Source organism: Thamnophis sirtalis, unplaced genomic scaffold, assembly GCF_051295495.1.
Source record: "Thamnophis sirtalis isolate CommonGarterSnake01/CBP01778 unplaced genomic scaffold, rThaSir2_p1.2 scaffold_5, whole genome shotgun sequence".
In the NCBI taxonomy this organism is placed as follows: domain Eukaryota; kingdom Metazoa; phylum Chordata; class Lepidosauria; order Squamata; family Natricidae; genus Thamnophis; species Thamnophis sirtalis.
Window position 1 is genome coordinate 49,420,819 of NW_028261385.1, and position 144,179 is coordinate 49,564,997.

General features: G+C 37.5%; 1 protein-coding gene across 9 annotated transcripts; it reads right to left on the reverse strand.

The window, feature by feature from the left end:
• Positions 1-36,244: 36,244 nt before the first annotated feature.
• Positions 36,245-88,547, reverse strand: PJA2 (praja ring finger ubiquitin ligase 2). 9 transcript variants are annotated; one of them, XM_014067573.2, is made up of 11 exons: positions 88,247-88,329; positions 81,966-82,078; positions 78,325-78,525; positions 75,479-76,523; positions 72,155-72,340; positions 62,064-62,249; positions 60,982-61,093; positions 50,181-50,222; positions 43,452-43,566; positions 43,127-43,248; positions 36,245-40,141 (listed from the first exon to the last, which is right to left on the reverse strand). In XM_014067573.2, the coding sequence occupies exons 2-11, from the start codon at positions 82,006-82,008 to the stop codon at positions 40,013-40,015; spliced, it is 2,181 nt and encodes a 726-aa protein (XP_013923048.1). In that variant the 5' UTR covers positions 82,009-82,078; positions 88,247-88,329; the 3' UTR covers positions 36,245-40,012. The 9 variants fall into 9 exon arrangements, with proteins under 9 accessions (XP_013923048.1, XP_087571918.1, XP_087571917.1 ...); XM_087715792.1 differs by lacking the exons at positions 81,966-82,078; positions 88,247-88,329 and adding an exon at positions 88,397-88,547 and having other exon boundaries at positions 78,431-78,525; XM_087715791.1 differs by lacking the exons at positions 81,966-82,078; positions 88,247-88,329 and adding an exon at positions 88,397-88,527.
• Between the last annotated feature and the right edge of the window lie 55,632 nt (positions 88,548-144,179).

Consider the following 144,179-nt stretch of genomic DNA (forward strand, 5'->3'; position numbering starts at 1 on the left):
AATAGAAATGTTTGAGACAGAAAGGAAAATTAAGAAACTTTCTATTACAATATTTAAGACTGTTTGAATATATTTTCTTGTACATTATAAACGTTTTCTTTATGCCATCTACTACAGTGAGTTTCTTTTCCCAAGTACAGTAATATTAGGCAAATCATTTGCCATTTCATTTTCTTCGTGCCCAATTTCACAAACTTCTTTCATGGCCTAAGATCAGGCACATTGAGATGGATCCGAGGAGACTCTCTTGAGTTTAACGCAACCAGATTCAATACATATTTAGTCAGAAGTAGACCTGGCTAAACTGAATGTGCACCGAATTGTAGCATTGGACATTGCCTTAAGAAATTTGGGGGAGAGAAGTTTAAATAAGAATGAAAGTCCAGTGAACTACGTATGATTTAACTTCATATACTTGTGCTGAAGGAAATGTCAAAGCCTGGTCTGTTATATCCCCTCAAAAATAAGTCTCCAAGTGTTCAAGATGGCGTACTTGCAGATTCTGAAGGATTCTGAAGGGTTAAGGAAAACAGCCAAACACAGAGATGGTTTGAAAATGCAGTTTATCTTCCTCCGGCACCAACTGACCAACAAAGCACTAAGGCAATGAATAAATTGTCAGAGCTGACATCCGGTACTCCCCACCACTTTTTATACTTAATTGGTATTTATTTATTATTTATTTATTAATTAGACTTATATACCGCTTCATAGGGCTTTCAGCCCTCTCTAAGCGGTTTACAATTTTTTTTAGCAAATTGAGTCAGCAACTTGCCCCCACAGTCCGGCTCCTCATTTCACCCACCTCGGAAGGATGGAAGGCTGAGTCAACCTTGAGCCGGTGAGATTTGAACCACTGAACTGCAGATCGAGTCAGCTAAAGTGGCCTGCAGTACTGCACCCTAATCACTGCGTCACCTCGGCTCTTCTAGGCTAAACCCCACCCCTGCACTCACGCACACCCATCACCTCGTGACCCAGAGTGAAAATCACCTGGCAATCAGTCATGGCTTGTTCTCAGGCAGTTATCAGTTATGGATAGTTCTCAGCTGGATCGCCGCTGGTAAACACGATTCCTGGCAGCTCCCACAGCTTTCCCACCCGAATGGCAGCTCCGGGCCTGAAACCTAATTGTATGCAGTGAGGAGAGTGTATTGTGGTTATGTTTGGAAACAAATATACAAAAGATAGAGCTGCATGTTTGCAATTTATGATATGTTTTCGGGAGTAGGTTTTTTAAACTACTGAATTGCAGCAATTATTTCTGAGTAAAAATCAGGGTCCTGTGTAACTATTTACCTAGCAATCTTTCACAGTTTAATGTAATTCTCTTTTATTATCTATTGTTTATTGTCTGAATATTTTAATGCTATATTAGGGCTATTTTAAGTCAGTAGCCTTTGGGTGTATTAAATAATTGATTCGCCTTTGAAAAGCTGAAAGATTGTTGGAAATAAAATAAACAACTCAGAGTTGTTTCGGTTTCTAACTTTATGTTGCTCTTCCTGTTAGGATACAAATCCAGTGGCATAGAGCTGAGGTGGCACAGTGGTTAAATGCAGCACTGCAGGCTACTTCAGCTGACTGCAGTTCTGCAGTTCGGCTGTTCAAATCTCACCGGCTCAGGGTTGACTCAGCCTTCCATCCTTCCGAGGTGGGTAAAATGAGGACCCGGATTGTTGTTGGGGGCAATATGCTGACTCTGTAAACCGCTTAGAGAGGGCTGAAAGCCCTATGAAGCGGTATATGTCTAACTGCTATTGCTATTGCTATGGTCTTCAGCACTTTCTAACCACAAGGGAGTGATCGGGTGTCAATAGAGAAGGGTTTTTTTTTGCTGTTTAATCATGTCTGATATTCAGAGACTGCCTGGACAAGTCCCTGCAATTTTTGACAAGGTTTTCATTGCCTCCATCCAAGGGCTGAGAGAACGTGACTGGCCCAAAGTCACCCAGCTGGCTCTGTGCCCAAGATGAGACTAGAATTCACAGTCTCCTGGTTCCTAATTTGATGCCTTAACCACAACACCAAATTAGCTCTCATATAAAGAGTTAATGCAAATCAAGAAAATTAATTTGTGTCCTCTCTTTATCCATCTTTCTGCCTGCTCTTTATCTAAGGCCGTGGTGGCAAACCATGGGATGCAGGGCCTCACTGGCTCCTCTTCCACATTCCTGTGCATACATGCGCACTGGTCAGCTAGCCTTCGTGCGCAGAAGAACAGCATTCCAGCCTTTATGCATGTGCTGGCACCCAAACTTTTGGGTTTCTGTTGCACTCAAGCAAGACAGCCAGCTGTTCGTCAGGCATGTGCCCACGCCAGAAACCAGAAGTTCATATGCGGGCTGGAATACTGGCACTCCAGCACGCAAAGGCCAGCAAGCCTGTGTGGTCCAGATGGGACTGTTTTGTGTGCCATTTCCGGCCTGCAGGTTGGCACACGGTGATGTAAAAGGTTAGCAATCACTGATCTAAGGGGTTGTGAATATGAGGTCACTTCCTTTTGCCTTTTCCCCCAAGAATGTAGTTATCTGAGTGCTACATTTAGCTTACAGTATCCCTATAATTTACTAACTTTGAAAGTTGTATCCATTTTGTACTAAGAACAAGCCCTGCTTCAGTAATTCTTACTAAAGTTGGATTCTACTCCCAAGAACAATCATGGGCCCACACAAAAAGTTCCACCTCCAATCCCTTCTATCGCTTTTGTTATGATCCTGCAAAGCAAAGTGGAATTGAGGTAAGCAGACAAAACTGTCATTACCCGTAGTTCTCAACCAGAATTTCCATTGCCAGTAATGCAGTTTCGAGTGAATCATACTCAACTTTACAAGCTTTTTTTGCTGTGGTTGTTAAGTGAATCAATATGATGGAGGCAAGGTGGCAAAGTGGTTAGAGCACGGAGGGGGTGCTGTGGGTTCACCTGGGTTCAGGAGAGCCCACATCTAACGTTATGGCCAGTTTTGAGAACAACCAAATCCAACCCCTGGCTGACCCTGTCCAGCCCAGCCCCTCCCTCTCACCCCACCCCTCCCAGAAGTCTCTACATGGCCAGTTTTAGATGTAAGGTAAGTGCAGGGCCTGCATGGAGGCTCGGGGAGGAGGAAAAACAGGCCTCCCAAAAGTTCCAGAAGTCTGGAAATGGGCCCATTTCTGGCCTCTGGAGGGTTTCCAAAGCCCAGGGGAGACAGTTTTTGCCCTCCCAAAGGCTTGAGGAACCTGAGGAGGGCGAAAACACCCCCCTTCCTGCTGTGGTGCAGGAGACTGACTAAGCCACCCCAGCCATGGCCACGCCCACCTAGCAACTGCACAGAGAAACCGTTGCTGAAATTTTTGAAGCCCACCCCTGGATTAGAGTGCAGTACTGCAGGCTACTTTAGCTGACTGCTAGCTCCCATTCGTCAGTTCAAATGTCACCGATTCAAGGTTGACTCAGCCTTCCATCCTTCCGAGGTGGGTAAAATGAGGACCCAGATTGTTGGGGGCAATATGCTGACTCTGTAAAACCGCTTAGGGAGGGCTGTAAAAGCACTGTGAAGCACTACATAAGTCTAAGTGCTATTGCTATAGCTACTAAGGGAATCATACAGTTGTTAAGGAAATCTGGCTTCCTCCATTGACTTTGCTTATCAGAAGTTGAGAAAAATCATAAACGGTGACCACATCACTATGGAATGCTATAACTGTTACAAATAAATGCCACTTGCCAAGTTTTGGGGACATGACCATGGGGATGTTTTGAGGATCATATGGTCAAGGACTGATTGTCAGTCCCTTATTTCAGTACCATTGTAACTTCAAACAATCCCTAAATCAGTGTTTCTCAACCTTGGTCACTTGAAGATGTCTGGACTTCAACTCCCAGAATTCCCCTATATTTTTGGTATAGAGAAGTAAAAAACAAGCTTTACTTTACCCAGAGCTGGGAATAGAGCAAAGATTCAATTCCATAGTATTTTACTTGTCTACATTTGAATGCAAATTCTTATTAGAAGGAGATTAACTGTAACTATGGAAGCTCTATGTAACAGAATAACAGAATTGGAAGAGACCTTCTAATCCCACTCTCTGCTCAAGCAGGAGACCCTATATCATTCCAGACAAGTGGTTGTCCAGTCTCTTCTTAAAAGCTTTCAGTGATGGAGCATCCACAACTTCTGAAGCAAGTTATTTCACTGGTTAATTGTTCTCACTGTTAGGAAATTTCTCCTTAATTTTAGGTGGCTTCTCTTCTTGATTAATTTCCATCCATTGTTTTTTTTGTCTTGCCTTCTTATGCTTTGGAAAATAAGTTGAGCCCTTTTTCTTTGTGGAAGTTCCTCAAATATTGGAACACCCCTATCATATTACCTCTAGTTCTTCTATTCACTAGATTAGACACACCAAATTTTTGCAACCATTCTGCATATGTTTAAAACCCCTAATTATCTTTGTTGCTCTTTTCTGCACTCTTTCCTGTCTCTCCACATCTTTTTTATATATGGTGACCAAAAAAGTTATAAAGTGATATTAATATTTCACCTGATCTTGAAGTATTAGCACCACTTTATAAAGCCTTGGTAAGACCACACTTAGAATACTCCATGTGTGGCAATGTAGCAATGGCCATTAAACAACATGAGGTGGGCAGCCTAGGGCAGCCACTAGAATGCATGTATTAAATGTGTGTGATCCGAGATTCAATCTCCAAGTAGACAAGATTTCAGCTGAGCTGAAAAGTTGAGTGTCTCAGGTCTTGGATAGTTCGCTATGAATTTCATAGATTTACTAAGCCTTGGATGTTTAAGTTTGTTTTCTGAGGGAAAAATGCCTCAGTTTGCACAATATGCTGAACCGTGAACAGTACATTAAAACGTAAACTAAATGCTATATTCATGAATCATTTATGCATTTATTTATTTATATCCTGCCTTTATTATTTTTACAAATAACTTAAGGTGGCAAACATGCCTTATATCTTCTTCCTCTTACTTTCTCCACAACAACAATTCTTTGAGATGAGGTGAGCTGACTGCCCCAAGGTCACTCAGCTGGCTTTCATGGATAAGGTGGGATTCAAACTTAAGTTCTCCTGATTTCCAGTCTGGTGCCTTAACCACTAGACCAAGCAAGCTCAAAATAATGGTCAGGTTAACCCAACAGGTTAAGAAAGGAAATGGTTTGGTTGCCTCCTTTTTAACAGTAATTTTATTAAACGTTACTGTTACAACAATAAAACTAATACAAACTACAAGCACATATAAAAAAATAAAAGGTGCACAAAAGAAAAAAGAAAGTAAAAACAGAAAAATAATAAAGAAAAATAAGAATATAGTATAAGAAAAGAAATATGCAAAGAAATGATTTTCCTCTTTATCACAAGGTTAATCAATTTTAGTTACTTATCACCTTTTCTTGTTGTTGTTATTGTTGTTAGTTGTGAAGATGTGTCTGACCCATTGTGGCCCCATGTACAATGTTCCTCCAGGCCTTCCTGTCCTCTACCATCTCCCTGAGTTCATTTAAGCTCACGTTGACTACTTCGGTGACTCCATCCAGCCACCTCATTTTCTGTCGTCCCATTCTTCTTTTGCCCTCAATCTTTCCCAGGATTAGGCTCTTCTCTAGTGAGTCCTTCCTTCTTATTAGGTAGCCAAAGTATTTAAATTTTATAATCAGGATCTGGCCTTCTAAAAAGCAATCAGGGTTGATCTCCTCTAGGACTGACAGGTTTGATTGCCTTGCAATCCAAGGAACTACAGGAGTCTTCTCCAGCACCATAGTTCAAAGGCCTCAATTCTTTGGTACTCAGCCTTTCTTATTGTCCAATTTTCACATCCATACATTGTAAGTGGGAAAACCATAGCCTTGACTATATATCACCTTCTCTTAAAATACATCAAATACATTTTCTTCCCATATCCTATTTGATATCAACAAGCAAATCCTAAAGCCTTATTATGTTGGTCCTGATATCAACAAAATTCCACTCTTACCAGAAATAACAACATATCTATTTTAGGCTTGGTCAAATCAGCCAACTTTATATTTCTTCCTTTTACTTCTAACAATTGCATATTTAATCAGTCAAATAATGTCATAGAACTTGATTTCTTTTTCTTTTTTCTTTGTCTCTTCTCACAAAATTCTTCAAAGGTTTAACAAAAGTGGATTTCATAATGGATTTCTTTTTTTTTATTTTTAGTGCCTTCAAGTCAGCACTGACTCTTGGTAACTGCCTGGATTAATCTCTGTAGTATCCTTGGCAACATTTCAGAAGTGGGTTGCCATTGCATGCTTTCTACAGCTGAAAGAGACTGGCCCAAGATCACACAGGTGGCTTCATGCCTAGGGTAAGATTAAAACTCACTGTCTCTGGATTTTAACTTGGTGTCAACCATTATATCACTAATATCTAAAACATGATTCCAGTTTGAGAGAGCAAAACTTCCAGAAATAGAGAAAATATTCTACATGATAGGCTCCTACTTGTGACTCAAAATAATATAAATATATTGCTTTCCCCATTGCCAGACACTTTATGTATTCTGTTCCAATAGTGGCTACAACCTTTATAATTATTATAATTGAATTGGATTTGTATGTAATTACTTGAATTACATTGAATTAAATTACATTCAAATGTAATTGAAATTGAAGTGAGAAGTTGCCTACAATGAGCCAATGTCTTAATAGCAAAACTGAGATCTGAATGTCCTGTAATTTCTATCAGACTCTGATCCCCTGTGCTACATCTGCTCATTAGTCCTCCTCTCCAACATATTGCTCAACAGGCTCCAGGGCTTCTTCCCAAGAGGATACCCAGGCATAGTGCAAGTATTTAAAGGAATGCAATTCTTTGCTGAATTACAGGGTAAGTGACTTTGTGATGAAGGGGGAAAAGAGAGGAAGAAAACGATATGGGGGGGGGGTGTCATTGTGTCATTGTCCATTTCAGTTGATCAGTTAATGTCCCCAAAAACTGAATTGGAAGATTAGGAACTTTCTGAAACTGAGTTGAAAATAATATCAGGATCTATAAAGGAAATTAAAAAGAAAAGATTTGCTTTGCATTGAGAATTCTGCACATATATGATGGGATTTCAGTCTTTGGGGGATGTGTGAGTGAATACGTGTACGTGCCATTTTTGTGAATTATCTACATGGCCAAAGGAAGAAAAATTTAAATCCTGAAGTGGCAATTTCCTTCCATCTTTTTAAGCTTTCTTAAATAAAAACATAGGTTTATCTGCATTGCCAAGCTATTTCATCATATAATAGCCACTAATCATTCCTGGAAAGCAGGAATGGAGACAGTCATCCTCTGTTTGTCTTAACATAACATGAAATTCCCCTCTGCCTGTGTGCTTCTGCTTATTCCAGCTTGAAAATAATATTTTCCAGAATGTGCCAGCCCAGTTTATCTGCTCTGCTTATTAATTCTATTTAATATATATGCATCTTGATTGGCTACAGCAGAGGTGTCAAACTCGCATGGTCATGGCGGCATCGCATGACATAACGCGACTTTCTCCCCCTTCACTAAACTGGGTGTTAGCATGCCAGCGCATGACACATCCAGCCCGTGGGCCACAGGTTTGACAACCCTGGGCTACAGCATGCAGGGATAGGAAACTTCCATTCCCCAACTTAAAGTGCCTTGTTGGGTGCTTCCGACAAGAACATAGTACCAATTGTCACAACTCTCTAAGGCAGTTTTCTCAACCTTGGCAATATTACGACATGTGGATTTCATCTCCCAGAATTTCCTAAACAGCCTTGCTGATTGGAAATTTCTGGGAGTTGAAATCCACATATCTTAAATTCATACAGATTGATAAACAGTACTCTGAGGTCTCTGTGCAGCTAATGTTACCAATAGTATTACAGCAGCATCATGCTTACATGTGCTTGACAAATAGAAGAGTTACTGGTTCTAAATCCAACAACATAACATTTTTAAAAATATTGTTTTTCTTTCACTAGGCTTTTTAAATCACTTTTGTGATATATTTATAAAGATATATGTTAGAGTTATTGAAGGTATACATGCAAATAATTACATTTAGGATTTCTGCCTTCGGTTCCTTTGCAGCTTTGGTGACTCAGATGTAGATTCTCCTGTTTAATGAGACCTGTTCTTACTAACACTTCCTGGCAATGCTTAAGTAAGATCTCCAGAACCTTTGATGAAGGTGTAATGTTTGCATCTCCTACTATTTTTTGTGTTCACAGTCAGTGATGGGTTTCACATTTTGTTACCACTGGTTTGCTGCACACATGCCCCTTCTGCACATGCACCCAGTCTTCCACGCATGCACTTTGCTTGCAAACACACCTTCTACATATGTGCCCGGCCTAAAAAATGTGCCTAAATAGGAGAGCATAGAGCCAGGGTGGGTGGGCAGGCCCACCCACGCTTTCCTCTACTGGTTCAGATGAACTGGTCTGAATACCACCTCTGTTCACAGTGCAACTTTTGAAGCCTAACCATAGCAGTCATTGCTTGATTATACCTGCATCCTACAAAAATTCAAAGACCTTATAAAAATTAAATTATCAAGTTATTTACTAGAATGGAAGCAGACCACTGGCAGTCCACTTTCTGTTCCTTGTTTATCCACTTATACCACAATAATTCATGGATGAAATACTTGCTTAATAGATTCAAGTTGCAAAATGTTTTAACTTTACTTCAGAATAAATTATAAAACCATTACAAGTAAAGTTAGAGAAGTTGAACACAGAAATACAAGACCCTTTTCAATGTTATTTGGTATAGATTTCTTGAAAGATTCACTGGAAGCTGCCCAAAAGAGAAAGAAGAATGCTTTTCTGCTTGTAGCAGGCAGAAAAAGTGCTCAAGTAGTTCTGAGCAAAATGTTTCTTATGGACTGAGCACAAATCAGTTGTGGGACACCCCCAAAAAAGTAATGGACACCAATGCAATTTAGATCAAGTTCAGAACAGGAAACCAATTAGTGTAGAAATTATCACTGTTATTTCATGCAACCTTTGCTGTTCACCTTGATTTGTTGATAGTGACCTCACTTTGAGGGGATTGGAATTGGCAATGATTGTCCTACAAAGTAATTCACATTTTTTTGTTCTCCACTAAACAGTATTCAAAGATGTGCCTTAGAGGTGGTATTCAGCCAGTTCTGACAGGTACTGGAGAACTGGTAGTGGAAATTTTGATTAGTTTGGAGAACCGGCAAATAGGCTGGCCCTGCCCCCACTGCTTCCCAGCCTCCCAGCTAATCTTCTTTTGTTGACCTGAACAGGAGAACGGAGCTGGAAAGCAGGTTAGTGGGGTGGGAGGGAATTCGGATTTTGCAGTAACCCCCCCAGGAATGGGGAGGGAATGGGGATTTTGCAGTATTCTTCCTCTGCCATGCCCACAAAGCCACGACATGCCAACAAAGCCACACCCACAGAACTGGTAGTAAAACATTTTGAATCCCACCACTGATCTGCCTGCTTCAAAATTAAATTTTCTACCAGTGATTGGTAAATTTTAAGTTAGAACTGGTAGACTCAATTCAGCAAATGATCAAAGCCAATCAGATACTTTTAGTGAAATGTGCTTCCTGTTTATATCCTTTCTACATAGCAGTTTGTTTCTGGAATAATATTTGTTGAGCAGGCAAGATTTTTGAATTTTTAATGTGTATGCATTATTAGCCTATATTACTATTTTATATGGCCAATATTATTGCTGTGTCTGTATTAAATATATTTCTTTTTTTTAAAAAAAACAATAAGTTTTCAAATTAAAGTGGCACTGCCAAAGTTACTGACATAAGCCCCATGTCCTACTTTTGAATTCATGGAAATGTCCCATCTGTATTTTAATTATATGTAATTAACAATATTTATGACTTAAGCAAATGCCAGACCATAAACAGATGTATTCCCTCCATTCATTTACCACACATCACTGATGTATTAAGTATGGAATTGTTAAATGTAAAGCAAACCTCTGGCTATATCCTAATTATTATTGGTAATGACTTACAAATTCTAAACTAGGATGATAAATTTTGCAAGACCTGCTTTTCAAGAGATGAAACTTATTGCTAAAAGGAAATTCCTGGATTTATTTTCTAACCATGTCCCAGTATGGCTTTCAGATTCCCCTTTTAAACTTTTGAATGGTTTGTGTACACCAGTGTTTCTCAACCTTGTCAACTTGAAGATGTCTGGACTTCAACTCTCAGAATTCCCCAGCCAGCATTCGCTGGCTGGGGAATTCTGGGAGTTGAAGTCCGGACATCTTCAAGTTGACAAGGTTGAGAAACACTGATGTACACAATTCAACTAGTTTAACTAATTACAACATTTCAACAGCATTTGTTCCACCAAGCTTGAGAAAAGAACATATTTAAGTGAACACACCATCTGTTTGTACTGCTTCCCCATCTTAATGTTGTCATTTCACACTTCTTTGATGTACTATCTAAAATTCTAAATGCATGGATGCACAATAACAGGCAGCCATGCAAACAGATGCTAAGATTTCAACTACACATACCCAAATGCAACAAATTAGCATTTATTCTCTCTCTCTCTCTCTCTCTCTCTCTCTCTCTCTCTCTCTCTCTCTCTCTCTGTGTGTGTGTGTGTGTGTGTGTGTGTGTGTGTTTGTGTGTGTGTGTGTGTGTCCCTCCCTCCCTTTTGTTTCTGAGATTTTAAAAGTACTCTGATAAATTTAATCATGCTTTAATTTTAAAACTTGGCACCTGGTGTGAAGTTATTAAATTTTGAGCTTTTAAAAATCACAATGGAGAGAGATAACTCTGCCACCTATTAACAGTAGCTGATCCAGCATTAATTGCAATATTGAATGCTTTCAATGGTTCAATAGTCAGGAACCTTCTAAGTTGTAGAACATGAGCAAATATAAATAAAAGGGAATTCGGGGAAGAAGATAAGAGAATGTTTGTATCAACCAACATACACTCTTGTATTTGACAGCCTTTCCCAGCCTGGCATCTTCCAGATTCCCATAATTCTCAGCTATCAGACTCAAATGGAATAGGAATTCTGTAAGCGATATCACACTGCATCTAGAGTGCACTTGACTGGGAAAGCTTTCATGTGGTTAGAATAACAGCACAATTTCTATCCTTATCAAAACATTAAAGATTGGATAGTTTGGAAATTATCTTAAATGGACAATTGTAGTATATTCATAGGTACTACTAACTATTATTAGTAATAGAAAATGAGATAATTCAAGAAAAAGGATCAGTGATAACTATAGAGAAATACTTTAGTCACCCTTTTGATAACTTCAAGGTTTGGAGTAGTACTTCAAAGTGAATTGGGACTGAAGTCCAAAAAAACAAAAAATGATGGACCAAACAATTTAATTTCAATCAACTGAATGTAAATTAAATAATTTGCAGTTAATGTAATTGTTCACTATGTATTTTATAATTTTATCCTTCTGTAAAATTGCATTTTTTTAAAGAACTATGACTATCCTTTGGAGAGGTATGCATGAAATCCTAGACTTTCAAATTATGCTCCTAAGAGGAAATCTTTAGGGACCATGAATAAAAAGTTGGAAGATTTCATGGATAATTAATTGTCCTCCCACCACTATCTACTGGTTTGATACAACTCACACTACCTAAGAAGACTTCTGGACACTAAACAAAGTTTGTAGGTGGCAATTCCAAAGCACTGAACTTTAAGTTCCAATAAAATCTGCTCCAATTTTGCCATTGATCTTCTGATCAGCAAGATCTCCAACACGTGTGTCAGAAGCCAAGAAATTCCTAACAGTATTAAATAAGGAATTATTGTGAATACAATTAGAAACAATGATGAAAAAACATGAAGGCTGAATTTATTGAAGAAAGGCTTGTGAAGGGTCTTTAAAAAAAAAAGTAGAATTGCTCCTTGAAAGGATGTAGAAAATTGGGTAATTCCAAATGCCATTATACAATACTTATTAAATGCCTGAGTTTTAAAAATTAAATTATGCTAATGTGACGAACACCGTAGATTACTATTCGGGGGTAGGGGGGAGGATCTTATAATCTTCATACCATTCAACAGATGTCTTGCTTGAATGAACACTAATTCATCTTATTTTGTTTTTCAGAGCTTTGCTGCAACATTTTTAGTGGCTTGTCCATGTTTTCTAGTATATATAATTTTCTGTGATGGTAGCATTTGGAGATTAATATGCTTAAAACAATGTGTTAGTGTGTGAGAGATTCTGTAAAAGGAAAAAAAATAAGTATATGGTTTATGAAATCCAATCTTCACATGCTTTCAAATCCATTAGATTAGAAGGCAATTGTTGAAAGAGCCAGATTTATGAGTTAGATAATGCCACCAGATGATTATCTGTGATTATAGCAGAGCTGGTAATATCTCTATCCCAACTCGTGGTGGGGAGGGGCAGAAGGGTTCTGCTGTCATCATTCCAACTTGACTGATATCCAAGTCACAGGTCATTTAAATTGCCTTAAATTCCTTTCTTTGTCAGCTGTTTTGAATTATACTGCCATCTTTTTGTGTGTTTTCCTGTGTTAAAAAAATGATTTTCCCATAGAAGAAGCCCAAATATATGCAGATCTATAGTAAATTTTTTCTCTTGTTTAACCCTCTCTTGTCTAGGAATGAAAAGACACCAATGATTGTGTTCCATTTATCTGACCCCTTTCCATAGCAGTTTTCTAATATGTCTTCTTTACTATAACTGACTCTCATATGCACAGCAGAGCAAGTCTTTTCTACTAAAGGCCTTCTTAGACGATCATGTAATTATACATGGTCACATAATCTGCTATAACCCCCCCCCCCACACACATACTCTCTCTCTTTCTCCCTCCCCCCTCTCTCTTTCTCTTTCTCTCAATGTGTGTGTGGGGGGAAAGGTACAAGGATTTGAATTTTAATTGTTCTATCTATAGAACTTGCATTTGATTCATAATTGGAATTCTTTCGTAACAGCTAATTGATCTTCATCTCTGTTAATTTTCCTCCTAGCAGGAATAAATTCATGATGAAATTCATTATTATTCCTGTACATGTCCAAGCTTCAATCTCTTCAAGAAATGAAATTTAGGGTTTGAGCTTTTGAGCTGGATGTCTTCAGAAATATGTCCAACAATATCCAACAACGAATATATAACAATAAGCAAAATAAATGGGATATTATCTAATTCTGCCATGAAACAGAAGTCAGAAAAGGAATATTACAAAATTATGGTTGTTAATTGAGTTTTCTAATAATGAATTTTTGTTAACTATAAAGTCAGAAAAATCTGTCAGCTATTTTTCCTAATTAAGGTCATGAGATATATCTCTTTAATGAGAACTGTCCCCACCAAATATAGATGACAAAAGTGAAATAATTGACTTTAGGCAAAAATAATAGTTTGAAAGAGATGTAAAGTTTCTAGAAATAAAATATACTACTTTGCTGGTACTTTTCTATCATATTTTAAACTGTGCGTGTAGTTTCTTCTAAATATTTTAACTTGATGTGAAACTGGAAATACTGTCAGTATCAAAAGTAACAGCTTATTCTGTGTTCATCTATAGACAACATTTCTTTTAAACCCAGAAGATCTGAACCTGTATCTTCCTGTCTTTTAAGTATAATACAAGTTGGAGACATCTGAATCAGGGGTGAAATGCTACCGGTTCGTGCCGGTTCATCTGAATTGGTAGTAAAAAAATGCTACCAGTTCATCCGAACCAGTAGTAAAAAAATGCTACAGGTTCTGATGATCAGCTGTGCGACAATCATCTGTACCGCACGATTTATATTTGCTAGGAAGCAGGGAATCCTGCTTTCTAACGAATCTAAATTGTGCAGCACAGCTGTCCCCCCCCCACTGTTCTACTTACCTTTGCAGATTCAGAAAAGGCTTATTAATTCTCCTTTTTCAGCACTGTGCAGTAGCGCTGCTGTGCACATGCAGGTGAAGTGCACATTTAGCACGCATGCACACGAAGCAAACCTGTAGCAGACTTCAGAACATTTCACCCCTAATCTGAATGTTACCAGAACAATAATGCACAGGGAGAAGTGACAATCCCATCTTAAGAGATCCGATCACTGATCTCTCATATTCTACAAGTGATGTAATTGAAACACCTAAGGAGAATTGTCCAGAAGGCCTCTGGACAATTGCCTCATTCAACCTATTGATAGGAAAAACATAGGTGTAAGTAGAGCTGGCCCTCTCATTAGGTTCAGTGAAGTGGCTGTCACAATCAACTGTTTTCTAAGTGATATGAGTGGGGAAATGGGTTGCCATTACTATATTTGTCTCGTTATTGTCAGAGATGAAGAAATGTACCTGTCAGATTCTCTGGAACAAGTTTCTAAATCATTTAACTCCTATTGGCTACTTTACATCTTGGCTGAGAAGAAGTATGAAGTAGGAAAAAAGATATGGAGGGTGCTCCAAACAAGGTCTTTGGAATATGATCTTTTAGTCTATCAGCTTTACACCAGAATAAGTAAAGCCTTCAATCCTAAGAACTTCTTGGTTGCTTGCATGATTTAATTACTTATAGTTGCCCACCTCACATTTATGACTTGCTTACAATTAGCTTATAGTAGTTTACAATTAAAGTATAAAAGGTAAAGGTAAAGACTCCCCTGCACATGCATGCTAGTTGTTTCCAGCTCTAGGGGCAGTGCTTATCTCCGTTTCTAAGCCAAAGATCTAGCACTGTCCAAAGACTTCTCCATGGTCAAGTGGCCAGCATAACTAAACACCGAGGGCACACAGAGCACTGTTACCTTCCCACCAAAGGGGTCCCTATTTTTCTACTTGCATTTTTATGTGCTTTCAAACTACTAGGTTGGCAGAAGCTGGGACAAGTAAGCGGTGCTAGGGATTCGAACTGTTGACCTTTCTGATCAACAACCTCAGTAGCCACTGAGCCACTGCACCCCTTGAATTAAAGTATAAAGAATATCAAACAATTAAAAAACCAACCATGCAAGTAATACAAAATGCTAAAACATTGAAAAAACATACAATGCAATCACTGGGAGAACCCAATATTTCACAATGCAGTCATTTTATAGGCTTCACAACACTGTGGTCTGCAGGCCAGATGACAAAGCCAGGTCTTCAGGCCTTTACAGAAGGCCACCAAGATCAGGGTCAACCTGATCTCTAAAGGAAATGATCTTCCATAGGGCAGGAGCAGCAACACCAAGTCATGGACTGCAACCCATGGAAGTATTCATATGCCAATAAACACATGCCAATTCACATTAGCAGCTTCATGGTAGTCTCTGAGGGGAAACAGTATAGCATCCCTTTCTTTCTGCTGCTGCAATGTATTGTTTGGGGAGGATTGCTAAATCCTTTTATCCTGTCTGGTGCCTGATGCCCTGTCTCCCCAGGATACTCCAGAATAGCTTGAGAAATGATATGGAGACCATTTCATTTGGAGATTATATCAGGAGAATGAAAGGAATGAAACATTTGGGAATATTGACTTATTAACACAGTTTGTCTGATGCCAAAGAAATTTCTATGATGAGAAATAAGATAGGCACAACTATGGGTGGGCTTCAAAAATTTTAGCCATGGATTCTCTGCCCAGTTTCTGGGTGAGCATGATCATGGTGGGGGTGGCCTAGTTAGCCTCCTGCACCATGGCGGTGAGGGGGGGCATTTTCACCTTCCCCGGGCTCCGGAGACTTTCCTTGAGCCTCCAGGAAGGCAAAAATGGCCTCCCCAGGGCTCAAGAGGCCTTCCAGAGGCCTTCCGGAGGCCAGGATTGGGCCTGTTTCCAGCCTTATGAAATTTCCAGGAGGTCCGGTTTTTGCCCTCCCCGAGGTTCTAAACAATTTCTAAACATTTTAATTTAATTTGGGAGACTTAAACACATTTCCTTTTTTAATTGGTTTTAGGTTTACGTTTAAGTTTATTGGATTTATATGCCATCCTTCTCCCAAGGACTCAGGGCGGCATACAACATAAAAGAAAAGACATATTACAAAAATTAAAAGGGACCCTCATGGCTTCTACGTTAATAATTCTTGTTCTTCTCCAATCAAATTTGCCAATATTGTGATCAAGAGGCAATTCAAAATGTATGCCAGCCTATCACAGTTAATAGATAAACATATCAGATTTTGACAGGATTATTTATTTTCTGGAAAAAATATTTTAATAACGTTCATGGGCTATCGTCTTTATTTAGAATATTGTACCTGGTTTGTGAGTAAGTTATGGCAGATTGTTTAAGTTCAGTTCTCCTTCATTCTTGTTTGACTTGATTTTTTACCACATCAAATACTAAGAAAAAAGCCTTTCAGATTTAAAAAAAACATATCCCTTTGAGACAACCTCTCTCTCAATTTCTGCCATATCCACAGTCTTGAGAACCTTTTGGAAGATGAGTGGAGCCATGAAGTTTCTAAGCATCTTATAAACAATCTAGATTTGGTTAGCATTATTGCCTGAATTGCAGAGGGAGGCTCAAAGGACCAAACTCTTACTCTGTTTACTTGGCAGCTCTCTTAAGAAGGGTATTTTGAAGGGCATGGTCTAGCTGAGCCAGGAGAAATCAGGTTGGGCTCAAAGTTCTCATGAAGGCAACTCTGCCTTCTCTCCAAAATGAGAACCCAAAAGGAATGCTAGCAACTAGAGGTGAGACATCAGCAGGTTGGCATTTTACTGATTACTACAATGTTTAAGTATTGTCTTACTTATAATAGAGCTTTTGCCTGAAACACAGCTTCAGTAACACTGTCTTTTGGTCTGCCCTACCGTATCACAGTGCTGACTGGTCTTCAGTTTGTTATCAGTAAAACGAATCAATTACTTCCCTCCTCAAGAACATCTAGCTTGATTTGCTGTGCCCATGGAACAATAAATTACATCTAACTAGTGCTGAATAGTCTCGGCTACACTAGCTATTTAATTCCAGCTATTGAAACCACCAGGGCTATTTTTTTTAAAATCCTGATGTTTTCAATAAGAATGTGAATCAATTAAAGTTCCTCAGTTAATTAACTGTCTTGTTCCTAACTCATTAACAGACACACAGCACAAGGGCAAAGAAAACTGGAAGGCAAAGTCATTCTGGTTTTTGAAATTCTACAGGTACACTTCTGACACCATGTTCATTTTCATAAATGGACAAAGCTTTATTTAAGTACTTCTCCAGGAGTTCACTGAAGTACATATGTCAAGGGAAAAATGCAGCAGCATAAGAGCAGATCTGCCAGTGAATAAACAATAAAACATATCCAATTTTATTAGAAGCCTATGAATTATGAGATACCTTGGCACTCAAAGGACTTTCTTCAGCAGGCAATAAAGCAAACCAGGGCTTGCCTGGGCCCTTTCTTCATAGCTGGCATTCCATGACCAACCAATTATAGATTGTGGTCAGATTAGCTGTTAGTCAGAGTAAGGTAGCTACGAATTGAAATATATACAGAATGAATTACATTTTCCCCAATATGCTCTATTGAGTAATGATGGAAATGATTTAACAAGGCAAACTTAGCCATTTCCTTTTATTAGACTCTTTACTGCATTTGTCTTCCCTGACTGTGACCTTTCCCAGCCACCTGTTGGCAACATGAGTGCTGAACGAGATGGCCACTTAATCTTGTGCCACCAGATAAGCAATTCTCATACACACGCTTCACAACTGCCAATATTTTTTTTAATTGTGCACTGCACAGAATTGCTCTAGGTGAGACTCAGTCTCTAAATTTAATAAATAAAATAAAAAATGAAGATGAAACTGTGTGGCACTTTTCATTTTTCCAGTTTTGTTCCTCCAGCCATCTATGCAATTCTAACGTAGCATAATGAATCCAGAAAAGAGTTGACAGAGAGGATGAGATGCTTGGAGGCTAAATTCTAGGGAAAGAGATTAAAGGAACATGGTATGATTTGCTTAGAGAAAAGACAGTTAAAGGAAAACATGATAGCAGTCTTCCAATACTTAAGAAGTCTCAGGGCAAAGGACATGGATTTATTCCTCTGAACATGCAAAAGTAAGACAAAAAGCAATGAGTGGGAGATTCAAACCTTCCTTTTTTAATACAAAGTTTTTTATTTTTATTTTCATATAAATATCCACAAGTATACCATTAAATCTTGACAAACACTGTTATATATTATCCAATATTATATCAATTCTTCTCACCCATCTAGCCACAATACCTCTCATTTGCTCTTCTGCTTTCCATACACCATATTATACCCTATTCCACCATGACACTACCTCCTTTCCCTCTCTCCTCCTCCCTACCTCCTTTTCTTCCCTCCGCCATCACTTTCTTCTCTATTTCCCCTTCCTCTCTCCTTCTCCTCTCTCCTCTTTCCACTCCTTTTATCTCTCACCTACTCTTTTCCTCACCTCTATCTCCCTCTCTCCTATCCCTTCTCTTCTCCCCCCTATCCTATCCTGTCCTCTACACCCTTTCACTCTCTCTGCTTAGCTTACATGGTGTATTTCAGCATCTCAGAATACTCAGTTTAATATTGATGGTGTTAATCGTTACATTCATAATAGTCATCTTTCATATTAATAATTTTACATACAGCCTCCTTTTAAGTGTATACATGCATAACAGTTCCATTATTATCCCCACCCCCACCCCATGCATCTTTTTTGGACAAAGTGTGAGCTTGTTTCCAACATCACTTCACATAATTTACAATCATATCTACATTTCATACTAACATCATAGTACTATTACGTAGCTAAACATCATTAAACGCCCATAAATTTTTAGTCTCTTATTTCAGCATCAATTGTTAATCTTCATTAGGAGTATTTTCAATTCCCCATCCATTTCTTATACTTTTTCCAATACATTTTCTCATTTTCCAAACTTTCCTAAGAAGGGATTTCAATAAGCAATAAAATAGCCTGCTTGTTGAAGCCATAGATGCCCCGTCAATGAACGTTGGACAGTTATTTGCCCAGTAACTATGATTAATTGTGCTGACCATCAAGATCTCTTCCAATCTTATGATTCTACATTGCTGTTTTGTCTTGGTTTTTTTTTTTTTAAGATGATAGAAAGCATCTTAATATCAGCTGAACTTGAATAATGATGCTTATCTTCACTTTTATAGAGATTATTTCTACATTGTCATAGCCTAGCTGATTACTATTCTATCATTTAGGAGATAAAGTACTCATGAGCTGGAATTCTTTTTAACTCAGCAGGTTTTTCAGTTTCCGAACCATCAAAGTGGCTGCCTAGGGATTATGGATCAGTTTTGTCATTGTAAGATTGCATCAACATCATTCGATTTCTTTTAATGCAATAACTGATGCTCAACAATGTATTCTTAAGCAAATGAAAGGAACAAAACGGTATTTGGCATAACTTTCAGCAATGGACAAATAATATTTCAGAGATCCCAAGAGCTCTGTCTTATCAGACATCTCAGAATAGGTGAAAGCTATTGAGGTTGCCATAGATTTATGTCAGAAAGAAAGAAAATTCCTTTCACATTACCAAAGACATATTTCCTTCATATTCACCCTTTTGTATTTGTTTACTTACATTGCATGTAATGCTGCACTCAGTTCTATTACATGTAACCAAATTGAAATTAAAGAAGCAGCTGCTGCAAAAAGACAGAATGGCCTAAATTATGTAGCTGCTAAATTTGCACACAACAGGTACACTGCGTATCCACCTGCCCATGGTTTAAGCTAAACATGCATTCACATCCATTAAACGTTAAGCAGAAAGTAAAGGTAACCAGGGTTTTCCTGAGTCCTTCCTCCATAGCTAGTAGCCCAGCAATCTTTTCCCTCTTTTATACTAGTCGCCCAACCCATATCCCAAACTAGAATAACTGTCTAGATAGGATTTATATGTTTATTTATTTAATTTATATAGCTGCCCATGTCACATTTATAAATCTGGGTGATTTACAATTAAAACATAAACAGTATCAAAGAAAATAAACATAAAACCCTACTTCTTAAAAAAGCTTTCCACTGCTATTGCTGAAACCCTAAGCACAATCTATGTGATATCTTTCAGATCCAGCTCCTTGCCCTGACCAAGTGACGTGCGGTGAGGTTTATGGCTGGTGAGGCACTGACATCATCACAATCTTTTTATTACAATGCCTTTGTAATACAGGGCATTTAATAAAAGGATCCGTGCCGTTTCACCCCGTCCTTGCATGTTTCGAAGGGGTGGCAGGCAAGAGCGTATCACCGAGGACCATATGTGGCAGGAATGTGCAGGCAGGGGAGGCAGGGGAGGCAGTGCCTCACCACTGTCATCATGAAAAAGAAAAACAAATTTTAAAGGAAAAAGGCCGAGGTAGTTGCTGCCAGAGTCACAGTGGATGACTCTGCTTAGTGCTTAACTGCAGGAGGAGGAGAGAGAACCACGTGCCTCCTTTATCTTTATGATCACTTGAGCAGAGTTAAGCAAGGGTTAAAAGGTGAAAAATTCCTTATGCAAAGGAGGCACGTGGTTCTCTTGCCTCCTGTAGAGGGCATTTTTAGAGGCTTTTTAGAGTTCTCTGGGAGCAACTAGCTCAGTCTGACCTCAGAGCTCTTACCTTTCTCCTTTTACATTTTTTTCTTTTCATGATGGCAGGCAAGAGCAGAGTTGAAATCCTCTCTGAAACAGCTGGAAAAGGTGCATGTGTGGGGAGGAGGGAGGAATTCAAAAAGTTTGATTGCATGCAGAGCCACATTGCCTTTTCAAACACACACACACACACACACACACACGGATAAAAGTATATAAGCTCAGCTTCACTGATTACAAGTTTGAAAAGACAACGTGGCTCCACCTGCAATCAAAGGCTCGGATCGGAAGGCAGCAGGGGAAGAGGAGGCATGGCAGAGGAGCTGCTTTCAAGCCATTGGAAAATATATCCAATCCAACTTCTGTGGTTGTGTTTGTTTGAGAGTGAGTGAGTGAGAGAGAGAGGGATCCAACTTCTCTGTGTGCGTGTGTCTGTTTGAGAAAGGGGGGAGGGAGGGAGAGAGGGAGGAGGAGGGGGATGGAGAAGAAAAAGAATGAAGGAAAACTTATTTCGCAAGGGGGAAAAATGCTGTCATTTTAAATTGGAACTGTGCATGCCTGGCTGTGGAATTCTGGGAGCTGAAGTCCACAAGTCTAAAAAAATTTGAAACCCCAGTGTCAGTGCCTCACCAGCTATAAATCTCACCGCACGTCACTGATATGCGGTGACCACCAGTGGCCAACAACAACAAAAAAAGAGATTTGGGGGGGAGCAAGGAACCGAGGAGTTCCTTGTTGTGTTTTCCACAAGGGACGACAGTCCCTCCAAGGGGGGGAGGGGGAGGAGAGAGAGAGAGAAAGAGAGAGATGATGATGATGATGATGATGATGATGATGATGATAACAATTAAGTATCAAAAGCCTTTTCAGTTTGACAATATAATACGTTATCCAAAATTATAAATAATCTTATTTTCAGATGCATTTTTTTACCATCTGTTATTTTCTTTTTAAAAAATCAGACTTGCTCCCAATTTGTGCCTTTTGGCAAACTGCAGTTTTCTTGGCAAGAGATCTAGCTTGCCATTGCTTTCATCATAAGTCTGAGAAAGTTTCTTTCTTTCTTTCTTTCTTTCTTTCTTTCTTTCTTTCTTTCTTTCTTTCTTTCTTTCTTTCTTTCTTTCTGACTGCCCTGACCTATGGTCATTATCCTCGGTCATACCTGTCTTCAAAAATGGTGACCCCAGCCTAGTAGAAAATTACAGACCAATCTCACTGTGTTGCATCACCTGTAAAGTCATGGAATCAATTATAAACCAATCCATCACCCTCTATTTAGAGACAAACAGCCTGCTTTCTAACAAGCAGTTCGATTTCAGGAAAAAATTGCCTGTAATTTACAACTCCTATACTGTAGAAACATTTGAACCACACAAGTTGACCAGGATAAAGCAATAGACGCAATTTACATAGACTTCTGCAAAGCCGTTGATTCAGTGGTACATGACAAACTACTGTTAAAGCTAAGCTCCTATGGCATTTCTGAATCCTTGCACAAGTGGATAGCCACGTTCCTGTCAGACAGGCAACAAATAGTTAAAATAGGGAGCATTCTATCAAATCCGGCACCAGTTAACAGCGGTGTCCCCAAGGCAGCATTTTACCCATACTCTTTCTATTTTACATAAATGACTTTTGTGATCATATTATAAGCAGCTGCATCCTCTTCGCAGATGACTTAAAACTATTTAACACCACCAACAATGCTGCTGCCCTATAAAATGACCTTGATGATGTGTCAGAATAGTCGTGCAATTGACAACTCCAAATCTCAACTAACAAATGCTCTGTCTTACACATTGGCAACAAAAATCTGAACACCAAATGCAAACTGGGTGGATACGACCTTGTAAACGATCCTCACTCTGTCAAAGACCTAGGAATACTTATCTCAAACAGTCTAAGCTGCAGAGCTCACTGTAACAGCATTGCCAAAAAGGCATTAAGAGTTGTTAACCTAATTTTGCAAAGCTTCTTCTCCAGTAACATTGTACCGCAAACTAGAGCATACAAAACCTTTGCCAAACCAATTCTCGAATACAGCAGGTCTATCTGCAATCCATGCTGTATATCGGACATTGATACAATTAAATGAGTCCAGAGGTATTTCACAAGAAGAGTACTCCACTCCTCTGCTCATAACAGAATCGCTTATGCCACTAGGCTCGAAATCTTGGGCTTGGAAAACCTGGAACTATGCTGCCTATGGTGTGACTTAAGCATAGTACACAAAATTGTCTGCTACCATGTCCTACCTGTCAATGACTACTTCAGCTTCAACCTCAATAATATGCAAGCAAACAATAGATACAAACTCAAGGTAAATCACTCCAAACTTGATTGCAAAAATACGACTTCAGCAACAGAGTGGTAAATGCCTGGAATGCTCTACCTGACTCCGTTGTTACATCTTCAAACCCTCACAGCTTCAACCTCAAACTGTCTACCATGGACCTCACCCCATTCCTAAGAGGTCAGTAAGGAGACATGCATAAGCGTCTGACATCTGTCATTGCCTAGGATTGAACTCTTAACCTTCCAAGTGGTAGGTGAACATCGTCACTTCTAAGCCACTTTGCCAGTCATAAACAGCTATACAAACAATACCAACATCAACAACTATTGAACAATTAAAAACAATGCAATACAATCACCAGGAGAGCACACTCATTGAAGAACATTATAGTCATTTTATAGGCTCCACACCACTCTCTGAATACCAGGCCAGATGGCAAAGCTAAGTCTTCAGCCCCTCCCAGAAGGCTATCAAGGTTGGGAAGCTTGACCTTGGGTGGAATGATCTTCTATAGGAAGGTTGCAGCAGCAGTTCTTCCTGGATCACACCAGATGACATTAACCAGTGGATGGAATCTATATCAAGTGAGGGAGATGGTCCCTCAAATTACCTGACGTTTTGCCATATAGGACTTTATAGGTTATCACCAACATCTTAATTTGGTTGGTAATGATCTTTATTTTTCCCATGTATAATTCAATAGATTCAGATGACATAAAAGCATCTAAAACATTATGATGGGAATGATCCTTGAATTTTTTTGCCATTTTGCCAGCAATCTATAGACTGGAGAGAACATTTACCATGCAATGCTAATTGGATAGATTTGAATGTCATCTTATTATGAACCACGATTTTAGAGAGTGTTCAGCTTTTTTACTATAACTAGAGTTTTAACTTTTTATCTGCAACATGTTAAAGTTAACTCTACTATAGCTTAGTAGATGTCTTCACTTCTAAAGTCCCCGAGAATGACAGGAGAATGAGAGGTAATATAGCCTGTGTTATGGATCCCTTTTCAATGAGATTCTTTAGTCGACCTCAGTGGATGGAGGTCTGAATAAATTTACATTTATCTATTCATTTTTATTGCAGCAAATCAATTTATTTTTTGAATGTTTTGCTCTTAGAGGCCATCTGAAATGTAATAGGAAATAAAACACATTTCTTTTTTTAAAGAAAGATTTCAAATAAACATTTTGATCTCTTTCAATCAGTAACCTATGCTTTAAAATGTCTGTCTCTGGCTAGTGAGCTGTAATGGAAAATAAATTGCCATTAAAAGAAACAGCAAAGATAAATGTTTTAGATAAATGGAACTTGTGGAGGATAAATGGTGATCATTTAGTTATAAACCTGCCTTCTCATAGCGGACAACACCCCCGCATTTAGTCTACAAATCCCCATCATGCACAGCTAGTATGGTCTGAAGAAAGCCTCCAAAGCCCATTAGTTTTTTTGAAAATTTATGACATGTGTGTGTGTGTGTGTGTGTATGTGTATGTATGTATGTATGTATGTATGTATGTATGTATGTATGTATGTATGTATGTATAAAAACAAGATTTCAAATATTGCCTTTAATCTTACCTAGCCTTCCTCCCTTCCTCTAGTGTAATGTCTCTAATGGCAAAAAGAATTAGAGTTGGGATGGAGGACACAGCTTTGTCTATTGCAACCCTTCCTCAATTTAATAATAATAATAATAATAATAATAATAATAATAATAATAATAATAATAACAACAACAACAACTCCGCCATTGCCGGTCCCAAGCCCGGATGAGAAAGGAGGAAGGTTGGGATCAGGTTGGCATCTGGTCCCGTAAAAAAAACCCCGCCAACCCATACAATATGGTGAAAAAAACAAATAAGAATTCCATACCGCATCGGTCGTCGCGCGGGTTAACAAGGGCCGCGGCGGATGTTGGGGCCCCTGGACACCCGTCGACAAGTGGGCTACAAGTGGACCAGCCAACAAAACGACAAAAATATAGTGCAGATGAAAACCGTGCCATAATGGCCTGTTACTACAACTCAGAGCCAGAAAAAAGAGGCTATTTAAAGCGAATGTATGAATTATGGAAACAACAATATCCAGATTCAAATGTTAGTGAACAACGACTAGCAGATCAAAGGCGATTTATTATACGGAATAAAGTGTTTAGTGAAGTTGAACATGAGGAAATTCAGGCAAATTGCAAAACCCAAAAAACAATATCACAAGCGGAAATAACTGATATTCAAGACACAACTAAAGACATTATAGTAGAACTCCCAGAAGAAGCTCTTGGGGAGGAAATAACATCACCACCACTAGAACCAGTTATCACTGAACCAACTGATGAACTAACTCAAAAACAAAAAGAATTGAAGGATAAGATCATGGAGCATTTTCTGCTTAATGAGGAAAGGCAACGGTTACCATCACTAAAAACTGTGCCGAAGAAAATTTTGGCCCCTATCATGAAAATGGTTAATGCAGTGTTTTTAACAATTGAACCAGGATCCATCTTGGAAACAAACCAGTTAATGTACAGCGCAGCTGTAATAGTCACTAATGAACTAGGCATTAAAATTAAAGTACCTAGTCATACAACAGAAAAAGCATCAAAGCCAAAGTGGAAAATCCGTTTAGAACAAAAAATAAAAAAATTAAGGGCAGATGCTAGTAACTTAAAGAACATGCATGAGCAACGGCTTAAAAACAACCAAATCATAGATCGGCTAATCAGGAGATATAGATTGGATACAAGAAACATCAATGAAGCTGTAGAGATTGTAAAACAGCAGATAACAGCAACAGCTAGAAAAATTGAAAGATATGAGGCACGAATCATCCAATATAAACAAAATCAGCAATTTCGATCAGACCAACGGCGTTTTTATCAAAGCCTTAATGTAAATGGTGACACCAAAAGTGAAAAACCAGAAAAACAGGCCACAGTTGAATTCTGGAAAGAATTGTGGGAAAATGCAAAGGACTACAACAAGGAAGCAAAGTGGATACATGACTTTGAGAAAAGCATTGGCAACAAACAAATGCAAGTATTAGAAATAACAACTGAGATGGTCAAAAATCGAGTTAAAAAGGTAAAGAATTGGACATCACCTGGAAAGGACCAATTACATGGTTTCTGGCTCAAATATCTGACCAGTTTACATGCAATATTGGCCAGGCAACTGAATGAAATTTTACAAAAGGGCCAAATTGATGAATGGTTGACAACTGGAAAAACATACTTGATTCAGAAAGATCCAACTAAAGGAACAACACCTGAAAACTACAGACCAATAACATGCTTGCCAACAACCTTCAAATTACTCACAGGCATTATTGCAGATAACATGATGGATTATTTGGAAACAAACAACATCTTGCCAGTAGAGCAAAAAGGCAACAAAAGAAGGAGCAGGGGCACAAAAGATCAGCTTCTAATTGATAAAATGATATTAGAAAATTGTAAGAACAGAAAAACGAACTTGAATATGGTCTGGATTGATTACAAAAAGGCATTTGACTCACTGCCACATAGTTGGATCATAAAATGCTTAGAAACAACTGGCATTAGCAAAAATATTACATCCTTTACTGAAAAGGCAATGAAACAATGGAGAACTGAGTTGACAGTAGGGAATGAGAGCTACGGAATGGTTAATATCAAGCGAGGAATTTTCCAGGGTGATTCACTTTCACCTCTTCTCTTCATCATCGCAATGATCCCACTATCAGTAATCTTAAAAAAAATGAAATTAGGCTACCAAACAGCCAAAAAAGCTGAAAAAATTTCGCATTTACTATATATGGATGATTTGAAACTCTACGGAAAGTCAGAAATAGAAATTCAATCATTGACAAATACAGTCCGAGTATTCAGCACCGATATTTCAATGCAGTTTGGCATGGAAAAATGCGCCACTGTATCCATAAAAAGAGGCAAAATCACTGCATCTGAGGGAATTGAAATGCCCAATGGCCAACTAATTAAATGCAAAGAAAATGAAGCCTACAAATACTTAGGCATTCTGCAGTTGGATAACATCAAGCATGGAGAAGTAAAAACTATTGTCAGACGAGAGTACACCAACAGAGTTAGGAAAATTTTGAAATCTAAATTGAATGGTGGAAATACAATCAAAGCCATAAATACCTGGGCAATACCAGTTATAAGATACACAGCTGGCATAGTTAACTGGACACAAGCTGATTTGGACCTTTTGGACCGAAAAACCAGGAAACTAATGACAATGCACTACAGTTTACATCCACGTGGTGATACTGATAGACTGTACCTGCCCCGAAAATCAGGTGGCAGAGGATTATTACAAGTGAAGCAAACAGTTGAAGAAGAAAAACATGCACTGGCTGATTATTTAAAAGAAAGTCAAGAACATCTATTAATCGAAGTAAAGAACAAAAATCTACTGAAGGCCCAACAGACAAAACAAGAATACAGAAAAGATGTGATAAAATCAAGAATGGAGAGTTGGCAGAACAAAGCACTGCATGGTCAATTTCTGGAAAAAATAAAAGATAAAGTGGACAGGGAACAAACTTGGTTATGGTTAAAAACAGGTACATTAAAGAAAGAAACAGAGTCACTAATCCTGGCTGCGCAAGAACAAGCTATCCGCACAAATGCCATTAAGGCCAAAATCGAAAAATCCTCTGATGATTCCAAATGCAGACTTTGCAAAGAAGCTGACGAAACTGTTGATCACATACTCAGCTGCTGTAAAAAAATCGCGCAGACTGATTATAAATTGTGGCACAATTCAGTAGCACAAATGATCCATTGGAATTTGTGCAAAAATTATAATATTAAAACAGCAACAAACTGGTGGGAACATCAGCCTGAAAAAGTCACCGAAAATCAGATGGTCAAGATCTTGTGGGATTTCCGTATACAAACCGACAAAATACTGGCACATAATACACCAGACATCACACTGGTTGAGAAAAATAAGGTCACAATCATAGACATCGCAATACCAGGTGATAGCAGGGTCGCCGAGAAGGAACATGAAAAAATCGCAAGATACCAGGACTTAAAAATCGAAATTCAACGACTATGGCACAAACCAGCAGTGGTAATTCCAGTGGTAATTGGCACACTGGGTGCTATTCCAAAAGCACTGGAATTACATTTAAAACAGTTAAAAATTGACAAAATCACCATCAGTCAAATGCAAAAAGCCGCACTGCTTGGATCTGCACGTATATTACGAAAATACGTTACGACGTCCTAGGCCCCTGGGTGGGGCCCGACTAGTAACCAATGCCAAATCCGGCGAAACAACTGGCCGCTGTGATACAATTGTATAATAATAATAATAATAATAATAATAATAATATAGTAGTAGCCAAAGTCAGAGGCTACTGATAAAATACATAAATTGGGAACAGTAAAAAAAAAAAAAAAAAAGCCAAGATGGTGGTTGCAATCCATGACTAAAGCACACTGTTCTATATATGTGTGTCGACATCAATTCATCTACCAAAGTGTAGGGGTACAAGTTGCACAGTTGCAACCTCCCACTTGATTTAGGTGGGTTTTTTTTACAACATGAACCAGGATGCACCTGGATAACAGAATCTGGCTATTTTTATCAGAATGATGAAAACAGTGTTGTAGTTTCACACCACAACCTCTAGATTCCTTGTGATGTGGCATGCAACATTACACTCCACGTGGAAAAGGAGGGGCTTGCTTCACAATGGGAGAATGCTGCTTTTGTCAGTGTATTTGTCCTTGTATTCCCTGGCAGATCCTGTTGCTTTGTAGAAAATTGACCAAGCGTTCAGTTGCTTGAAGGTGGAAACTTGACATTCCCCCAGGCTCATGTAAGAAAGAAGATCTACAGCAAAATACATTTTTATTTTTTTTTGAAAAACTTATTCTATTTACGTAGATGCCTATCTTATTTTTTTTCACATGATTGGTTCATGTTTGTTCCTTTTTTCTTTAGTCAATTTGTGAACAGAGCTGTAGAGCACAGGTTGAAGTGCAGAAAATTAGAGAGAGCACTGTGACGCTTGAGAGACAAAATTAAAGCTGGAAGAGGAACAGATGGCACTTGGGGCAGAGATGGGACAGTTAGAAAAGGCCAGGGTCTCCCTAGTGAAATGTGAAATCGGCATGCACAAAGCGGGGAAGTGGTATCATGGTAGGGGTGGGAGGAGTACCATTGAGGGTCAGGTTGGTATCAGCAATGTTGCGGTTTTGAAACTCAATCTTCACCCGTGCATTCCAATATCACACACATATCCAACAGGAGCATATGTACAATGCTACTTTCATCATTTTCAGAAAAGTAGTGTGTTCTTATGGCTACCACTTGGCCAATTTTGCTCAGAAGTACAGGATGTGAAATTCTCTAAAATCAATGCATGGGTTGCTTGTAGTGGCTTCTACTCCTATCAGTAACCCCAGAAATTGAGGCAGACAATATGGATTACTGGCCACATAGATGTACTTTAAAATAACATCTTGTGCAATGAAATATCATAATATACATATAAGCCTTTCAACGCCACAAGACTCTAAAGTATTTTTGCAGCAAAAGACTAACATGGCTGCCCGTTTAGAAATAGCATGAAAAGTGAACATGTATTCTGATAAATGTATATATAATTTGGAAATGTGTCAACCAGAATTACAAATTCAGATGGGGAAATCATGGTCTTTTGATAAGTTTTCTTTTAGCCAACAGCTAAAGGATAGTGAAAATCAGGAAACCTGAAGAGGCCATTGGCTATACTTGTGTTATTGACTCTTTAACTCTTTAACTTTCTCTTTAACTGAATTTTTTAAAATGAAACCCATTGAAAGTTTATAACTCTGGACATTTGCAACTCATTATTTGAAAAATGTGGGGCTCAGTGACTAAGATGCTGAGCTTGTCAATGAGAAAGGTCGGCAGTTTGGTGGTTCAAATTCCTAGCGCCACATAACAGAGTGAGCCTCCGTTACTTGTCCCGGCTTCTGCCAACCTAGCAGTTCGAAAGCATGTAAAAATGCAAGTAGAAAAATAGGGCCCACCTTTGGTAGGAAGGTAACAGGGTTCTGTGCGCCTTTGGCGTTTAGTCATGCAGGCCACATGACAATGGAGATGTCTTCGGACAGCGCTGACTCTTTGGCTTTGAAATGGAGATCAGCACTGCCCCCTAGAGTCGGGGATGACTAGCACATATGTTTGAGGGGAACCTTTACCTATTTGAAAAACAAAGTCTGCAATTTTTCCTTCATTTACATGGGAGTAAATCTCCACTGAATGCCTGATATATACATATCAGATTGCACTGTATGGTCATCTTAAAATGAATTTTGTTTGAAGTAGAATGGAGCAAGATTAGTGGCAGCCACCTTGAGGCGTTAAAGAAAAAACTCTTAGATTCTTTAAATTTGAGAAGATCAAACATTTGGATGGATATGAAAGAGAGTGAGAGACAGAGAGAGATTGCACTAGAGTCTTTCTGGAATCTTTGCAATAAAATGAGTAGATTGTTTAAAATATGTAAACTCAAGTTTTGTGACACTACACTTATGGAGGTGTGAGGGATAAGACAGGAGGAGGGGAGGGGAGAGGAGGAGAGAGAAGGCTAGTACACACCTGTCAGTCCCACTAGGTGGACCAGGCTAAGAAATCAATTCCAAAGGAAGGATAAAACTATCTTTATTGAGATTGGCTATAAAAATAGAATCTTGCAAGTCTGATTGCTGGACTTCCTCCTCTTACTTACATACCTGTGAATAAGGGGCTTGGCTGTCTGAGCCTCTTCTGAATATTATCTGCCTGTTGTAGATTTAAGATATGCTTCATCCCTTATTGCTAATAGAGCTTGCATATCTCCATCAAAGTCTTCTTCCTCTCTGCACTTGATGAAGAAGGTCAAAGGGCTGAACTGAGACCAGCCAAGAGGGCAACAGATTGATAGATTAGGGTACTTGAAGTGCTGTTTGTTATGAGCAAGGGAGGGGTGTATACCCCTGTTAATTTAGGATAGGAGGGTATTGTTTCTGCTGCTGCTGCTGAAGGCCAAGGAGAGACATGGAAATGTGGAAGAAGCAAAACTTGTGTCACTGGATGGAAATAATCCCAGCAATAAACCTGTTGACTCTTGTTACAATCATGCTGTTGTTGAAACTGCTATAACTGTGGCTGTAGGAAGAAACTATCCATGTAGAGTTAAAAGAAAAACAAAGCTACTGTGTGTTGTTGCTGTCCACTATTCATAAAGGTCAGTGGAAAGTATGTTGTAATTAGACAGAGAGTATTATTTTTGGTCATGGCAGAGTGATTGGCTTCCCTGGAGTGAAAAGGGAAGGGAGTCATCCTTAATGTGATACCTTTATGGGAGTAGGATGTGGTGGTTAAAGCAAATATAATATAATATAATAAATATAATATAATAAATATAATATAATGTAATGTAATGTAATGTAATAATATAATATAATATAATATAATATAATATAATATAATATAATATAATATAATATAATATAATATAATATAATATAATATAATATAATATAATATAATATAATATAATATAATATAATATAATATAATATAATATAATATAATATAATATAATATAATATAATATAATATAATATAATATAATATAATATAATATAATATAATATAATATAATATAATATAATATAATATAATATAATATAATAAATATAATAATATAATATAATATAATAAATATAATGTAATGTAATGTAATGTAATGTAATGTAATGTAATAATATAATATAATATAATATAATATAATATAATATAATATAATATAATATAATATAATATAATATAATATAATATAATATAATATAATATAATATAATATAATATAATATAATATAATATAATAATATAATAATATATAATATAATATAATATAATATAATATAATATAATATAATATAATATAATATAATATAATAATATAATATAATATAATATAATATAATATAATATAATATAATATAATATAATATAATATAATATAATATAATATAATATAATATAATATAATATAATATAATATAATATAATTAATATAATATAATAATATAATATAATATAATATAATATAATATAATATAATATAATATAATATAATATAATATAATATAATATAATATAATATAATATAATATAATATAATATAATATAATATAATATAATATAATATAATATAATATAATATAATATAATATAATATAATATAATATAATATAATATAATATAATATAATATAATATAATTAATATAATATAATATAATATAATATAATATAATATAATATAATATAATATAATATAATATAATATAATATAATATAATATAATATAATATAATATAATATAATATAATATAATATAATATAATATAATATAATATAATATAATATAATATAATATAATATAATATAATATAATATAATATAATATAATATAAATATGAGCTGTGGTGATGCAGTGGTTAGAGTTCAATACTGCAGACTACTTCTACCGATCATCAGCTGCCAGCAGTTGGGCAGTTCAAGTCTCACAGGCTCAGGGTTGACTCAGTCCTCCATCCCTCCACCCTCCAAGGTTGGTAAATTGAGGACCCAGATTATTGGGGGGCAATATGATGACTCTGTAAACCACTTAGAGAGGGCTGTAAAGCACCGTGAAGTGATATACAAGTCTAAGTGCTATTGCTATATAATGACTCAGGAGGTTGGGAACTTCTTGCTGTAGCCTGGGCTGCAGTCATTCCAAGTGGCTTTATTTATTTGCAGAAAACCCACAGCTATTAGAATTAGATGTCAGTGCTATTTTCCAATAAATCAAATGAGCCACACAGCAAAAAAGCGTTATAGAGGAAAATTAAACAAGACTGCTAATTAGAAGACTATAAAAAGAGTTACAGAACAGAATATAATAAAGCCAGATTATCCTGGTGAAAAAGACAAGATCTGGATTCCATGAAGTCTTCCTGGATACACAAACAAACAAACAAACAAACACACAGTTATTTTTGAGGAAACTCTGATGATCCTAATTTATCATTCTTGGAATGAGGGTCTATAGGTCAAAGTATCATGTCATTTTTTATTTTTCAAAATTCTACAGATGTATTATCCATACTTGGCATCTAACATTCTATTAGAAGTTCTTTTTCTTGTGGCTTAAATCTTCATTCTGGAATGAGAGAGAACTGGCCTTGATCAAGTTTTAATATAATTCTATTTCAGAACAAGTATATCCCCAACAAAAGAATAACATCAACTCGGTAAATTTTTCTCTGATCATTTTAATTGTCCTTCCCTTAACCCTTACCTTAAACCTTTTCCAATTTGCCTAAAGTAGGATGTAGGCCAGCCAAGGAAACAAAATACAGTGTGATCTGACAAATACAAAATAAAATTGAATTATTCTTTCCAAAACGTTGAAATCTATGCTTGTTGATTCAGCCTAGCAATGCATTTACCTTTTTTTTGTTAGCCAGGCCACCCTGCTCTTATATGCAATCGGCAATCAGTTATTACTCCACAATTTTCTCCACAAATACTGTAACCAAACCAGGAATATTACACCCTACACAGTACTGTGCAAAGGTGTTAGGCAGTTGTGTAAAAATGCTGTAAATTAAGAATGCTTTCAGAAATAGAAGTGTTAATAGTTTATTTTTTATCAGTTTACAAAATGAAATGAACAGAAGAGAAATCCAAATCAAGTCCATATATGATGTAACCATCCTTTGCCTTCAAAATAGCATCAATTCTTACACTTGCAGAAAGTCAGGTTTTGTAGGGTCACATGTACAATTAACCAATTATCCTAATAATCATCAATTTCATATGAGGGTTGAAACACAATCATTAACGGAAACAGAATCTGCTGTGTAAGAGGCTTAAAACTGGGTACGGAGTGGCCAAACACTGCTACTAAGGTGAAACACAGGTCATACATCATAGCAAAATTGAGCACAGGAACAAGACAAAAGTAGTTTTGGTCTCTCCCAGGCAAAGATTTCAAAGCAGACAGGTTTCAAGATGTGCTATTCAAGCTCATTTGAAGAAGCACAAAATAACAGGCAATGTTGAGGACCATAGACCAGGGCTGTCAAACTCATGGTCCATGGGCCGAATGCATCACGCACTGGCCATTCCCATGCCCAGTTTAACGAAGGGGAACAAAGTCGTGATACGTCACTTGATGACACAAGTTTGACACCCCTGCCATAGATACAATCGTTGGCCAAAGAAATGTAATGCAGCAGATGAAAGATACCTCATGCTTACTTCCCTTTGATATCAGAAGATGTCCAGTAGTGCTATCAGCACAAAACTGGTGGAAATCAGAGGGACCCAGGTACACCCATCTACTGTCTGGAGATGTAGTGACCAGAAGTAGACTTTATGGAAAAAGCCACACCTCCAATGTGGAAACAAGGCTAAGTGACTCAACTATGCATGAAAACATGGTGCAGAAAAATGGCAGGTGCTCTGGATCGATGAGTCAAAATTTGAAATATTTGGCTGTTAACAGGAGGCAGTTTGTTTGCTGAAGGGCTGGACAGCAATAGAATAATAAGGCAATGGCGAAGCATGGTGGAGGTACCTTGCAAGTTGGGGGCAGCATTTCTGCAAATGGAGTTGGATATTTGGTCAGGATTAATGGTGTCTTCAATGCTGAGAAATAGAGGCAAATAGTTATCATTGTGCCATGCCACCGGAGAGGTGTGTGATTGCCCCCAAACATACAGTCAATGTCATTAAGAGCTATCTTCAGTGTAAAGAAGGACAAGAAGTCCTGGAAGTGATGGTTTGGTCCTCACAGATCCCTGATCTCAATATCATCAAGTCTGTTTGGAATTACATGAAGAGACAGAAGGATTTGAATAAGCCTACATCCACAGAAGATCTGTGGTTATTCTCCAAGATGTTTGCCAAGTTCCTTCAAAAATAGTGTACAAGTATACTTAGAAGAATTGACAGTTTGGAATGCACAGGGTGGTCACACTAAATATTGATTTGATTTGGATTTCTCTTCTGTTCATTTATTTTCCATTTTGTTAACCAATAAAAAATAAACTGTTAACACTTCTATTTCTGAAAGCATTCTTAATTTACAGCATTTTTGCAGTATTTGTATGTAGCATTTTTTATTTCTCAAGTGAGAGAGTCTGCACTTACCTCTGCTAAATTTCATTCTGCTACTTCCAGCCTATTTTATATGTCAATATCATTTTGAATTTTATGCGTATCATTTTAAATTTTGTAGCTATCTTGCAAAGTTATTACAAAGTTATTACCATGGTGATCCTAGCTAATGTTGTAATGGGACCTGTCATTCATGTAGATGCTTAACTAGAAGCCTTCAAGCTGGAGCTTAGATGTGTTCACAGATCTTGAATTAAGGACTGACAGGATGCAGTGAAATTATCTTGGAACAGGATTGAAGTCTTCCTATTTTTTTTCTTATTGACCCAGTTTCTGCAGCATCAGAGTTATAATAAGAATGAATCTACTTTCAACAGAGATTGTAAATGCGTATTTTATAGGATCTAATGGAACCTGTAGCCAGGAATTCTACCTGTATAGTTTAATTAACTACATTCTGGGATACTTTTAAAGGGCTAGAATGGACCTGAGGAAGCTACACTGGTGGAGGGCTTGTTACCTCCCTCCCCCTCCCTTTGGGAGGAAATTATACTGAAGTAATAGACATTTTCTTGTAGAGCTAATGGCTTGGATCCTAATATGTAGTGAAAAGGACGTTCATCTCCTTTTTTAGCTGTTCCCATGCAATAGTCTGCTGCTATTGCTATCCTGTGCACATGGGTTCCACCACAAAAGCGCGTAGGACAAAATCGCGCTCGACAAAAGCGCGCTGTGACGTCATCACAGCGCGACGAAAAAGTTCGAAAAATGTAAAAATAAAGTGAAAACCTTACCCTAAGCCCCCCAAACCTAACCCTAAACCTAACTCTTAACCTAACCCTAAACCTAACCGTTAAAGTAACAAAAAACCTAACGCTAACCCTTAACCTAACCCTAACGCTAACGCTCTAAAGCTAACCCTAACCCTTACCTTTATGTGAATCGGCTTGCTTTAATTTAATTTTTATTAATTTTTATTTGAATTTTTCGATCTTTTTCGTCGCGCTGTGATGACGTCAAAGGCGCGATTTTGTCGATCGCGCTTTTGCCGTCCCCGCTTTTGACGGGTCATGGTGCACATGGAGGTGTATATTTATATATTCATAAACCAAAGAGATGGATCTTTGAAATGCAGTGCAGTGCAAACCATAGCTAATTTGTACTCTGCTAATTTTGCACTTTGGGAAATAGAAATATTAAAGGAAACTAATTCAGCTTCACTTTCTACATTAACAAGCAATAGGAAGAATTTACTCAGACAAATATTAATATTCAAACAGAGAAACAATTTATTTTATTTTTTACACACAACCAGAAAGCATGGAGAAAGTAGTTCAATTTTACAGAGAGAAAATTAGTTTAGTTTACATGCTCACATCATAGCACAAGGTTGTGCATTTTTTTTAAAGCTAGGGAAGCAATTCCAAGAGGCTTATATCCTTCTAAGAGCTTAAAGGGGTTGTAGCTAATGATTGATGTAACTAGAATGGAGGTGTGTACTAAGATTTAAAGAGTGAAACTGGTAGCATCTTGCGCTCAGTTGTTCTTTATCTTAATTTGAGGAAAGCTATCATTTAAAAGGTCTCTATTGGGTCTTTAGCCTACACAAAATCTGAGGCACCTGGTCAAACAATGAAACCCATGTGGCATCCTGGTTAAGTTGGTCTAATCAAGTCCAATCTTAGCTATGAAGGACCAATAGGTGACCTTGGGCCCACCATTCTTCCTTAGCCTAAGGTTGCATAGTGCTTTTACATGTCATTTTTAGCTTAACGGAAAGGTGGGCTATACCTCTGGTTAACAATAGAAATACATCCAAAATATAATCATTGTGGGTATCCTCCTTAACATTTCTAATCCTAAGTAGAGAAAAGGCTAAAAGAAAACTATCACGTTCAAATGTGGATGAAATGACACTCTAGTGAAATATTAAAGCTGTTTTACAGGCCAAGAGAAAATTGATTTCTAATGAAAGGGGAGCCAATGTGGTCAAAGTTTTGGAGACAACAGAGGAAAGGCAGTTTATCTGCTGCCAAATCAGCATGTCAAAGGATTTTGGTACAGAAAAATGCTGCTTGCAGTATTTGGGACAATGTTTATGAAAGGCAACATGTTATAGACATCATCCAAAAGACTATTATCCAGAAATAAAGTTTTCTAGGAAATAAAACTGATTGTGGCATAGGGCAATAGAAGAAAAGGCTAATCTAATACTAGAGGCAAACAAGCCCAAATAATTTAGATTTAGAAATAGTGAATAGTTCCCATTGGTCTGAATCAGCTCTTGGATTGGTAGACTCATTATTTGACTGCTAAAAGCTATTTCCCTGAGCATTCAACATCTAGTAGATGCATTACTTTCCCAACAGAGCCTTCAGCACCCCAATTCAAATTGCCAAAGTCTTGATTGTAAAGAACCTTTCTTCTATCAATGGAGAGAATTACAAACTTTTCTTCTCTATGTAGCTTCTGATTATATATGGTTAGGATTGGCTGACAGTTGCAGACATTTGTTGAGATGAAATCTCCAGATAGACAAGAGGAAACCAAAATTTATGGCTACTAACCCTGTTTTTTTGCTTTCTAATACTATTGACTTTATTTACTTCACTTACATTGCATATATACATTTTCTCTCTCTGTTTGCATGGCCAGACAGGAATATAAAATTTGTTCCAGTATGTTCATGGCAGTCATTATCTTAGATTCTGTTTCTATAGATACAGTACTGGGTGAATGACTGTTCATTTGCAAAAATGCAGGGTGGAAAATTAACATAAATGACATAGTAACTAGTGTGTTTACTGAATTTTCCATGAGATTTATGGACTAATAGCTCATCACAAGGATCTGCTAGGTTCAAGCTTTGTATTTATCTCCTATGAAGTTTAAAGAAAAGCTGTTTTTTGCTGCTCTTTCGAGTTCAACTTACAGACTTTACATCCTCAAATTGAAAGAAACATTACAACATGGAATCTGCTGTATACTTGCTCCTCAGGTTATAAAGTTACGACTTAATTAACCATTGCCATAATACTGTTTAAAGGTACTTCTTTCAACAATGGAATTTATAAGATGTTAAAGCAATAAAGCAGGTAAGCCTGCTTAGTAATAGCAATAGCACTTAAGACTTATGTGGGGTAGACAGAACAAAATGTAGTTCTGTCAGCTTTATTTCTGCAATACAGAAGATATGTGAGCTGGATCATCATGTATTTTGATCATGTCCCTAGATTTTATACTTGTACAAAAAAATCACACAGCTGCAATACAGTTTAATTGCAGAATGCCTGTGTATTTGGGAAGTTTATGAACTTTAGTTTTCAAGAAGCATCTTTAATATTGCTGAGAATAGAAAATGCCCAATTTTTTCATCGTATATTTATATCACCAGGAAGCCAAGGGAACCTAGTCTTAATGTCTTAATTCATCTTAATGTCCACATTTGCTTTTCCGCACCAAATAGTCTATGAGTGTTTACCTGGTCTTTTTAGAAAAGATGAAAGAAAACATCTATCTTGTAACTAGGCAACTGAGAACATAATTTCCTTTTTGTTTAGTCCTGAAAAAATGGGTAAGGTTGTGTCTTCAGCAATGCAAGAGTTTGCAGGAGTGGGAGTGCAATAATGCTCTGGAAGTCTTAATAATAATTAGCCTATTCCATTTTGAAACAAGAGCCCAACTGTTTTTCTCTTCTACCCTAGAAATTGTTAGCTGATGGCCTTGTGGTTAAAACATTGGATTACTCCTTTACTGATTCCCACCCCCACAATCCTTCACTGTTCTTGTTTTATTGCAAAAGTATTTTTCCTGGAAAAAATAAAGCAAAATAGATTCTAACTACAGTTAAGAAGAAAAAAAATGTAATCATTAAATAGATTCTTTTTCAATAAAGACTCAATCCAGCTAGTATTAAATTATTTGAAAAAGACCTGGATATGACCTCTGAAAGCATATCTTATGGCACTGTACAATAAAATAACCTATGCTATATGTCTAATTATAAGAAACTAATTGCTAACACTTAAAAACTTTGATTTATCTCTTTGTAATATATAGTAGTGAATACAGTTAATAAGTTAATTCAGTATTTTACTGAAATGTACTGCAGTTTCACTCAAAACAATACTATAAGGAGGCAGAAACTAAATACATTAAGAAAATGCATTGCGAGGCTATTTTGGTGTTCTAATAACGGGTCATCTGATTTCCATTGTATATCCGTATTATATGAATATTACAGCTTTGTACTTATGAAAATGTGCCTATCCCAATTTCAATTCCTGTCGCTCCAGTGGAAGGCTGTTGCTGGTTCTTCTAATATCAAGTAATTTAGCTCTATAAGCCTTCTATAATTCCATTGCTTTTTCCTCAATTCTTATAATGGGAATGTGAAAGTGCAGATTTTGAACTGTGTAAAATAATCCAAATTGAACCTATTTTGTACTAGTCACAGAACACAGAGGTCATGATGAAATCACAGGCTAATTCTTTGATTATATGCTGTTTATTTTCAGTGAAACCAAAGTATGTTACTGATGTTATCACAGAACATCTTCACATTTGATGCAAATATGAAAGAGTTATATACAAAGTAATTAAGTGGCACTATTTTAAAAGAAAAAACCCAGCCTCCAAAATTATATTATGTAAAACATATCATATGCATAACGTGTGTAAGCTCCAACTGCACTGCAGCTGCATTACTTTGAATATAAGTGCCACATTAATGATCATTTTTCAAGACAAACTGAATAATTACCATTAGACTTTAGTAAAGAGCAATGTTTATCGCAGAAAACTAGTGCAACCTTTTTGTTTTTCAGTCTGTTATTCTTTTTATAATTCTAAACCATTTTGTAAGCTCGCATATTCTTGCAAAATGTGTGTGTTGGAATTTCTACATGTTTTTGTGTATGCGTGTACAGTATGCCACATACACAGGCGCACATACAGAACCAATTTCATGTTATCATTAAATAAAAGAACTTTACAGTACAATGTGATGGGCTAATTCTTGTTCAGGTATTCCTTTATTGTGTTCCCGAGGCACTCTGCACTGAAGGAGTAGAATCCTGCTCGGGCAAGAAGGTGAATATGGGAGCGGCTGACTCTGAGAGCCCAGGAGGAAGCACATGGCGGCACACAGGACATGTTCCAGACTAGGTAAGAGAAAACACCACCGTTTAGTACAATTCAGATCAAGAATTCAAGAGTAGCCAAATGTAGTCTCAAATACCGTGTTTCCTCGAAAATAAGACAAGGGTTTTATTTTCTTTTGACCCCTGAAATAACGACTTGGCCTTATTTTGGGGGAGGTCTTGTTATTTCTGAGGTGCAGGAGGCGGTGACCATGGTCACCTAATGGCTGCTGCTGTGCTGCGATATTTTCAGGGAGGGCTTATTTTCAGGGAAGGACTTATTTTAGTGTGTGCGCTCAAAAGTCCAATTGGGCTTATTATTCGGGAAGGTGTTATTTTCGGGGAAACGGTATATTTAGGGAAGTACTGCAAATTAAAGAAAGCAAAAAAGCTAAAAAGATCTAGATTCACATATTCATGTTGCCTTCTTTAAAAGGCTCATATCGGCTTTATAGTGGTTTCTATAGTATAAATCAGTATTATTTTTGATAAAGGTATGAATTTTAATTACACACAAGAGGATATGTTCACGTGGGACTGTTGTTCAATAACAAAGCCATGATTGACTCTTCGCAACCCCATGGACAAGGGAGCATTCATGTCTTCTGGAGTTTGCACAAATTCATGTTCATTGCATCAGTGACACTAACCATCTCATCTTCTGCCATTCCATTCTCCTTTTGCTTTCAATATTACAAGATATTGTTAGGTATTTTGATAAGGTGCTTAGTATTAGATACTACATAAGATTTGTGTGTTTAAAACACACCATATATTATCCTAGGAAGTAGGCAAATACATTTCAATTAAATTGAGATATTGTCTGATCAAATGGCAATCTCTATGTGACACCTAATCATTCCCCCAAGCTCTTTACACACACATATACACATCAAAAGTGCTGAGATCTGGAAGGGACTGTAAATTCTCTACATTGGGTAACTATCAATTTGAAACTGTTTACTAGGTAGCCTGAGTGTACTTAACAGTATTCACCTCACGTATTAGGGCATATGAAGATGTATTGAATTGCCTGGTACTTAGTGGAAATTATATTTTCAGTCTCTTTCATAGTGATCCATAGTATAGAATCTTAAACCTTTGAGAAATAATTTAACTCTTCAAGGATAGTGCATAGATCATATAAATCATTTTTGCAAAGCACCTTTTCAAATGCTTTACCCAAGCCTAGAAAACATTAAATTTATTTTTATTTTCTTTAAATTTTATTTATTTGTATCTTGCGTTATTACTTTTACAAATAACTCTTGGCAACAAACATTTCTAACACACCTTTCTGCTTCTTTTTTACCCTCAACAGCAACCTTGTGAGGTACCATACCAATATAGCCAATCACCGTTATGCACATCAATATACAGCGCTACTATTGATGTGTTTCCAACCAAGACTGAACTAAACTAAGTCACTGATCTTAAACAGCAAAATCAATGGGCATTTTTAGTGCCTTGTATACAAATCTAAGAGAGATAATCTGGGTTCAGCTCAACCCTGACAAGACTCAATGGCTGTGGGTTTTGTCCCCTCTCCCCTCATCTAGTGATTTGCCATCTTTAACTATGCCTGGGATTACAATTACATTCCACAAGCAGTCAGAGATGGCACACAATCTGAAGATTCTTCTAGACTTAATTGTGGCTAGGACAGCCTTTGCTCAAATACATCTCATGTACCAGTTATGCCCTTTTGTAGATCAGGAGACATTGCTCAAGGTCACTCATACCGTAACCAACTGTAGTACTGCAAATGCTGCATGTGGGGATGTCCTTGAAAGCATTTAGAAGATACAGATGCTCCAAAATACATGAGCAATAGTAATCATATTGCAGTACGCCAAGGTAACATCATCCCTTGATGAACTGCACTGGCTTCCAGTAAGCTTCTGAATGTAATTCGAAGTGCTGGTTATCATCTTTAAAGTGCTACATGGCTCAGGGTCAGGTTACTTATGCAATTGCCTACCCCTAATAGATGTGGTAAGCATGCAAAAAATTCCCTTATGAAACTGTCAATTGTGGAACCTTGGAAGCATGTCTTGTCTGTCACAGTGCCTATCTTATGGAGCAGCCTGCCTTAGAGATATGGATGGCTCAAACCCTGTTGGCCTTCCAGAAAACAGTGAAGATCTGGCTTTTGTCAAGGTACTGGGACCAGGATACAGATGGGATCAGGTTACTATATTTGATTGATGAATGCAAGTTTTATCAGAGTCTCAATATTGCACTTTTTTGTTGTTTGTCTAAAATACTTTTGTTCTACATTGTTGTTATTATTATTATTATTACTATTATTATTATTATACAATTGTATCACAGCGGCCAGTTGTTTCGCCGGATTTGGCATTGGTTACTAGTCGGGCCCCATCCAGGGGCCTAGGACGTCGTAACGTATTTTCATAATATGTGTGCGGATCCAAGCAGTGCGGCTTTTTGCATTTGACTGATGGTGATTTTGTCAATTTTTAACTGTTTTAAATGTAATTCCAGTGCTTTTGGAATAGCACCCAGTGTGCCAATTACCACTGGAATTATCACTGCTGGTTTGTGCTATTTTTTCATGTTCCTTCTCGGCAACCCTGCTATCACCTGGTATTGCGATGTCTATGATTGTGACCTTATTTTTCTCAACCAGTGTGATGTCTGGTGTATTATGCGCCAGTATTTTGTCCGTTTGTATACAGAAATCCCACAAGATCTTGACCATCTGATTTTCGGTGACTTTTTCATGCTGATATTCCCACCAGTTTGTTGCTGTTTTAATATTATAATTTTTGCACAAATTCCAATGGATCATTATTATTATTATTCTTATTATTCTTATATTTTTATTATTGTTGGCAGCCAAGAGTTGTGATACGTGGGTGGCCACAGAAGATAGATAAAGACAGACACACAGAGAGAAGATAGACAGATGATAGAGATAGACAATTTTTTTTATAAAAATCTCCTAGTTTAAAAGCAGCATTAAAGTATAACATAATTACACACCTTTTGTAACCAAAGTGTTATGCATGTCACGTGAAAGAAGTGGCGACATGGAAGCTCTGTTACAATTTCTTCTTTGATGTACTCACTACAGCAAATAGCACAACACTGCTCTTGCCCTACAGCTTAGGAAAACAATGTGCATATTAGTATACAAATGTAAAAGTAGGTTATTAAAATTATGGTGAAATAGTTATTAATAAATTAAAATAGTTTTGAAAATATTCACATTCAACCAAATTAAATTACAAAAGATAATAACATATCATACTACTAGATCATATAAAGTTACTTGACCAAAACAATGAGTATGTAATTTATATCTTACCGTTGTGATCTTCTGTAATAATAATTTGTGGCAGACAATCTATGCTCTCTTTACTAGCTGGTGGATGAGCCTGCTCAACATCAATTGCAAGAGACTCTAGATGTGCCAGCGCAGTCTAGAAAAATACATGAAAAAAAACAAGCACATAATATATATACATGTAAGTATGTGTCTGTGCAATCACTGTGTAGGATCCCATAACTATAAACTAGATATAAATTAATTGCTTCTATTTTGCAGAAATGAAGGCCATATTAATATACATGACATTAACAAAGTTCTATAGTAAAATTAATTAAATTATGAGAAATTATAATATAAACTTTGTTAATTAACTCAAGTGTATTTTATTAAGGTATGTAACTGTCTATTCCAATTTCAATTGCTTTAATAACTGTGACATTGTCATGAATTATGACATTTTTTTTCAACTACTTGTAGTTATAACTTGAAATTGGACCATAAAAATAGTGGCTTCAATAATCTAAGACTAAGGAGGTATATATAAATAATGTCATCTTTTTAAATGCCACACACAGAGACGTTTCTCTTTCAGTTTTCCACATTTTTAAGCAACAACCATCTCTCCTAATGCATGCTTTATTGCTCATTAAGTCAAATCTTTATTTCAGTCATTGTTCAATGTAAGTTTTGTCAGGACAAAAGCACAGTCCACCATGCATGCTTGTATGAAGTAGTTAAGCAGCCATTACTATCCAGTTCATAACTTTCCAAAAAAATCTTTATTAGAATGTTTATGGAGAGACTCGTCACCACCAAGCTGATAGCCAAGACAAATCTATGTAGAATAATTGCCTATGAGATAAAGAACAGTTTCATATATTTGGGATAGAAAACACCCCTTTTCTCAGATTGCAAACATAATTTCCATACTAGTTAGGACTGTAGAATTCCAGTCCAAAATATTTGGAAGACAGCAAGTTGGACAAGGCTTGTTTTTCCTCTTGTTTCCACTTGTTATAATTTCAATCAAATTTTCATTTATCATGCCACAAGTTTATACAGTATGAAAATATTGCCAAGCTTGGTGACCAAATGTCGAATTTCATATTCAGTAATGGATCAGAGAGTACTAGGGAATGGCTAATACAGTTAGTGTATGTCTCTGAGAAGATACTGGGAAGATATTCTATCCATTAATTACAAAGCACTTTGCAGTTCTTAAGAATATACATCAGGGCTCTCCAAACTTGGCAAGTTTAAGACTTGTGGACTTCAACTCCCAGAGTTCCTCCAGTCACTATATCAAGCCTAATGCAAAGGTTTTTGCTCTTAGAAGGATTGTAACTAATTCTGGCAATGTAATTAATTATCTGTACTTCCATAAGTTCCATTTAGTCATTTATGTCCTTTCACAAAATTGACATTTTTACATCACTTGTGGCAATGGCATAAATATGTCCCTTACATAATAGTCTTCATAATGTCATTGACATAAATTTGAATTTAATGGACTTTTGGATTTAACAGATATCCTTTCCCCCAGTCTGTTAATTCAAGATTTTACTGTATTTCATACAAGTTGTTCATACATCTGGCAGAATCTCACTTTGCTGGGTCAACAACAATAAAATACATAATTATTGTAATTATCTATGCATTTAATGAAACATTTTGCCTATCTAATGAAAGTCCATTCATAGGGACATATTCAAAGTTCAGATAACTATTAATCAAGTAAGAAAGTTACTAGTTGAATTCATTTAGCTTAAGGGAATACATAATGAAATACTTTATGCTCTTCAATTCATATTAGTTGGTTAACATTACACAGAAAAATCTCAACTCATAACCTCCACTATTGGCAGCTTATAAACATGATTGTTTACAATGAAAGCAACACATTCAAAACTATCATAGCATAGTACATAAGGTGGCTAGGATAACAGCTTTTGTTTAAAAAAGCAAGGAAATAAAAATAACATTTACCATGATGTCTTAATACGCATATATAATTTGCCTCTTGGCCCATGCACACAACAAATGAACAAATAATTAAATAAAGAGCAAGAACTAGTATTCCCAAAGGTCTGACTATGCATTGCAAAACTAGGAAACCGTCATACAACTAATCTAATAAAGTAAGTTTGAATATTGTTCAGAGTGACAAAGTATATACTTTGAAAATGTAATCTTCTAATCACTTTTGAATTACATTTTCTTCAACTTTATGACAAGTATAGTAAATTAAAACCAAGTTATACTGTAACATTTATATTCAATTGTAATTAGCATATGGCAAACTGTATGATAAAAAAACTACAACTCAATCCAAAAGTGTTAGATGGTAACACTGTTACTTCATTGCTAAGATTATTAATTAAACAAATCTTTGATGTTATGCTTTCATACGTTGCACAGTAAGAATTTAAACAGTGCCATATACCACTTTTATATAGTTGGGCCAATGTTTCTGTTTCCAATTAGACATGCCTTGTTTTCATTTGCCTGATTCTTCTGCCTTCTGTACAAAATGAAAAGAAACTGATGAATATTTAAATGCCCTTGTGTATGTAACATTGATGTAAACACAATCATGGGAAAGTGAATACATGAAAATAATTGAGAAATTATAGGAAATATACAGATTTTCTTTCTCCTCTGAAAGACTTGGAAACTTGCCAATATTCTGTTCAGAAGGGAATAAAGTAACCATTTCCTTGACATTTCAAACTACATTATTGGTAATCAGGCCACTTAAGCCTTAAAAGAATTAACTTTATGGATACACAAACACCTGACTGTCAATTTGTACATGAACTAACAAACCCTCTGAAAGAACAGATAAAAGAAACTATGGATAATGAGAACTACCTGTGCAATTTTTGAAGTGAACTCATTAGGATGCTTCTCTTAAAAAAAAAAAGTAGCATATTTTTTTGAGTATAAGATGCACCTTTTTCCCCCCAAAAAGAGGGTGAAAATTTGGGTGTGTCTTATACACCGAATGTAGCCTCACCCACCCCTTACCAGGCAAAAAACGCTAGGCATGGAGGCAATGATGGTCTGTGACAATCCCTGCAGCCTGGAACAGCTGATTGGGAGTATTCCAGCAGTCAGATCCACCCGGCAATCAGCTGTGCTAAATCAGGCTGCAATAAGTGCTGAAGCTGATCTAGTTGGTCAGTTTACGGCAGCAATTACATTCAGAAATCACACACTAGTAATTTATTCAGCAGGATTCAAAATAAAATAATATAGGTTTTCCAAGGTAGCAGTAAATACAAGCAAAACACAAGCAGTTTCACTTTCAGTTCTCAACTAAGCCAGGCTCCTTTGGGTCTCCTTGTTGCTCACACAGCAAATACTGTTTCAGAGTCCAAATAGACCTCATTGGCTGACCTTGTTACCATGTGGTCCAAGTCAGGAAGCTAGCCAGCTGAATACCATGGAGGCTGGTAGGCAGAGGCAGAATTTTTTTCTTCTTCTTATTTTCCTCCCCCAAAACTAAGGTGCGTCTTATACTCCGGAGCGTCTTATACTCTGAAAAATACAGTACCTTTAAGTATGATTCACTAAGAGCTATCTAATAATTATTTTCTACTTTTAAAAAATTACACTTACTAATGTATTCTTCTAATAAAAAATGTTTTGGTTACATATGAACTTTCCAACCAATAGTCAAGACAAGCTATCTATTTCCTACTGGCAAAAAGTTAATTTACTAGATGTGGTTTCAAAGGCTTTATTCAAAAAATATCTGAGGACACTTTGGGAGATCAGTGATTTTATTATTGAAAGCAATATTGACTGGAAAGATGTATTGGAGCAAGCAGTAGTGAGACGCGAGCAATGGCAGAGTTCTATACTGGGCTTACTTTGTAGAATGTTGTATGCAGTAATGCTAGACTGTTCAAGATTGTATTGAAATGTATACATACTATAATTTATACTTCAAATTATATTATTATTGTTATCATTATCATCATAATCTCAGGCAAAAAAGAGAAATGAATATGAGTATCTCTTTTTATGCTTCATGGCTTGATGGCTATCAAAAGAAAGACATGTTTTTGAAATTCAAGATGAATTTTTGTTCTTCCTTGAGTGACATCTTCTATCAACAATGCTAATTTAAACTTAGAGATAGGTTGCATGAAATGGATTGGCTAACAATAGTGATTTATTTGTTGACATATTTTGACATCTAAGTAAGTTAAATTTCAATTTACAAGGTCTAATGTTTAAAAAAGCAGAAGCAATAATTAATAACTCTTATGGACACAGCAAGTTACCTACAGAAATGTTTTAAAAGCTTTTTGTTCTTTAATCATATGGTGAAAATAATGTTATCTCTGGTATGTTTTATGCAGATCTTTTTTGGCTAAAAATGAGTATTTTCCTCCAAGACAAAAATATTAAGAACTAATTTATACTCAGTAAACATAAAACAAAAAAAGATTTTGTTGAGTTTCATCCTATTCATTAAGAAATTTTTTAAAAGATATTTGTAGTCCTTGATAAATGATCATTTGTTCAGTGACTGTTCAGCAGTACAAGAGCCTGAACAAAGGTGACTTAGGGTGGCTATAGTTGGGTGATCACAGCATTCTCGTCAAGTGATCACATGCTGGGTAATTAGCAACAGGCTCACAATTATGACACTGCAGTGTCCTGCAGTCATTGGATCCCGCTTTTTGCAATCTTCACTGTTTGTATCTGACAAGCAAAGCCTATGGGGAAGGAGGCAGGACATTGCAAATGCCAATGGTCCTGAAATGCTGGGCTAATGCAGGATTCATAGTCCTGCATAGTCACAGCAGCAACTGCAACTGCCATAACTGCTGTTGTAAAGTGCCATGGTCATGTGATGTGCTTTATGCATCACTTAGCAACAGAGTTGCCAGTTCCCATTACCATTGCTAAGTGAGGAGTTTGACTTAATATGTTGATACCTGCAGCCTTTAAATAAGAAATATAGTAGTGTTACTGCTGAAAGTGAAGACATCCCCCTGCTGTGATGTCAAGGAGGTCAGATAACTTTCTAATTGTGCTCAAAGTGAGGAGCGTTTTTTTATCATTTGTATACCACTGAAAAAACAAGCTAAAATATATGCATAATGGGAAAATTAAAAATCAGCTGTTAAAGTTCTCATCCAAATATGATAGATAGAGCCCTAGTAGCTCAGTGGTTAAACTGCAATATTGCAGGCAAACTCTGCCCACAGTCTGGAGTTGAGTCCTGACAGGGTTCAAGATTGACTCAGCCTTCCGCTTGGTTAGTAAAATGAGGACCTGGATTATTTGGGGCAATATGCAAATAATGCTTACATTATAAACTGTCCACAGAGTGCTATATTGGGGCAGTATATAAACCTAAATGCTATTGTTAGTCATAATTCAGATAAAGAAAATGTTTCCATTAAAAACACACCTTGGTATCTTAACATTCTACTTAAAAGTACCTTAAGAGTTATCATCATAGCATTATAACGTAAGGCTAAAAATTTACTTAATGTCATTTTTATGCTAATCACCTCTCTTAAATAATATAGATCTATGTAGCAGTAATACAGAAAGTAGTAAAGCATACAAAAATCCAATTTGTGAAATGATATGAAATAATCTCTCTAAATTTTCTTCTTGTTCCGTGGCCTTAAAATGCACAGCAATTTCATATTTTAGTGATAAATTGGATTAAAATAAAATAAGTGGAAAATCATTGTGGGTAACAGTTATTATGGGCGGAAGGCAAAGCACCAGGACTTCACTCCTAATGCATCGATATTGATGTAGCTAACTTATCATTAACGGCAGAAGCCAAAATGATGTAGTTGTTGGGTAGTTGTTGTTTTGGCTAATTTCTATATTAATTCTACATTAATGAAATCAAGCTGTCAAAATCACTCTAGTCAGTCCTCCTTCTCTGTTTGTAAAATTCAGGTATACTTATCCTAGATGCTATTATCATTACAATGTGCAGAATTTTAAAGCCTTCAGTATGAATACACAGTTACTGTTTCTAAAGCAATTTTATTAAATATAGTTCTTATGGAAAGGATGTATTTTCAGTTGAGGTTCTAAACCTTTCCTTAAACATATAGAAATCAGTTGCTTCTGTTCAGTGGTGGGATTCAATTTTTTTTACTATCGTTTCTGTAGCTTGGGTGAGTGTGGCATGGCTTGGTGGGCATGGCAGGGGAAGGATACTGTAAAATCTCCATTCCCTCTCAACTCCAGGGGAAGATTAGTACAAAATCCCCATTTCCTCCTGATCAGCTGGGACTCGGGAGGCGGATAATAGATGGGAGCAGGGCCAGTCAGAGGTAGTATTTACCGGTTCTACTCAAAATTTCTGCTACCAGTTCTCCAGAACTGGTTAGAACCTGCTGAATATCACCTCTGCTTCTGGTGGATAGTCTGAAGTAAAATCAAAACAATATCTCTATGGACTTTTGTTGAAGGTACATCTAATATAATTTCCAACATATATATGAGCAAGAATCAATATCAATAACATGTACTAATTACTTCATGCTATTAACATTTCAAACTATGTCATTTTAAAGAAATCAGAATGTTTGGAATTCCAAAACCTCCATGCAAAAATTTCCTGCAGTGCAATGCATTTTAAGAGATCACTGCTACACACTCACACATAAGTGACTTACTCAACCACAAAAATAAATACAAATAAAATGCTGCCTACCTCTCAATTTAAGTATATTATCTACATTTGGAATGTAGGCAATCAGAAATTGCAAGTACCTGTAGACGCTGATAAGTCATTTCCATGAACATGCTTGTTACCTGAATTTGAAAAGATTCAGGTTAGTGAAGGGAGGAGCACAACTTTCTTAAAAATTGTACCCCACACCTAACTATAGAATTTTACTTATGAAAATTAGAAAATACTTTTTCTTTGGGATTATCACAACTGAAGGGACCTACCCCCCGCCCCCAACTAAATGAAAACTTACAGATAAATGAACAATGGTTTTGTTTCTGCTGGTAAACTATTTTAGGTTGTTTGCTTCAAATTAGGTTTAGCCTAAAGTGTTTTTATTGTTACTACCAGAGTACAGATATATTAAAACTATCAAAGCTAATAATGTTCATATACAAGATTCTTCCAACATTTTCCAATCAATGAAACCTGGAGAGATTATTCAAAGCAAGTCTAATATGACTTAATACAGAGAAAATCTCAAATTACAGAAGATGTAGTTGAGTCTTTTTTTCATCTACCCTTCTATTCTGTTTTCCTAAGATTTCCCACCATTTGTCAAAATGTACATAATTATTTGAAACTTCAAAAATCCATCCAACTCAAGATGTCAAGTACACTTTACTAAACTGGACATGATGCCAAGACAGTTATTTAAATTTACAAGGGCAGTATAAAAGACAAAATGCATTAGCTATGGGAATTTTCCTCATCATGAATTGCTGCCTTGGCTTCTTGGTGTTTTTTCTCAACAAACAACAATTTCTATGTATTTCAATTAGTGTTTATGATATACAACAGGGTGTCATATGATGTATTGCAATGTTTTATGCCTTTATCGAGCCAGGTTAGATGTGGCCTACACATGACTCATCCGGCCCGCGGGTCAACAGGTTGACATCCCTGATATCCACATCTTATACCTTACTCTCACTCAGCCACAAGAAAAGAAGAACAATCTTATTGTAAAGTCAACTGATTCACTTAACATATCACAAGCAACTAATGAAATATTGAAAGTTAGTTATGAAAGATTATGTTATTTCATAATTTTACTGCATAGCAAACAAGCATAATTATTTTATCTATTTTTCATAGATTTATAGCAGCATAACATTTTATAATGGTGTATAACAGTTTATTTGGCTATAATTTATTTTTATTTTTAAGCTATAATTATAAATACTTTATTGAAAATCTCTTAATACGGATTAATGCTGCTTAAAGCAGTATCTTGAGAAATAATTATAATATGCTTTAAATGAGAAAATATTTCATTAGCAGTTTTACATTACACTGATGTTTGGAAATATGTATTCGCAGTAGTTGTCTGGAAGTTGAGTCATGGCAACTAAAAAGCTACTCAAATAAGCAGTGAAAAATGTTTCAAACCACCAAAAAAAAAGTTCAGTTGCCATGACTTCCAGGTTACACTAGTGTTGTCTTTTGCTACTGAAATTAAGCCACATCTCAAGCATACACAGTATTTTCAAAGAATGCACACTTTTTAAATGTACAGACTCCTGCATTGCTTGGTTCAAAAGTTGTACAGTATTGCTTTTCACAAAGCTCAGGAAACTCAAAATCTCCTAAAAGGAATTATTACTGTTAGCAATTAACAATGGTTTCTCTATATAAAAGATCTGTAGTGTGGTAAGGAATAGGAATCCATTTTAATGTAAGAAATAGAAGGAATTTTTGGCAACAGATTAAAGAGAATGGCTTGTTTTAAATTCAACTGAAATAGATAATCCATTTACTAACAAAATGACCTACTTTAAAACAACTGAAGTCCTATACTGGGATAATGCTAAGATCGTTTTAAAATGTTTTTATTGCCTAGCTGAAAATATTAAGTATTATACTCTGGAATACAGTATTTAATTTTATTTAACTGTACTTGGAAAAAAGGGATTGCAATTATTAAACTGTAAAATCTATTAAAATAGCAAAAGTATGTATCTGTATTTACTTATGGATTTAAAATATTGTGTTTCCTATATATTTCAAGTTAAGTTTTTACTTTGGAGAGAAAAAGATGCCCATTTTTAAATCACTGTATTTTTAAAAGCCAAGAGGCAAATTAGCAGGATTCACTGACCTAGGAGTATTGCTAAGCCGCGTAAGCGCCTGTTCTCCACTGCACGGTTCCCACGGCTTGGCACTTTCAAAATGCGAGTGTATGGTACTCAGCATGGCTGGAGACTGGGGGGTTGTGCGAGTGGCTGTTCCGCTCTCAGTCACGTGCCTCCCAGCTCTCCCTGCAGAGCCAGGGCACTTCTGCTGCTGCCGCCGCCACAATCCCAGCATGATTTGATTTGATTTGATTTGTTTATTTATAGGCCGCCCTTTTCCCTGAGGGGACTCAGGGCGGCTTACAATCAAAAAAAGGAAGGGGAGTGTGGGACAATACGAAAAAAAGAAATGTGCACAAAATAAATTAGACAATAAAACTCAACATTCACTCAGCATTCGGGAGGGGCGAAATAAAATTATCCCCAGGCCTGACGGGTTAGCCAGTTCTTGAGGGCTGTGCGGAAGGCCTGGACGGTGGTGAGGGTACGAATCTCCACGGGGAGATTGTTCCATAGTGTCGGAGCCGCAACAGAGAAGGCTCTCCTCCGAGTAGTCGCCAGTCGGCACTGACTGGCGGATGGAATACGGAGGAGGCCAACTCTATGCGATCTGATGGGACGCAGGGAGGTAATTGGCAGAAGGCGGTCTCTCAAATAGCCAGATCCACTACCATGGAGCGCTTTATAGGTGGTGAGTAGGACCTTGAAGTGCACCCGGAGACCAACAGGTAGCCAGTGCAGCTCACGGAGGATCGGTGTTATGTGGGCGAACCGTGGTGCGCCCACGATCACTCGCGCGGCCGCATTCTGGACTAGCTGTAGTCTTCGGATGCTCTTCAAGGGCAGCCCCATGTAGAGCACATTACAGTATTCCAGCCTAGAGATCACAAGGGCTCGAGTGACTGTTGTGAGGGCCTCCCGATTCAGGTAGGGCCGCAACTGGCGCACCAGGCGAACCTGGGCAAATGCCCCCCTGGTCACAGCTGAGATATGGTGGTCAAAAGTTAGCTGTGAATCCAGGAGGACTCCCAAGTTGCGGGCCCTTTCTGAGGGGTTTAAATTTTGTCCCCCCAGCCTGAGTGATGGTATGGTGGTCAAATTTTTGGGAGGGAAACACAACAGCCACTCGGTCTTGTCTGGGTTGAGTATCAGCTTGTTTGCTCTCATCCAGTCTTTAACGGCTTCCAGTCCCCGGCTCATCACGTCCACCGCTTCATTGAGTTGGCACGGGGCGGACAGATACAACTGTGTATCGTCCGCATATTGGTGATATTTTATCCCGTGCCTTCGGATGATCTCGCCCAGCGGTTTCATGTAAATGTTAAATAGTAGGGGGGATAGGACCGACCCCTGCGGCACCCCATAAGTTAGGGGCCTCAGGGACGATCTCTGCCCCCCCACTAACACCGACTGCGACCTGTCCGAGAGATAGGAGGAGAACCACTGCAAGACAGTGCCGCCCACCCCTATCTCCCACAGTCGTCGCAGAAGGATACCATGGTCGATGGTATCGAAAGCCGCTGAGAGGTCCAGGAGAACTAGGATGGAAGCATGGCCTCCATCCCTAGCTCTCCAGAGATCATCAGTCAATGCGACCAAAGCGGTTTCTGTGCTGTAACCGGGTCTGAAGCCAGACTGGAAGGGGTCAAGATAGTTAGCTTCCTCCAAGGTACGCTGAAGCTGGAGAGCCACCACCTTCTCAACAACCTTCCCTACAAAGGGGAGGTTGGAGACTGGACGATAGTTATTAAGAACAGCTGGATCCAGAGACGGCTTCTTCAGGAGGGGTCTTACCACCGCTGTCTTAAGCGCGGTGGGAAAGTACCCCTCCCGAAGAGATGCGGTAACAACCGCCTGGATCCAGCCTCGTGTCACCTCACTGCTGTTGGCAACCAGCCAGGAGGGACACGGGTCCAGTATGCAGGTGGAGGCACTCACAGCTCGCATAGCCTTGTCCACATCCCCAGAGGCAACTTCCTGAAACTCAACCCAGAGATGGTTTGCCAAGTTTTCTCCTTGTGTCTCGGCTGGATCTACTGGGGTGGAGTCTAGGTCCGCTCGAAACCGGGCAACTTTGTCCGCCAAGAACTGGACATACTCCTCAGCCTTACCCTGTAAGGAGTCCCCCGTCTCCCTCCTATTTAGGAGGGAGCGGGTTATCCTAAACAGGGCGGCTGGGCGGGACTCGGCGGACGCTACCAAGGAGGCAATGTATGTTCTTTTTGTTGTTCTTAAGGTCCGAATATACTCCTTGGTGCATGCTGTCAAAAGTGCCCGTTTCGACTCGGACCTATCGGACCTCCACGAGTGCTCTAGGCTTTTTCGGAGGCTTCCAAACCGAGTCTTCTGATAGTGGCCGCTCTTGGTGTACGCTCTATGGTTGTACGCCCTGCCGACAGCCAGCCCACAGCCAAAGAGCATACACCCAGAGCGGCCACTGCTGGAAGACTCAGTTTGGAAGCTGCCGAAAAAGCCATGCTGGGATGGTGGCAGCGGCAGCGGAGGTGCCCTGGCTCTGCAGAGAGCTGGGCCAGGGCATTGTGAGGCTGGGAGGCGTGGGAGCGGAACAGCTGCTCGTGCAACCCCCTTCTCCAGGTGTGCAGAGCACCATTCACTGGCATTTCAAAAGCACCAAGCCGCAGGAGCCGGGCGGCAGCGAACAGACACTCGCGCGGCTTGGCACTACCCCTAGGTCAGTGAATGGCATTCTGCATGGCTGGAAAGGGGTTTGCTGGGTGGCTGCTGTGCCCAGCTCTTTGGGAGCCCGCTCGCAAGAGAGCAGCCACTCGGCAACCCCCCTCTTCAGCTGGGCACAGCACCGCTCACCAACCTAGCGGTATCCTGAAGGCACCAAGCAACATGATCATCTTTGCCCTCCCCCCCCCCAGTTTCTGCAGCTTGGCACCTTTAGGATACCACTAGGTTGGTGAGCGGTGCTCTGCCTGGTCAGAGGTGGGGGGTTGTCCAGGGGGCTTATTTGTGGGGGAGGGCTTATATTTTTGCCCACCAGAAAAATGTGGCATGGCCTTATTATCAGGACATGTCGTATTTTCAGGGAAACACGGTATCAACATGATTGCAAAGGTAATGAAGAAGCATCTTGATAATAAAATGGCATCTGCTTCTTTGACATTTTAAATACTTTGGAAGCTCTTAATATGAACACTGGAGGCATGCGTGATAGAGTTTTAAGGACATTTAAACTGTCATTAATTAATAGAAAGCAAATATGATGCCAATGCTCTCAATAACTGATGCTTTTATTTATATTCTAATAATTTTTCTGATGATTGATGAATGGATATTTAGATTTTATATATTTAAGCACACATACAATCATTTTCAGAAGATCCAGATGTGACACCTTTCTATTTATATGTATATGCAGATTCTAAAACTGCAGTTGGGAAAGCATTCAAACATCAACATAAATTGACTTAAAATAAAAATATTTATTGTGAAAAATACAAGCAGCATGGGCAAAAGCTAGCAGTTAAATATTCCCATGCCATTCAATACTTGCTGATAGAATACTAGATGCAATTTTGTATTTTACAATGGAAAAAGTGTTTGCATTTGTTAAAATCAGTGAAGCTATTTTTTTAGCCTAAATATATGGGCATTGAAAGTTTTCAGAGTTGCTCACTTCTATTTGTCCACTAAAACTAAACAAAAACTTATGGGAAAAATAACTTTTTATTTGCTAAGTATTCAGTGACAAACTTTGATCTATAATTTAAATTATTTATGATCAATGTTATTTTAAAAATAATATTCAGAAACCATATTATCTATATGCTACTAGAACTCTTATGTCTAATACATTGCAATCTTCAACTGAACAAAATGCTGCATCATAAGGCAAAAACTTTACTAACAAAATTATTTCAAATGGACTAATTTGCAGAATGCTGGGAATTAATACTCCCAAAGGAATTAAATTTGGGAAACTGTTTTGCTGCTATTTAGATGGCCTTCATACTGTCATAATCAGCATTAAGCTCATTGTCAATGTTTCCTGACACCTTTTCACAAGTCAGTGGGGAGCCCACAAGGAGCTGCTATGATTGCCAATGCTCCTTGCCACCTTCCCACTATGAAAGTCTTTACTTGTGGGAAACTTGCAGAGAGAAACTCAGTGGAGAAATGGTGCACTCTCCACCAGTCCCTCTGCACTTGCACTACACTGGCTAGTTGCACACTTCCTTACTCCCTCCCATACTTGTCAGCAGCCACATTTCTGCCTGAAAGGAAGGGAAGAATAGGGAAGGAGGAAGGGCGGGAAGGAAGGAAGGGATGGGAAGAAGGGGAGAGAAGGAGTGAAGAAAAAAGGGAGGAAAGGAGGGATGAAGGAAAAATGAAGAAAAGAGGAAGAGGGGGGCAGGGAGGGAGGAAAATTTCTGATGTTCATTATCAGCTTCCCACAAGGAAACTCAATGGGAAAACAGGAAGTTGGAAGTCACTCATATTCCTTTGAACCTTTGCCTTTTTTCTATTTACGTAAGGAAATATCTCTGAAACAGGTCATGGTTGTCTAGTATTTCAATAATATTTATTAACTTTATTGCCTTTTAGTTAATCTCCCTAAATAATATTGAAATATAAAACAAATAAGAAATGGTTGAATTGTTATGAAAATAACAAGTGACAAACACTGATGCTAAGGACAGTATTCAAACTTTACACAGACAAAGACAAAGAATTACTGGAAGACAAAGAAACCAATCAGTAAATGCAAACCAATGAAGAAACCAGACAACAGATCAAAATCTCACTCCACAACTTAGCAAAGAAAGATTAAATCACGAAAGAAAAACAGTGGTGAATAAAAAGCTGTGTATCCTTCTTCCCATGCTACTATGGACTTCTCAAAATATAAAAGTCCCACATACCTCTTTAACCAATTTTATCATTAACAGGGACCCCAACATAAAACATACGAAATAATCTCCCTAAATTTTCTTTAGGGGGAAAGAAACATAGCCATACAGGAAAGAAACATAAGATAAAAGATAGCCAAAGAACTTACAAAAAAGTTTGGACATCTCACAGAGGGAAGTCAATATTCTATTAAATCCCCATTACAATGCTTCCACAAAAACCAAATACTTAAGAAAAATATGAAATATGCTTTCATTTGATGTTACAGTATTTTTACATCCATAGATCCAGAACTAGCAAAAGAATCCATGGCATTGGTACTATACACAATGTAGTCGACCTAACCAAATTCACTAAGATGAAAATGCCTGTTTCACTACCTACTTTCTGTTTGAAAACTAATGCATTGCAACAATCCAGAACACCAGGAAAAGGAAACAGACTACTTACAGAATGTTTTCCAACAAAACAGATCCATGCAACTTTATCAGAAAGTGTGTTACCACTCAACCCAACCAATACAAGTTATGAAAAACCTAACACTGCAATACATCACAAATATCTCAAAAATAATCAAGAGTATTACAACCACATAGTATCACCATAGTATACAAACTAAGTGAAGTCCTTCAATGCATCTTAACCATAAAATCTAATAGCCCAGAAGAAAAACATAAGTCACCTACAACGTATAGTGTAAGGTCTATAACAGCTACTATGTAGAACAGATAGTTAGAAGACTAGCAGAGTGCATCCATGAACACCAACTAGCAGTCAGAAGATACAATTAAAAACTCCTTAATCCTACAACATATATATATACACTCAGTCACAGTTTCAACTGAAAAACTGAGCATCCTAGACCAAACTAAATCCAAAAATGTTAGGAAATTCCTGGAAGCTTGGCATTCAGACAAATCAGCCATCAGTAAATACATAGAGATAAGCCACATTCAAGAGACTATTAAAAAAAAGGAAACAAAAGGACCAGAACACATCCTCTCCAGCAACCTATACTCAGATAAGCAGGGATTAACACCAGACCACAAATCAAGCAGAAAACAATAACCTAATCAAAGAACTATCAAAGAGAAAACCATACACCCACAACACTGGCAGGACAAGCTGCTATATATAAACAAGGAGCAAACCCAGTATTCATTAGTGCAGATGATATTACCTAGTCGGGTAATGAAATGTTGCCAGCAAGCAACCAAACTATAGATCTTAAATCTCAATCCTAAATATATATATAATTACTAATAATATATATAAAATTAATAATTATATTATTAAAAATTACTCACAAGTAAATGGCAAAATTACTCCAGTACCTTGTCTTTGAAGCATTTGTAGATTCCCCTCCTGAGTTCTGCAGGAGGATTCTTGGTCAATTAAGATGAGCTCAAATAGCTTATAAGAGGCTAGTGAATTTTAATATCCTTCTAACTTTTTACTCCCCCTTAGGCAGAGTAATATAGCCTCCTTTTAGATTGGGACAATTGCTAATTTCATAGATAAAACTATAGTGCACCATATTAAATTATCTACCCAGTTATTAGAAAACCTCATGATAATTGAAATGATTGATAGGCTATCACTTGGAGTTGGTCCTATGTTGTAAAGTACAACTCCTCTGCAACTAAAAATAAATTATTATACAACATTCTTGTCACTATATTCGTATCTTTCTTAAATTACACAATCCAATAATTCTGAACACATAATTCCTAATTCATAGGTCCACTTGAAGCAAGGGAAGAAAGATCTACTTTCCATGTCAAAAATATCAGTCCTACTATTTGTAAGCATCCCACTCTTCTCTTCTCCCTCCTGCACTGCTACCTGCATCTCGTTCCCTGCACAAAAAGTACAATGATTTTGCTGATGCTCTGAGGAAAGAGGAAGCAGTTCATTTGCCTCTTCATTTAACTTGTACCATCAACTTGAAGCTCCCAGTCCAGCTCACAGGCAAAAGGCAACATTCCATATATATTCAAAAGTTTGCTATTTTAAATGAGTTTCCAGACTACAATTTGAAGGAAGTTTTCATTTATCCTCCTTTCTATATCTCCAGCCTCTTCAACCCATTTTTTGCACCAAAGAAAAATAACTCCTGACAGCAGTACACAATTGTTTCTGATGTTTTATTTTTTTGATATGTTGTCTGGAGTGCTGTTTTGTAAGAATTCTGCAATTTGTTCGTGGCTATTTTGTTGTATTTTGTTTTTTATATTTTTCATTATTTTGTCAGATGCCAACAGTCAATGGGAGTTGGGCAGCTTTAAAATCAAATTAACAAACAAGTAAATAACATGACACACTTCCTACTTCTGTAACCATTATAAAACAAAACCTACTGCCTCTTATTTCAGATCTGCTGGGACTGATGCACTTACAATTAGATCAAAATGAATGTGCATTCTGAATATAATAGTGTCTGATACTAAGCCCAGCACATTTGAATGCATAATATGAATTGGTTCATTGTCTGGCTGTCTTCTTCAGGTTCATGAAGAACACATTTTTCAATATTTTGCATAAATAAGTGGTAGTGAATCTGAATAACATCCTGATTCCTTTTCAGAAGATCATCCTTGCATGAGACTCAAATTAGAACTGGCTTTGAGCAAATATATGAACACAATTTTTTGGCTGAGTTGGAAAAATATGTATTTAATTTTCCCTAACTGGAGTATTTGGATTACTTGCCTTGTTCATTTTATTCTTTTTCCAACTGAATGAAATTTTTTTTTTTAATAAAAAGCTTCTGGCTGCAAAAGTAGCTTTTAGCAGTTGCAAAAGTAGCTTTTAGCACAGGACACATTTTTTAGAGGATGCAAACCATCCAGTACTGATACGTGCATATTGCAAAAATGTGGAGCATGTTTACAAATTCACAAAGTTAAGACCTTCAGTCCACATCAGGTGACACAGGCATAATTTTTCTTCAATTTTTAGAACACTTGTACACTTGACTCATAGAACAACCAGGTGCATCATTATCATTATATTTTTATATATGCCTCCTATTTCTCTACAACAACAATCCTATGTGGTAGGTTGGAATGAGAGAGAGTGACAGGTACAAAGTCACCCAGCCAGGTTTCATGCCTAAGGGGCACCTAGGCTATTAGATTGTAGGCCAGCACCTTCACTACTATACCAAACTGACATTTTATGTAAGCCCAAATATCTCTGCCCACCACTCCTTACCATAATTTTGAAGTTGTGCTCCCCTTTCCCCCTTTCCAGCCAGAAAGTTAGAGATTGCAATCTTTCTGAATGGTACAAAAACCTTTCCAGCCTTCAAGGATGGTTCATGACTAAGTTTTCCTAAGTTTCTCGTAACTTCAAATGGCTGTTAAGTGACTGGATGTAAGTCAAACACTATCTATAGCATTCACATACTGCAAGTAGAATGACTTGTCTTGCCAATTGGCCATTGAGTATTCTCTTAGTTATATCTGATCCATTTCATAAATTCCTGGAGCCTGTAGCTACATGTGTCAATAGTGGTCTTCCTAAATTGATTATTTATCAACACAGGAACTTCTATATTTGTCATCTATGCATAAAGGCTAAAAAGATATGGAAACTTTATCACAACACTGAATGGTACTCTTTGTACAGATATTATCAGTATGCCGCATTGAGACTGGTAAATAGTAACTGAATTTTAATGATGAAATGTAAATACCATCAATATTGCAGTTACTTTTACTGTGGTAATTGTGATACAATGATTAGATAAAAAGATATATTGCATTATTATTAGATATATTACATTACATACATTTAAAAAAATCTAAATCCACAGTGGAAGTTAATGATAAACAGACTTAACCCACATTCTTTTCTCACCTTATCTAATCTTAAAACTTACCTCCATAGCCTGTGCCAATCGTTCTTCCAAGGCCATATAAGTAAGGAACTGGGGATCCACATACGAAATTGCTTGAGCAACCCCAAGACCATCCCCAAATTCATCAAGTAGCCTATAGGAAAAGATAGTGTTATTTCTTAATCTCTAAGTAGGGATGAAAACATGTGCAATGATGCTTAAAAGTTTGTTTCTGAATAAATATGACCTTACATGATTAATTTATACATGGTAAAAAAATAAAATTTCTGCTATTTCCTAATCAGGAATGAAAATAAATAGAATGTAAACAGTAAGAGATTAGTTGTTTAATGAGGCTACTTCTAGAATTTCAGGACATTAGTGAACTAAATGACAAACTGAACACAGCCTTGCCAGGAAAACCCATTTATCAACATGAGTTCAGTTCTTGAGACTGAAATGACAGAGACATAGCAAACTATTTTCTTATTTTGCCTCTCCCATCTCTTTCAGCGTTCTAATTTTCTAACTCTTTCAACTTACTCAGATCTCTCTCAAACAATTAAGCATTTGATCTATGTAAAGCAGGGGTGTCAAACTCGATTTCATTGATTCGCATCAGGGTTGTATTTGACTTCGTTGGGCCAGGGTTGAGGGGCCAGGGTGGGAATGGTCAGCTCGACGTCACTCCTGATAGGGGTGCCTGTGGTGGCCTCAGCAATCTGCCAGCAAAAACGGTCTCCCAAGCTCTGTTTCGGCTGCACGGCCTCCTGCAACCCTCCTGAGCTCCGTTTTCACTGGCAAAGGGTTGCAGGAGGCTGTGGCAGCTAAAAACGGAGCTTGTGAGCCCATTTTCATTGACAGAAGCACTGCGGGCCAGTCCTGTGCTGTTTCCAGGGCGGCCCCGTTGGCCAGATCTAAGTACTCTATGACAATCAGAAGCAAGTGACAACTACTATTAAGCTGAGTTTGGTTCTGATGCCCACCCTTGTCATATATTTCTGATACAACATTAACAAGAAGCTCTTACACCTATCATGGACCAAGGGTTTCATTCTGCAATTCTATTTCAAATAAAATATAAGACAGATTATGTACCGAAGATAGCAGAAGAATCTACCAACCTCCATTCAACATCTAGGTCTTCACTCATACTGGAATCATCTTCTAGATTGTTGTTCCCATCTAACATAAAAAAGCCAGGATGTACAAAATGGCTAGCTTGATCATTTTCTTCATCACTGCTACTTTCGATTTCTTCATGGTATTGCAACCAAGGAATCTCTCCATCCTCTAGAGAAGTCTGTTCCCTTTATATAAAAATGAGAAAAGCTATATAAAATATAGCAAATACAAAATTTAAATTACATGTAAGCAAATAGCATAGAAAGTACAGAATCCTTTATTTATGCTGAGTGCTAAGAGTCAAATGCCTGCAATCTATTTTCAACAGACATCACTTTAAAAATAATAGCACAGTTCAACAGCATAGCTAAAATGCGATACTTTATGAATGATATTTATATGTGATATGTATATTATTTTTTATCTTAAGATACATAACAGCATACAGCACAGCAATAACCTAAAATGTTTATTATGTTTTTTTTTAAATAAATAAATAAATATACAGATATCATTTTTGCTGTGATATAAAGAGAATGCAAGACAGTAATTTTATTCTGGTGGGGACTGAAGAAAGAAATACATTTTACTTCTATGGCTGTCCATCTTAGATGCATAACTCTGGACAACTAACAGTTTACAACAACAACAACAACAACCAATAAATTCCTGTAATAAAACAATGATATAGTTAAAAACCACCAAAATATTTATATGATCTGAAAAGAGACCAGTGTAAACAAAGACTCTGCACCTGTGGAGAAAGAGTTCCTGAAACCCTAACCCATATACTTTTATACTGCGGTCATCACAAAGATTTGCAGTGGCAGCTAATACTGCCCTGTCTAGATTTCCAAGCTGCCTAGATCCTATTTATTTGTAGTTGCTATTATCAAATCAACATTATTTAATTTACTTTTCTTAACATGGTTAAGCTTTGTGTATTAAATAAATATCATGCCAATATTATAATTATTGGGTACTTTTGTGATTATTTCTTGCTGCCTTACACTTAGTGTTTTCATTTTGTTTCTAAGCTGATATATTATTGTAATGGGAGCCAGTTTGGTATAATAGTTAAGGCATAAGGCTAAAAACCAGGACACCATGAGTTTTAGTCCTGACTTAGGCACAAAGCCAGATCAGTGTCCTTCGACCAATCAGTTTCTCTTAGCCAGAAGGATAAGGAATGGTAAATTCTTCTGAAAAACCTTGACAACAAAACTGTAGGTACTTGATCAGTCTCAGAGAATCAGACACAACTGAACAGAGGAAAATGAATGTAATAAATAAATAAAAAGTAAGGTTCTACATTTAGGTAAGAAAAATACACAGGTACAATAATAACTGTGAGAGGGATCTTGGCGTCCTAGTGGACAATAATTTAAATATGAGCCAGCAGTGTGCAGCAGCTGCCAAAAAAGCCAACACAGTTCTAGGCTGCATTCACAGAGGGATAGAATCAAGATGACGTGAAGTGTTAATACCACTTTATATTGCTTGCTAAGGCCACACTCGGAATACTCCATCCAGTTTTGGTCACCACGATGTAAAAAAGATGTTGAGACTCTAGAAAGAGTGCAGAGAAAAGCAACAAAAATGATTAGGGGACTGGAAGCTAAAACATATAAAGAATGGTTGCTGGAATTTGGTATGTCTAGTTTGATGAAAAGAAGGACCAGGGGAGACATGATAGTAGTGTTCCGAAATGTCAGGGGTTGCCACAAAGAACAGGGAGGCAAGTTATTCTCCAAAGCACCTGAGGGCAGGACAAAAAGCAATGGATGGAAACTAATCAAGGAGAGAACCAACCTAGAACTAAAAAGAAATTTCCTGACAGTTAGAACTATTAATCAGTGGAAGAACTTGCCTCTAGAAGTTGTCAATGCTCCAACATTGGAAGTTTTTAAGATGTTGGATAGGCATTTGTCTGAAATGGTATAGGGTTTCCTGCTTAAACAGAGGGTTGGACTAGAAGACCTCCAGGGTCCCTTCCAACTCTGTTATTCTAGTCTAAAACATCTATCTTTTTATGTAGTTAAATTAGTCCAATACAAAAAGAAACCAAACTATGTTAGAAAAAATAAACAGTGGTGCATTAGATTTTACGTTGGAGATATATCCGTTAGGATTACCTGGATAGAATTTCAAAAGAAAAGAATTCAATACATGTGGAAGATTTTGAAAATTAGTATTGGATAATACATCCATTTAAATCTGAAAAAAAATGGAAACTACTATGGATGCATAATGAGCTGAAATTTTAAAATAATATATAGGAGAAAGAAGCATGCACATAAATCCAAGTCTTGAGTGTGACACAACAACCTGAATATACAGTACCAAAAGCTCAAAATCAGCTGAAGCTGCAAAAAATATATATTAAAAATGGACCAAACAAAAGAAAACAAGGATTAAGTAGATTTGCTGCTTGAGAAAGCGAAACATCAATTTGTAAGCAAAAGGCTGAAATTATCATATTCTATTTTGCAAGATGAAACTTTTACTAGCTACTGTAGTACTCACACATTTCTGAATCCTTTTGAATAATATTTGTGTAAATATGATCTAAAAATCTGTTTTCCACAGAAGTCCTAAAACTAGATAAAGAGAATCTATTTATACAAATGAATGAAAAAGTATACATGTTCATTCATTTCTTGAGAAAATGATCCAAAAGACTAAAAGTCTAAAAAGGTTTAATCAATTTGAGATTTTGTTTTGATAAATCTGCAGATTTTCCCTATTTTTGTATCTGAATGTAATATAACATTTGATAAAATTAAATAATCTGTATTATTATTCTAAATATGACTTTGCACTAAGGCCAAAATATTGTAAGCAAGATAGTAACATTAAAAATAAGATCAGTATTTTTAACTATTTTTAGACTAGCATTTTGGACTAAGCGTCTTTACTTCTCGAGTGGGAAGTATGCATTCCAATCTAGATAGACAAAGATCAACTGATTCTAATGTACTTTCCCCTAAAAATGTTGATATCATATACAGGGTGGGGCATAACCTTTTCCTAGGGGGTCACAGCAACACTTGTAATAACAACACAAATAATTCATACACCATTCGAAAGCCCATCAAAAACTGAGTTTATTGACACGATTTAATAGTCAGTATGACCACCATTAGCCCTTCGAACAGCATTCAAACGAGGTGGATAAGAACACAACAAATCTTCAAACAGTTCCGTTCGATTTTCCAGATTTTTCAACACAGTTTCCAAATTCATTCTCAAAGTTTCAACCGAATATCGATTTTGACCTTGCTCCTGAATCATCAGAGCTTCCACTTCATCCTTAATTATGGCCCCAATGTTCTCTGCCGGATTGAGATCTGGCGAATTTCCCGGCCAGACGTCATTGCCCCAAAATTCGACATTGTTTTCCTTTAACAATTGCTGAGTCGCATTTGCACGCATGCAAGGAGCTTTGTCATGAAGAAAGACAGCCTCACCAACCACCAAGACATTGTCTGGATCACTGAGAAATGGAATGACATTCTCCAATAAAATTTTCTCACGGAAATAACTGCCATCCCAGGATTCCCCTTTATCCTTCAAAACCCAATGCAGTTTCTTGGCTGTGAAAATGACGAAAATCCCGATGCAAGTCGGATTGCGAACGATTTGTCGATATCGTTCATGTTTGGCGATGTCGTCGACGTCTTTAGCCCAAATTCGATCGTTCTGGAAATTCGGTTTTCGAATGGCATAAACGAAGAATTCGTCAGATGGCGCCAAATGAAGAAAATCTTCCTCGGTCCATTCAACCAATCGCACAACCAAAGCCGATCTTGAACGTGTGTTTGAGTTTTCAATGGTTTGCAAATGACGTGGAATGGCTTCAAACCTTCTCGTTCTCGATATCGGCCGATTGTCCTTTGATCAACTCATTTTCCACGAATTTGAAGGATTTCTTGGGCCACTTTTCGGTTTCCTTTTCGTTGTTTGCGACTGCCAGTTGCAATGATGGCTTTGCTTTCTTGGGACAGTTGCAGAGGACGCCCTTCTCCAAATTTTGTGAAACATTCTTGGGCTGTTTTGTTCCAATTATCAGTAACCCAATCCGGATGACGTTTCAATTTGTTTGCAATCCATTTTTGATTGATAAACGTCGCTCCAGCATCGCGAGCCTCTCGAAAGGCAATGCATTTTATTCTGTCAATGATCCTTTGTTCTTCCGAATCGAATTTTCCAGCCATTCTTAAAGCAAATTTAACATTTAATAGCTCATTCAATTCAGTTTTTTATGGGCTTTAAAATGAGGTGTCGCGGAAGTTGTAAACTGCTGTCGATCTTGCTGTGACCCCCTAGGAAAAGGTTATGCCCCGCCCTGTACATGCTTACTATCTGTGTTCCCATAAATGAATCTTCATATTTTCACTATTCATTAAGATTTATATTCTTTAACAGCAACAAAAATTAAATCATTAAGGGAAATCATTGACTTTAGGGACACCATGTTACTATATGATTAAAGTCTTGTCACAAAAATGACTTGTTAACTTGCAGTTAGCACTTTTTAAGGAAGTGCTGCACTTCAGAGAAAAGCAGCTCAGAAAGAGATTGTTTGTTTAGGCAATCTCTTCACTCTGTGAGGGGAAGATTTAAAAAATGGGTCAGGCACAAAAGAACAATGCCAAATTGATTCTAATGGCAAATATGTGATGGAAAGAGAGAGATGTTGCAAAGGTAATAAATGTGGACATTGAAAGCAAAGTTACATTTTCATCTTTAAAACTCCAAATATTTGCTGACTGAGGAAGTTGCTAAACGAGGTCTGCCTGAAGTATTGTGATATTTCAGAATGCATGTGAAGCAATTCCCTTTGTTTTACCCAAAACAAGAATGCAAGTTTCTCCTTTTTAGTTTATTTTCTAAAGTGTTTAAATGCTTTAAAATACTGCGCTGGTTGCTATTTTGGCATTTATGACAATTAAATAAATGGCCAAAAAGAGTAATAGTATACACCAGAGAGAAAAAGCAAGACAGTAGTATATATATATTACATAATTCCTTGTTAATTACTGAGGAATATAACAAGAGTATAATATATTGTACAAATATATTTTATGGAAGCCTAAATCTTTGTGTGATGGTAATTCTCTTATGAATTATTCCTTCAGTTACATTTGCCATTTTGTAAACCAGTCTCATTTCATGTAGTGATGGGCCTAGTGAAAAGTTAAAGATACAACCCTATACCATAAACCAGTTTTAATGAGCACCCAGCTGGTTATTCTAGAGTCAGTTGTAGTGAAATAGATTTAGTTTGCTGTGCTTTCTTATGCTTGTGCACAGCTCCTTCGTTTAGTGTTTTTTTAGAATCCTTTTAGATTTTTGTTTTAGATTTTTAGCTTTTCATATGTAATAACTTATTCTGATATATTTTTATGCTTTTTAACTCTATCCCACCCTCTTATGCTGGTCTTTGCCTATAATAAAAAGATTTGATTTGATTAGTGCATAAAAGGATTTAGCCTTTTATTCCACAGCTGTTAAGCTTAATGAAAAGTCTTTAAAAGGGGACATTATCTAAGGCTTTTTGAAAAATCTAAGCAGACAGTTCCTATTGGTTCATCCTTCCACATGCTTAACAACACCCTCAAAAACCTCTGTTCAATTAATTAGATAAGACTTTCCCCTAGAAAACCCATGTTGGGTATTCTTCAACAAGGCCCGTCTCTCCAAAAGTTTGGTAATTTTATCCTTAATAGCGGTTTTCATTAACTTCCTTAGAACAGATGTTAAACTGACAGACCTATAATCTCATTCATCTCCCTGTGAGGCATTCTTAAAAATAAAGAGTTACATTAGCTAACTTTCCAGTCCTTCACCTCAGAGCCCAAGTATAAAGACAAGTTACATATTTTAGTTAGTAGGTCTACAATTTCAATTTTAAACTCCTTAATAATCCTTGGGTGGGTGCCATTCAGGCCTGGTCCTTTTTGAAATGTTCAATTTGTCAATAAGATCTAGCACGTCTGTTATCACCAATATATATCTGATTCTTTCCCTGAAAACAGAAACACGGGTTTAGGAAAGAGATTGGGCAAAAAGCACCCTTTCTGAAGCTGTCATAACTTGAATAGTGGTAATTGTTTGTAAGTTGAGGACTACCTATGCAAGTTATATATTTATTTAAATTTAATATATGTTTAGCCTGTTTAAATATATTTTGAAAATTCTATTTTAAGTTTTTGTTATGTTAGAGTTTTTAAGAAAGAATATTTTAAATTTGATTTTTAGTCCTCCTTCTCACTCAAGGGTGTTCTGATTCTATCGCTGTTGCTAAGGTTAGAAAGATCAGCAGCTAGCTCAAGTCAGGAAAGCATTCCAAAATTGTATTAAACACATCTTCTCCTTCAAAATCTCATACATAATTCCTTAATCCATACACCTCCCTTTATGATCAATTTCCACTCAATTTCTGTGTTTCTCCTTTGCTCTCAGTAACACTGTATATATACAGTATAATATAATGTAGTAGTACACAATATAAACATTTGTGTATGTACATTTTCTACATTGTGTGTAGATTATATAGTGCATAGTTTTTTGTTTATAAAATAGCAGTTTTGGACTTCCGGGGCGGGATTGCTGATGGCGGCAGCTTAACGAGCTGCCCCCGGGTTCCTGGCCGCGTTATCTGCCTAAATACCTGGTAGATACCTCATTCTTCAGGCAAAGAAGAATGAGAGAGAGATCCAGCTGGTAAGAGCTTTTCTTTGAAGTTTGCAGCTTTTTTTTTTTTGCTGCGAATGGAAGGGGGGCCGACCGAAGGCTGAATCACATCTCCGTGCCAGAAACTTCTGCTGTAATCATTACGGCGCAAAGTAAGGAACCCCCGCTTAGGACAATTTTTGATATATTTATTTGAGATTAATACAAGCAGAGTCCGTACCTGAGAACCTTATCTGCCTTTTTTTTTTTAAAGAAAGAGCTTTCTTTGTGCACTTGGTTTCTAAAAAAAATAAGCTCCTAAAATGGCGGGTGCCACATTCCTAACTGTCCGGCAGAAAAAGATCAAAGGAACAGCCAGATAGCATTCTCTTACTAATTAGTTTCGTTTCTCTGAAGAGCTTACAAGACTTTTTTCTTATCAACTTTTAAAAGCTTCAAAAGACTCCTTGTTAATATAGAGACATTCCAAACAGAGATGAATATGAACTGTTTCGTTACAATGCTAATCTTTTGAAACCTGCTTTGTTACAATGCTCTTTTCTGAAACCTTTTGAAAAACCTCTAAGAACAAAGAAAGAGGGAACTTAATACTTTCTTCCCTCGTAAGCTACACAACGGGCCAGCAGAGTTTGAATAATTGTTGAATAATTGTTTGAAGAAAAGATATAATGGCATCAAAATTAAATTCGGGGAGACCTCTTTTTAGGAGTACATCTCACGCACTTGGCACAAAGTTGCAGCTCCCACCCTCTACGCCCCCTACTGGAGATTTGCTAACGAAAGAACTTTTTTTTGAGACTCTTAGAGAATTTAGAGAGCAGAATTTAGAAACTCTCAGAGAATTCAGAGAGGAGATAAAGAAATTTAATGCAGACTTATATGATAAGCTTGATACTAGGATTGCCAAAACAAAGGACGATATGGTGGGACTTGTAACTGTATTGACAGAATATGTTTCTGGAATGGAAGATAAGCTAGAGGTTCTTGATGAAGCCAACACTAACTTGACATCCAAAATTGAAGTGGTGCAACAAAAAGTTGAAAACGCTGAAAAACAAATTGTTATGATACACTACAGATGGAGCTTGCATTAAGAGTCAGGGGGCTGCGTGAAAACGAACAGGAGAACTTGAAGCAGATTTTCTCAGAGGCTTTTAACTGTCTGGTGGAAAGACCGGGGTCCAACTTTGACTGGCAGATCGAAAAAATTTATAACGCTAACTCTTGGGTGGCAAAACAGAGGCAACTCCCCCGAGATGTAATTATATACTTTACTACAAGAGAGTTTAGAAACATGATACTACAAGAGTCTTATAATACCAGGCTTCAAATTGGCGGACAGGACTTGATTGTCTTGAAAGAAATACCACCCCAAATGCTAAATGCCAGGAGAGATTATGCTTTTCTAGTGGAAGAACTCAGAAACCGTCAGATACAGTATAGATGGGATGTACCATTTGGTATCATAATTACATTTGATAAGCAAAAATATTGTCTCAACTCTGTATGGGAAGCCCGAGATTTTTATCACAAGACCCTGAAGGTGGGACACCCTGAATTATCTGGATCTGGAGAAAGACTACGAGAAGGACAAGATAAACAGCAAACCACACAACTACCAGACAAAAAGCACCATTTCCTCCTTCCGGAAGGGCAAGGGACCAGAGAACAAAGATCTAGCCGTATGACTACCAGACGAATGGGAAAACAAGGCATATTGCAACAATCTCAATAATCATCGGCCATTGATCAAGGAGTTATGGTCTGAACTCTTTACAGAAGAGAAAGAAAATATTTCACTATCTCAAACAGTTCAAGAACGATATAATTTGTCTGCAAGAAATTCATATCAAATCAACTGATCAAAAATATCTGCTCAACCCCGAACTTGGTCAATATTTTGTGACCTCTGCTACGGAAAAGAAAAATGGTATAGTTGTATACTTAAGAAAAGACATTAAGGCTGAGTTAATTGAAGCAGATCCCTTTGGAAGATATATCGTATTAGACCTAATTCTAGAAGGGAAAAAGACTTGATGGACAACTTCGAATTGAGAAATGTTTGGCGAGAAAGAAATGCAGAGGCATATGACTTCACCCCTTTTTCTGATGGACATCAATCCCTTTCAAGGATTGATTTTATACAAATCACTAATGATTTATTTTCTAGGGTGAAGAAGACAAAGATTGCGGCGTGGGTCCTCTTGGATCATAACCCAGTCTGGACGGAATTGGGAAGGGTAGTGCAGGCAAGAAGGTCTTGGAGGTCGAATGAGAGTTTATTTAGATATGAAAAGTATATTAATGATTGTAAAAAATTGCCATCTGAATACTTTGTTCTGAATATGAATAAGGGTATATTCATGGAATTTGTAGGGGATGTAAGTAAAGCATATATGAGAGGAGTACTGATGAATATAAACAAAATACATAGACATAAACAAGGGTAAAAATGAAAAGAATTGGAAGAGGAAATCAAAAGAAAATTTGAAATGTATCCAAATTGTGTTATAGAGGGAAGGAGGCACAAAGGGGACAAAATTAAGGGTTTAGATAGAGACAGATACTTAGATAAAGAGATAATACCCCTAGTTAGAGAAGAGTACAGGCAAAAGTTGAACCAACAAATAACTTCTGGGGAAATCCTGCAGGTAATCAAACAACTAAGATTAGGAACAATGTAAACTGCTTAAAGTTTGTGTAATGGCAAGAAGCTGAGTTCAACGCAGAGATTTTACTGACTTTTTTCTCTCTTTTTTTTTTCCTTTTTAAAAAAAATTTCCTTGGTTTTAATATATCTTAGACTGTGTTTGATAAAAAGCTATACCGTGTACGGGCTCTGGGAAGTCGGGGGGGGGGAGGGAGGTGGGGTCATAGGGGGGAAATATAGTATGTGCCAGATTTTAAAGTAACATGATTGCACTTGTATACTGTTGCCTTTTTAATTCTAGTGTAAAAATAAGAAGCTGAATATATTGATAGATAGTAGAAATACACCGAAGGGAGGAGCAGAGGGAAAGAAGAAAGAGGGGTAGAGAAGGTGGGAGAGAGGATCGGAAGGAGTGTGAGATGGAAGGGAGGGAGTGTATTGGGAGAAAGGAGTGATAGAGGGGGAGGGGAAGTAGGAGAGGGGAATGTTGGAGGGGAGAAAGGAAAGTTGGAGGGGGGTGAAAGAAAGGGTGTATGGAGGATTGAAGTGGTATATTGGGTTTGTATTTTGGGGAGTATTTTTGACAAGGATGGCTGTGTTTATTGCTCAATGTTATATGGCCCCGGTCATGCACAGTATATATGTGACTGTATGAAATGAAAATGAAAATAAAACATATTTGAAACGAAAATAGCAGTTTTTTTGTTTATAAAAAAGCAATTCATGATTAGAATGACATACCGTGATTGGAAACCAAAATCATTATGTTCCTCTTCCACACCACTGCTATCACTCTGCTCTTCAGGTTCCTGTTCCTCTTTGCCTGGAAGTGTCTCCCAGCTTTCATCACTGGAGGACTGATCTTTCACAGTCACAGAAAAGTAAGAAGGCAGGGATGCAGACCATTCACCATCACTGCATTCTGAGCTGCAATTTGAGAGAGTCCAGTTGCACTTAAAGTTTGATAGTTAATATTTGCCATGATTCAATCAAGCTGAGCATAAAATGGAAAAGATCTAAAAGCATCTCTAGTTTCCCCTTTAGATATGAACATGCTCAGGTTTGGATGATTCTGTCCCGTAAGAGTAGGAGATAATTTCCTACTAAAATCATATTATAAAAAAAAAAATCCCTTACGAATTCTCCCAGGTGAGACCAAAAAAACCAAAACCCTACTGCTTCTTTCATTCTGAAATCCTAATCTTACCTCCTATCAAAGATATAAAATACAATATTTGTAATCTGAAGGAGCACCAAGAAAATTAGGATCTATTTTATTAAAATCCTCTCTTGGATAATAGACTTTAGAATCCTCAACATTAGACTACAACTGGCCTGATGCAAAGAAAAATAAAACTTTCTTTAAATTCATTTCTGATATGAAAATGTGTATTTAATAATACAAGACTGGCAATAAACTTCTAAAAAACATGCTGAGAACATGATGAAACAAACAATTTTATGGACAATCATATATTACTCTCTTTTTCTTCTTATACATACCTAACTGTTAAACAGAAATTGTAAATAAATAATGAATGAATAAGCAGTTGGTAACTTGGTGGAATCAAATTTGCTAAAGGTAATTTGCTCCTATAAACATCAAGATTATCAACCAAATCACTAGATACAGAACAGAAATTCCTGAATATTTTAAAGCTTTTATTTTTATATATAAATTATGGTCTTTGTACTATTTTTCATTTATCCCTTATCTTCAACATTACATAATCCCAGTTCTGAACTATTTACTAACAGGACACCCCTGGAAAATTTCAGTACTTTCTAATTACATTTAAAGTCCAAAGCCTTTTTCTAATGATATTGGACAGCAATGCCTGTAAGCAGTAAGGGAATGATTAACAGCAAACTTGGAATGCTGCCAGTTTTAAGACGTATTATGAATACTTCCATTATTTTCTATTTTTCTTATTAAATAACGTATATCACAAAGTAGATTCAATATGCAAAATAAAAGAGAGATAAATCTAATGCAATAATAATAAGAATAGAAAAATAGCATTGGTCTTTGTGATGGGTTTTTGTTTTAAAAAATCTTGAAAATTTTATTTTCATTCAAATCTAGGTAATATTTTTACTATAAAATACTTTTACCATCCTAAAATTATGAAACTAAAGCCTTCCCATTTAAATACTAAAATGGTAGACATAATTTCAGAATATTTTGCTTGTGTTCCAAATCTACTAAACCCTTCCTTTAGGCATATACTGTACAAACAAATCTAAATCAGTTTCAGACTTCTAAAAATCCTCAGCCTCCATTTTAGGCTTCCAAAAATTGTATTCTTTATTTGAAGGTATGTTTCATCTTCAAGAGACCCCAACTGTACACAATGGGATATTCCTCACCCCTAAGGAAAGCAAGGTAATCACCTGGGAGAAAAGTTGGAGTAATGTATTAATCTTAGGTTAATGTTTCTTCCTTTGGAAGCCAGGTTCAAGGTACAAAGCAAACTGAGCATTTCTCAATTCTTCAACACAGATTTAAAGGGGGAACATTTCTGGCAGATTCATAATATTTGACAGAGATATAGTGAAAAGAAAATGCATTCAAATATTCAGAAAAAACATTGTAAGCTGTGATAAATTCCTTTCACACACACCCCAAATCTTATTTATTAGGAAGTATCATAATCCTTTAATAGTGATTATGTATGATGAACCTTCCCTGCAACTTAAGTTTCAGTAGTAGTTTTGGCAGATGGAACATTTCAGTTTGAACATATTTGTACTATCTTAACCATACGTCTACAGGTTGTATAATTTTGTATAATTTCCAGCTTAATCAAACCTAAGAAGTGCATTAACACTGCATTTGTGCAGTTCAAAACAAATAGAACACAATGGAAAGTCTTGAAGCATAAAACTAATTGAAGGGGTGGTAATTGTTTACCTTGTACTTGCTCTGGAGGGTTTCCCAACCCTTTGGACCAACTTTTGAATTAAGAAGAAAACTCTCTTTGATCGTATGAAACGGGATATTACCTATGCATTTAATCATGTCTTACACTTTTCAGTTCATTGCCCTTTTTTTTTTTTTACTAACTACAGACACAGTACTGAACATAGGCAACTTTCTATGATATGCCAATAATTGTTAAATGCTCTTAGGATGTTTAGACAATACCACTGAAGAAAAAATTAAGTACATTTATGCTATTTCGTTGTTAATGTTCATTGAGAGATCATTCAGCGGAATTCTTATGTAACAGTCGTCTTCTTACTTTTTCCCTCAAAAATCATTACAAAAGACTAATGGATTGGTTATAATCTTAAAAACTAGCCACACTAGCTTGTACAGGAACATAGGATTGTAAGGATTTTGATGGCATTCCTCTGAACACATTTGAGTATTTTTCTATTCCAGTAAGATGATTTGGGATCCAAGCCATGTTGCTGTAGAAGTCACTAAAGTATTCTTCTTGGTAAAATAAATTTATTTCCAATAACAAAAGTACTGCAAATCACATTTTTGTAGAATTTCTCAAAACATTTATTTGCTTATTGATAGAAAAAAGTACATGAATATATTTAGCTGAAACTAAAATTTATAACGTGCTTCTAGGAGTTAAGGAGAAGGAGCAAGTAGACCAGAGTGTGTGGCGCTTCAGGGGCTTTAAATGGGCTTTCGGAGCCTCATTACCACGAAAAAGAAGAAAAATCATACTTATCTGAGCTTGGAGCTCATAAAAAACAGTCCTGCGAGCTGAGACTGAATTGAAAAACTGAGGACCATTACCAAGGAGGCGTCTTTCAATTCAGTCAACGAGCTAGCAGACTAGAATAACCCATCCTGGACTGTCCTGTTGAAACCGTGGAGAATATGGCATTTAAAGGTACAATGCCTGATCCAGCAAGTTGTAAGTACATCACATAGTTGGAAGAAATACTTTGTTCAGATATCACTATGATATCTGAAAAGGAATTATAACACTGCAACATTGAGGATTCAGGAATTTTTGGTCAATTTTAAATGTACACATATTAACCAAAAATGATCAAATATTTGGAAAATGTAAAATTAAACTTCTTTTTAAAACTTACCTGTCATCTTCATCTTTGTTGGAATTAGATAGATTTATACCACAATCTTCAAATTCATCCCAAAAAGCACTATCATCTATTTTACTTTTTTCTTGAAGACTTGTATTGTGTTTCCTTGGTTCATTTTTTACTTTCTTTTCAGCCAATTCATACTCTTTGGGGTCAAAAATGATATTAGATTTTTTTTCTTTACTATGCTTTGAGATAATTTCAGCATTGCATGGCTGATCATCCACATTATCAGTCCACATTTTACTACTTCTTTTTTCTTCCTCTTCATTCATTACAGACTGTTTTTTATCAATCTCACTAACAGGATTCTGTTTTCTAACTTTGGGTCTTACTACCAATTCAGCTGAATTCTCTTGGTCCACTTTCATGCTTGTAGTACTCAGTGCATTACAAATTCCAACATGTGTCCTAATTGTAGGCTCAACTGTACTGTTTTTCTGTTCTAAATCATAAGAAATAAGGTTACTTTTTGCTAAAGTTTCATCATTAGATATTTTCGAAAGTGACTTGTTTTGATAAACAGTATCTGATTCTATGCTAGAAAGTCTTCTAAAAGGCACTAGTCTAAGATCTTCAAAACTTTTACTTATGGTATTATGACTGAAACTAGGCAGATGTGACTGCAGATCACTGAAGGAGTCCATATCTTTTTCTAACCTAGAAAGCATATTGTCCAGTTTTTCTTGAAACAGTCCTGTTTCTTCTTTAGCTAATGTGATAGCATTTTGGAAACTATCTTCCTCTCCATCACTGCTGTCTGGTTCATAAGAGTCAATGTTTACAAAGGCTATTCCATTCTGGCCATGAAGATTATTGCACTCTTCAGAAGTAGACTCCACATTGTCATTAGAATTCTCATTGTTGGCAACATTTTGGTGATCACACAAATTGTAGCACGTTGGAGAAAACATGGAAGTATCTATGGTGATAGCGTGGTTAGAATCAGCTTCACAAGCAGGTTCTTCTGATCCAATATTTGGTAATAATGGCGCATCTACCAATGGAGAACATACGGGAACATGTGGACTGGAACCTTTATATAGAATTATAAAGAAAGATACATTGAAAGGATAAGACCAGTTATTGGATTATAAAATAAAACAGACATGATAAAAATCAGTAATTAAAGATACTGTATCAATCTACAGCTGTTTTCTAAACAAACTAGCAAAGTGGTATAGGCTCAAGTATAAATTATCAGAACATAATGAATATATACAGTACGTCATTTAAAAAAAGTGGCTAGATATCAAAATCTAAGATATTTCTCATTTTTGGAAGAAAATATATTTGCAACAATTTGCAATTCTACCTCATCTTTCAGTACTACATCAATAAAGTTATTAATATGCCATTTATTGGCATTATTCCAATGGAAAAATAATTTGAAAAAACTCTTGGTTTGTTGTGAATAATCAAGCACACAAATCAGGGATCTTCCCTCCATTTTCTTCAGGGATACATAAAAACAAGAATGTTCAGCTTGTTAACTTGCTCAACAAACTATATTAGAATTGTAGAACAAATAATGACTTTGTAGATGTAGCACTAAAGAAATTAAAGAATCACCTCAAGATGAGATGGATAGCAAACAAATCAATCAATAAATAAATAAGGATAAAGATTTAAAAAATAAGAGGCATAAAGAGCAGATGCTAGCAATAAACCCACATTCATTACCATGCTTAACTGTTCACAATAAACCAGCATTTTGAGTTCTCTCTATGGCTGAATCAGACTATGTATTTAAACAATGAAATTATATAATTAGCTGTAGCATGCTATATACTACTTCCAAATCATTATACAGTATTAATTTGCTGCCTCCATTATGAACAATCTTGTTCTGAAAATCTTATGCAATTGCCTACTAGAAAAAATAGTTTTCTTATAGATTAGGAATAGGGTATTTTATCATTAATAAACAGAATTACCCCAAATATATAGTATTTCATTTAACATGGTACAAGAAGTGTCATTACTTTGTGAACAGATGTTTCATTGACTGATTTTAATGGATTCTAGATTTGCTTCCACGTTCCCTTTATCAAATTTCCTCTTTAATGTTTCTCATTTAGAAATAAATGATGAAATTTGAGATATTTAATTACTGATGTTCACTTCTGATTACTATTCTAATGGTACACATAATATCCTTTATAGAATAAAATATTCACATTCTATGTGTTGTGAATCAGCTTTGGTAAAATAATATGTAAATGTGTGAAATAAATAGAAGGACATCCTACGTAATATTGCCTCTATGACTGCAGTAAAACAATTGAGGGATATTATTTTGTACAACTTAATTGAAGAAAACTTCTAATAGTTCTTAGAAATTTAAAATGCAAGCAGATTTAGCAAAAACAATCACAGAAATTTGATAGTATTCAAAATAGAAAGAAGCAATCATATGTTAATAATTTTGAAAGGCAAACTATACCAATTAAAGCAACCTGAAAAATAATAATGAATTAGAAATTATAAGTGTGGTAGATAATAGCATAACTATGAATATCCCAAAATATTAATATTCAAAGATATGATATTTGAATGTATAACTAAAGAAATTGAGCACTAATAACCTACTTTTATCATCTATTTTATATAAGCCAGGCTGACTTAAAAATAAATAATGCAAACTTGGGAGCAGACTTGGATTACACATAATAACTACATATTATTCAGATATATGTTATAGATAAAAAAGATCAATACGATATATCCAAATTATGTTTAATTCACAACATCCTAGCTTCTTGTACAATGTTTGTCCTAAGTAGAAAGTTTTCTCTGAATCAAATAATAATAATTTGTAATTATGTGACACACACACAATAAATTTTCTTTTAGAACACTGTCTAGTTCTAATCCTTCACATTCTTCTGTCTGTTGGTTTGAATATCTTTCTTGATTCATCAGAGATGGTCTAAAACTGACATAGGCATGTCTTCTTCCATATCTTCTCCCTGTAATAGTTTGATAGCCTCCTGTTGGTTTTGGCCATGTGGGTTTTCCAGCTTCCTGACCCATCACTGCAAGAGAGGGGGAGAGGGGAAAGGAGGAAAATGTAATTCTAAATATAACATAGTTTTAATTAATTTAATTTTAATTTTAATACTAAACATATTTGTGGTATAAATATAAATGCTAACAAAAGAATATCAATTAGTATGAAAGCAAAGAATCAATCAATACAATTATTCTAGTGACAGTAATACAGGACTCATGTATATCAGGGGTGTCAAACTCTATTTCATTGAGGGCCACAGCAGGGTTGTGTTTGACCTCGGGAGACAGGATGGGCGTCGCCAGGCTGGGCATGGCCAGCTCAAAATCACTCGAGGTGGCCTGAGCACTCTGCCAACAAAAACGGGTCCCGAGCTCCATTTTTGCCTATGACTGCTTCCTGCAACCCTCTTCCAGCAAAAACAGAGCTCGTGAGCTCCATTTTCACTGGCAGAGACACTATCAGCCAGACCTTTGCTGTTTCCAGGGCAGCCCCCCGGGCCTGATCTAAGCACCCCCGTTGGCCGGATCTGAGCCCCGGGCCTTGAGTTTGACACCCATTATGTGTATCATATTTGTGAACGTCCTTGGCACAATGTAAAGGATTTATAATTTTTAATATTCTAATGTATACTATAAAGTATGTTTTTTTTTAATTTAGTGGAGCAGAAAGCAGAGTAAGAACTGTCAAACAAATCACTTTTCACCTTTCAAATTCTAATTAGTTCTCTTAATACTAAGCAATCTTCCATTAGAAAAATAATGACTCAGCTAGAGGCTATTGCAATGTCTTCTAGCCTTAACCATATTAGATTTTATAAAAGAAAAGGGAGAAATGGAGAAGTAAAGAAAGCGTGTGTGTGTATGTGTCTCTTTATAAATCTGGGGGCTATGGGAAATAAAATGAAGAGACCTGAAAGTTGGGGACATAGCAAGTGAGCAGATATACAAGCGTTCTAAACTGAACTAGATAAGTGAATTATTTTATATAAGCAAAATTGGAAACAAATCCATACCAGGCAGATACTAAGCATAAATTTAGTTTATTTCTGTAGTTTATATCTGTCTCAATTAGCGAATGGCTTAGAATTGGTTTGTAATATCATAGAAAATTTTCAATATTGTTATAAAACTGAATTTGGGTAATGCCCATTTTGTTGACGACTTACCATTTTGTGATACTATATAGTGACTTATACATTTTCATAGTGTATATTAAATAAAATTTAATATACAAATCATCTTAGACAAAATATTTAATGAAAAATTTTGCTCATGTTCCTCAAAATGTTCAGCTATCTTTTGGCAGGAAAAATCCCTTAATTTCTCAAAATATTCCATAACTATATTTGGAATGGAAAAGAACCTGACTAAATAAATAAAGTTTAAAACTGTTTTGTATTCTGAAAGTCAGCAACTGTCTTTCTTTATATTTAGAACCTTATTTGTAGATTTATAGACCATTTTTCCTTCAGGAGCCCAAGTGTAACCTCTATAGTATTTCCATTTTTTTTAATAGAAATAATCTTGTAAAATATGTTGGGTTGGGAAATAATATTTCTCAAGACATCATTTAAACTCTATAACTAGGTATGAATGTGATCTTCTCTAGTCATAATTTATTACTATAATCACCATGCCAGTTACTTATCTTTTAGCTTCATTATAATGTCTTCTTAAAACTGGTATTTTACCAGTTTTCACCATTTCCCACCATAAAAATATTTTTGCATACTATAGGCATTCTAATGGTAAACATTTCTAATAGCTTCTATAAAACATCCACAAAATCCAGCAACTCCACTAAAAAATTAGGGTTCAAAAGATGGAATATGAGTATATTTACCTTGAAAAATTAAATTTATAGGTTGATTTCACTTAAAATATTTGAATAGCATCATATACATTATAATTTAAAACCCAAATTGTATTCCAATCTTTAGCAGGTGCATCAAAACTCTGAGATACAGAGGATGAGCTAGTTGGTTTATAAAGCTTCAGAATTTCTTAACTGATATCTGACATCAAGACTGGAAGAAGTTAACTGTTCTTCAACATTTCAATAATAATTCTAAAATTAAGAATTGGGAGGGACTGTATGTAATGAAACACACGTAGAACACAGGAAGATCACTACAAATAAATATTTTTTTTTATTTCAGTATTTAGTTCCTTCTGCAAGTTATTGTTCTTTCAAATTCACATTGTTTTTATGAAGTTATACCTACTCCAAATTGTATTGGATGGTCTCTCACAGGGGTGTCAAACTCGTGTCATGGCGATGTCACATGACATAACAGGACTTCTCCTTCACCAAGTCAGGTGGGGGCGGGACCAGCACATGACACATCCGGCCCATGGGCCATGAGTTTAACACCCCTGGTCTATCACTTCTGAATGAAAATTTAATTCATAATTTTTCTAATTCTTTCACCTTTTATCGTTGAAATGAGAATGAACTCTGTGATATGAAACTTTGGGCAGGACATTGAAATTTTCTATAGGAATATGTGTATCTTCTCTGTTGGAATAAAAACTACATTCGTTTCAAAGGAAAATAACAGAGTCGCAACTAGCAAACATATCCGGCTACATATTAAGATGAAGTCTAAGTATAATCTTGCTAGTTAATGAAAAAATGTAATAAGCATATTCTCTTTGACTATACAATTTTAATCTATTATATTTAATCTGCATCATGTTAATGCTAGTAATATGATTTCTTCATCTATAATTCAATATACTATATATTGGATTTATATTCAACCAAATAAAAATTTGTATACATGTCTGTTTACTTACTATAGACCTATAATGCCATTATATATTTTTCTATCAAAAGTAAACCTTATTGATTTCAACTAAAGTACTACAAAACATTACCAACAAAACATAAATGTAACATAAAACCTTGCCAACATTTGCTTAATATACTTTGATTTCTATCCACACAATCCATTTTACATTACAATTAGAGTAGTGGAATATGGAAAAATATACTTTGAGTAACATTTAGATGCCACCTGTCCAATAAGTTAATAATTTATGATGTATAAACTGATTTTATAGGTTTAGTTAAATTGAACTATTGGTTCAAATGCCCAATGCTTATCAAGGCACATGTTTCATGCTCATACTTAATTTGCAATCATTATCTTTTCTACAACTTGATTCACATTACAATGCCAAATCTGGGTTCTAGGATTACTTCCAATCCATTGCATCTCTGAATAAGATTGTCCATAGACTGCCGCTAAAGAGGTTTTCTGAACTTTGATTTAACATTAACCAAAGATAGCCAAAGAATAGAGGAAGAAAGATTCCTCTCAAGACAAAATCTATGTAAACTCATGATGTGTTTTCAATAATTTTCTCTGCAACATCTGAACTGTCCCTTATATGTAGAAAGTTGTTCCTGAGTTCCATGTATATTTTCATCAAAGTCTGATTATTTCAGAATACCTACAATTCAGCAGGGTCCTGTAAGAAAGTACTTCAGTCTGAGCCATATTTTCCCAGTATGTCTCTTTCTGCCATCTGTCTGTCCATTTGATCTATCATTTTATTTGTCCATGAAACCTGTATGATGCCAATCACATGATTTTAATTAGCACCTTTTAAACCAAGTTTAAAAGTACCTCTTATTTTAAAAAAGTGCCTAAAAGAAATGGTACATTGCAATTAAGTTTTCCATTGCTTTTAATAAGGTTATTGTCTCCTACAGAAATTGAAAAAAATACTGACCATATAGGGAGCCAGAATGGTAAGTATTTCATCAGAATATTTCCAACGATGATAGAACCATCCATATGAAATTCAATTTATTTGGTTCTAAAAATGTATGGACTTATTACCCATAGTTTAATAACATCCATTCCTAAAGAACGCAATGACTTGGGTTGTAAACTGAATATTTAACAAATTAGGCTGTTCTACAAGGTAAATGATAAATTAAATTATATTATTTATATGCGCAATCATTTTTATTTATTTAATTTATATTGCCACCTCTTCACTCATGGCGACTCAAGGCAGTTTACAGAATATAAAACCACATTTAAAACAATAAAACTAATAAAAAGAATCAAATACATTAGTATAATACAATCACCTCCCGCCCTGGCAACAGCAGAACGCATGAGCCATTTAATGGGTTACATCCCACTCTGGGTTGCTCGGGCCCGCTGTCAGAACCAAGTCTTCAGCACTTTCCAGAAGAGTATTAGAATGGGGGCCCTTCTAATCTCTGGTGGAATGATGTTCCAGAGAGAGGGAGCCATGGAGGAGGCCCTTTTTCTGGGTCCCATCAGGTTTATCTCCCTTGGGGATGGGGCCCGCAACATTTGCTGTCTCCCCGCTCCAATGGGTCGGGTAGATGTGACCAGCAAGAGAGGGTCTCTCAGATAGCCTTGTCCCAAGCCATGAAAGGCTTTAAGAGTGACAAGCCGCACCTTGAATTGACCTGGAAGCAAATCGGCAGCTCCTGCAGTAGAGGTGATACTTGTGCACACCAGGGTCTGCACTATAAAATTACTTAATAAATAGTAAATCAACTTTATTGTGATTTACAGATATACTGTGATTATAACCATAGAATTCCCAGCATATCAATTGTCTGATAACTCAAGTTACAATATACCTACAGGGTATTTCAAGATTACTGTCTAATCTAATCAATACATCCTAGAAATCTTGTATCTGCATAGACTCTTCACCTTAATAGGCCATTGATCAATAGTATAGCATACTAATAATTTTGACATCCTATCTTAATAGCAATAGCAATAGCAGTTAGACTTATATACCGCTTCATAGGCCTTTCAGGCCTCTCTAAGCGGTTTACAGAGTCAGCATATTGCCCCCAACAACAATCTGGGTCCTCATTTTACCCACCTCGGAAGGATGGAAGGCTGAGTCAACCCTGAGCCGGTGAGATTTGAACCACTGAACTGCTGAACTAGCAGTCAGCTGAAGTGGCCTGCAGTACTGCACTCTACCCACTGCGCCACCTCGGCTCTAATAATATCCAGTACTTACATTCTTAGTACTTACACGCTTTTCTAATCTTCAGGACCTTAAATACTGACCTAATCACACTGAAAGCCTGGAAGTAATGGACTGTTTTTGTTTGCCTTATCTGGGAATTAATAGGAATCTAGCTGACCCAAGTGATAAGATTTGGAATACATAGTTTCTTTTATAGACAATATGCATTAGAATCATCATTTGCAAATGTTCCTATATTCATTACTTGAGACACTTTCTTGTAGCAATATATCTATACTATATTGATGTAGTTACCTTTGATAGTAGAATCTGTCAGTCTTAAAAGAGAAAAATGATCCTAGCCTAACATCTAAGAAACTATTCTTCCCACTACAACTAAAAAAAGAGTTAAAGAACAACTCTTGTGGCTATAAAGTTCTAAGATCTGTTTCCTGTGAGTTTTTTTATTTTAATGAAGACAAAAGGACATGTTTTAATACCTTGCAACAAGTATGTTTTGCCTCTATTGTTTCTCCTAGGAAATTTAATTGTATCTTGTAACTCTTACTGAGGAAATAACCCACCGGACCATTCCCTTTCAGGATAAACAATATTATGCAAAGCACAGAAAAGTGGTGAAATGTAATGGACAAAGAAAATTAAAGGCAGAAAACAATTTAAAAAGTAATACAGATTTATTATTTTATGCCAACACTTTTCAATATATCTCTCCATGCTTATCTAACCTTGCAAAGCTTTCTAGTTTCCATTCATGTACTATTTTATACATTGTCTTTTGCTCTTCAAATTTCTAATTCTTCATATTTCTAATTCTCTCTTTCTGAGGAACCAACTCCATTCAACCAAGGTTCCATGTCTTTCTGGTCTTAATGGAAGTTCTCCTGCTAAGTCAGTGATGGCTAACATTTTCCGGAGTGAGTGCCCAAAGCACATAAGTGTATGCGTGAATGCGTGTGCACATGCCCGAACCCCCAAAATGCAAAGTGCACGTGATCCCCATGCATGTGCCCCACCCTGTGCATGTGTGTGCGCCCATCACATGCCCCTCTGCATGCGCCCCCCACAGTCTTTCACTATATTCTCACTGTACTGATAGGACTATTCTACTTTTAAAAAAAATAAAAAACCTCAAACCTTGGAACATTAGACCAACCCATTCTCATATTTATATCATCTTAAAAGTATTGTGAATTACCTCCACTGATCAGAATATGCAGTTTTTGAGGGAAGATCCTTCCTTGCCCATTCTATGAGAGATAAGCTACTTCAACTCTATCTTACCAGATCTAAAGGCAGTCTTTCACCCTGCTTTATTGTCACAGTATTGAAGGAGTGGTATTTATGTCTGCTCCTCAAAAGTTCTGGCTGGTGCAACATCCCTGCAATTACATAGCTGCAACCTTTACTAGTTTCCTACAATCAACGTCAATTGTGAAGGCAGGAAATTGCAAATGGTGACTTTATGACATCCTCGCTAAACGACAACATGGGATTCGCTTAAAAAGATACTTTTTAAATAAATCCTTTCAATAAACAAAATTTATAATTACCATTTATTTTTCATTGTATAGCCAATTTTATGTCATTAACACTTTGCCTTTGAATCAGGGGTTCCAAAAATGTAATTAACAGATTCTGCAGCCTGAAAGAGTTGGAAAACTTGGAAAATCATACTTTCAAGCACATATGAATGACTAACTCTTTTTTTCTACATTTTTCTCTGTAAATCTTTTAGAACTTTACTTTAGAAGTAAGTTCTTTCTGAGGCATTTCTGTAAAGAAAATCTCTTAACAATTTTGTGAATCTGTTCATATTCTGTTAAAAGATAATATTTCCTTATTATTTAATAATTTATAAATATAAAATATAAAAAATGTAATAATTTATAAATATTTATTAATATTAAAATAATTTAATAATTATTTTCCTTATTATTTATTATTTAAATAACCAATTGTAAGACACTCTTACACCTTATTTATATAGCTTAAAACTATTGGAACATTGATACTGATACCGTGTACAATATATTTCACTGTTGCCAGCTGAAAAGTTAAATACTCTTATAATTACAGCATCGGCCATTTTGAGATAACTATTTCTATTACATTGCTCTGCCTCCAGGCAATTACATTTTTATTTTGGTAAAAAATATTGCACACAACACACACACATACATCTTAACTTTAAATTATGACAAAAAGTACATAAGAAGTACATAACATCTTATCCTGATATTTTCATTGATTCATGTTACATGCTATTTTGTCCAATACAGACCTATTGCCTCCCTCCACCCTCTCACATTAAAATTTCTCATGAATTCTTCCTTCTCTAACCACTCAGTTTTAGAATTGGGAGGACATTACCTTCATTTAACTGTGGGAAAAGAATAGGTTTAACACTCTTAAGCATAGATCTTAGAATGTAACAATATTTGATCTCCTAAAACCCACTCCATATCAACTGGAATCATATAGCACTTTTTACTATTAAAACATTTAATGTAAGTTCACTAAAAAGGTAAATGTAAAGATTTCTCTATCCAGTCATGTCCAACTCTAGGGGGAAGTGCTCACTATAACGAGTAGTGCTCATCTCCATTTTTTAGCTGAGGGACCCAGCATTGTCCTAAGACATTTCTGTGATCATGTATCCAGCATGACTACGCACAGAGGCACACTGAATGCTGTTACCTTCCCACCCAAGTGGTGGTACTTATTTATCTATTTGCATTTGCATGCTTTCAAAATGCTAGATGAGCAGGAGGTGGGATAAGGATGGGAGCTCACCCCATCATGCACTGCTCAGGTCTCAAACCTGGACTGTCAGCTTTCCAGGTGACAAGCTCAGTGTCTATAACTGTTGAGCCCTCACTTCCTCTGAGTGTATTAAATGCAGAAATAAACTCTGCCACATTATAAATGAACATTTGAAAATGCATCTTCAATTTAGACATTTTAAAAATTAAGAACAGTACCTGATTTAGCATGGCACTCACTTTCCATTTAATTTATTAAGTGTACAACTTTTAGAAGGTATTGCACTTAATTAAAATCAAATGAATGTATAAATACAATCAATCTTTCTCATTTTTATTTTAACCAATGCACTAAACCTTTACCCATATATTTAAGTTCAGTAGTTTTTTCTTATTTTCAGCTAAGGAAATAAAAAAAGAATGTCACTTGCTAAGATAGTGCCTTGCTTTAAATATCCTCAATTCTGATATGTGGATAACATTAAGTCATCAGTTGCTTGTCACCTAGAAGCATTTTTTTTAATAAAAGAACATAACCTTTTCTGACCATATATTGGATCACACCGTTTGATGGTAGAGTGAAAATGAAAATGTTTAGCCAGACTTAGAATAAATGTTCTGATATTCTATGAAATGCTAGTTAATGACTAGTTTTGATTGGTCAAGAGTTAAAATGATATTCAGGGAAGAAATATGGACTAGGAAAATAGAATCATTCCAAGTACATTTTGCTCAAATGTGTAAAGCTTTAGTTTAGCTTACTTTGTTATCATTGCACATTGCAAATTAAATGCCTTCTTCAGTGTACATTATAACTATAAAAATAAAAACACAAACATTCATCCTTTACTTTCTATATAATTGATACTGCACTATACTATAAAATTCAATATGGTTACTGCCCTAGGATAGAAGCTGTTTTTCCGTCTATTTGTTTTTTTTTAAATTAACCTGTACAATCTGCCAGTTGGTAATAGTTCAAGAAAAGGGTGCCCAGGATGAATTATACATGCATACATGATGTAAGCCAAAGTGGATAAGAAATATCTATCCTATATACAGGCACAAGATGTGTGTGTGAGGGGGAGGGGGATGATTCAGAACTGTTTGATGTGATGGAGCCAGTCTTTTTTCTATTTACCCAAAAGTTTTAGCTACCTCTTGATAAGACTGATTTGGTATCAAATTAGAGAAAACATTCTGATGGGGAAAAAAACCCCAGTAAAGATACTGTATACGTGTCTGTCCCAATTTAAGAGTCGCATAAAAGAGAAAAACTTATTTAGGCCCCTCCAGGCTGCTTAAAACAATTCCCCACTGCCTACCTAGTTTCTGGTGTACAGAAAGCAAACACTTCAATGCGGAAGAGAGCCATTCGGTTGGTTCCGGCCTAAACGGACCAATTGAGAACACGTCCCCAATCTTCCCCAACCCAGCAGCCTGGAAACAGTCCAAGCCTGGCAAAGCTGTCAAGTGAACCTCACCCCACCGCATTCTCCCCGTCTTCCCATTGACCCGAATAAAGCCTTTTTTTCCAGAAGCGAGTTCAAGATTCAGCTCTTCACGTCCGCAAGCCCTCCTCCCCCCTCCCCAAACCCCGACCCTCCATCTCTCCTTCCTGCCATAATAGGATGCCGTATCGCGCAACCCTGTCACCGCGCCCTCGGCCGCTTCCTCCCCTCAGCTCAAGCAACCCTTGGGATCAGCCTCAGAATAACCCAGGGCATCAGCCCAACCCGGACCTTTCCTCGGACTGCCACAACCAAGATCAGGCGGAGGGGGGGGGGGGGACCGGCCTGGAAGGCGCGGCCTGCTTTCCCTCCTCCAACACAGGCCGCAACGCCGAGACAGGTAGGAGGCGGAGGGCCAACCAGCGCCACCGCCTTCTTCTTCCCACTCCCCACATGGACACAAGCATCTCCGGCCCGTCTCTCGCCCAGCCTTCGGCGGCCTCCAAACTCCGGACGCCGCCACTTACCCGCTTCCCAAGCCAAAGGCCGAGAGGGCACCACCAGCGGCAGTCGCAACACACACACGCACATACACACAGAGACGTTCTCCGGACTGAAAGCTACCCGAGCCAATCCAGCCCGCGGCCTGGGCAACGCCGACCAATCCCGGCTCTCACCTAGCCGACAGGGTCCAATCGAGGAGGAACATAAGACAGAGATTGGATGGAACAGCCCGGCTCTCTGTGGGCTGGGCCTGGGGGGGTTGGAGGTTGCGGATGTCTATCCCCACCGCCTTTCCCGGGCCGTCGCCGCATCTGCGACTCCACCTATTCGGAGTGATGCACAGCGCCGTTGTGTGCTCTCCTCTCGGCAGAGCGCGCAATTCTCTTTTCGCCTCCCCCTCCCGGTCTCCGGGACGTCTAGAGAGAATGGGCTGCTTTTGCTGTCATCTCAGCCAGAATCGCAGAACCGAAAGGGGCCATTTTGCCCAGTCCCTGCGAAATGCAAAATACAGCTTAAAAGAGAGCCCGCTGTCCTGCATTGGAAAACCCTCCATCTGCCTAAGGCTCCACTGTCAAGTTCCTCATTAGGAAGTTTGCCTTGGTATCTAATCTGAGTCCGCCTTTTTATAAATATTAATAATAATTTTAAAAAAAAACCACTATTCCGTGGCCAGCTCTCTGGGAAATAAAGAACATGTTGTATTCTATCTGTGTGATTCTTTTTCAGGTATTTGGGGAGCGCTGCCTTCTTTCCCCTCCGTGTTCTCAATCAGGCCATCTTGACCAATAGAGTTTTTTTCATTTTCCAGCAGCAAATTTTCCGGGGACTTAGGCAGAGGTTTTTCCGATGCCCTCGCCTCAAATCAGCAGAAACTAATCTTTATACAAAAAGCAATAACATATCACCGGAATCCACTGCTACAACTCAGGCGTAGATTATTTTTGAATATTTTGGCTAGCTTCCACCCCTCATGCCTCAAATGTTTAACGTCTTGATAATTTTTACATCCTGGTGTATAATGAGAAATACATAGAATGTTATGCAACTATCAGCCTAAACAGTCCTCTAGATTTAAGTCCCAAATAATGATAAAAATAGAAGCCGCATAACTTAAAAGTTCTAACCAAGTTTTTAAAGTGTCCAGTACACATGAATATGTTTTCATATAGATAGTTTGTGCATGGTGATTTTTATTTAAATATGTCAGTGACCAAATAAGTCTTTAATTTTAAAATCAGGCAGCTTTACATGTCAGTAGGGAAGAGACTTAAAAGAAAATTTCCTTCCCTTAACACCTAATTTAGCTTATAGTAAGAATGCATAGTCAGGAAGAATCACTTTATATAGATTAATTTTCTGCCTGTAACTAGGACATCTGAAATAGACACTGTGGCTTTGAAAGTATAAAATACATAGAAGGTTGAAAGGCATTTTTCTTCTAGTATAAAATAATGGCAATGAGAAAACCGATCAATTCACCACATCATGGAAAAACAAGTATCACCCTGATGTTTCTAAGGGATATATAAATTGCCTTGTAGTAGGTCAAATTATTTAACCATGGAGGAAGCTCTCTGGTCAATATTGTTTAACATTAGTGTTGCAATCTGATGTTTGTTTTATTAGAGATCCAAAGATTACACTGCAGACCTACATGCAAAACAATTTTAGTCTATAACTAAGGTATCAAAATAGCTATAAAACATGATGGTATTGCAACAATACCATAATATTTCCTTGCTACTGCACTTACTTTGTTTACATAACATCTACATAAGTAAGGGAATAGCAAATATAGTTTTTGTTTAGTTCAGATACAGTATGTAGAATTAGAAGAAGGCATAAAAAGAAGATAAGAAACATTTTGCTCTGGGCTTCGGGGGGAGGAGCCTGCCGCCGTCGGGAGCTCAACGAAGCTCCTGTCAGGACTCTGGTTCGTATATCTTATAAGATCTATAGATATCTCCCCTTTCTGGCAGAAAGGGGCAGGGAGAAGGTCAGTCGTTAGGATCTCTTTGTAATTCATAGCTTTTTTTTTGCTGTGAATGGAGAAGAGGTTCAACATTAGCTGAGCCTTTACTCCGGCCAGTTTTCCGCGCTGCCTTTTTTGCAGCCCTAGGCAGATTGCCCCCCCCCCCCCCCCAGGACAAAGCTAAGCTATTTAAATGTCAATCCGGGCGGGGACCATTCCTGAGGAATTTCTTCCATTACTATTTAAAATACCAGCTTCAACTTCGCAAAAGGCTCCCTTTCTTTTTTAGCTGCGTCACAAGATGGCGATCTCGTAGCTTTTGTGTTTGATGTGACGTACTTAGTCAGCCCTACCCTCCTGAAGGCTTCTCCGTACTAATTGCTAAAAGATTAACTGAGGGGAGCAGAGACTTTGATTTTTGGCTCGCTTGATTGCTTGTCTTTTATTTTTACTCTGGAATGGCTCCCAAATCTAAACAGAAGCGCTTCCTTAATAACATATCTTCAAAAACTGCTATGAAGCCGCTACCCTTGTCTCCTACACCCTCCACGGGAGATTTGCTAACACAAGAATTTCTTCTCAAAACGCTTAATGATTTCAGACAGGAAATTAATCAACTGATATCGGATTTATATGATCAATTTGATGCTAAAATTGCTCAGGCAAAGGAGGATATGATCGGAGTAATGACAGTCATGACAGATTATATTGCTGAAACGGAGGACAAATTGGAACTTTTGGAAGAAACTAACCTTAATTTGATATCCAAAATTCAAACGTTACAACAGGAAATTGAAACTGCTCAAAGACAACTTGTCATGATAAATTATAATAAGACTGCCTTTGCAATAAGAGTTAGAGGACTGCGTGAAAACCAACAGGAGAATTTGAAACAGATCTTCTTTGAGGCTTTCAGCCGCTTGGTGGAAAGTCCGGGATTTAACTTTGATTGGCAGATTCAAAGAATTTACCGCCAGAATTCGTGGGTAGCAAAACAGCGACAGCTTCCGAGGGACATAATTATATACTTTACCACAAGGGAATCCAGAAATGAGATAATACAGAGGCTTTACGGAAAGAGGTTGAGAATTGATGGACAGGACTTGATTGTTTTCAAAGAGATACCATCTCAAATATTAAGAACAAGGAGAGAGTACGCTTTCTTAACCGAAGAACTCAGAAATTCTCAGATTCCATACAAATGGGAAGTCCCAGCTGGTATTACAGTTACATTTGGCAACCAAAAACACCGCATTAATTCTGTCTGTGAAGCCCGAGAATTTTACTACGAGACCCTGAAGGCGGGACTTCCTGATTCATCCGGACCTGGAGAGAGACAAGGAGAAGGAGAAGACAAACAGCGAGACACGTGGCTACAAGGCGGAGGGTGTTGCTTTCCTCTTCCGGAAGGGCAGAAGACTAAAGAATAAAGACTAAGCGATGTTCTTAAAGCTTTATGATTTCCGTCTGGGATAAAATGGAAAAGTGGTATATTGATGATGAGACATGGATACTGAAAGAAGCGTTGCTGATTGTGGACACATATTGTATATAAGATTTGTCTGAACTCTAACTCAAATTGCGCATGAATTATTTTCCTAGGCGAGGAGAGCGGAGATTGCGATCTTTTTGAGTTGTGGTCTGGGACGAACGGAGTTGGGAGGCGCGTGGGAGAGGGAAGGGTAGCGAAAGCTTAATTAGACTACTTGGGGCTAGAATGCAAGCTGATGTTTGTTTGAGTTGCTATTTCAATATAAGGTCAAGAAAGATTGGTCGGAGAGTCTTCAGGAAAGTGGAGTAAATATGGGAGGAGCAATGGACGCGGATAAAATATATATATGGACATGGATAAAGGCAGGGTGGAAGGTAAAAAATTTACATGTGGAGGTGGGTAAGGATAGAAAGGGAGGTGTTGGAAATGAAAAATGAAAGAAGTACTTGAGTTTAATGGTTTTATAGAAAGGTTTGGATATTCGGATAAAAAAGAGATAAATTAAAGGTTTGAATAGATAGACAAGGCAATGAGACTTTTAGTTGGGGAATCCTAATTGACCAACTTACCTGGCTCTAATACAGTTTGAAACCCTGCAAGTAGTAAAATAATCGAAATTTGGAATGAGCTACATTGTTTAAGATTTACAGATAATGGGAAGCTGTGTTAACGTAGTGGGTTTATTGACCCTTCTCTGTTTCTCCTTTCTTTTTGGGTGTGTGTGTGTTTTTTTTTTTCTTCTTTATTTTTTATTATTCTCTTTTTTTTTTGGCTTTTCTTTTCTTTTCTTTTTTTAATTTTAAAGTTAGCTGGCCTTATTATACTCAAATGCTTGTTAAAGAATTATGCCGGGTATGGGACCTGCGAAGCCGTAAGGGGGTTAGGGAGGGGGGATTATAGGGGGGAGGGGGGAGGGTGGAATTACAGTTTCAATTCTTAGAACAATAAGAATTCACTTGTATACTGCGGCTCGTTTTCCTTTTTTTTTTCTTTTTCTCTTTTATTTTTAAAAAAAAAAAAACAAACTGATGGATACACCAAAGTGAGGAGAAGAGGGAAAGAGGAGGGAGAAGTAAAGAGGGAGTGAGAGGGAATGTAAGGAGGGTGAGATGGAGGGAGGGGGAGATGTCTGAGGGGGAAGGGAAGTAGAAGAGGGGAATGCTGGAGGGGTGAAATGAAAGTTGGAGGGGGAGAAGAGAGGGTGTATGGGGGATTGAAGTGTTATGTTGGGGTTTTTTTTTTCTTTTTTTTTCTCTTTGTTTTTTTTTTACGTACAGTATATAAGTGATTGTATAAAATGAAAATGAAAATGAAATAAATAAAATGTATTTAGAATCTAAGAAACATTTTGCTCTCATTTCTCTGCAGCTGAATGCTATTTATCAAATTTATAATAAATTTGATGCCTTCGTTGATTCAGGTTCACTTCTGGTAATTCGTGTATACAATCATAAGAGTTTTCTTGGCAATAAAGTAGAAATGGTTTGCCAGTCAACCTTATAGTCCTGGTACTCCCAAGAGTTGTTTAATTCCAGCTATTAATATGATCTGATCTCATTTCAGACATTTGTACATGACCATCTAATTGGCAGAGAAATAGCTTGTGTTTCAGGAAGAGATAAATGGATGAATTTGTTAAACCTAACCCACCATGAAAGCAACTTCATATTTTCCTATTCCAGTTTTAAGGTGATGTTTCCTGCCTTTAGCCAATAGAAACCTAGCTATTTGGATAATTTGTATGTATTGCCTTGGGTAAAGTTAGGAATGAGAACCTGCCCTGCTTTTATTGGCTTCCTAAGGCTGCTGCAGGCATGTATATACCCCTCAATCTCTGGTTAGTGTTTCCCAGATCCATATGCCCTTGGGCAGATGTGAGGGGAAAGGAAGTAGGGTTTTTTACTTCTTTACTCACCAACATCCCTAATAAAGCTGTCCCATCCACTATTAGCACTGCTAGATACATCAAAAACATGCAACACCAAGTCTTATACGGTCAGTTCTCTGATCCCAGTCAACTGGGAAGAAGTTAATGTTGCTGGATTGTGCAAATAGAACAGTTGGTAGATCAGTGGGTAGAAAATGCATTTGGAGTGTACAGCTGATTACATAAACATCAACATGAATGTTAGCATTAAGCTTTCCCCCATACATTATATGGAGAAAGATGCATAGAATAAATCTAATGGCAAAGAAAAACATTTGGATTAAATTTTAAAATACACATTTTAATTTTAAGAGGTCTTTAAAAATGAAGGCAAAGGAAAGGCATACATGAATACATTTATAATCACTTTATTTATCAAAAAAGTGAATTTTCACATATTTAAACACAAGAGCATAGAAAGAAGTGGTTAGTTAATTAGGGCATCCCTGCATTTTCTGACAATTTAATTAGTAGTCGCTGATTGTAGAAAATTTGACAAATGCTGGGCTAAGGCAAAACACATATTATTTACCCTTGGGAATATATAACTTGATGCCCAAGGCCACTCGTGCTCCTAAAAACTGTGGTGCAGCCTCTAAAAGTTGACACCAATTTAAATACATGGGGTATAACATTTTAATGATATTTGATTGAATTATTATTTTGGACTATTTGTATTTGGTGTGGGACATTCACCTCATAATCAAGTATTTCAAGAAGAATCTTCCTCAAGCAGATATTTTACATTTCAGTTACAAAAATATGCAGCCACATAAGAAAAAGATTTGAAAGCTGTAAATGAGTAGCTTCATCCTGACCGTAGCAACTCTTGAATTGTAATTAACTTGCAGAGAAAACAAAGAGAGAGGGAGAGGGAGGGGGAGAGAGACAAAGGGAGAAAGAGGTGAGTTGGTGAAAGGTAAAACTGATAAGACAAAATAGTCTGAAAACAGCAAATATGTGAATATAATTTTAATCATTACACTATGAGATCATATCAGTTCTAATTCTGTTTGTGGGATGAACAAATACATTATTGAGAGACCGCCTGCTGCCAATTACCTCCAATAGACCAATTAGATCCCACAGATTAGGCCTCCTCCGAATTCCATCCATTGGCCAATGCCGACTGGCGACCACCCGGAGGAGGGCCTTCTCTGTGGCTGCTCCGGCCCTCTGGAACGAGCTCCCTGTGGAGATTCCAGGCCTTCCGCAAAGCCCTTAAAACCTGGCTGTTCCGACAGGCCTGGGGCTAATGAGCTTTTGTCCCCTCTCGAATGGTATGGTTGTTGTGTGCTTTTAAATTGTGGTATTGTTTTGTTCGTGTTTTTTTCTTTTCCTTATTTGTACCCCCCCCCCCCCCTGACTTGGGTTGTGAGCTGCCCTGAGTCCCCTTCGGGGAAAAGGGCAGCATAGAAATATAATAAATTCAATTCAATTCAATTATTCAAAAATTGACCAAATAAAACAAAAGGTAATACTAATATGTCAAAACAGAAAAAAAATGGATGGTGGTTATAGAAAAATTGAATTGTAGGCTTTTGGGGGGGGGGGGGGCTTGGAGTTCAATATAAAAAAACTGAAAAGTATTTGTTAATATCTCTGGTTTATAAATATAGCCAAATAGCCAAAGTCTTAGAAACCCAAATCATGTCTATTCTTCAAAAATATCTGTTTTTCAGAAAAATAAGTATATTCTTTTGAATCACTCCTTTTATATCTCCATGCATCAACAAGCTGCAAATAATCAATTAAATTAAAGTCTTTTGTATTTTTCCTTCTTTTCTATCTTCAATTTTTCCTTCTCTTGTACCGTTTGCTTTTTTGTTTCTTTTTTCTTTACTTTTTATTAGTCTGTGTTAGTTTTAATATCCTTGTGTAAGTTTTAATAAAATTATGCATATAAAGAGGCACAAAAATATGCATGAATTGGATATATGTTAAAACAAAAATAATTACCTCTGGTCAGAAATGTTTTATTTAAAAGAACTCCAAAACACATGAAAATTACCTATGTGAAGTCATTTCTAAAATACTAGGTAAATGGATATCCTACTAATTAAAGCTACCCTCAAAATTATAATAGCTTTAATAACTGAGAAAAGTTTAAAAATAAAATACAGGAATTAACAAAATGTGTAGGGAACTGTGAGGTAATTTATGTATAGAAAAGCTAACTAAGTGTATAAATGAAATGTGTATAGAAGATAATGTAAAACATCAGACAAACTTAACTGGGGAAGTTTTATTGTTGGTGCTCCATATGTTTTGTATTATCCATGTCATAGCAACCAAACCAGTGGTAAAATGCAAAAATGTTCCCTACTGGTTCTGTGGGTGTGGCTTGGTTGGCGTGGCTTGGTGGCCATGTGACTCAGCGGGCCACAAGCAGGAACCTCAGAGTCACAGAGAGTTCAAAAAACCAACTATCACACTTTACACAAAAATAACACAAAAGCTACACAACTGACACACACACAATGCAAAAGCAGTTGGACTTCACACACACAAAAAGTTTCCCACAATCGCACAGCACAGCTGATTGTCACAGCTCATCGTTGCAACCTTTTAAAAACTTCTTTAAAGCATTTTTTTACTACGTAGTAAAAAACTGATTAAAAAAGTAAAAACAAATCTGACAATCAACTGTGTGACAATCAGCTGTGCCGCGCAATAATTGGAACCTTTTTTTTTTTACTTTTTAAAGCATTTTTACTACTGGTTCAGGCGAACCAGTAGCATTTTTACTACCAGTTTGGGTGAATTGGCTCAAACCGGTAGCATTTCACCCATGAGCTCTGATAGGCCTTCAGCTTTTTCTCAATATTGTTTTTGGAATTAAATAAGGTTGGAAAGTATTCAAAGTAACAAATAATGGTACTTTTATATGTGAAAATTATGGGACTACAATTTTGACAGCGCCACACTGCTCTTCCACAATCCTTGTATTCTTCTGAAAACCATGTTATATTACTCTGGAAACCATATTGTATTACTCTGGAAACTGTTTGTATTTGGAAAAACCTTCCAAATGCCTTGGCCTACAGTTAAAACTCAAGCCAAGGTTGCAATTATAATGTTAATATTTTACAAAGAAGAATTGAGCAATGAATACAAAGAAAAACGTCAAATGGCCCAGAAAGTTTGAAGAAGAAGAGGAACACATGATCAGATAGCAAAAGTAAAATGGATAATGGCTAATAAGTTATTAACTACAGCAAGGCCTTTGAATATGTCAATCACGTTAGCATGTGGAGTATATTAAAGTTAATGGGTGTGCTACAATACCTGATTATTCCTCTGAGGGGCCTTTATAATGGGCAAGGAGCTACTATAAGAACTGAAAGGGAGAAAAAGAGCGCTTCAGAATAAAAAAGAAAGAGACAAGAATGTATATTGTTCCGATATCTTTTTAATTTAAATAGAGAATATATAAGAATGGCAGGATTTGAAACGATGATAGCTGGAAACAAAATTGGAGGTTGAAATGCTAACAGTTTGAGATAAGATATCACTTTTTTGTTGAAAATAAAAGATTTAGGAGAGCTCATTATGAAAAAAAATTCTGGGTCACTGTTAAATGGTAAAAATATCAACTAGCATGCTTAGAGATTTACAGTTGCTAATTGAAAAGTATAAGGTAAAGGTTTCCATTGCACATATGTGCTAGCCATTCCTGACTCTAGGAGGCGGTGCTCATCGTTTTTTCGAAGCCGAAGAGCCAGCGCTGTCTGAAGACATCTCCATGGTCATTTGGCTGGCATGACTGCTGAACGTGCACGGAAAGCTGTTACCTTCCCACCAAAGATGGTTCTTATTTTTATACTTGCATTTTTACATGCTTTCGAACTGCCATGTAGACAAAAGCTGGGACAAGTAAGGGGGAGCTCACTCTGTTACAAGGCCCTAAACCAAACCACCGAACTGCTGACCTTTCTGATCGACAAACTCAGCATCTTAGCCACTGAGTCACCGCTTCCCTTTGAAAAGTATAAGCTATATATAATTTTGTTTTCTTGAATTCAGCAAACATGAATATGAACAGCATGCTGGAGAAATAAAAGGAAATTAATTTTAGGGAGAAAGGTTCTTGATAAACAGACAAAATATTGAAAAGAAAGGAATATTTAAAATTTCAAACATTTATTTAATTCAACAAACCTTGTTGGAACTGATGTCTAGCAAAATAAAAAATAATTCATAATAATTGTGTTTTTAAATTAATCAATGTTACAAATACTGTAATATCAGGCAGAAAATGCAAATTAACCTTTGCTAATTATAGTATTTTAAACCTTCCTATTTAATCTAAAATATAATCAGAAATATTTTGTTATAGGATAACCTACAAATTATGAAATAAGACAATAATTATAGAAAATCCCTGGATTAGTTATGCCCCCCTTATTCAGATGATAACATTACGAAAAGACTTTGGGCTTTACTGTTTCAACCCAGGCAAAACTATCATTACACAGGAGTAAAAAGAACAAATCTATAGATTGAAATGCAACATCTGTTCATCTCATATTTTAAAATGTATCCTGGCTAAAACATATTAATAAAACTTTTTCTTCTTCTTTTTATTATATGACCCTCAAGAGAGATGACTGTGGCCCTCACAAACAATAATAAAATGCTGTTGGTACATGCCAGGTGCTACCGTCCAATCAATTATTATTACTTTAACTGACATATATTTGAGTAGGAATAGACAACATATGCCTAAGTCACTGCTTATCACTTGTTAACCCCATTTTTTTTCTTCCTACTGGAACTACTTAGTGGGATTTTCTTGTGAGTTGGGTAGGAAACATATTTAGTCTACGGCATAAACTCTAACATAGATTTCGCATGTAAACTCATGGGCCACCCATGAAGCTGTTTGCTTTTTCAAAGTTAAATATTGGATGACACCTGGCCACCAAAACTTGTCTACCCTGTTTTTGAAGTGCACAGCCAATGCATAAGAAAAAAAAATACTCATTGATTTCTAATGAAACTTTGGAAGTTAAAACAAAAGTATTATTACAATGTCTGAAACAGACACTATAACAATACTTTTCCCCAACAGCAGAAGGAATGCTTGAAATATATATTCCACATATTCCCTACTGCAACTGCTAAAAATTAAGTCTTATTTTTGGTTCCTTCTTAGATTCCCATAGGCAGAGGCGATTTCCGGCTCACAGTGCTTTGCAGACCAAATTCAAAGCCTATGCTATTTATCCATATCACTGTAATTCTAGCCATTTTCCTATCTTGGAATATTTCCTGTTGGAAACAGCTTGATAGGCAACCAGCGGGTTAAGTTATCTTCTGAAGGGGAATGAAAAGCCTTAACTGGGAAAGTTTTCTTACTTTTAATAAATGCTACTAAACTGATCCAGGGCTGTTGTACAATAACTTACACCAGTGATTTGCACACCTCAGTAACTATGAAAAGAACAGGAAGCATATTTCCTTTCACAATTGGTTGCCTTAGAGCAACATCTTGCTGTGCAACTTTCCCAAGGAACAGAAGCTATACTTGGGCAAAATAATTGGCAGTTTGATCCTTGTCATTTTCAGAAATCTGCTCAGTACTGTTTAATAAGGACTTTGTAAGTTGGAATATCAAATAGGAATATTATGCCAGTTTGATAATGTGATCCAACTAAGATTTCCCCCTCGGCTGCTTTCAGGGTTTTTTGTTTTCTCTCTTGAAATACCCTTTACTGAAAATGATATGGGGGAGTCTATGTTAAAAAGAACAATGGATTAATGTAGTCCAGTAAAATGGTACTCTTCTACCACCACACTGGTGGTTATTGTTATTATTTACATAAAAATAATTTGTGTACATGCAGCTTCCAAGCACATGCCACCTTATTGAATGGTATTGACTTGTCTAATCACTAAATAGAATTACTTCTCCTGATGCTTCAAGTAAAAAAAAATATTTGTAATATTGTAATTATAGAGGCAAATGAGGAAAATGTAATAGATTTCATTTTCAAATAAGTAGCTTATATTGATTTCCCTCAAAAAACATTTCTAGACTGATGCTGCCAAATGAAAATATGCAATAAACATTAGAGCTAGACGGCCCCAGAAGGAAAGCAGATTTACATCCTTTTGAGAAATGTTTTTTGTTAAGTGTGTAAACCTCATGATGTACTGCTAAAAGGGCTTGGCCAAATATATGTCCATTGCTGGAGAAAAGTGCTTTAAAGAGTCATTTATTTTCATTTTCACTATCAAATGTTTCTCCTTTATTTTCAGATTAGTTCCTGTTCCTACATATGTATTTGTTTACTAAAACTGTAAGATATAATTGACTCGATCTGCATATTGAGCTAAAGAAAGAATGTGCAAATCCCAGCAGCTTGTAGGTCACAACAGACTTAGCATGATATGTAAAGAATACATTCAGAAAATAGGTGGAGCCAAGTCTCATTCTGAAGGAGACCTTCAATTATAAAGGTTTAAAGTACCCATTTCCCTTTTTCACTTAGGCAAAGAATGACTGACCTTTCCCTTCCCCACATTCACCACCGCTTCAAGTTTGATATATGAAGCCCGAGCATGGAACAACAGCTTCATCTAAGCAAACTTATAGTGCTTGAGATAGACGGTGAGCCAGGGATTCCTGATTAGCTTAAAATCTAACCCTCTTAAGAGAAGGGGGAGAAAGATATTTGCCTGGACTTGCTGAGCTGGTTCTCCTTGCTGTGGGTGAGAATTCTTTGCCTTGGGAAAAAGCAGAAAGCAGAAAGAGCCCTGGCTGGTAGAGGTGAGAGCAGAAAAAAGGAAGAAAGGGACTTTATGGATTGAGGTAGGCAAGATGTAAGCTGAAAACAGTCACATGGTCTTCAGGAGAAGTAGAGAACAAAGTAAAGTTCAACTGGCTAGAAAAGCAAGCTAGGGAGGAAATTTTTCATCTTGATATTAAAGTGAAAGTTCTAGGTCAGGATTTGTACTCTTTGTTTTCAGGTTTGCTAGTCTACTTCATAAGTTCTGATGTTTGGAAAGTGTTAATCAGGCACTTGCCTTTAGAATCAGAAGTTAGTGGTCTGTTGTAAATCCCATGCTTACAGATTCCATCAAACTATTTGAGCTGCAGCTTCCACTCATCTTTTCTGATGTTTGAGATGACATTTGTATTTTATCAGTGCTAAATACCTTATTCTGTCCAATTTGAAATTGGGCATTTGACTACACAATCTAAAAACTTTTTTTTAGCATTTTAAAAATTATATTGTTGTAAATCTCAATACATTGATTCAATACAACAATATTTGTAAAGTATTGACTGAAGATTAATACTTTAGTATTGAGATAGCTTAGATTGTTGAGAATAAAAAGAAGAAAGAAATATTCAAGCTATGTTAATTACAAATTAGGCTGTCAGTGTTAATGAGTGTAAGCTTATTTGGCATTTTCATCCAAAATTGAATGTAACATTTAAAAATATTGGTGCAACTGATATTGCATCAAAATATTTGTGGTGCAATAAAGGTTTCAGTCTTAAGCTACGGTAATTACTTAGTATTAAAGTTCCCATTACTTTGTGTATCGTTTTTATACATGTTAATAAGAAAAAGCAGATATGCTATGCAAATTTCACAATAAATATTTTTTTAAAAAGAAAAATATAACTTCTTTCTAATAAATTTTGCTTATTTCTAATAAATCATAAGAGTGCTTTTGTTCTAATCTCTTCAATAGGAGACAGAACTGCTGTTCTCTAGCCACCAGTGACATGCGGTGAGGTTTATGGCTGGTGAGGCAACAATTTTTTTAGACTTGTGGACTTCAACTCCCAGAATTCCACAACCAGGCATGCTCAGTTCTGATTTAAAGCAACAGCATTTGTTTTTCTCCTTTGCTAAATAAGTTTCCTTCTTTCTTTTTCTTTTTCTTCTCCCTTCCCCTCCTTCCTCCCTCTCTCCCTCCCTCCCCCCTCTCTCAAACACACACACACAAAGTTGTACCAGGAGGATGAAGTTTGAATTCCTCCCCCTCCCTCCGACCCACACATACCTTTTCCAGTTGTTTCAGAGAGGATTTCAACTCTGCTCTTGCCTGCCATCATAAAAAGAAAAAAAATGTAAAAGGAAAAAGGCAAGAGCTGAGGTCAGGCTGGGCTAGTTGCCAGAGTCACCGTGGATAACTCTGCTTAACTGTTTAAAAAAGCCTCTAAAAGCGCACTCTACAGGAGGAGGCAGGAGAATGACGTGCCTCATCTACATCAGGAATTTTTCAGCTTTTAACCCTTGCTTAACTCTGCTCGAGTGATCATAAAAAGTCAGACTAGATGAGGCACGTCGTTCTCCTGCCACCTCCTGTAGAGGGTGCTTTTTTAGAGGCTTTTTAAAACAGTTAAGCACTAAGCAGAGTCATCCATGGTGACTCTGGTAGCAACTAGCTCAGCCTGACCTCAGCTCTTGCCTTTTTCCTTTTATATTTTTTTTCTTTTCATGATGACAGTGGTGAGGCTCTGCCTCCCTTGACTGCACGTCCCTGCTAGCCACATGCTCAAAACTATTAAGTGCCAAGAGGTTATGCTAGAGTGGGTTGTTACTATGCTATTTTCATTCCATGCTTATGGGTGAATAAGCCTTATCTCTTTTACAAGCTTGAAGGATGAGGAAAAACCTAGTCTTTCCTCCAAGAAGATGGTGGTGACAAGTGGGAAATTTCTATATGACTCCTAACCCAAAGCTGGGCCATATACCTAAAACAGGAAGAAGTTGAGGTCAAAGACCATGTCCAAAAGGATTAGGACTTGCCAGTTGCAATAACCTCATTCCTTATACTTCCTTAATTCTTCTTTTTTTTAAAAAGCACAACAGAAATAAAATAGTTTCTCTCTGTTATTTGAATACTCTGAATCTGCAGGAGAAGATGTAGCATATTTTTCGGAGTATAAGACGCACCAGACTATAAGACACATCAAGATTTTGAAGAGGCAAATTTTAAAAAAAGTTTTTGTACTCTGCAGACCTCCAGAAATGGCCCATTTTTTTGTGAAAATGGACCCATTTTTTTTTCAAAAAAGGGCATGAATAGTTATAAAATACTCTTATGAAGGAAGAATGAGCAGGCTGGATACAAGGGGAAGAATGAAAACAAATGAGTTGGCTTGGATGATGAACATTTTCAACTCTTTCTGAAGATTCTAGTACAAAAGACAATATTTTGAAGGGCATAAGGAGGTGATAAGAGTCAAGAGTTGAGAGACCGCCTTCTGCCAATTACCTCCCTCCGTCCCATCAGATCGCATAGAGTAGGCCTCCTCCGAATTCCATCCGCCAGTCAGTGCCGACTGGCGACTACGCGGAGGAGAGCCTTCTCAGTTGCAGCTCCGACACTATGGAACAATCTCCCCGTGGAGATCCGCACCCTCACCACCGTCCAGGCCTTCCACACAGCCCTCAAGATCTGGCTATCCCGTCAGGCCTGGGGATAAGACTTTACGCTCGCCCCTCCCGAATGTTGAATGAATGTTGTGTTTTTATCGCTAATTATTTTTACTCACATTTTCTTTTTGTGTTTTGTCCTGCACTCCCCTCCCCTATTATTGTAAGCCGCCCTGAGTCCCCTCAGGGAAAAGGGCGGCCTATAAATGTTTAATAAAACAAAAACAAACAAATAAAGATATTTGCAAGAAGAAAAGTTTAGAGAGCTGTAATCAATGGTGTTGCTGTACACTCGATAACACCATACATTTAATACTTTGCTTACTATTTCTTGCTTCTTTTTGTGCTTTGCATAATACCATTTACTGCAAAAGGGAACATTATCTTATTTCTTTTTAATAATTGGACACAAAAGCATTTTCCCATGGGAAGGATTCTTTGTAATTAATTCCTTATTTCAAATTAATTTGGACCCAGTCTATTTGTAACTTTCTAAAATCAAGTTTTAATCACCTTTTGCTGTTTATTCCAGAAAAAAAAACTTAATTTCTTAAACTTGTATTGAAAACTCCTTTTGCTAAGGATTGAAGGAAGCTTACCTGATGCTGTAAAAGTTGCTGATTCCAAAGTTCCTAACAGCTAAAAATAAGTTAACAAGCAATTTCTGAAAGTGATTAGAAATGGAAATACTGTATGTGCCTCCAGTGTCCCTTTAAAGGCACCAACCCCGTTTGGCAGAAGTGCTATGCCTTCCTCTCTCTGAACTCTAAAACCACCGGAGATCATTGCCTCGCAGACTCCTCAGAAGAACAATTGCTCGGAGCACTTGTGGCCAGTCTCACTTTATCCAGAGAGGAATTACAAAGAGCTGATATACTTGCTGATGCGCCACAGTGATGTGGTCTGCTTTTTGTGGAGCTATCTTCAGTTCACCATTTCTTCCCTGGAAGTAGCTGCAAAAGAGAACACAAATATATGCTTGTATGTATAAACCCACATACTGAATACCAGACATTATTAACCTGTATTCTAACTTTTTCTGAGGACTAGTATAAACAAGTATAGTAAAGGTCCTACAAATATTTCTATGGCATGGAGGATTTAGAAATGAGCAACTTTCTGCAACAGAAGCTTTAATAATTTATATATTTAACAGTACTGTGGTGTTTCCATAGCAGCAACATTTTCATTAATACTAGATGTGAGAATAATGTGCCATACAAATTGCCTACTGATAGCCTAATATGAATATTTATGCTATCTTTTTAAATGTATAAGCAATGGGAAGCTTGAACACATGGAAAAAATAATCACCATTTTAGATTGGTGTTCTATTAAGACAGGCAAGCCAATATGCTAATCGATTTAAGTTAACCGCAAGCTCAATTATATACCAACGTTATTATTGCCAAAATTTGTAATATATCTTAGAACTATATATGTTTGAATAACCATACTACAGAGAGGGACAATGATGTCAATTTTTTATAAAGCTAAGATGAATGTATCATTTAAAAACTCAATTTTACACTTCAGGATTTTAAGCATGTGAGAAAATCTTTGGTTATTGACTCTGCTCATTCCAAAATCCATATTAGGATTTTTTTTTCCAGGTCAATCTGTGATCATAAAATAGTATACAATCTTACAGATGCTCTGGAAGTTTACATTAAGCATACTGGCAACAAAGAAAAAAGAGAGCAAGGAGGATAAAGTTGAAACTGATAGCCAAACCATAGGGTTATAATTAGACGGTGGAGGAGGTTGCAGATACATGAATTAGAGTTTTTAGTTGCTATGCTAGAGAAACAAATAGACTTGTAATTTTTTTTTAAAAAATGATACTTTATTCAGAATTGAACTATTTCCTTTTTAAAGTTAAATATAGAGTTGGTTTCTTTGAATTGAAACTATACTGCTTTTATTTATAGCTGAAATTACTTTGAATACTGATTTAACACAGTGGTTCTCAACCTTTTCTTCACCAAGGACTGCCTTTAAATACCTTTTGTCACCATGGACCCTGGCTATGGACCCCCCCCAAGACTTAATTCTAGATTTAAATCATAATATTTCCTCAAGCCTTCACAGACACACACACCCCATGATGACATTGCACACACACACCCAGGGGTCTGCAGACCACAGGTTGAGAACCACTGCTTTACTACGTTAAAAAAAGATAAAACAGAACAAGGTAAAATAGTTTTATGTAGGACCTGGAAGAAATGTCATCATCATCATCATCCATTCACTCATGTCTGACACTCAGTAGTCTCTTTGCCCTTCTGTCATGTACTCCCTCTTTCAGATCTGCATGGTCATCCCAGTGTCATCCTTTGTAGTGCTTAGCCAAGAGATACCAGATTGGCCCTTCCCTTTTTTCCTCTCATCATTCCCAGCATGAGTCAGCTCCAATGACATGTCCAAAATATGATAGCATTTGTTTTGGACAAAATGTACCCTGAAAGAAAAAGCATCATATCTTTATACATTTTAAGCTCCTTTTCCCCATAATGTATCAGAGCATTTTATTTCCTGGAATATAAAATCCGGTGTCAGCGTTCCAAATATCATGCAGAATTAAATCAGAGTCCAAGGCAGAGCTATCCTTAAGGTTCCAATTTAATAAGACAGACATGTTGGCATCGTGCTATGGAATCCCAATACTGGAATGACATCAGAATTCCACCCAGTTAAAAGTTCATGATCTTGTCCCCACACCCACAATCCATCACATGGTCCAATCTTCTTCTTCCACACTGGCATCCACACCCAGCTTCTTCCGGTCAGGTGTACTGGTGCGGAGACAAAGGATGACCTTGGCTTCTAGTAAAGAATGAAAACAATACATTCCACAATCTCACTCCTGTCTATTCCCCCCTCCCATCAACTATACCAAAGAAACAGCATAATGAAATAAGAGAAAGTCTGGCAGGCCAAAATTCTAAAAGGAATATAATTGCAGGCCTAACAGGCGACCTCTCCTCAGAAGAAAAACGTTTCCTGAAAAGAGAATAACATAAAAGTTAACATATAAAAAATTAACCATCTACTTCCCCCCCTAAGGGGCCCTTTGGCTTATCAGGAAACTTCTTGTGGAATTGTTCTACTAACTTTTCCACTTTTAAATTCCAGCTTTTCACCCAAGTGGCTTCAGACAAAGGGTAACCCTTCCATTGCACTAAATACTGTAAGTGACCCCTATTCAGCCTGGAGTCTACAATCTTTTCCACTTCAGATTGTGGTTGCCCTTCTATCACTATAGATGGTGTTTCCCCTTCTATCTCTGTAGGAGGAGAGAAAGCTTGGGTGGATGCTCTTATGCTAGACCCATTTACTGGTTTCAACAAGCTACAATGAAATTCTGGGTCAAATTTCCCTAGACTTCTGGATAGACTGAGTGGAACTGTAAATGGGTTAACTATCTTCATTATTTGGAGTGGACCTAGAAATTTTAGCCCAAATTCCTTGCTAGGCATTCCTAATCTTAAGTATTTGGTAGACACAAAAACTTTGTTCCCCACATGGAAGGGGTTCTGGAGTGAGCGATGTTTATTAGCTTGCTTCTGGTAGGCTTCTGCTGCATCTGCTAGAGCCTTCTTCATATTCTCCCAACCTTTCTTTAGCATGTCCATCCATTCATTAAAGACATGGAGGAAGGAGGTTCTCTAGGCAACTCAGGCATGGGAACAAATTCCATGCAACTGGTAATCTGGAAAGAAATAAATCTGTTGCAGCAGATTGAGGTTTGTAATCTACTTACGAAAGACCAGGACTCGAGACCACGAAGGTGAGAGAAACAGGTTTATTTGATGCATCGAGTTCAGCATGCTCACACACCAAAATCTGAACTGCCTGGGCTCTGCCCAGGATGCTACTTTTATGCTGTGTTCCACACTGTGCATTCTCAAGGCGTTTCCATACACGAGACAAACATGACATTTCGAAAAGGAGAAGTTCACTTTGGAATGTTACTGAGAAGTACATAGGAAAAATACAAAAAGAGTAGTTCCTATAATGTCTTAAGCTGTCAGTTGTTTTACCTCTGTTCTATCTGACACCCATACCTGGCTTCCTGTGCCCCTCCTTTACAGGGTCTTGCCACACTGTTCAGCACTATTTTTAAGCTAAAAGTCAAAGTTAGAGAGAAAGTTCACTCAAGCTAAAGATCAAGCTAATATGAATTTATAAGGTCCATTCTATTAAGACCACCTAACCTGGCCAGGCAGTGGTGGGTTTACCTGTGCACCCCCTCCTGCATCATTCCCCCCTTTTGAAACTGCACCCAATCCTAAGATTACTGTGTAGTTTCATAAATGGCAGGTTCTCTCCATTAAGCATGAGCCCGACATATTCGCTTGAGCATCCTTCTTCTGAGCGTCCCACCAGGGCCAGGACCTTTGCAGTGGCCCATTTCTCCACCAAGAGGGATAAGGAGTTTGTGATGGTGCAGACAAAGATTGGCATAATGCAGGGGATGATTACACAGCCCGCTGTGATCAGGCCAATCAAGGCAATGATGGCCTGCAACCCTGGCAATTTTGGGAACTAGGAGATAAAAAGTGGAGGTTAAATCAAATCCTTTCCATTCCTGCCCTGGGAAATGAATGAGTTGCCTCATTTCTGTGGTGAGCTGCTTAATGACACTTCCAGTCTCATCAATTTGAAAGCAGCAATTAAACAAGTTGAACTTCCCACAGACCCCTCCTTCCCTTGTGAGGAGGTAATCAAGAGCCAATCGATTTTGGTACACTGCAGTACAGAGTTTGTCAGTGGCAGTGGAGAGGATTGATAAATCTCTGACTGGTGGAGCCCACTGAGTCATACACCGGGATCCCTAGCACCTGTCGTGATTGGATGGGTAACAGAAAGAACGAGAGTTTTATCCATCCAAGAACACAGGAGCCTGACCAATCCTCAGGGAGGACTTCGTAGGCCAATGTGCCACGATCCAATACATATTCTCTGGGGCTTCCCAAGGGCCAGATGGGGTCTGTGGCTTTTTCCCATTTTGTCCTTCTGTGGACCCTGCAGGCATTGAATGCATTCCAATGGAGAGGGGGTAATGGCCACCCGTGTGGCCCTGGGTTCCCTTGGGGCTCCCTTTTCCTTCCCTTGTGGGCCGCCCCTCCCACCCTCCTGAGAGTTCCTCATGGGACGGGGGTTCCTACCCTGTTGTAGGAGTGGCTCCAGAACCACCGTTCCCTTTCCCTGTGTATTTAGGGTGGCTATAGCTGTTCTGCTGAGGGTCTTGTCAAGTGTCCCCGCATGGCATTGATATGATTCCAAGTAGTTGGATTGAGTTATCCAGACCTCCAGGCAACTGGCTTTAGCACTAGGGTTGCGCGTTATGCCTATGTGCCGGTACTTACTTAGGTCTTGTGCATTCATGCTTGACAGATTCTCATCCTCTGACCACCATTGTAGAAACCACCGATTCCCTACATCCCCAATAATCTGACAAGTTATCTCCACCATTATGGGAATCTGGTCATAAGTTATGTCATATTCCATTTTCAGGCTGAAATCAAGGGGAGGCCGCTTCACTCGAGCCCTTGTCCTTTCTGGAAAAGGGGTCTGGAAAGGGTCTCTGAATGGGCTTTTTGTGATGGCACATAATGGTTGAATTGTATCGTCTGTTTGGTGCCCAAGTTGTGACATTGGGATTCACTCGGCACTGCCAATAGTTCCCAGTCTCCTCTGAACAGGGGGATAGCCCCTCCTCCGGATGGCAATTTAATAACCAGTGTTCATTATACACAAAATGCTGTCCCTGTTCACTCTGATAAAAGGAGTCTTTGCAAAGGGAGAAGGGCCCTGAACCCATTTCCTCTAGTATTGGCTCAGAAGTTACCAGTGGAGGGAAGTCATTTGTAGAGGTGAGGGGCCTAGCTTCCGGTTGTTGGGGAGTACCCTCATTCCCCCCTTTAGGAAAGGATGGAGCAGAAGAGGGGGTTGGGTCCTCGTAGTCATTTGGAACCTCCCACACCACCAGTGGGGCCTCACCCTTTGTTCTGGCCAGGATTGCCTGATAGAGATAAAGAGAGTTAATGAGAATAGAAATGAATAGGAGAAAAACCACAATCAGAACAGCTGGCATCAGGCCTCTCCTAATGCACGCAGTTCGGCGTAGGCGCTGGTGGGTCTCCATGGTTGTGCCTGGGCGTTGGGCAGGGGTGGAGCTTCCACGGTAGACACGATACGTTGCCTGTGCGATGGACGTCAGCATCCAGAGTGACGCCTGCAGGGGGCGCTGGTTCTTCACCACCTGTTCGTAAAGCGACAGCTTCCCGTGTGTCCGCAGAAGAGGTGGCGTTCCTCCGGTGCTTCCAGAACGTGAGGTGCAGAGGCTCCTCAGGGTCACTGGAGGCCTTCCAGTAGGCTTTCGCAGCCAATTTAAGACGGGTCCAGTGAATCCAAGGCTTAATTTCAGCTACCTTAACAGCAAGGGGAGAACAAACAACAACAGAATACGGCCCACACCATTTGGGGCCCAATAGTTCCTCCTACCAGTCCTTCACCCAGACTTCTTGTCCTGGGTGGAAGTTGTGGACTGGAGTTACAATTACATGAGAACGACAAGACAGAACCACTGTTCCCTCTAAGGTGCGCGCCTGCGCGGCCGCGCACGTTGCAAAAAATCCCGCGCAGCAGTTTCTATCTGCCGCGCAGAGATTTCTGTAAAGGAAACGTGGGGAAGTCCTTTGCAGGCGGCTACAACTGGCCGCCTGCAAAGGACCTCCCCAGACTTGTTTTGAAGAGCACGGCTCTTCAAGTCCATGTTCGGGGCGGGGGATCCCTTGCTGATTCCCGCCCAGAAAATGCGGAGAGCGGCAGTGGAGACCCGGGGCTGCTTCTGCTGCGACTGCTGGACTGTGTGGGGCTGGGAAGGGGGCGGGAAGAGCGGCGGGGCTGACGGTGGCCGGCGGTGGCAGGCTGGTTGGCTGCCTTTCCACCGCTGCCCCCTCTGTGAGGCGGCTTTCAACCTGCTCCCCCGACTTGTAACTCCTCCTGTTTTCCCCCTCCCTCTTACATGCCCCCTTGGTGCAGCAGGCTACTGCCGGCGAAAGGAGTGGGGCGGGCGACATTGCACAACTGGGTAAATTATAAACCACAGATTTTAATCCTATTTAATTTTTAATGGTATCAAATTTAGCTATAAAGTGGCCTTACCTACTTTTTTTTCCCTGGGCCTGCTAAATTCTGGTCCCTGGTGATACAATGAGTTAAATGCATTCTGGCCTGGATTTCCTATTGTGCAATTTGTGTCATGGACTTAATCATTTTAAATTCCATAAAATGCCAGTACACATCCTTTCTGCCAAGAGATCAGAAAAAACAATGCTCGAATCTTCTGATATTTAAATGATTTATAATGTTGTTTAGATATATAATTTGGATTACATTTGAAAGCTATGCATTGATTAAATACTACAGAATACAAGCAGTTCTTTCTTTTTTGGTTTTAGAAAAGGATAATTCCCCTTTTAGCCAGGCTTTTTGAATTAGATTATGGTGATGTTAACACCAGTTTTTAAGTAGATTTCAAATTAAAAAAAAAATCTTTTAGCTGCTTTGAATACCTTGGAGATGAAAAGATGGGGTACAAACTCAAATAACAAAAAAATAGTACATTCATTTTGAAAAATAAATGCAAGACTTGATTAATTTCATATCTTTATTTAAAATAGTTTTGGCATGGCATATGGTTTTATCGATTCAGTTGGAAATGATGTGGATGTTGTATCTGATTCTGAGGTATATATATTCTTAAGTAACATAACATATAGCATATAGTCCAAACTTGCTAGACTATTTAATTGATCTTACTACTTTAAAGGGGGAGAGTTTCATGATAAATTATTTTATTACATTTATGTTGCATTTATATATTATATTTATTACATTTATATTTCACATTATATATTTGTATTGTTATTTTAGTGTTTATTGTCAATTTTGATAGATATTATATTGATATATCAATACTGATTTTACTCATACTAAATAACAATTACTGCTATTATTTATCAGGATTAAATATTTACAGTTTTTAATATTGAGTTAGTCGTATTTTAGAATAATAGGATTATCTTTTAATAGGATAATTGGCAAAATCTAATTCAAATGTGATGGGTTGCATTCCAAAGAATGTGAGAGGACAGGTTGCCTGCAAAATGCCAGGACCCAGGACCCTGTTGGTGCCATGTCTCTCTCTAGCCAGTCTAACAATGTAAAAGCTGAGCAGAAGTCTTTTTTTTTTCAGGGTGAGCGGAAAAGTATAGTGTTTGAGTAGCACATTTTCATGCCTGGCATTCATCAGGCTGAAATCTCGCTCGCAATCGGCGCTTGACGCTTGGAATGTTGCGCAAATGTCCAGCAGACGTGACAGCAGTTCAAACTGTTGCTCTCTTAGGTGCTCAGGCATGAAACTGTGCCGCTCAAACACTATACTTTCCCGCTCACACTGAAAAAAAATTAGAGGGAACATTGGACAGAACATATTTTTGCAATTGGTGGACTATGGCATTCAGGGCTTGCAACTGTTTGAGCTTCACCGTGTCTGCAACCTGGGGGTGGGCAACACCTGTGGGCCAAGCAAATTAGGAACCCCCCCATACATCAATTCAAATGGCAAGACGCCCAACTCCTTGGTAGGAGCGCACCTCTTTGCCAGCAACGCCATGCTGAGGGCATCTGGCCATTTGAGATGGGTTTCCTGACAATTTTTGGCCAACTTATCCTTTATAGTGTGATCTGCCCTCTCGACCCTCCCACCTGAACTAGACCTTGACATGGGTTATTAGCAGCACATACCTGACATTGAGAGCAAACAGCAGCTGCCAGGCTAGACAAATTGTTGATATAGACCTCCCTGAGCCAAAGCCTTTTCCAAAGCCGTTTTCCCTAAGTGCAAATGCTTATGCAGGGAGGAGACAGCGTCCCATGCCAACTGCTGGGGAAGAAACACCCTTTTGTCTGGCAGAACCCACCACCCATCTAGTAGTTCCACCCCTATTGCTTCAGCTTGCTGGATTTCTGAGTGACTATACAATGGGGGTTGTTCTTCCTGGGCCGGGGTCCACAGAGTGCGGCAGGTGGCCTGTAAAGAAGGGGGATCCAAGGTCGCTGCTCTGGCAACTCGATCAGCTTTGTTTTTTCCTCTTTCAGTTGTTGAGACCCCTTTTTGATGACCCCGGACATGCATAATGGCAACTTGCTTGGGGGCCCATACACTATCCAGCAGACGCATAATTTTGGGCCACATCTGATGTCCTTTCCTCCAGCTGTGATGAGGCCTCTTTCCCTATATAAAGCCCCATGGGCCTGGACGGGTAGGAAGGCATATTTGGAGTCTGTGTAAATGTTGACTCGTAGATCTCGTGCCAATTCCAAAGCCCTTGTGAGGGGATGTAGTTCTGCCAATTGGGCACTGGTAGTAGGGGCATGGCTTCTCACACATCATCAAGGGTAACCACAGCATAAGCTGCCTTTCACATGCCCCCATGAGGAAAGCTGGTTCCATCTGTAAAAAGGGTTGCATCTGGGTTGGAGAGGGGTTCATCCTTCAAGTCTGAGCGGCTGGCATAGGTCTCTTCAATGGTTTGTAAGCAATCATGGGTTATTTCAGAGTCTGGTTCAGGCAATAAGGTTGCTGGATTCAAAGCATATGACTGGACAAGATTGATGAGGGGGTTATGTGTAATAAGCCCCTGGTATTTCAGCATTTGTGGATTGGTAAGCCACAAATGGCCTTTCTGGTCGAGGACAGCTCTGAGAGCATGGGGGGTGTAGATGTTTAATTGCTGTCCAAAGGTGAGCTTATTGGCTTCCTGAGTAAGTAGGGCAGTTCCTGCCACAGTCTTAAGACAGGCTGGCCACCCTTTGGCCACCTGATCCAGCTGTTTGGACAAATATGCAACCGGGCGATACCATGTTCCCAACTTTTGGGTCAGTACCCAAGGCCATATTTTGCTTAGTGTCCACAAACAACTGGAAAGGCCTGTCAAGGTCAGGAAACTAGGAGCCTGAGTCACAGCATGCTTCAATTCCAAAAAGCTATTCTGTTCCTCTTCCTCCAACCTCAAGGGTTCCTTTTCCATCCCCCTTGGTAGCTTCATAGAGTGGCTTTGTTAACAATGCGAAGTTGAGAATCCAAATGCGGCAAAACCCAGCTGCTCCCAAAAAGCCCCTTAATTCCTTCCTATTTCGTGGGGCTGGCAATTGGCAAATGGCCTCCTTCCTTTCATGGCCCAAGGTCCTTTGTCCCAGCTAGATGTCGTAACCCAAATATCTAACCTCCAACTGGACTAACTGGGCTTTGGTCCGAGAGGCCTTGTAGCCTTTCTCCTGTAGGAGGAGCAGTAGGGCTGCTGCATTGGCATGACAGGCTTCCTCTGTCTGGCCTGCGACCAACAAGTCAGCTACATCTTGCAAAACCACATCGGGTGGGGCAATGTCTAAAAGTTCCAAATCTATGGCTAATGCAGCTCCAAATAAGGTGGGGGAGTTTTTAAAGCCTTGATGCAAGCGTGTCCAAGCATATTGTTGCTTCCTGCCTGTGACTGGGAATTCTAAGGCAAACAAGTGATGACCTTTCTGATGGATGGGGATTGCAAAGAAAGCATCCTTTGAATCAATGACTGAAAACCATTTCTCCTCTGCATGCCATTGAAGGGCCTCCTGTGAGATTCACGTCTCCTGGGGCGGCTTGGTAGGGGAGGAGGATCCCTTGGCATCCTAGGGCGGTCATCTTCCCTTTCCTCAGGGCTGGAGCCCGATCCTGGTTGGGGCACTCCCCTCCCCAGTGGCCATGTTCATAACAGATGGCACATTAGTTCCGTCCCAAGGGTGGGGCCCTGTCCCCCTCCCTAATTCCTCTTCTCCCTCCTGGCATGGTCATAATTGCTGCGGCTAGCAGTTCTGCTTTTTTTTTTTTTTTTTTTGCATCTTTTGATCTTTTTTCTTTTCCTCCAACAAGTCCTTATTGACAAAAGTTTTTCTAGCACTTTTCTAGAAAGTGTGGCAGGCCAAAATGCTAAAAGGAATATAATTGTGGGCCTGACATCCAGTGCTAAACTGCTAAATCCAGTCTTTTCTAAACCAAAAGCAAAAGTAGCAGTAATGCCATTGGAACAATCTCCATTAGAACAGATAGAAAATAAATGCACAGAGCTGAAAATGGTTGATTCTTATGTGTTTGCTTATTTTAGCTAGTTAAAACTGAAATACTTCCTGCCCTTGGGAATCTAATGAAAGAACTCATTGTTTTGTTGCTTGTTTTAGGAGTTTGGTCATTTTTAATAGGCTATGCTTGGCCATTTCTAAATAAATAATTACGAAGACACTGTAAATCAAGTTTATGGCAACTTTTCCATAATAGGAAGCTGGAAGAATATTTGTTTGAGGTTTGCTGGGAGGTAATTAAGAGTTTCAAGAAGATCAGTAATAGTATGAAAGGCAGGGCTTCCCACACGGAGAGGTATATCTCTCTTGGGGATGTGTGAATAACCTTTTAGTTCTACATTGTTACAATAAATCCACCTTTGCCAGAGTCATTGAATTGTTTCCGTTGTTCATTTTGGTGTTTGGACATTTTAGAGGAGAGTGTGTACAATAAGATTACAAGAAAGGGACGTGTAATGACAAAAGGTTTAGAAAACCTGATGTAAGGTGCATCTGATAAGCTTATTTTTCCTCCTCCCTATAATTCTTCTTCCTCTTTCTCTACAATTCTTTCTTTATAATTATGTCTGCTGCAGTAAATCAAAAGAATTGATTAGATTTCCAAGATGATTGAACTGATAACATATTTTGCACAACCAATTTAAACTTATAGGTTCAGTAGCTTCACACTGCAGAAGTTGAAAAAGCAAAGCAAGAAAGGCTTTGATTAATTTGTCATGTACACAGTGAGAGTCCTCAATTAACTGAATTACTAAAGTCTGGGAATACAGTTAAGGGTTTTATTACAAAACATTGTGGAGCATAACTAAGAATCATAATCACTGTTGTTTGGCTAACAATTGAATATCACCAAACAGAACCAAAAGCAGCAAGTCTCTGACAATATCACTGCCTAAATATTGGCAAATGAAAGGATCACAGTACATTAAAAGGATGTTAAATATAGTGATCAGTTATTTCATGGTAGTTATTTTGAGACGGCAATTAATTCTTAGCCTAATGATTATGAATCACATAATTGTAATGGGCCTTGATTCATTCTCTTCTCTACTAAAATAATGAAAGAATGCCATCCATTTCTGCTTAGAAAATTCACTATTTGAAGATAGGCATACAAGGATAGATAAACCTACAGAAGTTTTAAGTGAATTCAGTGGACTGTTCAGCTACTAAAATACAGAGTTTATTAGCAAGCATTGCTGAAAACGCTTGGTGAATTTCCACTGGTGCGTATAAATCTTTATTAAAATCCCTGAAATACTTATACACTCATCTGATGCACCATGCAGCCACTGAAACAGAGTCAGCATTTAGTATAGTCCAATACTAGATAGTGCCTACTAATTTCCAGTGGTCAGTATAGATCAGTTTTCCCCTTTCATTTGATGCATAATCTATACCAGGCAATTAATTCTTAGCCTAATGAGGTGCTAATTGTTACTTATAAAGCCCTATATGGCATCGGACCTGGGTACCTGAGAGACCGACTCCTGCCAATTACCTCCCAAAGACCAATTCGATCGCACAGACTTGGCCTTCTCCGGATTCCATCTGCCAGCCAATGCCGGCTGGCAACTCCCCGGGGGAGAGCCTTCTCTGTTGCTGCTCGGGCCCTCTGGAACGAGCTCCCTGTGGAGATCCGGACCCTTACTACCCTCCCGGCCTTCCATAAAGCTACTAAGTCCTGGCTGTTCCGGCAGGCTGGGGGCTGTTAAAGCACCCATCCCTGTCTTAATTGTGACCCATCCCCGTCTTAATCCCCGTCTTAATTGTGACAGTTGTGGATTTTAAAATTGTTTGTTTGTATTGTCTTATTTATTCCCTCCCCTGTTTATTGTGAGCTGCCCGGAGTCCTTCAGGAGTGGGCGGCATACAAAACCAATAAACCTAACCTAAACCTAACCATATGAAACTCGATTTCATTGAGGGCTCAATTAGGGTTGCGTTTGATCTCCGGGGGCCGGGATGGGCATCGCCAACTTGATGTCACTTGTGTCAGGGGTGCCTGTGGAGAGCCTGGCACTTTCCTAGCGAAAGCAGAGCTCAGGTGGGCTGTGCTTATCCCCCCCCCCCCAGCTCAGTTTTTACTGGTAGAAACACTGTGGGCTGATCCTTTGCTGTTCTCAGGATAACCCCACGGGCCAGATCTAACCATCACATGGGCCAGAAATGGCCCACAGGCCTTGAGTTTGACACCCCTGATCTATAGTGGCTAGGTACATTCAAGAATATATTAATTCCTGTCACATCTGAAAATTCATGTGATATTTTTTCTATTTTGGGTTCAATCTCTATTGCTTCTTCTGTGGTTAAAAGGCAAATAAAGGCTACTTGGGAAGAAGGATGGACAGAAACACGAAGTTGGGAGAATGTCACCACCATCGTCAGAGGGAGGGAGCTCCAACCCCTTTTTCCAAAGCTATCCCACTTGCTTTTGCATTTTAAATCAAATATCAATAGAAGGGACCCGGTGACTCTGGCTAAGACGCTGAGCTTGTTGATAAGAAAAGTCAGCAGTTCAGCGGTTCAAATCCCTAGCACTACATAATGGAGTGAGCTCCTGTTACTTGTCCCAGCTTCTGCTAACCTACCAGTTCAAAAGCATGTAAAAATACAAGTAGAAAAATAGAAATCACATTTGCTGGGAAGGCAATAGTGTTCCTTGTGCATTCAGCATTTAGTCATGCTGGCCAAATGACCATGGAGATGTCTTCGCCCAGCACTGGCTCTTTGGCTTTGAAACAGAGGTGAACACAGCCCCCTAGAGTCAAGAATGACTAGCACATGTTCAAGGGGAACCTTTCCCTTATCAATAGAAGAGAATATTTGTAGCTCAGGGTTGAGCCGTGGAGTCCTTGGTGCTCTCTGAGCTTGGTGGTTTTCTTATAGACATTTCATTACCAGATGAGGTAACAATATCAGAGCATCAAATAGCCCATGTAAATCAAATATCATAACATTTAGCACAGTAGTAATTTTACTATCCCTTTTTTTCTCTAAATATTAAACACCCATTTTATTCTAGCTACCTGGTTAGCCACCATCTCAGACAGAAAGAACCCAATGAAAAAGAGGCAATGAATAAAGAATTTACAACTGAAACATTGGTATAATTTCTCCGTCTCTCATTAGTTCTCAATTTATCTCACCTTCTCGCTAACAGATGGGCAAAACTTTCCAAAAGGTTTGAGAGAGAGACTGATACATTTGATAAGATTCATTCCTTTCATAAATTCCTAGTGAGATTTTAGCATAGTAAGACAGTTTATGAGTAAGTTGCAAAACAATGCAGTCAAATTTAAAACCTGTTATATGGTGTAAATAGGCAACTGAGGTAATTAGAAATGTGTGAATCCTATGAAATGTGTTCTTGTATAAATAAAATTGGGTTCACATATGTATCATCTCGCTCATTAATTAAACATAAGAGTATTCAGGAACTTTTTCCTGCCACTTTTATAAGCATCATGGCCAACAACTTTTATAGTGAGATCAATAAACATTTCAGTGACTGAATTCACATATTATTTTCAGCCAAGGATTGTCTAATTTACTGAATAAACCACAAATTTATTCATTATACTCAGCCAATCACATTTGACTCGATTTGAATATGCAAAATATATAGAAATGAAAGATGGGAAAACAAAAATCTGTATTTATCTCTATTTCTCTAATGCAGTTTACCCTTTGATATTACTTCAAATGTGATTTAGTAAAAATTGTTTGTTGTGCAAATTTGCATTTACTAAAATATTGAAATTAATAGCATTACTTTTTAAGTAGCCTTTGGAAGCACTATTCAGCACACTGGTATTTAGACAATATCACTTGCTGGAGATCTACCTTGGGTTCTTGAAAACAAAGTGCTATTCATTGCATTCAATAACATTTTGCAGTCTGCCTACATTACACGTGAGTTTGACGTATTGGTAAAGTAGGCAAATTATTGCCCTTTTAGGAAGAACCAGAGCAAGAAAACTGCAGGTAGTCCTCAACTCATACTTATGACCACTGCAGTGTGCCGGGGTCATGTGATCACTTTTTGCGACCTTCTGACAAGTAAAGTCAATGGGAAAGCCAGACTCATTTAACAACTGTGTTACTAGCTTAACAACTGCAATGATTCACTTAATAACTAGTGGGCTAAACTCACCTGACAAATGTCTCACTTAGAAACAAATTTTGTGCTCAATTGTGGCTGTAAGTTGAGGACTACCTATATAGTGAAAAAGTATTGAAATGGAAGTGATTGCCACATGACTGCCAGTTTGATCTGTCTAGTAAGAAAGGGAATGATTCTGCATATTAATGTAGAATCAATATGCAGGGCGTAGTCTCCCCTTCATTGGAAATATCGACCAATAAGAAAAAACATGGTATAAACCAAAACCAAAACACACAAAAAGTACATAGGGTGAAAACCATCACACAGAACAAATTCTGCCCGTACCATTAAAAAAAGAACTGCAGTGGAGACATTGTGAGCTCATAGAGCAGGGTATAATATGCCATCTGTTGTGTAGGTGGGTAAGTGGGTACAGAGCCTCTCCAACTAAAAATCCTTTTAGCTCTGGGAGTTACCCGTTAACTTGGTGCTTGCAATTTTATGCACAGCTTGCAGTAGCTTCACAGAATTTTTGCTTCTGTTGAAAAAGTAATCAGAAGCTTATAATATTCTTCATATTCATTGTGTGTGAACAAAGAATTTGTAGAAAGAAGAACAAACATTAATTAGTTTTTGGAAAACAAGCCAGCATGCCATAAAGGATGGTGCAGAAGCTCTATATGCTGGCATATTTATACAGCGATTCCATTTTCTTTGCCAAAGGAAAATGATTAATTTGTTTTGTCATTTCTTATTTGTGGTCCTTCTTAGCTTTGTAACACAGTTCAAGAGTCCCTTGAATTCTTGATAAAGCCAAAGGCAGTTATTTCATTTAATAGTTTAAATGCTCAAACTAGTTTCAGCAAATCAGGTTTTATTTCTTTATCTGCAAGCTTCAAAAATGGATGGAATTAAAATAAATATGAAGAAAGAATAGCTAACAGTATTTTTTGGCATGACTACTCAAAAGACTTCCCACTGAATTCATCAGGGCTTTCTCATAAATAAATGCCTATAGAGTATTAGACTTATTATTTTAGCCCATTGGAAGATACTTTATTGAAACCTATTCCTCTTTCAGAACCTCAGATCAGTCTAAATAGCTAAACGTGATTTCAGTCAACTGAAACCTAAGCCAGAATTGTATCCAGTAAATTATGCATCTAACATCATGCATTGAATACTCAATACAATAGTCATAATGTGTGATTATCAAATTATATTCATAGGGAAAAGTACATTCTATCATACAGTACTGAATTTGCAAAGAACAGTTCTGGTCTTGAAACATCTGAAAAGCTGCAATATTTTACCTATGTTGATTCAGTGTAATATAATTTTGTTACACAAAAGAATGTTGTTATGGCTAAGCATATAAGAATATATGTTTCATGGGTTTGTTTACTTCCCATTAACAAACTCTATTACCTGTCATGGTTGGTTCCCAGTCTGATATAGGGAACTGATGCAAATAGCAAACTGCAAGTTTTCTCCATTATGAATAAAAACAACTGCTTCTCCACTGGAAGAAATAAAAAATAACATTTTCCCTATAGTACATAGGAATGTATTGGTTCTAAATGAGAAATAGTAATGTTTCGTCATACCATTTTGTGGTACCGAAATGCGGACTGTTCTAATAGCTTTGAGAATAAAACTGAAAACTGAATTGAACATGATGAAAACAAGAGAAATAATTTACCATAGAACGAACAAAAATAATGGGTACATTCCATGCCCTGTTTTCAAAGTATGAGAATGTGTTTGGATCCCAAATAACTAAAGATATGGTGTTTTAAGAGAAAACATTATATGTTGTCAAAAGTGGAACTGCTAGCAGTATTCACAGCCCAATTTTCAAGATGTGTCCATTAGTTGGGTTTTGGCAAGTATCACTGGAAAAACTTGTTTATGTAAGTTTGGTTGGTAAACATTTGGAGCATATTGTCTGAGTTGGCCCTGGCCCTGACAGTGTTTTGTCACACCATACAAAAGCAGATGGAAAGCACCGTAGGGATTAAATATACACTTATATAAATCTCTACAGAACAATACAATCACTGATTCAAACTAGTAGCAGGAGAAGTAAGATCCTCATAATTACATTTAAACAAAAACAAATTTTCCAAAGTTCAAGAAGTGCAATCTTGGAAAAATATTAATGAAAGGTACTAAAAGTAAAATGATAGCAGCTCAGAGGAAATTAGGAATGATAAATTATATCTCATAATCTCCAACCTGACTGTCTATGCCACTAATCTGAGGGCATTATTGTATAGAGTCACAGTCTGGCGCTGGGCTGTATAACATGACAAGAAATTAAATTACATTAAAAATATTCAGTAAAGCAGCCAATGTACAGTGTTTTTTTCCACCTAAAAGAAGTAGACCATCTTCAGATGCATCCACTAACAGCTTGTTTTCTATTTTATTTCAGAAACATGACCTATTTCAGGCGCCAGGTGCATATACATCATGTGCATTATCTCTCACAGAACAAACATTGGCAGAGTTAGAAAAGGAAATTATAGTATCATTGTTGAAAACTGTGAAGAGGGGATACTTCACAGAAGAAAAACTGGATAATAAGAAGCACTTTAATCCTGAACGTTGCGTAAATGCCATGAAGCTAAGCCATTCCAAGAGCCATTCCATGAGAAAAAAAAAAACACTTTCTGGGCTTACTGCTTTAAATCTGTGAACAATTGTTCTGTGTTGATATAAATGTGTGTACAATCAGAATTACAGAATGCAAGAGCTGAAAAAGCTGTAGAAAGTCATTCTCCATGTAAGCATATACTGTGTAGAAAGCTTGGGAGAAATGCATCTTTTTATCATTTTGTAGATATAAATATTGTAGATCATTATCACTGGATAAATAGAAATGCCAAGGAATAAAGCATTCATAGTTTTTAATGTACCTTCCATTGAAATTTTACCCTTATCAGTACAGCTTGCTTGATTGCTTTGTAATGAATGTAATCTTTATCAAAGATGTACATCTCTTGCTACATTTCAAGGTTTGGAATATTAGAATGTAATAAAAAACAATATGGATGATACAGAACAATAGCTGGGGAGGGGGTATCTTTGCTTTTTTTTTTTTTAAATCTGATTACCAGACTTGGTAAACAATGTGGTGACCTAGTGGTGAAGACGCTCACCTCCCACTCAGAAGGTTGAGAGTTCAATCCTACATAGCGGCAGATGTTTCTCTCCTAGGGCACTAAGAAAAAGAATCTGCTGCAAACTCCACATAGGCATTAAGAAAGGGATCCAGTTAGTAAACACTCAGCCCCATCCAGTTGCCCTGACTCTGCCCCCAAAATAGGGACTACGGGGTCATTAAAAGGGAGTGTTAAGAATTTTTTAAAATCAAACTATTATATTAGTAAAATGTGTTCTAAATATATCATATTCCAGAGTGGTGGGTTTCAAATTTTTTTAGAACCTATTATGTGGGTGTGGCCTATTTTTTGGGTGTGGCTTGGCAATCATGTGACCGGGCAGGTATGGCCAACTTGACATCACTCATGCACACTCAGTCACATGACCACCACCCCCAAGCCATGTGGCAAATTTTTTTGGAACTCCTATGAAAGGGGAGGGGGAAGAGAGGGGAAAACCTCCCAAAAATAGACAACTGGAGGATTAAGGGCCGAAATTAGGGATATCGGAGAAGGCAGGGCAGAGAGGAATCCAGTAGAAAGCTATCACACGTTGGGGAAAGAACTTTGGGAGATCGGAGGAGGCAAGACACAGGGGAATCCGGTAGAAAGCTATCACACGCTGGGGAAAGAACTTTGGGAGATTGGAGGAGGCAAGACAGAGGGAGAAAACTCCTGAGCTTGCCTCTACAGTCTGGTGGATTGTGGGGATGAGCGTGGAGCGCGACAGGGCCAGGGCAAGAGTTCCGGAAGTTACTTCCGGGTCCATTTCACCATCCGGTTCTCCTGATCCGGCGCGAACCGGCAGAAACCCACCACTGATATTCCAATATTTCCATCAATATTCCCAAACAGTTAGCTGGCTTTAAACCAAAATAGAGTGCTCCCTTTTAAGTCCCTTTGTATATATATTACTACAGTTGTGAATCGGAGAGTTAACTTTCATCCCTCTCCCTACTCACTTTGCCATTCTGTCCTAAAATATGTGAGAATCAAAATGGTTGAGGGCTGAAAATATTGAATAGAGTTAAGGTCATCAAGTAGGTCATTCCTAAAAAGGGCATCATATGCTGAAATGAAGCAATGCAAGGTTGCAAGATCATACTTATTCCACTGAGATACCAATGGCAGAAGTACGATAGAATGTAGCATGCCAATTTTTATTTCTCAGTCCTGTGCTCTTGTCTTCTTTTGGAAACGGTGTTCTTGGCATCTGGCTGCATCCCACGAAGGGAGTCCAGAAGGTCAATGGACATGTGGTGGAAACACCAAGAATTGAATAAAGTGGAGAAGGCAATAAGCTGTCAAGAACTGAGTTAGTTTAAATAGCTTTCTCAGAAAAAAGGGAAAGGTACTAATGCCAGTATTTTATTGCTTACGTTTTGATTTAGGTTCATATTTTTATATATAGGGAAAAATTTAAAACAGCCTAAAATCCTTTCAGTGGGGAATTATGACTTAGCAATCCATTGCCAAGCAAATAGGGGTGCTTGCAGGAAATATCACTTCCCATGTTAAACACCAGTCTGAATTATTGCACTCACATAAAATGAGATGAAGCTTCAATCTTTACTTGCTGCTGCCATTTTGCAGCTGGCTGCTTCAAAGTATGATACCATGTTTCCCCGAAAATAAGACAAGGTCTTATTTTCTTTTGACCCCCCCTCCCGAAATAAGCATCTGGCCTTATTTTCAGAGGGGTCTTATTATTTTTGAGGTGCAGAAGGTGGTGAGCATAGTCACCTCATGGCTGCTGCTGGGTTGCAATATTTTCAGGGAGGATTTATTTTCAGGGGAGGGCTTATTTTAAGCATGTGCTCAAAAGCCCCATTGGGCTTATTATCCGTGGAAACAGGGTAGGAACTAGGCACTAAATCCCCCTTTAAACCATTATAATGTATTCTTTCAGATTTCTGTTTTATTGACTCTTTCATGCCCATAGAAATCTAGATTGATGGGATTCATCTACATGTATAGTTTGTAAACTTCTAAAACGGCCTCCTTTTCTTGGCAATGCTCTTGGACGTGTGATAAAGCAAAGAAATATTGGGGCCAGATTTTTGTTTTAGAATCATAGAATCATGAGGCTGGAAGAGACCTTGGAGGTCTTCTAGTCTTTCTCAAGGACCTTATACTAACCCAGACAAATGGTTATCCAGATTGTGCTTGCAAACCTCCAGCAATGGAGTACCCACAACTCTAGAAAACAACCATTGACTAATTGTTCTCATTGCCAGGAAATTTCTCCTTACTTCTAGGTTTGATCTTTCTTTAATGAGCTTCTACCCACTGCTTCTTGTCCTGCCCTCAGGTGCTTTGGAGATTAAGTCAACCCACTCTTCTCCATGATAGCCCCTCAAGTATTGGAAGACAGCTAGCAATCCTTCTCTTTGATAGGCTAGACATACTTAGTTCCCTTAACTGTTCATAGTATGTTTATGGAGATACTCAGTCATGCAGGTCATGGTTGTCCTATGAGGCAACCATGACCAATAGGCAACTGGACTTTCTGGATTTTCTTTGTAGATGTTTCATTTCTCATACAAAATATATCTTCAGCCTCAGGATGAGAAATGAAACATCTTCAAAGAAAAACCAGAAAATTCAGTTGCCTCTTGAAAAAGCACTTTTGGGATGTTCATCATATGGTTTAGCCTCCAGACCCTCAGCCTTATTATCTTTGTTGCTCTTCTCTGCACACTTTCTAGGGTTAAAACCTTTTTCAAAATTGCTAATACACTGTCATAATTTTATGACATATTTTAATAAGTGTTCATATGTTTCTTTGTAGGTCAGTAAAACCCCAGTGAGTAGAATTAACCCCATCTGCAATTTCCTAACACATACACTCTTGTCAGTCTCCCCAGAATTCTCATAGGAAGATGGAGAAGGGCAAGGATTGGAAACTAAATCCTGTTTGCCTTCTCAGTTGGTACTCTGGTTGAAACCCCGTCTCCTCCTCGTCCCACATGAAAATTAGCTGCTCTCCCCAGTATGAAAAACTTTTTAAAAATTTGAATTGCTTGAATGATGGGAATGATGCCATGAGAGTAAACATTGACCGGAGGTTATTTATGGGCAATTCCAAATTAAAAGAAGGCTGTTCAGTTGTTCTTATGTCATCAGATGTCTAGTGTAGTTGAGGTCAACTCCATGTTACTACCTTGTTTTTCAATAATATGTGATTAAGATATATATCTCTAATTGGTTTTATGTGTCTTCTGCTATGGGTCTGTGTGTATGTAACTGCTTGAGTATGTATGTATGTATGTATGTATGTATGTATGTATGTATGTGTATGTGTATGTGTATGTGTATGTGCATGTGCATGTGCATATATATATATATGTATTGTGTCAAAGGGAGACTAGTATAGATCTATTTCAAGCTATTTAGCTCTCATCATCTCTTCCTTTATCAGCTAGGCCAGGGAAATAGGTATGTATTGTGTCACATGCCCAAATATGGACTAGTCTCCCTTTATTTATTTATCAGCACAAATGCAACACAAATGTAACAAAGACAACAGTAAAAATAATGGCTTTCTGTCGTGATGGTCTCTTGTGACGAGCCAATAGACAGAGAATGGAAGCAGTTTGCTTCCTCCCATATTTGGGCATACCAGGGTTTATGACACAATACATACCTATTTCCCTGGCCTGATAAAGGAAGAGATCCTGTGGCTTAGTGGCTAATATAACTGCCTGATATATAATACAGCCCAGGTTCGATTCCCAGTAAGGGTATGGCTAGCTGATGAGAGCTAAATAGCTTGAAATAGATCTATTCTAGTGTCCCTTTATTTATTTATCAGCACAAATGCAAAACACACACACACACATATATATGTATATGAATGTATATGTGTTTGTATGTATGTGTGTGTGTGTGTGTGTGTGTGTATATATATATATATATATATATATATATATATATATATATATATATATATATATATATATATATATATATATATATAATTACAGAATGGTATTTTCAATTTAAGAAAAAAAATCATATAATAGAAACTTTTCATTTTCCCATAAACTATAGCTAAAGTTTCAGATTTTAAAAGGTTCTTCTTCCTTTATCTAGCAATCATGAAAGCAATCTGATAGTTGATCCCATCTGCTATAAAGAAGCTTGACAAGAATGATACCAATTATGACTAATCATGTCAAAAAGGTAACTGGAGGGAGGAAAGAACTCAAATGAATATAGGAAGTGATTAGATTTTATAACAAGACTGTAATAGTTGTAAAGACTATAACAATGACTGCAATATGGCAATTTTGGGAGAGGCTGGCGATAAAGAGATTATGTGCTCAGTGCTCAGCTGTGATAGCTATAATTCCCCATGACGGAGAGCTCTGAGACCAATTAATAGCCTGTGGCCCAGCCAAAGTTTCTACAGCAAATGCAGAGAAAGGCTGAATGTTGATGGCATACATTGTTTGACTATGCAGAAAAAAAAATAGAAGAAAGGTCAGTAGCATTCCTTTCTCTGATTCTCCCGGGTTCTACCAGAATAAAAGTTATTGTAGAAAATAAATGCTGGTGTAATTGTGAATATTATACATATTAATTTATAAAATTATGTTTTATTTCAGGACACAATTCCATAATTTATTCTATTGTTTGCTTTGTGTATTATCTTGATACATGATAAATATTATTGTACATGACAGAATAGAGGATCAAAGCACTTTGTCCCGTCATATAATTTCCCAATCAGTGTATACATAGTTGATATGCTTGGTCTAGGAAAATATTAGGGATGTCTATGGTTTTTACAGAATAAGAATTTCTCATGTTGGGTGCATAAAAAGCTGAAATGTGTCAAAGATCTAGCAAAGTAATAGAACTGCCATTAAGACTTTTTGAGAAAGTTAGTTTATAACAATTTGAGTTGCTGAAGAATTGCCTATTGCACAGCAGACTGAAGGCCACCGATGAATTCTGGAGTGATGGAAAAATACCAGAGACGAAGGATCATATCTATCCTTCCTCTAGAGAGGAAGAAGATCAAAGCAACACTCAAGAAAATCTGCTAACTATGAGAGATTCCTAGATAAGGATAATGTCCTGTTCCAGTAAAATCTCTCTCTCTCTCTCTCTCTCTCTCTCTCTCTCTCTCTCTCTCTCTCTCTCTCTCTCTCTCTCTCTCTCTCTCTCTCTCTCTCTCCCTCCCTCCCTCCCTCCCTCCCTCTCTCTCTCTCTCTCTCTCTCTCTCTCACACACACACACATATTTCAAATGCTTTACCTGAAACATTACGGTAGCATGTAGATTCCAAACAGTTCCAAATCATTCAAAAACTTACAAGCAAGGTCCCAGTAAGCCAGGGGTATCAAACTGGTGGCCCATGGGCTGAATGCAAGCCACACCCATCCTGGCTCTGTAAAGGCAAAAAAATGTCACGATACATCACATGATGCTTTGTGACATGATCGAGTTTGACACCCTTGTAGTAAGCAAAAGTTCCAAGAAGCAGGTAGAAGCATCATTAGTCTAGTGATTGTAGAGTCATTGTGTGTTATCAGCTAATCCAGGTTCAAAATCACTGAGTTTTCACAGGCATATTTTTCAGGGCACCAAAAAAAGAAAGAAAAAAGAAACAGAATATCCAGCAAGCAGACTAGCTGTTCCTAACAAGGTAATATTAAGTAATGTCCTGATCCTTCAATTCTTCAGAGTGAGAGCTGGCTTTGATGATAATTAATATGCTTGATCAAACTCTTAGATGGGAATTTGTCCATAGCCACACCAGTGCTATGTTATAAAATAAACAAATTGACATGGTAGTAAAACATTGCTTTTGCAGAGGGAGGGAGGGAGGGAGGGGGGGAGGGGGGAGGGAGGGAGGGAGGGAGGGAGAGAGAGAGAGACTTTAAGTTAGGAAGGAAAAGGAAATCAATCTATAAATCAAGTTGGTTCATTCCAACCTCTATTTTGAAGTCTTGGCTGGCTGGAAGGGAAATGTACTAATTTGCTTAAGTTCCTTATTTGAATTGCACTCTCCTGTCTTTAAGTTAAGTCATGCATAATAACAATTTCATATGAAGGGCGTTGTTTGCTAGAATTTGTGTGGTTGGAGTCTGAAGAATTGATTGCTGGGCATGTCACAGCTACAGAGGAGAGCTGAGCACTGGCAACTAAAGGTGAATAAGCAGCCCTAAAAAGGGCACAGCAGGTCCTTCCATCAAAAGTACCAACTCTCCCGAACAGAAAAAGCCACAACACATGGCATTTGGGAAGTCAAGCTATGATGAATTATTACCAAATGGATTAGTGTCCAATTATAATCATCTAACTAGGCTGAGGAAAACAAAAATAGACGGAGAAAAGGATCTATGGGCTTTGAAGTGGGGGGCAATCCTCAAAAAGTGTTTTGTACTATGTTTTTCATTAAATCCTGAGAACAGACAGTGAAAAAGAGGCATCAGAGGTGACAAATAATCTTGCATAACCCCAACCAAAACATGCTTGGGTTGTGCAATATTAAAAATATCTGATCACGTTGCTTTTGAAGGTTATATATATTATTTTACATAAGTTGGCTTTCTTCCCAAGTCCTTTTTCAAGATATTTATTGTTGCTTCTTGTACTCCCATAAAACAGCTTTCTTTGCTATCCTCCAGATATATTAGACTTCTATTTCAATGAGCCAGCGTGAATGATACTTTAGGGAGTCACTAACGGGTACATTTTTGTCTGCAAGCAAAGGGCCCTCAATATGATTTCAAAGCAATGTATGAAAAATGTTCATGTTTTCATATGCTATACTTCCAGTATATGAAATTTATCACCAAATGAAGGAATTCTGCAGAGCAGGGCAGCTAAGAAAATTATGATACAGGCTTCTTCTGAAGTGTTGCTGTAGATTTTTTGTTAAGGGTCGAACTGATTTGTTTAACAGTAAGTAAAAGAGGACTTCTAAACCACTTGGTCAAAAAGTTTTGGGTTAGGGTTATAGGGTTATGCAGCCACCCCAGATTAAATAAAATAATTAGAAGCCAGTGCAACATTATTTGGTCGCATGATCAGTCCAGGAACTCTGTAAGAAGGGTTCAAGCAATATATGTATCTAACCTTATATTTTAATTTAATTCTTACAAATTACAAATCTTACAAATTGATATATGTAGGTAAATTATTAGCAACTGCTCCTTTTCTAAGAAACAAATGGGCTAGCAGTTGTTAGAAGTGCCAATTTTAAAGAGATATGGAAAGTACAGGTAGTCCTCGATGACCTGTACAGTTCAATACAGTCCATTTAAAGTTACAATGGCACTGAAAAAAATGATGTATGACTGTTTTTCACACTGACGATCTTTGTATCATCCCCATGGTCACATGATCAAAGCTTGGCAACTGACTCATATTTATGATGGCTACACTGCCTTGAGGTCATGTGATCATCTTCTGCAAACTTCTGACAAGCACAATTAGTGGGGAAACCAGATTCACTTAATAGCCATGTTACAAGTGCAATGATTCACTTAACAACTGTGGCAAGAAAGATCATAAAATTCACTTAATCATTGTTTCACTTAGCAACAGAAATTTTGGGCTCAGTTGTGGTTGTAAATCAAGGACTGTATTTGATTTGATTTTTGATTTTATTGAAATTTGTAGGCCGCCCTTTTCCCTGAGGGGACTCAGGGCGGCTCACATAAAATCAGGGAAGGGGAAATGCAAACAGTAACATAGACACATATAATAAAAACAATAGGCAACATGCATTCATCATTCGGGAGGGGCAACTATCTTTATCCCCAGGCCTGACGGGCTAGCCAGTTCTTCAAGGCTGTATCAGGCAGTGGCACACAAATATAACCAAGATACATCTTGGCAACATTTACCAGAGGGGGTAAAAATCTGCAAGATGGTAGGTGCGGTGCCACAATGCATGTGCCATCCCTTTTGTGTTTGCGTATGTATGGAAGATAAAAGCTGAGCGAGGAAAGTAAGAGTACATGGAGGGGGGGAGAGAAAGTTAAGCTGCAAAATGTCTGAAAGGAGAGAAAATGGAAGGAGGAGGAACAAGAGGGAGCCAAATCCCATTCTGAGGAGAGGAAGAAACATGCAATAGCTCAATAGCCCAATTCCATTGGATTGCTTCAGACTGGACCAGCATTTTTCACATTTGGCAACTTTCAAATGAGTGGACCAACTTCTAGAATTCTCCAGTCTGTAGAAGGAATTCTGGGAATTGAAGTCCAGCCATCTTAAAATTGCCAAATTTGAAAATCGCTAGATTAGCAAACAAGAAAACTAAAGCTACCATCAGTCCCTGCCCAAGTAACTATCTAGATCACATATGACGTACTGCTCAAAGCTTTGCCTTTTCTTGAAAGAAGCTCTTCTGTCCATCTGATTATAATAAATGGAAATCCCTCTTACCTAAATAGCTAAGCAGAAGCAGAAGTGGAAATGACCAGGAAGCCAATGTTAATTTGTTTGTGAAGTTGCACAGGAGCCTAAATGTATATATACATTGGCTGCACATATTGTCTACAAAGTGATAGGTATTATCTAAGAATACCTCAGGGCCTTTATGGGGCGGTTACATTCTTTGAAGTAAAAAAATAAACCAGAGGCTGGCACTTTGCATTGCAGTATGCCAAAAGTACCAGGTTATTAATTTAATTAAAAGGATTTTAACGAATAGAATAATGTGGAACCGGAAATTGTCAGTCATTGTGAAGCCTCAAGGGCTCATTGAAATAACATCAGTATGGGGACTTAGGAATCTCAGGATATATCATTCTGATGATGATTTACAGTATTAAATCCAAATCAACTCCCCCAACTGTAAGGGAGCAGGCCTGCTTCATTCAAGCTCATTATTCAAGGTGCCATGTAAATAACTAATAACAATGTTATTAATATCCTTCAGCTTTCTATAAATGAGTTATTGGCCAGGAGCCATGGTTCATGCCTCTAAAACTTAAAAACATATGGGACTTTTCTGTTGCTGTTCCTACCCTTGGGATAAGCTGACCAGATTTTCAGATTGGTAAAGAGGGACACCGGGGGTGGGGGCTTGATTAAAAATTTTATACGGAGCAACAAAAATTTTCATACAACGCAAAAATAGTATTGTAATATTTTTTTTATTTCAGCATAACTACAATTTACAAATATAAATTGTAACTGTTGCCAAACATCAAAATTTTGATCACGTGACCATGAGGATGCTGCAACAGTCACTAAGTGTGAAAATGGTCGCAAAGTGTGAAAAATAGTCATCAGTCACTTTTTTCAATGCCATTATAACTTTGGTCACTATACCACCTTTCTTGCCACAGTTCTTAAGTGAATAACTGCAGCTGGTATTTTGTATTTTGGATAGAATCTTTTTTTAAATAGTCTAAGACAATTTTAAAAAAGAATCCACACAGAATAAATTGAAGTAAAATATTTCAAACTATTCCACACAGAATAAATTGAAGTAAAACTATTTTTAAAAATTCTATGCACAATATATTTCAAAGTATTGTGCATAGAATTTTTAAAAATGGTTTCACTTCAATTTATTTTGGATAGAATCCTTTTTTTAAATTGTCTTAGACAAATTTAAAAAAAGATTCTATCCAAAATACAAAATATCAGCTGCAGTTATTCACTTAAGAACTGTGGCAAGAAAGGTGATATAATGGGCTTAGTGACCAAAGTTACAATGGCATTGAAAAAAGTGACTGATGACAATTTTTCACACTTACCGACCATTTTCACACTTAGCGACCGTTGCAGCATCCTCATGGTCACACGATCAAAATTATGATGTTTGGCAACAGATTCGTATTTATGATGGTTTCAGTGTCCTGGGGTCATATAATCAGCTTTTGACAAAGTCAAATGGGGAAACCAGATTCACTTATGTTACTAACTTATCAGCTGCAGTTATTCACTTAAGAACTGTGGCAAGAAAGGTGATATAATGGGCTTAGTGACCAAAGTTACAATGGCATTGAAAAAAGTGACTGATGACCACTTTTCACACTTAACGACCATTTTCACATTTAGCGACCGTTGCAGCATCCTCATGGTCACACGATCAAAATTATGATGTTTGGCAACAGATTCGTATTTATGATGGTTTCAGTGTCCTGGGGTCATATAATCAGCTTTTGACAAAGTCAAATGGGGAAACCAGATTCACTTATGATACTAACTTATCAGCTGCAGTTATTCACTTAAGAACTGTGGCAAGAAAGGTGATATAATGGGCTTAGTGACCAAAGTTACAATGGCATTGAAAAAAGTGACTGATGACCACTTTTCACACTTAACGACCATTTTCACATTTAGCGACCGTTGCAGCATCCTCATGGTCACACAATCAAAATTTTGATGTTTGGCAACAGTTACAATTTATATTTGTAAATTGTAGTTATGTTGAAATAAAAAAAATTACAATACTATTTTTGCGTTGTATGAAAATTTTTGTTGCTCCGTATAAATTTTTTAATCAAGCCCCCACCCCCAGTCAAAGGTGTCCCTCTTTACTGAAAATCTGGTCACCTTGCTTTTTAGGATGCTGTCTAGATTTGCCATAGCTTTTCTCCCCAGGAGCAAGCGTCTTTTAATTCCTTGGAATTGGGTATGTCTAGTTTAATGAAAAGAAGGACCGAGGTATTGTATTGTGGTTGCTGCAATTAATATACTTAATAACTCCATTTTTATTCTTTATTTTTTAATAATAATTTTCATAACAGTTGCTCCTGTTTTTGTAATTACTGTTTTATATTATTATTTTAGTGGATTGTTGTCACCCCTTAGAGTCATTTCTATTGAGATGTACACATTTGAACAATAAATGTATTTATTTTCATATTTAAGGAAAGGCATCATCTATAAACTAAGCAAAGGTGTAGCTTCTAAGATGTGCCCTTGGGATCTTGAAGTTGGTGGGAATCTACTCAGAGATTAATTGAGGAAAGCTTAATAACAGTGAGTTCTTAACTTAAATCCACACAGAATAAAACTATTTTAATAAATCCTATGCACAATAAATAAAATATTATTTTAAAATACATTAAAAAATAAAAGAAAAAAACCCACTTACCAGTAGGCAGACACTCCAAGTCAATCCAGAATGATGTAGATGTTAATACAAAGAACTGAGCAAATTAAAATGGTTAAATAGTCCCAGGGAAATATTTTTCAAAGAAAAAGGAAGAGCACCATTTTTCCCACACGAGCAGACCTCCAAACTCCGTGCCCCTCCCCTCCAGAAAATCCAGGAAGTAACAGTCGCTTCCCTCTCTAGCCAGGTGTTTCCTGCAGCTCTATGGTAATGGGTCATTTTTTCTTATAAAAGTGAGTAAGGGCGGGGGGGGGGTCCATTTTCTTGCTTTAAAGTTTTAATATCTTCAATGAAAGTACTGAGACAGAGAGAGAGGTTAGTTAGACAGGGTGTCTTTTGTCTTGCCTCGGTTAGGATTTCTTGCCCCGGTTAGGATTTCTTAAGCAAATCCACTGGGCTTTCAACATGAAGCCAGAAAAAAATCGGGACTTTTTTTAAACGCGGAGGGACACGGGACAAATTGTTATAAAGTGTGATTGTCATGCTGAAATCGAGACGTCTGGTCACCTTACCTTTGGAACATCTCAGCCCCTTTGAGATTCAGTTAACCCCAGTGCTGTCTCCTTTTGGAAGGCATTAAAGACTATTTTACCCCCTCAAGCATTGGGTCTAAGAATGGTCTGATGTGCTGGAGGAGGGGATGCATGTATGTGCTTATTTGTGGTGTTCACATATTTCTATGTTGCTCCTTTTGATTGTGTTTTTAATATTTTATTTCATTATGTTGTTTTTATTTATTACTCCATTATTGATGCCACCCTGGGTTGCATAATAAGTAAAGCAGCTATATAAATTGATTAAATAAATGGTAAATAAACTTTAAGAAGAGCAATAACTTTGGATTATGCAAACTGAATAGCAAATGCATGAGTTGAATGCCAGGAAGCATGATTGGATGAATTTTATTATATTTTGCAAATGTTTTATATAACTTCCTCAGAATTTTTTTAAAAACTCAGTTAAAGAATCTCAGTTGATCCAAACTATGAAACTACCAGCTACATTGTTGTTAGCCACAAAGTCATGTCCAACCCATCGCAACCCCATGGACAATGTTCCTCCATGCCTTCCTGTCCGTTACCATTCCCCGGAGCCCAATTAAACTCACGCCGACTGCTTCAGTGACTCCATCCAACCACCTCATTCTTCTTTTGCCCGCAATCTTTCCCAGCATTAGGCTCTTCTCCAGTGAGTCCTTCCTTCTCATTAGGTGGCCAAAGTATTTGAGTTTTATTTTCAGGATTAGCTTTCTAAGGCACAGTCAGGGTTGATCTCCTCTAGGACTGACCAGTTTGATTGCCTTGCAGTCCAAGGGATTCTCAGGAGTCTTCTCAGCACAACTACATTAAAGCTGGATAAACAGACCAAAACTGTACTGTATATGCAATCCAATATTTTTCAAAATTACCTAGGCATTGTCCACATAGTAAGGCTCATTCCCACACAATAAAAGAACTCAATATTTGTCAAGATTTCAATACTCTGTTAAGTGCAAAGACTAATTGAATTCTTAAAAAAAACAATTTTATTTGTTTTTGAACAAGGACAAACAAATATAAAAAACCCATCTTCCATTACAAATTGTAGAAAGTGTGTCAGTTGGTTACAGTATTTCCATGCATCTCTTCCATAGTCACCACCTGCTTTTCATATCAAATTGCATATTTTAAATTCACCTATATTCATGTATATTATTATATCTCAACCTTAATTTGACTATAATTGTTTTTACATCCTTTTATATATAATATTCAAAATCTAGAATAGGATTATATGATAACAGTCCATTAAATCATCCTAAAATCATCCAATCACAATACATCTTTATAACATATTTTAGATAAAGCTTTTTAACCTCCTCTCATAATCTCCATATATTGTTTATATAAAATTTCATATTATAAAACTAATATATCTATCTGTATTGTTATCATTATTAATCATTATTTAACTATAGCTATTGTCGCTTCATTTTATACATACTATTAGTAAACTAAATTTAGCTTAATTTTTATTATACATTTTCATTGCATCAACCTGTATCCCTCCAGCAATAGTACAGACATATCTCTTGCCATTTGTAGCATTAATGTTTTAGTTACTTTCTTAATAAATCTTGTATAAACCTCCCTTGGCAACATGCTGTTCCTTTCATATCTCACAAAAGCTTGAAACCCAACATCTGCTCTTTCCATTAGCTTATCTTTGGTTATCACTATTGCTTCTATCAAGATTTTTCTCCTTATCTCTGTCAATTTTTCTCTTTTCTTCTTCTGTGCTTTGAAGTCTGGGGTAGAGTTCCAATCCATCTATCTCCCCTTTCCATATTCCGCTCTTGCCATTACCAACCACGCTCACTTTGTTGTCAGTATCCACAGTTTTCTTATCTCTCATTTTTTTCTTCCACCTTTTGAACTCTACTTTCTTCATTTGATAAATATCCTCAGTTTCTCCATCAGATTTTTCTGTTTTGTATTCCATATTCTCCAATCTCTTTTCAATTCTCTCTGTCTAATAGATTTTGAATTTCAAACATAATCATTTGCAGTGTTACAGTTTCTTTATCCTGCTGGGCCATTCTTTCAATTTTGAAGATATTGCCACTATAGGGTTCAAGGCTATTTTAATAAACTTCAAACAGGTTCATTTAGGTTCATTCATTTATTATCTTTCAAGTCAAAATGTTGTCTTCCCTCCAATAGCTAGTGATAGAACTTCGAAAAGGCACCTGTATAAACAACGTGTGCTCTTCCTACTGTCACTGTCAGTAAACAAGCTGAAAGAACCTTGAATCTCAAGTGATCAAAGAGAAAGAAGAAAAAACAATGTATCCAGCCTCAAGCCTCTAAGTGGCAGTGTAACTGCTTTTCCTCCTGTTGTTACAACCCTCTTTATAACCCTTCTTATTTTCTTCTTTATATTCCAAGCTTAAGAAAGAAAAAAAACCCCTTAAATGGAGATCAAAAACAATCCAATCAATCAAATCAAGCATTATAAAAAAGGAGATTTTAGTCCATAGGTATAAGCAAAAGTGAAAAAATAAGAATTAATCCATTCCATTTAAAAAATAGTGAGCCCCTGCAAAAGTTCCATCCATAGAAAAAAAAAAGAAATTAGAAACTGGATAACACACTAAGTTCAGTGCAGATTAATCTTGCCGCCTACAGTCTTTTGTCTTCAATCTTAAGTTAACTTAATTTTTTTTCTTGGGTAGTCTCTTCCTCTAATAATAAAATTTCCTCACCAATTCAACACACTTTCTCTTTCCGCTTTCTTCCTGTTCCGGAGCTGTCCCAACTTCAGCACCTTCATTAGCTGCATTTCTGTCGCCAGAAAAAAAGGCTATTCCTGGATCTTTCAGGGAATTTGTGATGTCCCTGAGATCAGCAGGAGGTGCCCTCCTCAATCACCTTCTCTGCGGGACGGTTTAGGTCCAAATGGACCATCCAGCAGCAGGAATTCGACTGCAATCTCGGAACACCAAGATCACACGTCGTGCTGTCGTGACATCAGCTCTCTTTCCCAAGATTAATTGAATTCTGAAGTTCCTTATTTCACCCAATGACTGTAGTAAAGGCCTAATTATATGTCTAAAAGTATGAAAAGTTAAACTCAATTTTCCCATCTTTGGCAATTTTTGCAATTCAAAAGCCATAGGCAATTTTGCTGAATAATTGTTTTCAATACTCTGTACATGTGATGGAATAAACAGAGGAAGGTCTCTCAAAATGTTAGCAAAATTTAAAATTAAATTCATCTTAACCTCATTTATCTTATCACATTACTCAAAGGAATTCTGACAATCTGTCTACATTTTCTTTCATTTACATCAGCATGGGATAAGTTTAGAATTACCAATTAAGAAAGCTGTCTGGGAATTCTCATACCAAGATGAACAATTCTCATAGCCTCACATCAAGATAAACAAAGAACAAAGTCTAACTTCCCAATCCTTAATGCATCCCTAAACTGTTGCCATGCTTCAGTGGCTTTGAATTTGATTTATAGAATAACAATATAGGATACCAAACACATGCATTAATGAAACAGAAAAGAGGAATAGAAATCTCTGGTTTATCTCTAAACATACAATATTAATGACATAGAATAAATGTATGCTCTGCCTTCTCCATTGTAATTCCATTCATGTTTTCAGAATTTCTAATTATACAGCAAGAGGTTCTAAAGCCACATTAGAAAGAATGGAAGAAATGGCCCATTCTTGGTATGATTTGGACATAAATGTTAGCAAGGACAAAGAGCACCATTAATAAATCACCTGTGATGAAGATGTTGAGTAGAACCTATCAATCGAAAATATAAAAGATTAGGAAAAATGAAAATAAGCCAAAACCTACTCACAAAACTTTACACACACATAAAAAAAAAAATTCAAAAACTTCCTGAAAGAAATGATGGGTGCTGAATACTGCCCATTTTGTGTTAGAGCAAGAACATCATTTAAAAATCTTATACTATCAGATTTTTGGCAGTCCTCTTTAAATTCAGTTGGAGCTGAATGCACAACAGTTGGAAGAACAAACTGTAATCTATGGTCCAAAGTACTCTTAAAAACATTTTTGTTTCTGAAAGAAACAAGTCTATAATCAAAATACTTTCCCAGTTCATGAATTATATAATAGTTGTTCCATTAAAAGAAAGGGAATATTTGAAAAAGTGTCATTGTGAACCTAGAACCTCAGAAGGTGGCAGCAGACAAGAGACTTTGTCTTAATTCAAAGCTAAGCAGGATGGGTTTGACTAGTACTCGGATGGGAGATAAGTAGGCTTTACCAGGACCACAGAAGACTAAAAAGTTGAAACACATCTGGGATGAAGGCACTGGCAAATCACCTCCATGCTATTGGTAAGAAAATGATCTTGAAATGTTCATGGAACAACTAAGATTCAAGCTAAAATTGAAGGAGAAATAGCAGAGCAGCCCTATACACATATACGGGACAGGGCAGCACGGAGAGAGAGAGGGAGAGAGAGAGAGAGAGAGAGAAAGAGAGAGAGAGAGAGAATACCTAATGTACTAATTCATTGGAAAACAATCAGTATCTAGAAACTCCCCCCCCCCCCGCATTTCATAGTTTTAATTGCAATGACATTTTTTGAAAGTAAAAGAGACAAGGTATGATATTAATAATATCCTGATCCTCTGATAAGTGGGATCATCTTATTTTGTTTTTAAAAAATCTTATTAGGTAATTTTATTCAATTTAGCAAATTTCTATACCACCCATCTCACTTAAGTGACTCTGGGCAGTTTAAAACATCTTAAAATAATACAAAAATATGACCAAAAGTACAGCTAAAAAAAATTAAAAACAAGTTTAAATTTTAGACATTAAAAAGAGAAAATCAGAGTTAAGATGGGTATTAATAAGGCTAAAGTTTAAAAAGATGGAGTGGCCTCAAGTAACCAGCCATTCCTTGGCTTGTACAACACTTGCAGGCTAATTGGCAGAGTCAGGTTTTAACACTCTTCCAGAAGGCCAGAAAAATGAGGGCTCACCTCACCTCTGCGGGTAAGATGTTCTAAAAGGCAGGAGCAATGGCAGAGAAGGCCCTAGACCCCACCAGGCAAAGTTCTCTATGTGATGGGATTCACAGCATGCTGTCCCTGCTTGAGAGGGTGGGATGAGTCGATGTAATTGGGACAGTATAATGTGATACCTTGTTGTGAAGGGTTTTAAAGGTAATAACTAACACCTTGAATTGGACCAAAAAGCAAATTGGCATTGAAAGGCATTATAAAGCAAATGGAATATGCAGTATTGTATAGGTTAACTTAAGTCTGAAGGCCAATGATTTATAAGTCTTCTTTCCTAATATCATTATTTATGAAATAAAATGTGTTTTGGAAGCATAACATGTTAAATTCATTCTTAGTACAAACCAAAGTTCTAGATCCGTCAGGACATGGAGAGAATACATAATGGCTTAATAATCATTTAACTTATTGCTCTAAAAATTAACTTCAGGTAATTATTGCTTCTTTTAAAATAGTACACCATAATTTGACCTCCAATGAGTGTTTATGGGATACTGTTTCTGTAATGTGCCCAGTTCCGGTGATATGGGGGCGGGGAATCCTCTGTACTATTTTTTTAAATCTCTTTAATTCTTTTTATCATTCAGCTAGTATATGATCGATTCTATCAAATAAAGCAATAGATTTTACATGAGTATGACTTAAAGGTATAATAGGGTCTATATATTTCAATTACAGATATAAAGAATATATCAAAATATAATAAAAACAATTCCCATATATAGAAGAGAAATGGGAACTATTAACAGAAAGCCAAAGTTAGGAGGCTAATGAGCCCATGAGACATTGTTAACCATTTTGTAGTTTATCTTTAGCTGTTACGTTTTTATTCTTGTGTATCCTTAACTTTTATCTTCATTTTACATTATTAGTATTTTTGTTTATCAATAAGAGTCCTGGCTTCTCTCCCACTCCCCACCCCACAGATCCCAGAACTTACCCAGGTGGCGCTAATGGAGATAAAAAGAGAGAAGAGATACCTGAGCACTGTTGGAGGGCAACAAGAAGCAATCCCAACTGAGCATGAGTTAGAGGTTACTCTGTGGATAGTTGTCCAGCAGCCCTGCTTTGGGTGACCTGAACCCTAGGTGCTATAGGATTGGTGATGGACAAAATCAATTGAATCCATTCTGTATTGGTCTCCGGTCTTGTTGCAAGTCCCGTGGAGGTAATTGAGACTAGCTTGGTTATCTGGGGAGAGAAGAAATGGGGAGGGCCATCAGGATTGTTAGCGCAGCTAGTTCTGTGTTAAATTCATGTCTCTCCTAACAGATCAAGAGTTTCTGGGAAGGGATGTGTAGTTAGGTTCTGGCAGTAATTAATTCCTCCTTGAGGAAAGAGATGTTACTGCTATCTCTTAAGGAGACTTGGTTTGCCACCACTTGTAGAGGCCCTCACTAGACTCTAACCCTTGTTTCCAACCTTCCCTTTTTATGTACAATTAAAAGAACATGCTTTTTAGAAAAGATGGTTGTATTGCAGTTTCAGAGGACCCTCGAAGAAGTGGATTACCTGGACCTCTTAACAATCAGAGTTCAGGCCTGGTTATGGAACAAGATGGCCGTGATCTCACTCTTGGATAATCTGATAGAATGGGACTGATGCATCTATCCTTGATGTTCTTTACATCTCAGCAGCTTTCAGTGTAATCAACCTTGGTATACTTCTTGGCCATGTCTGGGAATTGGAAATGGGAAACATGGACTTGTGCTTGTTCTCCTCCTTCCTCCACAGCTGGTCCCAGTTGGTATTGATATGGGGAAAGGTCCAACTGGTAACTCCTCTTCTATGGAATGCCACAGGGCTGAGTAGCCTCTCTCCTCCTGTTCAGGGGTGGGTTCTAGCAGGCAGTACTGCTGGTTCACTCATGGCTGAGCTGTGCACGCACTTGATGCATGCTGTGCGCACATGCACAGTTCAATAAAAATTGTTCTGTGCATGCGCAGAAATAAAAAACAAGATGGGGGCACCTATGGCGCTGCCGGGACAACTAGTTCGGGGACACAGCAGACCTGGGTCGCTGCCGGTTCCAGTGACCCAGGACAGCAAACAACTACCGGTTCAGATGAACTGGTCCAAACTGATAGGAACCCACCACTGCTCCTGTCGCCTTGGCTAGAACTCCAACTCTGAAGAAGACACTCCAACTGAACTAGTAGAATGTCAACTTCAGGATACATCAAATTAAGAATCACCTGAGACTAATCAAAGATAGACATTATCAGAAGAACTGGAACATTCAGATGATGAGGTCTGACTGCCAAGTAAGTCCTTGGATTCAGCAAGGAGGTCAGAGCAAAGACACTCACTGAAGTTCCTTGCCAGGCAAAAGAGAGACAGTCTTAATTGAAGATAGCTGGCTGCATCCAGATTTAAAATGCAGTCCTGACCCATAGTTCTCTATTGGAAACAGTTGTAATTGTTTTAGAAAATAAGTCATTAATAGGATGAGATGAGACGATGGTCACCCTTGGGTAACTGTTTAAAAGCAGCCTTTTCTATCTGATACAACTACTTCAACAATATATTAAGTAACAGTAGATTTTCTAAATACTGTAGCATAAAAAGACATCCTTGTATTGTAACAAAGGCCAGTAAAATACTCAGCTGTCTTATTAAGCTTGATGATGAATTGAGATGACCTTCTCTTTTATATGCCCCTATTCATGGAAAGTGAAGATTATAAATGGGCATCTTCTTTTATCTTCCCTTGCCTTTTTTGATGATGACTTTCTCTTTTTCAATACATCAGTGACCACCCTAAAAGTCAACCAGAGTAGTAAACATTCTCTTTTAGCATAGCAAATTAACATGATGAACAATGGCCTCATTCTAAAGTTGTTACTGTGATAGACAGAAAGATTACACATTTTCAAAGAGATAGAGTTTAATTATCTAGCAAAGCTTTCAAAGTGAAAGTGTTTACAACATTTTATCTTTATGCAAGGGATTTATTAGAGTCACATGATTAAAAGGATCTGAACCCATTGTTTTATTTCTACTGTCACTAGTGGTATTATTTAGATAGATGCCTAAAGAGTAAGAAAAATGTGTGCGAACATTTGCAGCTCAATTCTAAATATGTTTATGCTTACTCAAAACTAAGTTTCACTATTTTCAGTGCAATTTTACTTGTAACTGCGCACACATAATAAATAACCAGGAGTTTCAAACAGAGCTTCTGACAGTGATACAAAAGTCTGAGGCATTAATTTTTATGTGTCCTTGATCAAAGCAGTAAATGAGAGCTCATAAACTCGTGTTCCCTTACCATAGTACATCAATAAATTTATTAAATAAGTTCAAATATATTAAACAATGCATCCAACAATATATTGAAATGTTGCATATGGTTATGCTTAAATAACATATTCTGTTACATGTTTCAGTAGAAGCAACAATGCACACTTTAAAATGAAATAAAATAAAATATGTCTCCAATTTGGTTGAGAGCAGTTATGTAAGAATTAGTTTGTTGGGCACTTATCTGGAAGTAAACCTACTGAACTGAATAAGCTCAGGGTGGCTTTATAAGAATGGCCTTATCAGATATGTGATTATAATGGCATTCTTGCTTAGTTAACGAAAGCCCGGTTAACTGAAAGAATATTTTTTTGCCCCTTTTCCATTCTGCAAATGATTAGCTTGTTCTGTCTCTTTCCAGAAACTTGAAAGAGGTAGGTTCGTATGTTCATATGATGGAAGCAGCTTACAACATCAAATTGTGTAGCATTTCTGGATATATTTTGAGCACTTGGCTCAATAGCAAAGAGATTACAAAGACTGGGCAGCATTTGTTTCCAGCTTGTATTAAAAAAAAGAATGAGAAGCCAGTGCTTGAAATGTCAATCTGATACCCTTGTGCTTACCCAGAAGCTTAATCTTTTGCATAAACTAGATTCCATTCTTCCTCCTATTCAACACTTGTAGCAGATGGAGCATAGCAGGTTGGGTGTTGCAATAATATTTCTTTCAAGTATGCTATTGTGCTTATGAACTTGAATTATGAATTGGATTTGCATACCAATGATGGCAATGATACAATAAAAGACTGGAGACCTGAGATCTCTTTTCCCAGGGCCCTTTTTCCAGGCCCTACCTTATGCTCTGGGATAGTTCCCATTGATATCACTTGATATATAATCACTTGATATCCCACTGATATCACTAGTGTTTATCAATAAGAACTCTCCCATTGATAGTGTTAAATTTATGTTTTACTGACAAAGAAATAAAGGGAGACTAGTATAGACCTATTTCAAGCTATTTAGCTCTCATCAGCTGGCTATGCCCTTCTGGGATTCAAACCCAGGCTGCTTGCCAGAGGTGGGTTTCAAATCCTGGCACTACTGGTTTGCTCATGCTCGTGCATGCACGACACTTCTGTGCATGTGCAGAAGCATCTGGGTGGGTGGGTGGAGCCTCCTGCCACTGCCATTACTGGTTTGCCCAATATGGGCCGAACCAAGAGCAACCCACTGCTGCTGCTTGCATATTAGGTAGATGTATTAACCTCTAAGCCACAGGTTCTCCTTGCTTTGTCAGCTATACCAGGGGAGAGATTAAGTGTTTTTTGTCCAGTAGGATGGAGCATACTGCTTCTGCTTCCACTTCCAAAATGGAAGCAGTATGCTCCGTCCCATAATTGGGTAAACCAGGTTGCCCTGATAGACCAGTCCCACTTTCTCCCATTGATAATTTTCATTGATATCGCTAGTGTATTAGAGTGATAAGGTGGTCAGATAGGGAGGGAGGCAGGGAGGGAGGCAGGGAGGAAGAAAGGAAGAATGGATGGATGGAAGGAAGGAAGGAAGGAAGGAAGGAAGGAAGGAAGGAAGGAAGGAAGGAAGGAAAATTGATTATGAGATGCAAAGGAATGCGATTATATCAGTGGTTCTCAAATTGTGTCACAGCATGCCAGAGTGCTACTGTGAACTTCCAGAGATACTGCAGTTTACATAGTGATACTGGACATTTGTTGGACACTGAATGAAGCCTAGCGATTTCATGAAAAAAATCCAGAGCTGCTCAGATTATAATAAACCATATGCTTTAAGAAAAAAAAAATAATTACAATGTTACAAATGACTTGCTTTGGTCTCAAAACATATATAAAAATAGGTTTGATGATATAACATTCCCCCCCCTCCAATAATTAATTGATGGAATTATGTACGAACGGACCTGTCTTTTTTGTCAAGTAAATTTTACAGAAATTCTTCCCTTTTACCCATTGGTAAAATTCAATATTTTTTTTTTTACTACCAGTTCTGTGGGCATGGCTTGGTGGGGGTGGCAGGGGAAGGATATTGCAAAATCTCCATTCCCTTCTCACTCTGGGGCCAGCCAGAGGTAGTATTTGCCAGTTCTCTGGACTACTCAAAATTTCCACTACCGGTTCTCCAGAACCAGTCAGAACCTGATGAATTTCACCCCTGCTTTTACCCTTTTAGTCCATGTGATAGGAAAATGATAAAGCTGTGAGCTTTTTAAACATTTGCTTTATTATTCCAGAACTGGTAAAGGAATGGGGGAATGTACCTATTGAGGGGCCTTGGGAGCATCAAATCATTGTAGCCAAATGAAGAGAAGAGTTTCAGCCTCCAGCCAGAAACAAGTAGTTGAAGAGTCATGTGTAGAATGTACACACGTATTGTTTTGTATGGGACTACAGTCTTGGCCAGCCTATTTCTTTTCTCCTTTAAATCTGTAATATGGAACTGGGGTGAGCTGTTTAAAGAAAGAGGCCTCTCTAAGATATGTTTATTATTGTTGCTACTGTGGTTATCATTGTTATTCATTAAACATAACATTCTAGGTCTTCTAATTTACATTTCTGAACTGTGAATAAATCAGAATATACTAATCAGTAGGTCAGAACAGGGCGGTCTATTTCTAGAACTGGGGTCTAACTATGAAGCAGGTCATATTCTTACATAGTCCTAGTTCCTATATCTAAGGAATGAGGTGCGAAGAAGTGTTGGCTATTTAGATAAAAAGAGCATAAAATGCATAGAATAGTATGCATGCTTCACAAATGT

Excerpts from the sequence above, each read along its gene's own strand:
- PJA2 (XM_014067571.2), bottom strand. The coding sequence starts at position 88,310 with ATGTGCGTGTGTGTGTTGCGACTGCCGCTGGTGGTGCCCTCTCGGCCT. Across the intron at positions 76,524-78,324 it reads TCTAAAAGAAAATTTATTGT|GTTCCAGTCCACATGTTCCC; the intron begins GTGTGTGTCACA and ends TTCTATATAAAG. Across the intron at positions 62,250-72,154 it reads GATTTTGGTTTCCAATCACG|GGAACAGACTTCTCTAGAGG; the intron begins GTATGTCATTCT and ends TTTTATATAAAG.